The 120,987-nt window shown below is 36.0% G+C and overlaps 18 protein-coding genes across 43 annotated transcripts; 6 read left to right on the top strand and 12 right to left on the bottom strand.

The window, feature by feature from the left end:
- On the top strand, window positions 341–2,962 carry LOC109704999 (IMPACT family member in pol 5'region). 2 transcript variants are annotated; one of them, XM_020225774.1, is made up of 6 exons: window positions 341–936; window positions 1,414–1,455; window positions 1,559–1,674; window positions 2,044–2,149; window positions 2,262–2,315; window positions 2,490–2,962. In XM_020225774.1, exons 1-6 carry the CDS (start codon window positions 712–714, stop codon window positions 2,568–2,570), a joined length of 624 nt encoding a protein of 207 aa, XP_020081363.1. In that variant the 5' UTR covers window positions 341–711; the 3' UTR covers window positions 2,571–2,962. The 2 variants fall into 2 exon arrangements, with proteins under 2 accessions (XP_020081363.1, XP_020081357.1); XM_020225768.1 differs by having other exon boundaries at window positions 362–936; window positions 2,510–2,962.
- LOC109727819 (vegetative cell wall protein gp1-like) lies at window positions 3,170–9,110 on the bottom strand. The gene is made up of 3 exons (XM_020258008.1): window positions 8,638–9,110; window positions 6,018–6,578; window positions 3,170–3,897 (listed from the first exon to the last, which is right to left on the bottom strand). Exons 1-3 carry the CDS (start codon window positions 9,046–9,048, stop codon window positions 3,385–3,387), a joined length of 1,485 nt encoding a protein of 494 aa, XP_020113597.1. The 5' UTR covers window positions 9,049–9,110; the 3' UTR covers window positions 3,170–3,384.
- LOC109725410 (lysine-rich arabinogalactan protein 19-like) lies at window positions 11,408–11,992 on the bottom strand. The gene has a single exon (XM_020254596.1). The coding sequence runs from the start codon at window positions 11,859–11,861 to the stop codon at window positions 11,442–11,444; it is 420 nt and encodes a 139-aa protein (XP_020110185.1). The 5' UTR covers window positions 11,862–11,992; the 3' UTR covers window positions 11,408–11,441.
- Window positions 15,158–15,901, bottom strand: LOC109725418 (RNA-binding protein 12-like). Its single transcript, XM_020254608.1, has one exon. It carries the CDS (start codon window positions 15,808–15,810, stop codon window positions 15,397–15,399), a length of 414 nt encoding a protein of 137 aa, XP_020110197.1. The 5' UTR covers window positions 15,811–15,901; the 3' UTR covers window positions 15,158–15,396.
- On the bottom strand, window positions 18,967–19,695 carry LOC109725788 (vegetative cell wall protein gp1-like). The gene has a single exon (XM_020255147.1). The coding sequence runs from the start codon at window positions 19,626–19,628 to the stop codon at window positions 19,209–19,211; it is 420 nt and encodes a 139-aa protein (XP_020110736.1). The 5' UTR covers window positions 19,629–19,695; the 3' UTR covers window positions 18,967–19,208.
- Window positions 22,468–23,163, bottom strand: LOC109706566 (vegetative cell wall protein gp1-like). The gene has a single exon (XM_020227487.1). It carries the CDS (start codon window positions 23,113–23,115, stop codon window positions 22,696–22,698), a length of 420 nt encoding a protein of 139 aa, XP_020083076.1. The 5' UTR covers window positions 23,116–23,163; the 3' UTR covers window positions 22,468–22,695.
- LOC109723813 (transcription factor AIG1) lies at window positions 24,763–25,641 on the bottom strand. The gene is made up of 2 exons (XM_020252301.1): window positions 25,525–25,641; window positions 24,763–25,364 (listed from the first exon to the last, which is right to left on the bottom strand). Exons 1-2 carry the CDS (start codon window positions 25,639–25,641, stop codon window positions 24,927–24,929), a joined length of 555 nt encoding a protein of 184 aa, XP_020107890.1. The 3' UTR covers window positions 24,763–24,926.
- LOC109723793 lies at window positions 25,589–33,029 on the bottom strand. 3 transcript variants are annotated; one of them, XM_020252286.1, is made up of 9 exons: window positions 32,544–33,029; window positions 31,558–31,753; window positions 30,555–30,640; window positions 30,422–30,464; window positions 30,236–30,292; window positions 30,066–30,123; window positions 29,460–29,545; window positions 28,146–29,369; window positions 25,589–25,671 (listed from the first exon to the last, which is right to left on the bottom strand). In XM_020252286.1, the coding sequence occupies exons 1-9, from the start codon at window positions 32,855–32,857 to the stop codon at window positions 25,657–25,659; spliced, it is 2,079 nt and encodes a 692-aa protein (XP_020107875.1). In that variant the 5' UTR covers window positions 32,858–33,029; the 3' UTR covers window positions 25,589–25,656. The 3 variants fall into 3 exon arrangements, with proteins under 3 accessions (XP_020107875.1, XP_020107869.1, XP_020107880.1); XM_020252280.1 differs by lacking the exon at window positions 25,589–25,671 and adding an exon at window positions 27,655–28,048; XM_020252291.1 differs by lacking the exon at window positions 25,589–25,671 and adding an exon at window positions 27,655–28,048 and having other exon boundaries at window positions 32,327–32,615.
- Window positions 33,057–45,507, bottom strand: LOC109723737 (GPI ethanolamine phosphate transferase 2). 9 transcript variants are annotated; one of them, XM_020252235.1, is made up of 18 exons: window positions 45,369–45,507; window positions 45,158–45,245; window positions 43,754–43,850; window positions 42,673–42,717; window positions 42,343–42,510; window positions 42,177–42,261; window positions 41,826–41,932; window positions 40,924–41,004; window positions 39,810–39,862; window positions 39,626–39,728; window positions 39,060–39,203; window positions 37,923–38,019; window positions 37,019–37,244; window positions 36,841–36,934; window positions 35,630–36,724; window positions 35,020–35,112; window positions 34,602–34,885; window positions 33,057–33,806 (listed from the first exon to the last, which is right to left on the bottom strand). In XM_020252235.1, the coding sequence occupies exons 3-18, from the start codon at window positions 43,829–43,831 to the stop codon at window positions 33,626–33,628; spliced, it is 2,934 nt and encodes a 977-aa protein (XP_020107824.1). In that variant the 5' UTR covers window positions 43,832–43,850; window positions 45,158–45,245; window positions 45,369–45,507; the 3' UTR covers window positions 33,057–33,625. The 9 variants fall into 9 exon arrangements, with proteins under 9 accessions (XP_020107824.1, XP_020107811.1, XP_020107804.1 ...); XM_020252222.1 differs by lacking the exons at window positions 45,158–45,245; window positions 45,369–45,507 and adding an exon at window positions 43,929–44,160 and having other exon boundaries at window positions 33,057–33,524; window positions 33,620–33,806; XM_020252215.1 differs by lacking the exons at window positions 45,158–45,245; window positions 45,369–45,507 and adding an exon at window positions 43,929–44,160.
- On the bottom strand, window positions 45,973–60,731 carry LOC109723730 (kinesin-like protein KIN-14L). Its single transcript, XM_020252202.1, has 23 exons — window positions 60,396–60,731; window positions 59,296–59,419; window positions 58,428–58,514; window positions 58,156–58,326; window positions 57,897–58,003; window positions 56,548–56,679; window positions 56,165–56,343; window positions 55,735–55,896; window positions 55,360–55,451; window positions 54,540–54,691; window positions 54,251–54,424; window positions 53,502–53,648; window positions 52,279–52,467; window positions 51,944–52,015; window positions 50,699–50,754; window positions 50,392–50,608; window positions 49,463–49,654; window positions 49,156–49,371; window positions 48,386–48,736; window positions 47,669–47,767; window positions 47,262–47,402; window positions 47,005–47,163; window positions 45,973–46,539 (listed from the first exon to the last, which is right to left on the bottom strand). Exons 1-23 carry the CDS (start codon window positions 60,594–60,596, stop codon window positions 46,084–46,086), a joined length of 3,876 nt encoding a protein of 1,291 aa, XP_020107791.1. The 5' UTR covers window positions 60,597–60,731; the 3' UTR covers window positions 45,973–46,083.
- LOC109729011 (peptidyl-prolyl cis-trans isomerase CYP40) lies at window positions 67,504–71,776 on the top strand. 4 transcript variants are annotated; one of them, XR_002221177.1, is made up of 10 exons: window positions 67,504–67,899; window positions 69,231–69,731; window positions 69,903–69,990; window positions 70,088–70,140; window positions 70,491–70,595; window positions 70,810–70,885; window positions 70,979–71,016; window positions 71,130–71,210; window positions 71,321–71,419; window positions 71,508–71,776. XR_002221177.1 is itself a non-coding variant. In XM_020259634.1 (10 exons), the coding sequence occupies exons 1-9, from the start codon at window positions 67,690–67,692 to the stop codon at window positions 71,333–71,335; spliced, it is 1,167 nt and encodes a 388-aa protein (XP_020115223.1). In that variant the 5' UTR covers window positions 67,504–67,689; the 3' UTR covers window positions 71,336–71,344; window positions 71,508–71,776. The 4 variants fall into 4 exon arrangements, 2 of the variants coding, with proteins under 2 accessions (XP_020115223.1, XP_020115214.1); XR_002221179.1 differs by having other exon boundaries at window positions 71,499–71,776; XM_020259634.1 differs by having other exon boundaries at window positions 71,321–71,344.
- LOC109728976 (patatin-like protein 2) lies at window positions 71,375–81,017 on the top strand. 7 transcript variants are annotated; one of them, XM_020259555.1, is made up of 8 exons: window positions 72,645–72,990; window positions 73,684–74,199; window positions 74,712–74,837; window positions 77,612–77,753; window positions 77,886–78,070; window positions 78,518–78,707; window positions 79,289–79,753; window positions 80,417–81,017. In XM_020259555.1, exons 3-8 carry the CDS (start codon window positions 74,785–74,787, stop codon window positions 80,636–80,638), a joined length of 1,257 nt encoding a protein of 418 aa, XP_020115144.1. In that variant the 5' UTR covers window positions 72,645–72,990; window positions 73,684–74,199; window positions 74,712–74,784; the 3' UTR covers window positions 80,639–81,017. The 7 variants fall into 7 exon arrangements, with proteins under 7 accessions (XP_020115195.1, XP_020115144.1, XP_020115152.1 ...); XM_020259563.1 differs by having other exon boundaries at window positions 73,676–74,199; XM_020259571.1 differs by lacking the exons at window positions 72,645–72,990; window positions 73,684–74,199 and adding exons at window positions 75,218–75,279; window positions 76,339–76,589.
- Window positions 87,178–89,619, top strand: LOC109706683 (patatin-like protein 2). The gene is made up of 6 exons (XM_020227634.1): window positions 87,178–87,443; window positions 87,643–87,824; window positions 88,057–88,234; window positions 88,533–88,694; window positions 88,814–89,116; window positions 89,278–89,619. The coding sequence occupies exons 1-6, from the start codon at window positions 87,267–87,269 to the stop codon at window positions 89,515–89,517; spliced, it is 1,242 nt and encodes a 413-aa protein (XP_020083223.1). The 5' UTR covers window positions 87,178–87,266; the 3' UTR covers window positions 89,518–89,619.
- LOC109706684 (protein MIZU-KUSSEI 1) lies at window positions 93,837–95,193 on the bottom strand. The gene has a single exon (XM_020227635.1). It carries the CDS (start codon window positions 95,016–95,018, stop codon window positions 94,278–94,280), a length of 741 nt encoding a protein of 246 aa, XP_020083224.1. The 5' UTR covers window positions 95,019–95,193; the 3' UTR covers window positions 93,837–94,277.
- On the top strand, window positions 98,540–101,755 carry LOC109706685 (phosphoglycerate mutase-like protein 4). Of its 2 annotated transcripts, XM_020227637.1 has the most exons (6): window positions 98,540–98,799; window positions 99,532–99,582; window positions 99,672–99,782; window positions 99,922–100,053; window positions 100,508–100,583; window positions 101,199–101,755. In XM_020227637.1, exons 1-6 carry the CDS (start codon window positions 98,689–98,691, stop codon window positions 101,423–101,425), a joined length of 708 nt encoding a protein of 235 aa, XP_020083226.1. In that variant the 5' UTR covers window positions 98,540–98,688; the 3' UTR covers window positions 101,426–101,755. The 2 variants fall into 2 exon arrangements, with proteins under 2 accessions (XP_020083226.1, XP_020083225.1); XM_020227636.1 differs by lacking the exon at window positions 99,672–99,782 and having other exon boundaries at window positions 98,562–98,799.
- Window positions 104,038–112,388, top strand: LOC109703820 (pentatricopeptide repeat-containing protein At1g52620). 5 transcript variants are annotated; one of them, XM_020224566.1, is made up of 6 exons: window positions 104,038–106,444; window positions 106,561–106,648; window positions 106,952–107,270; window positions 107,786–107,882; window positions 108,086–108,262; window positions 110,626–110,914. In XM_020224566.1, the coding sequence occupies exons 1-2, from the start codon at window positions 104,167–104,169 to the stop codon at window positions 106,569–106,571; spliced, it is 2,289 nt and encodes a 762-aa protein (XP_020080155.1). In that variant the 5' UTR covers window positions 104,038–104,166; the 3' UTR covers window positions 106,572–106,648; window positions 106,952–107,270; window positions 107,786–107,882; window positions 108,086–108,262; window positions 110,626–110,914. The 5 variants fall into 5 exon arrangements, with proteins under 5 accessions (XP_020080155.1, XP_020080150.1, XP_020080138.1 ...); XM_020224561.1 differs by having other exon boundaries at window positions 106,561–106,847; XM_020224549.1 differs by adding an exon at window positions 112,259–112,388 and having other exon boundaries at window positions 104,039–106,847; window positions 110,626–110,780.
- Window positions 111,287–113,327, bottom strand: LOC109703847 (3-oxoacyl-[acyl-carrier-protein] reductase FabG). Its single transcript, XM_020224573.1, has 5 exons — window positions 113,101–113,327; window positions 112,727–112,986; window positions 112,534–112,627; window positions 112,325–112,436; window positions 111,287–111,790 (listed from the first exon to the last, which is right to left on the bottom strand). The coding sequence occupies exons 1-5, from the start codon at window positions 113,231–113,233 to the stop codon at window positions 111,655–111,657; spliced, it is 735 nt and encodes a 244-aa protein (XP_020080162.1). The 5' UTR covers window positions 113,234–113,327; the 3' UTR covers window positions 111,287–111,654.
- LOC109706883 lies at window positions 117,466–118,455 on the bottom strand. The gene has a single exon (XM_020227901.1). The coding sequence runs from the start codon at window positions 118,331–118,333 to the stop codon at window positions 117,752–117,754; it is 582 nt and encodes a 193-aa protein (XP_020083490.1). The 5' UTR covers window positions 118,334–118,455; the 3' UTR covers window positions 117,466–117,751.

Raw genomic sequence — 120,987 nt, 5'->3', positions numbered from 1 at the left:
CAAAGCGGCCAACTCCATATACTTTGTCCCTCGACAACCAAATCTTACATTTTCACGTGCATCTCCCCCCGTACCGTTCACACCGTGTCGATCATACACCGAACTTGGCAGCTAGAGGCCCAGCTGACGCACTGGGATTTTGTACGTGGAATCTTTGGGACTTCAATATTTGTTGTTGTTTCTGGAACTGGAGAGGTAAGAGTTTTTGACGGGGGTGTTGGAGTGATTACTACTTTATTTCCATTTGGAGTTATTTACATNAAAAAAAAAAAAAAAAAAAAAGAAAAACTTCCCGGAAGGAATTAAGCTCGGTCATGGCACTTTAAATAGCATGTCTTGTCTGGCTAAACTAAATTATGATATTAAGTTAGTTAAAAATAATAATAATGGAATAAACTTGTTGTCTTTGAGCTCAGTGCTGTGAAAATTTTTCTACATAGTAAACAAACAATCCTTTAATTACGATTTCCGAGACTCTTACATGAACGGTCATTAAGAGGAACGCGGAACTATGGGCCACTTACTGTGTGAGTGCACGCAAGCGTTGTCACCACGCTTGGGCCGTTACTAGGCCCATAATTGGGAACGCGATGGGTAAATGGGCCGAGCCACTTGATAGTGTCGGATCGCACGCGACCCGCACGCACCTCTGCCCGCAATTTTCCACTGCGACAGGGTCACGACGTAGCATGTAGCGACCCACCAACCCGGATGGCGGTGCGCGTACCGCCTCGATTGTGCTCCGCTTCGCTGCTCCTCTCCGCCTCGAGATCCGAGACCAGCGCGGCCTTGCCCGCCGTCCGATCGATGTCGCCGTCGCCGTACACGACGCTGCGGGAGCGCGCGTCGTGCGAGCGCGAGATAAAGCGCAGCAGATTCATCGCCATCGCCGCCCCTGTCTCCGACGAGCGCTCCGCCCACTCCTTCCTCGCCGAGGTCCACCTCACTTCCTCCTTAGGGTTTCTCTTTCCTTTTTTTTTTTTTGTTTCGGACTAATTTGATCATTTAAGTATGTAATTGCGGATGAAACGATCGCACTTGCAAATTCTAAGTAATCTCTGCTAGTTTACGAAGGATCTGTGAGAAGTTGTTGTAAAAACGAAGTAACAAAGGATATAGAAATCGTTGACGATGTGATTTGGAATATGTTGCTCACACCTTTTCCATTTATTGTGTTGTTACGATTCATTGCGACTGATTTTGTTGATCTATAGCTGGCGCGATTGATTTTGTTGATCTATACCTATGATGGACAAAAATCTCTATCTTGTCATTTGTTTTTTTTTAGTTTCAATGAAAAGAGTGTTATTTGGTGCATTTTTATATCGCATTTCAACTTTATTAGAAACCGAAACTAGGTTGATTGTCCAATTTTCTGATCAGAATGAAATGTGCTCCATTTTGTTAATTCAGGTCAGGGATCCCCGTGCTACCCATAATTGTTGGGCCTACAAGGTTGATCATCTTTTTTCTCTCTCCTTTCGTGTCCGCTGTCTGCAGAACTTTTTATGTTGCAGCAATTTCTAATTTTCACCCCCTTATATATCTGTTTGTATAGCTTGGAGAACAATTTCGTTGCAACGATGACGGCGAGCCTTCAGGTACAGCTGGAAAGCCAATTTATTCTGCCATCGTTTCCTCTGGAATTGATATGGTGATGGTGGTAGTGATCAGGTAAACATTTTACTCTTAGTAGCCTCATTCACATCAAAATATCAGTATGCGTTCTCAGTTATCTGAAACTTCAATTATTCTGCAGTACACTTGAACAAAATTTTCATGCAGATGGTGTTAGACCCATTTTAATGTTACCAAATTTATCATATTTGCATTGGGGTGAGGGCTAGTAGTGTGTTGCATCTCAATAATACTAATTTTGTTGCATGGTTGTGTCTGCATATGTATGTAGGGAATTGCCTATATTGCGACTATAACTTCAATCTGAGAGAGATCAGGAACTCTTTGCTGTCATCTTGCATTATTTGCTTTACATCTCGGATTCCTTTAACATTCTCCTTGTTTTGCCTCGTGCACTATGTATAGATATTTTGGAGGAATAAAACTGGGGACTGGAGGACTAGTCAGGGCTTATGGAGGTGTTGCTTCAGAATGCCTGAAAGGTGCCTCAACTTGTATTGTAAAACCCAAGGTAGTGATCCTTCAACTGCAGCTCATATTTTTTTCCTTATATTTTTCTCTTGTTTCACGTGGAAAACTACAGATCATATCTTCTTAATTATTGTGTTTTATCTTCGTCTTAGGCTCCACTTGGTATGGAGGTACCATTTGATTTGCTGGGAACAGTATACCACCAGGTACTCATCTGACCTTCACTTAAAACTTCTGTGATGCATTTTGTATGGTAGAATCCTTTTAGTCTGAAGTTTCTTAATATGCTTCATCAAACGCAGTAGTCTAGCACAAATCCTGTAGTTTTTAATTAGCATTTCTTTTTAACAAAGTTATGGTCCGGTCCTTAAATTTGCTAGAACTGGATGCTTTATCACAGCTACAATCTTTTCAAGTTGAGGACATCAAACAGGACTATGATACTGGTAAAGATGGTGTAACTATGGTAACATTTAGAGTCGACTATGACAAAATTGAGAGCTTGGAGGACACAATTAACTCAACTTGCAGCCGCAAAATACAATTTTACAAACATTAGCTGAGATTGTAGTGACTGTGCTTTATATTACATTATTTAAGTGGCTAGCACTTTGTAGTTCATTGTTGATGTGCATCTTAAAGCATGTGTCTGTATTTTTTTTTTTCCTCATTATCTTCAGTAAGAATGTATATAAACTTATAGGTCACAGATAAGTAAGTGTTTTACGTTCTAATTGAAATAGGTTATCTGCCACTGTAATAGGAAGAAATGAATTGCTCACTCTTTGAGTTCTACTTTCATATCCTGAATGAATATCTCAATTATTATCAGAGATAGCCATATTGGTTTCAAGACCAGTATCTAGTTTTCCAGTGCATGTAAACAGTTAGGTTTCACTGTTGCATTATGCACAGTTTAAAGTGGAAACCACCTTTGTGACAACCGATTATTTTTTATTATTTCTTTCTTCTGCTATTGGTTAAGAAAGGTCATCGTCATATAGCTCTACTGAAAATTTAGTGTAGCTTTCGAACTTCCATCTTGATATTCGACCTTATGTATGTAGTATGAATACCAACAAAACACTAACAATGTAATGAAAGTACAATCAAACAGACCGGCGCCTAAATAATATCAGGCGCAAAATACAATCCTGACAATGCAAGAATAATAACCATGCATAGTAATGTGACAATAACAACAACTAATACAACACCATCAAACTAACAAAGAGAATAGGTCTCTCCCTGCTGCCTACTGTGTAATAATAGCCTTCAGGGGCTAGCAGTCGCAGGAGGTGGGGAGAAAAAAGGAATGAACGGAATCTGTACCCCAGGAATTGATGGAATTGTCTTCGGAATAGAAGGCATCGGGGGAATGCTCAGTGGAATAGAAGGAATTGTGGGAATAGCGGGCATTGGAGGCAATGTGGTGGGCACAATGATCGGGATCACAGGCATGGGTGGGGCAGCAAGCTTTGGTAGGGGAATAGTAGGCATTGGTGGCAACAAGGGTTTTGGGAGTGTGGCCGGAATGGATGGCATTGGAGGCATTTGGGTTGGAATTGTCGGTTTTGGTAGTGTTGGTACTGAAGGTACAGTTGGCACGGCCGGTGCGGATTCAGGTGCTGGAGTGTCTAAAAGACGGCGAGCTGCGAGGCTGTTATTTAGGGTTGCGAATGTAAGAACCAAAGCCAGGAGGAAGCTAGAATAAGAGGCCATTGGTGAAAGAGGTATTGATGCTGGGGAGTAATAGTTTGCAAGAGTTGATTTGGTTTGTTTTGATGTCTACCAAAGGAGAGATGGGCTATTTATAGCTATGGTGGGAAGGGATATGATGAAAAAGATTTATTGGTTGTTGATCTGCAGACTAGGGGAGCTAATGGGTTGTTCACCTTCTCATCCAATTTGAGGGGCAGATGAGAAAGGGATTTAGGAGTTGTTATTAGATCTATTGGTAGATTGCATTTTGTTGACTGTGTTATGTGAGAAGCTATCAGATTAGAAACTCTTTGATATCGGTTTCTAACTGCTGCTGATCACCAGAAAAAGAAAGATTTTAGGATTTCTTTCCAGAATTCCATTTCTTTTTTATAAATCATGTGGGTGCCAATGCGGTAGGTCTTAAGTTTAAATCTCACCAAGCTTTCATTTAATTATTTTTATTTAATTTATGTTTACATTTTGCATCTATTGAACATTAAATATTAGAATCCTGTTCTCTAGCAGTCTCACTTTCTAGAGAAAAATGGCTGTTTCACAGTTTGGCCGTTCTTAGGGCCTGTGTGGGCCTTTGGATGCATGACCATATTTCTCACCATATTATTTTTTAAAACTTTTTTAGAATATGATAAATTATCTAGAGCAGAAAACATAATTCTAAAATTTTACAGTGAACTAAATGAACTTCTAGGCAACAATGTACTACTACAATATATTACAAAATTACTTGGAAATAGGCCCTGGGAAACTATACATTTGGATTCATCAAGCATATAGAAACATTAAAGTATTCATTGTAAAGAGTCCAACTGATAGTCCATTCTATAGGCATTAGGTGGTTACTGGTAGTCTATATTAGGGCTTATGTTGAGAGCTATAACAGTAAGGTGTTCTTTTTGGAGTGGTGTTCATCCATATCCCTTACTCCTGTATAAATCCTAAAACAGCAACAATACAGATGCAGATAAAGTTAAGGATAACAAGACAACAAGGCTGTGTGATGCCAAATTTGCTATTTTTAAAACAATTATATCCTACTTTTTATCATAGTAATTTGAGCTTAAATCAGGCTCTACCAATTTACTTCCAACTCCAATTCAGATTACAATTCATGACCTGAACTTTGAAGTGATTTTGACAATTTCATAACTGCCGTCTAAGCTAATTGAGTGTTAGCATTTCAATTAAAATGATCGGGACAAATCCAGTTGAGACAAAATTAATATTAGCATTTCAACAGGCGATGCATGGTGTTGGACTATTTAAAGGAACTATAAACAGAAATTAAGGGGCTTGGATTTTTTTTTTTTATTTTTTGTTCACATATTCACAAGTTAGGGGGAAAAATGTAATAATAAATGGTATAAATTAAATAAACTTTTAATTATTGTATAGAATTTCTCAGTTGCGAATAACAACCAAATCACGCATACTTAGACCGTAGTATGGTGTGTTCAACTCAGGCTTTGAAGTAAATTTTAGATAGATGTATGTAATAGCATTCCAAAGCCTAAGCAAATTAGCACACATGCCCACGCAGATTTAAAGAGAAAATCTTTTTTATACCCGTTGTTATGGGAAGAACAACATTAATCAAAGTTTCATCTTATGCAAGTGCAAGAACAATTTTTTTTATTGGCACTGTTTGAGCATGATATTATCTTACTGTCTTTAATAATTAGTCTTCAACATTTTACATGGTTTATAGAATTATTAGGTATAAATGTTAAGCGAAACACTTGTTAGAAAACCTTTTCAGATTAAAAGAGCCCATACCATGTAGTTTTAAGTTTTGTCCTTGTCATTGAATCCACTGGAGGGCTTGGATTGTGCCGATGAGCTGCCACGCATGTGACGGTGGACTCCTGTCTATTATTGTTGTTATTTTTTAATCTCAGAATCGTTCTCACAATAGTAATTAAATCGCTTGCTGAAGAAATAATATATATGTTAAATACAAGGCATGTAGTATGAGTAGTGAGTACCTATAGAGCATTAACAAAGTAATGGAACTACAAGTACATAGGCGCCGTGACAAGCTCAGGCGCACTATACAATACTCACAAATACAATAAACCGAACCATACGTATAATATGTATAGCAACAAACAACAACAGCAACAACAATCCCCTCTCTTACTACTAAACATCATCACACTACCCAGACCATATATATCTCCCGTTCATGGGCTTGTCGTTGCGGGAGGTGGGGATAAGAAAGGGATGTGCGGAATCTGTAACCCAGGAATCGATGGAATTGTAGGCATAGGAGGAATGCTCTCCGGAATAGAAGGAATGGTGGGAATGGCAGGAATGGCGGGCATTGGAGGCAATTCAGTGGGCAAAGTGATTGGAATCTCAGGCATGGGCGGTGCTGCGAATTTTGGCAATGGAATCGTCGGAATGGATGACATTGGTGGTAGTTCGGTCGGAATTGTCGGTATTGGAAGTGTTGGTATTGAAGGCAGAGTTGGTACAACCGGTGCTGACTCGGGTGCAGGAGTGTCTAAAAGACGACGAGCTGCGAGGCTCGAGTTTAGGGTTGCTAAGGTAACAAGCAAAGCCAAGAGGAAGCAAGAATATTGAGAGGCCATTGTTGGATGAGGAATGTTTGATGCTAGGAATACTAGTTTGCAAGATTGATGAGTTTGCTTGTTGTGAGAACTAGCGCAGAGGAGAGTGCTATTTATAGATAATGAGGGGAGGGGATATAATGGAGTAAAACTGTTTGGTTGTTGATTTGTAGATCAGGGTTGTTCACCTTATGCATTTTTAGGGTTGTTTGTTGACTGTGTTTGAGAAGCAGCAGATTACCAAAATAGGAAAATTTCAAGACCATTTCCCGATTTCTATTTTATTTCTTACAAATTGTCTAGATGTAAGAGCAGGGGCTTTGTATTCAATTAAACTCCATCGGGCATGTATAATTTTGTTTGTAGAATTTAAGTATATATTTTGAGCCCATAAGATATTCTTGAGTCTAGTTATAATGAGAAGTATTGAATATAAAATATTTAAATAATATTATCTAACAATTTATAATTTTACAATAAAATGATTGTTTTATACTTTAGCCATTCTTAGGGCCTGTTCTACACTTTGATTGTATGGTCACCGTGCTCGCCATGTCTCTTTATTTGCTCAGAAATATATAATTGTCGTTGATTACTAGGAAGTATAAAAAATGCCTACAATAGCATAATATGTTTGCCTTTTAAGTCATACTTTGAAATATTATTTTTTGATTTTTTTTGGAATTCAATAAGTCTATGTAGTTGGTGAAAACATTATCCAAGGAGGCTATATTCTCTTATGCCAAATTTCTTACTCTCAAACCAAATCAAATTTAGCATAGTTTTCATCAAAGTAAGTTGAGCTTCAGTTAGGCTTATCAACTTGATTTCTCTCCTCCAGATCAAATTGAAATTCATGACCTAAACTTAAAAGTGATTGTGAGACTTCCAAAACTGTCATCTAGGTAATTGGGTTTTTACTTTGTGAAATCACATAGGTGACGAAAGGGTTAGGATATAATTAAGATGATTGGGCTGAAACCAATCGAGTCAAAATGAATACAAGTACAAGCAAATCAACAACACCTCCATGATCTATGGTGAATCAACAGTGCACACCTTCATGCAGGTTCGAGAAGTCTCTTTTATAACAATTATTATTTAATACAGAAATAATAGCATTTAATTGAAAATATCTGGCTTGCCTGTAAGTACAGAAACACAATTTTTTTTTTTTTTTTTTTTTTTTGCCGTCATTTCAACCAAAAGTTACTATATTGGTTTTACTTAGATTCACCACTATGATCAATACAATTTGTTTGCTAAAAATTAATCTTTAGTTTAAACGTATGGAAGACACCTCAAAAAAAGAATATGTAAAATTTAAAAACTATTTTTTAGCAGCTTAAGATTTTTAAGAAAATCTATTGTTTCACAAACAATGGATAAACTTCAACTTGGGATATTTACTATTCTGCAGTTCAAACGGTTGTACTTAATTATTCTGTAGTAAAGCACATTTTTTACTTTGCTATTCGGTGAGTCAAAAAATTGTACTTAATCTGTGATTTTATTTTAGTTTCACTATAAGAACCTATTGTTTAATAGAGTGTTGCCCTATGATTTTCAAAAAAAAAATTATTATCCTATTTAACTATAAATTTTCTGGTTGAAACAAAAATAAAATCATATGCTAGTTTAGTGTAACTTTTTAAATGAGTGGCAAAGTAAATATGCCCTATACAACAGGGAAAATATTGAAGTTAACCCTTTAACAATTACTGTATTGTCTTTACTTAGATACTTAACCATCTTAAGTAGCTTAGTAGAATTTGTTTGTTCTAAGTTCTATATGACATAGCTATTTTGTTGTCGGCCAAGAGACTCCTACTATTGGTGCATTTTGATCGAGTCTATTTATCTGCCACGTATGTGACGGTAGACTCACGTCTATTATTATTAAATAAATATTACTATCGTCATCGTCGTCATCATCTGCCAGTTAACCAGAATCGTCTATACAATACAAAACAAATCGCAAATGTACACGGGACAGTGCATGTAGCTAGTATGAATACGAATACAACACTAACAAGGTATAATATAAGTACAAGTATAGAGACAGGCACTGGAAAGCTCAGGCGCATAAAACAATCCTCACAAATACAACGAACCGAAACACACGTACTAATATCTATAGCAACAAGGAATTAACAACAATAATCCCCTCTCTCAATATTAAAACAACACCATGGCACTATTACATAACCAAACGAGAAAACTCTCCCCTTCACGGGCTAGTGGTCGCGGGTGGCGGGGTTAAGAAGGGAATGGGAGGAAGCTGAACGCCGGGGATGGATGGAATCGTCTTGGGAATAGAAGGCATCGGAGGAATGCTCTCCGGAATAGAAGGAATGGTGGGCATGGCGGGCATCGGAGGCAATTCTTTGGGCAAAGTGATCGGGATCTCAGGCATGGGCGGGGCTGCAAGCTTTGGCAATGGAATGGTTGGAATGGACGGCATTGGTGGCAGTTCAGTCGGAATCGTCAGTTTTGGAAGTGTCGGTATCGAAGGCAGAGTTGGTACAACCGGTGCGGATTCGGGCGCAGGAGTACTGTCTAAAAGACGGCGAGCCGCGAGGCTCGTGTTTAGGGTTGCTAAGGTAACAAGCAAAGCCAAGAGGAAGCAAGAACGAGAGGCCATTGTTGACTGAGAAATGTTTGATTTTTTTATGGTAAGAGTGATAGTTTGCAAGATGGGAGATTTTCCTTGTTGTGAGAACTAATGATGAGGAGATGAGCTATATATAGATAATGCAGGGAGGGAGTATAGTGGAATAAATTTTTTTTGGTTGTCGATCTGTAGTTTAGGGTTGTTCACCTTCTCATTCATTTTAGGGAGGTGGCAATTAAGAGATTGCAGTTTGTTGACCGTGTTATCTCAGTGGTTTTCTCAGATTAGAACATGTCTGATGGTGGATTACCAAAAGAAGGAAGATTTCAAAACCTTTTCCTGTTTTCTATTTTCTTTCTTATGATTTGTCTATGTCAGCACTGGAGGTGATCTTTATGTAGCAGTTAGGTCATATTATTTTTGTCTTAAGCTAATTAGATTTCTTATTTAAGAGAAAAGTACAATAAAATTTTAAAACAAATCGCGCTGGGGTAGGTAAACACTCGGGCACAATTTAATTGGTTGGGAATAATGCTAGTGTCTTATTCTTGACTTCAATTAATTAATTCCATCATGCTTGTAGTTTAATCTTTTTTTTTTTTCAATTTATAATTTAAGTACACATCTTTAGTCTATCAAACAGTTCAGTCCTAATGAAGAGTTTTATACATAAAATATTAAAACATTGTTTGTAAACAATCTAAAATTTTAAAGAAAAATTATTATTTTACACTTTAGTTTTTCTTAAGGCTTATTCTGGACTTTGAATGCATGATTGTAGAGTTCATCATAGCTCTTTATTTAAAAATGCTTATAGGAATGTAAATTTTATACTTCTACATCCAATAGTTGACAAAACATCTTTTGAATTTTAGCATAAAGAAAAGTTGATAAGAAAAGTAAAAATATATAAACCGCAAACTCTTTTAGAGTGCAAGCTTTATATTTATACCACACCGTGTATAGATAGTATTGCTCTTTTTTATTCACTCAGAAATATGTATTCATGATTACTAGGAAGTATAAAAAGTGTCTTCAACCGCATAATGTGGCTTTTAAGTTTTTAAGTCTTTTTTTCTTTTTTTTTTTTGAGAGAGAGATAGTTAGCATGTTTTCAGCTTCGTTTATTTCATTTAGAAATAAACTTAGCTAAAAAATATGAATCAGCTAGGATTCGAACTTAGGACCTTGCACACCAACCACCAAATCCTTTGCCACTTGCACTATGAATAGGCGGTAAGTCTTTTTTTTTTTTGAAAAGATTATTATTTTTATTTTTTGGAATACAGTAAGTCTACGTGGTTGGTGAAAAAGATTATCCAATGATTTTCATCAATGAGGTATACAAGCAAATCAACAACACCTTCATTGTCTACGGCTAATCAACAACACCTTTTTATAACAGTTATTCAATATTAGGAATAATAGCATTTAATTCAAAATTTTTATCTTGCTTACAAGTACAAAAACAAACTTTTTTTTTTTTCCCGTCATTTTAATATAAAATTACTACATTGTCTTTGCTTAGATTCTTTCCTACTTTATATGAATCAATAGACTTTGTTCGATATATATGTCTTTAGCTGATAAAATATTGTAAGTTCAGTTACCAGGGAGAATGTTGAATATGTAATATTGAACACATCAAAAAAGGAATATATAATATTTAAGCACTATTTTTTGGCAACCTAAGTTTTTGGAAAAAAAAAAAGTTACTACTTCGCATTATTTAAAAAATACTATGTTGTCTTTAATTACTGAAATTCCAAACTATTTTACATAGCTTAATGGAATCTGTTCGTTATAAATTTTATATGGCGTTTTTTTTTTTAAGAAAAAAATAGTATTCTATTCGCGTCGTTTATTTTTTTAAAAACAAACTTAATTAGAAATATAAAATAATTAAATTTAGAACTTAAAATTTCATATGCCAATGACAGCTTTTATTCAACTAGGATTAATGGTTGGCCGCATCGGTCAGAATTTGAGGATAGTTTTTCGGTCCAAGAGATTCGTACTGTAAATTTTAATTTTATCCTTCGTGATCATCGAATCCTTTAATGGTGCATTTGATCGAGTCTAAGAGCTGCCACGTGTTTGACAGTAGACTCGTGTGTAACCAAAATCGTCCTTGCGATACTAAACAAATCGCTCATGGATATATGTATACAATACAAGTAGCTGTACGAATACGAACAGAATAATAACAAACTATAAAAGAAGTACAAGTACGTACATGGACAGGCGCACTGACAAGCTCAGAAGCATAATTAAAACAATCCTCACGAATACAAACCGAACCGAAACATTACGTACTAATACTAATAATATCTAAAGCAACAAGCAACAAGAATAATCCCCTCCCGTAATATTAACACAACACCATCACACTATTACTTAACCAAACGAGAAAACTCTCCCCTTCATGGGCTAGTGGTCGCGGGAGGCTGAGATAAGAAAGGAATGGGAGGAAGATGAACCCCGGGGATGGACGGAATCGTCTTCGGAATCGAAGGCATCGGAGGAATGCTCTCAGGAATAGAAGGAATGGTGGGAATGGCGGGCATCGGAGGCAATTCGGTCGGCAAAGTGGTCGGGTTCTCGGGCATGGGCGGGGCCGCAAGTTTTGGCAATGGAATCGTCGGAATGGGAATGGATGGCATGGGTGGTAGTTCGGTCGGGATCATCGGTTTTGGAAGCGCCGGTATCGAAGGCTGGGTTGGTACAACCGGTGCGGATTCGGGCGCAGGAGTGTCTAAAAGACTGCGAGCCGCGAGGCTGGTGTTTAGAGTCGCTAAGCTAACAAGCAAAGCCAAGAGGAGGCAAGAATATTGAGAGGCCATTGTTGAATGTGGAATACTTAATCCTAGGAGCTAGTAATCTACTTTGCAAGATTGATGATATTTGCTTGTTGTGAGAACTAGCGAAGCGGAGATGGGCTATTTGTAGATAGTGCAGGGAGGGAATACAATTAGGGTGCGTTTGGTTCGCATTATAAAAATTATTAGGAATAAAAGATATCCGAAAATCTTATTGCTATTCATCCTATTACTAAGAATGTAGAATTCTTGTGTTTGGTTCGCACGGTAATATTAATTAGTCATGTTATTTAATATTACAAAAAATATACAATTAATTAATTTATTTAATTATACAATTAATTAATTTATTTAATTAATTAATTTTAGATAATATTACCAAAAGTTTCAACATCTTTTTAGAAAAAAGATAGAGAGAGTATAAGTGAGAGAGAGAGAGCATAATAAAAAAAATAGTACGAAAAATATAGTCGAAATTAGAGGGAGTGAGAGAGTTGAAATTTTAGAAAGAGAGAGAGAGAGAAAGAGAGAGAGAGAGAAAGCTCTAGGTTTAGAGAGAGAAAAAAGTTGAATTTTAGAGAGAAAAATAAGTTTAGAGAGAGATATAAGTTAGAGTGTAAAGAAAAATAATACCAATTAGCGCGGGTAGGAAGAAGAAAAGAGATTAGACATATATAATGTTACCCATCCACTTTAATATAAGGATACCCACCCTCCCTCAAGGGAATAAGATTAGTACTTTGGGGTGAATCTTATTCCCAAGTGAATCCAATATTACTAACTAGATTACTTAGTGCGTTTAGTCAAACACCGTCATATTTTTTTATTTTTATTGAATTATTAGAAATCTTTAAAAGATAGCGCGAATCAAACGCACCCTTAATGCAATAAAATCTTTTGGTTGTTGATTTGTAGACTAGGGTAGTTCACCGTCTCATCCATTTTCGAGGATGTGGCAATTAAGAGTTTGCTGTTTGCAGACGACTGCGTTATCTGAGAAGATCGCAGATAGGCAGATAATTAGAAACAGTCAATTTGATGGCGGTTTCAAAATTCAAACAGCAGCAGACTACCAGAACGAGGAAGACTTCAACACCTTAATTTTACCAATTTCTGTTTTCTTTCTTATAAACTGTTTAGGTGCCAGCACAAAAGATTTTGGGTTCAACAAAATTTCACCTAGCTCGCCTGCAGTGTACATGTTGTTTAATTTCCTTATGTATAATCAAATCTGCACCTTGAATCTGTCAGACATTCGGCAATCCAAATATGATTAAAATATTAAATTATCGTTCTCTAAAATTTTCAAATTTAGATTAAAATGATTGTTTTACATTTTTGTCTTTCTTAGGATCTGTTCCAGACTTTCGATGCGTGGCCGTCGTACTCGTTGTATCTCTTAATTTATTATGGGGAGTATGACAAATGTTTATTAGCGCAAATTGTGCCCTCTTAAGCCATTTTTTAAAAAAATTTTACTATTTTAAATTTTTTGGAATATGATAAATCTATGTTGTTGGTGAAAAACATTATTCTAGATTTGAAAAAAATCTTGCAGTGGACTAAATCAAACTATTAGGGTACAATAGTATTAAAACAAAAAGATTCTCGTACAACACAATTTATTAGGCGATTATTAGTTTCCCGTCTCTACAGACATCAAACCCATGGAGATATAATAAATAAGGTGTAATTAATTTTTAGTGTGGTGTGCATCCATTTCTCATATTCCTACATAAATCTTAGAATAAATTGCACATTGGGGTGCTCCAACTAAAAGGGCGGTGATATTTTAGTCTTCAAATTTTAATTTATTACAAATTTTGGCTCAAATTTTTTAAATTATTGCAATCAAATTCTATAATCCAACTTAGTTGACTAAATATTGATATATCACTAATGTAGAGGTGATATATCAATGCTATAATTGCTTATAGACTAATAATTAAAATTTCACATCACTTTGATGTTAACGATGCGTTAAAATTTAGTTAACTAAGTTAGACCATAGAAATTGATTGCAATAATTTTAAAAATTTCGTCAGAAATTATAATAAATTAAAATTTGGAAATTAAAATACCACATATCTCGTAATTTTGAGAATCATAAATGCAGATAAAGTTAAGAATGACAAGACTATAAGGCTGTTCTCCCATATGCCAAATTGTTATTGTTAAACCAAATTAAGTGTCCCATATAATTTTAGCATAAGTTGAGCTTAAATTAGGATTATTAATTTGATTTCCCCCTCCGAATTAAATTAAAATTCACAACCTAAACTTAAAAGGACATATCATGAGATTCCGGAACAGCCAATTAACCTTAATGAATGTTTACTACTTGAAAGGACATATCATGAGCATGTGATTCAGTAATTGTGAAGCAATATTTTTTTTTTTTTTTTGAGAGATAATTGTGAAGCAATATTAATAAGATGACAAAAAGAATAGGATACAACTAAGATGATTTAGACTGAAATCCAATTGAGTCAAGATCAATACAAATGCAAGCAAAACAGTGCACACCTCCATGTGTGGATGTGAGGAAAAGTCTTTTATTGAGCAGTTAGTTATTCAATATAGAAATAAGATAGAAATGTATAGAACTTATCTAAACTATAATCCATTTTGATTTAGTAACTCAACACTTCAAATTTTTGACTTTACTATTCAATCTTTTAATTTGTTTAATTTGAGTTAGTCAACGACACTTTAATTTTAAATTTAAATGTGCAGTTTATCTTATATATATGCTTAGTTAGCTAATATATTTCATACAATTCTCGCAACTAAAAATTTATTAAAGTAGATAATTAATTAGTTTAATTTTAAAGTTAAAGTGTTATTGACTGGCTCAAATCAAAAAATAAAAAATTGCATAGTAAAATAAAAAAAATTAAAGCATTAAATAGCTAATCAAATTCAGATAAAAGTTTGCACGTTTTGAGTTATAAATAATAATATATATCCAATTAACAATTTTCATCTTGCATGCAAGTGTACTTAATTAACAATTTTCATTTATGCATTACTATGTTGTGTTTGCTTAGATTCTTCATTTGTTTGCTATAAATGTTATATGGCACAGCTGTTAGAGAAAAAAATATATTTTTCGAATTTAAGAGATTCGTACTTAATTAAATATTTTATCCTTCGTCATCGAATCCATTCATGGTGCATTTTGATCGGGTCTAAGAGCTGCCACGTGTGTGACAGTAGACTCATGTGCAACCAAAATCCTCCTTGCAATACAAAACAAATATTTCATGGATATATATATATGAATGTATGTATGTACGTATGTATGTATACAATGCATGTAGCTTGTACGAATACGAACAGAACACTAACAAAAGTATAATAGAAGTACAGATACGTACGTGGACAGGCGCACTGACAAGCTCAGGCGCATAAAATTACAATCCTCACAAAATACAAACCGAGCTGAAACATACGTACTAATAGTATTATAGCACCAAGCAACAACAATAATCCCCTCTCTCACTATAAAAACAACACCATCACACTATTACATAACCAAACGAGAAAGCTCTCCCCTTCATGGGCTAGTGGTCGCGGGAGGCGGGGATAAGAAGGGAATTGGAGGAAGATGAACGCCGGGGATGGACGGAATCGTCGTCGGAATCGAAGGCATCGGAGGAATGCTCAATGGAATAGAAGGTATGGTGGGAATGGCAGGCATCGGAGGCAATTCAGTGGGCAAAGTGATCGGGATCTCAGGCATGGGCGGGGCCGCAAGCTTCGGCAACGGAATGATCGGAATGGACGGCATTGGTGGCAGTTCGGTCGGAATCGTCGGCTTTGGAAGCGTCGGTATCGAAGGCAGGGTTGGTACAACCGGTGCGGATTCGGGCGCAGGAGTGTCTAAAAGACGGCGAGCCGCGAGGCTCGTGTTTAGGGTTGCTAAGCTAACAAGCAAAGCCAAGAGGAAGCAAGAATAGTGAGAGGCCATTGTTGGACGGGGAACGTTTGATCCTGGGAGCTAGTAATCTACTTTGCAAGATTGATGAATTTGCTTGTTGTGAGAACTAGCGAAGAGGAGATGGGCTATTTATAGATGGTGCAGGCAGGGGATACAATGCAATAAAATCTCTTGGTTGTTGATTTAGACTAGGGTAGTTCACCGTCTCATCCATTTTAGGGGATGTGGCAATTAATATTTAAATTAAGAGATCAGCAGCAGATTACCAGAAATTAGGAGGATGACTTTCAACACCTTTTACCAATTTCTGTTTTCTTTCTTATGAACTGTATAGGAGCCAGCACAAAAGATTTTGGGTTCAACAAAATTTCACCTAGCTTGTAGTTTTGTTTAATTTTCTTCTGCATAATCAAATTTGCATCTGGAATATATCAGACATTCTGGAATCCAAATATGATGAAAAGTGTTGAATAGAAAATTTTAAATATCGTTCTCTAAAATTTTAAAATATAATGATTCGATCGGTTAGCAATGATAATTCGTTAGGTCCAAACAATCGGCCCAAAATACTTAAGCCTAGTTATTATTACTTGCGTGTAGATCTCATATAAACTGATCAGAATCGGTTTCCCACCCGATGTGGGACTATTGGGACGTTACATAAAATTTAGAATAAAATAATTGTTTTACATTTTTGTCTTTCTTAGGATCTATTCTAGACTTTAGATGCGTGGTATATCTCTTAATTTACTATGGGGAGTATGACAAATGTTTATTAGTGCATATTGTGCCCTTCAAGCCATTTTTAAAAATATTACTTTTTAAAATTTTTTGGAATATGATAAATCTATGTTGTTGGTGAAAAATATTATTCTAGATTTGCAAAAATATTGCAGTGGACTAAACAGAACTCTTTAGGTTACAATTAATAGTATATAAAAGAAGACTCTCATACAACACAATTTATTAGTTGATTATTTGTTTCCCGTCTTTACAGGCATCAAACCCATGGAGATATGATAAATAAGGTGTAATTAATGTTTACAGCGGTATCCATCTATATCCCTTACTCCTGCATAAATGTTAGAATAAATTGCACATTCAGTCCTCCAACTATGAAGGTGGTGACACTTTGGTCCTAAAACTTTAATTTGTTACGAGTTTTGCCTCAAACGTTCAGAATTATTATAATCAAATTTATAATCAAATTTAGCTGACTAAACATTGATATATCGCTAATGTAAAGATGATGTAGTAATACTGTAATTGATGATCAATAAATAATTAAAATTTCACATCACTTTTATGTCAACGATGTGTTAAAATTTAATCAACTAATTAAATTAGATTGTGAAATTTGATTGCAGCAATTTCAAAACTTTAGACCAGAAATTATATATAAATTAAAATTTGAAAACTAAAATATCACTCACCTCATGGTTTGAGGACCAAACTTGCAATTTAAAGGTAAATGCTGATGGAGTTAAGAATGACAAGACTATAATGCTGTACTCTCATATGCCAAATTGTTATTCTTAACCAGATTAAGTGTACCATAATTTTATAAAAGTTGAGCTTAAATTAGGCTTATTAATTTAATTTCCCTCCGAATTAAATTAGAAGCCCTGACCTAAACTTAAAAGTGATTTTGAAGATTCCGGAACAGCTAGCCATGTAACAGTTGGAACATAATCGCTATAAAATAAAAAATAAGTGAGAATTTGATTGCAAAAAAAATATATTAGGGACTAAAGTAAAAATGGTGCAAAAGTTGGGACAAATGGTGCAATTGATCCTCAATTAAAAAGAAAAAAAGAAATGTGGGACCCACAAAATCCCTGAATAAAGGGAGCTCTTCTTTTGATTCCCAAATCATATATTTATAAATTTTAAATATAAATTGAAATATCAAAATCAAATAAAAAATTTGTTTAAAATCAAAATTAGATTCAATTTAAAATTCAAATTTAAAACTTAAAATTTAATTTAAATTCAAACTTTAAATTTAAATATAAAATTTTAATTTTTATATGCGACCCACAACCCATCAAAATAAAAAGAAACTCGATTTAAAATTTTAATTTCAATTTTAAATTTAAATTTTTATTTTTATTTTTGATATTCGGCCCACAACACTTCAAAATAAAAAGAATTAAAAAAGAAAAAAAAAACAAAAAAGAGAGAGAAAGGAGTGGGTCCCACAGGAAAAAAAGCAAAAAAAAAAAAAAANCGCGCGCGCGCCCGCCCGCTCGCCCGCACCCTGCCCCCCCGCGCACCCGTGTCCCTCGCTCCCGCCGCCACATGGCGCGATAGGGAACCTCCGGTTCCAATTCATAAGTTTATAAATGTGATTCAGTGAATGTGAAGCAATGTTAATGAGAATGACAAAAGGAATAGGATACAACTAAGATGATTTAGACTGAAATCCAATTGAGTCAAAATCAAGACAAATACAAGCAAAACAGAGCACACCTAGTGGATTTGAGGAGAAAGTCTGCTTTGTAAGGAGTTATTCAATATAGAAATAAGTTAAAAATGTATTGAATTTATTTAAATTATGAATTATTTTGATTTAGCAATCGAACACTTCAAATTTTTAATTTTACTATCCAATCTTTTAATTTCTATGATTTGAATCAACTTTAACTTTAAATATGAATGTTTTGTTTATCTTCTATGTTTAATTAGTATCTTTCATACAATTCTCGCAACTATAAATTTATTAAAGTAGATAATTAATTAGTTTAAATTTTAAAGTTAAAGTATCGATTACTGACTCAAATAAAAAAAATTTGAAAGATTGGTTAGTAAAATTAAAATTTTAAAGCATTGAATATTTAATTCAAAACATATGGTTCATAGTCTAGATAAATTTTGTATTTTTCTATGTAGAAATAATAACATCTAATTAACAATTTTCATCTTGCATGCAAGTGTAGGAAGAATTAAAAAATTTTATGCACTACTATGTTGTCTTTGCTTAGATTCTTTATTTGTTTGGTACAAATTTTATATCGCATAACTGTCAAAGAAAAAATATTTTTCGAATTTAAGAGATTCGTACTTATTAATCATTTTATCCTTCGTCATCGAATCCATTAATGGTGCATTTTGATGGAGTCTAAGAGCTGCCACGTGTAGACTAATCGCTCATGGTCATGGATATATGTATACAATACAAGTAGCTTGTACGAATACGAACAGAATACTAACAAACTATAAAAGAAGTACAAGTACGTACATGGACAGGCGCACTGACAAGCTCAGAAGCATAATTAAAACAATCCTCACGAATACAAACCGAACCGAAACATTACGTACTAATACTAATAATATCTAAAGCAACAAGCAACAAGAATAATCCCCTCCCGTAATATTAACACAACACCATCACACTATTACATAACCAAACGAGAAAGCTCTCCCCTTCATGGGCTAGTGGTCGCGGGAGGCGGGGATAAGAAGGGAATTGGAGGGAGATGAACGCCGGGGATGGACGGAATCGTCGTCGGAATAGAAGGCATCGGAGGAATGCTCTCAGGAATAGAAGGAATGGTGGGAATGGCGGGCATCGGAGGCAATTCGGTGGGCAAAGTGGTTGGAATCTCAGGCATGGGCGGGGCCGCGAGTTTTGGCAATGGAATCGTCGGAATGGGAATGGATGGCATTGGTGGTAGTTCGGTCGGAATCGTCGGTTTTGGAAGCGTCGGTATCGAAGGCAGAGTTGGTACGATCGGTGCGGATTCGGGCGCAGGAGTGTCTAAAAGACGGCGAGCCGCGAGGCTGGTGTTTAGAGTTGCTAAGCTAACAAGCAAAGCCAAGAGGAGGCAAGAATATTGAGAGGCCATTGTTGATGCTCGGAATAATTACTAGTTTGCAAGATTGATGAATTTGCTTGCTGTGAGAACTAGCGAAGAGGAGATGGGCTATTTATAGATAGTGAGGGGAGGGGATATAATGGAGTAAAACTTTTTGGTTGTTGATTTGTAGATTTGGGTTGTTCACCTTCTTATTCATTTTGGGGGAGGTGGCAATATTTAAGAGAAATTGAAGCTTTGGTTCTTCGAAAGGTGGTTTATGGTTTGTTGTGTTGTGTTGACCCAGTAATTAGCTATGAGAACGTGAACTCATTGACGACGGTTTCGTTCATTATTCTTCGCATTTGTTGGGATAGAATAAAGAAAGATATATTTTAAGGCTTATTTCCGCATATTATATATGTAGCTTGCTAGTTTTATATATCATGCTGATATAAATATGTGCTGGAATAATTTGGTCAGCAGTTGCAAAGCTTATGTGCCACAAAAGTGTATTATAAACAGAAAAAGTACAGGAAAATGACCTAACTTTAAAAGTGATTTTGAAGATTCCGGAACAGCCATGGAACATCAATGAATGTTTACTACTTGAAAAAACATATCATGAGTATGTGATTCAGTGATTGTGAAGCAATATTAGTAAGATAACAAAAAGAATAAGATAAATGAACGAAACGGGTAATTAACGTGCTACTTTTTTCTCAAAAAAAAAGAAAAAGAAAGAATATGATACAACTAAGATGTTTAGACTAAAATCCAATTAAATTAAAATTGATACAAATACAAGCAAAACTATGCACACCTCCGTGAAGATTTGAGGAAAAAGTACTTCTTTGTAAGCGGTTAGTCAATATAGAAATAAATTATAAATGTATAGAACTTATCTAAACTATGAACCTCAACCAAATACTTCAAAATTTTGATATTACAATCAAACTTTTTAATTTATTTGATTTGAATCGGTCAACGACACTTTAACTTTAGATTTGAATGTGTCTTCTATTGTATAGACTTAGTTAGTATATTTCATAAAATTATCGCAATTATAAATTCTTTAATGTAGATAATTAATTAGTTTAAATTTTAAAGTCCAGTGACATTGACTAACTAAAATCAAAAAAATTGAAAGTTTGGATAATAAAACCAAAATTTTAAAGTAATAGCTAATTCAAAATGTTACATTGTTAATGTGAGTTTTGTACATTTTTATCTAGAAAAAATAACATCTAATTAATAATTTCCATCTTGCATGCAAGTATAATTAAGAACCAATTTTTTTATGCATTACTTTGTTGTCTTTGTTTTGTTGTCTTTGCTTAGATTCTTTATTTGTTTGGCATGAATTTTATGTCGGATATCTGTTAGAGAAAAAAAAAACTTCTTTCAAATTTCAGAGATTCGTACTTAATTATTTTATCCTTCATGATCATCGAATCCCTTAATGGTGCATTTTGATCGAGTCTACACGTTTGCGACAGTACACTCATGTGCAACCAAAATCTTCCTCGCTATACTCAACAAATCGCTCATAGATATAAATATAGAACTTAGTTTTTATGCTTTTAAAAGTATCAAATCATTGATACTGGTAAATTTTAGCCTTTAAATTAAGAATGTGCAGTTAGGATAATAGTAGTGCTTTAGGGTTGAGTAAATAATTAGTTAAATATTATGATCTAACGGATAAAAATAATCAAAAGAATAAATATGACAGCAAATTAAATACTTACAAGCAGTAAGTACTTTGTACTTTTAAAAGCAGCGTAGCCAGACTATATATATATATATATATATATATATATATATATATATATAACGGAAGCTCTATCATTGGAAATAACTTATGAGTACAAAGTGCACTATACTCATAAAAGTATAGTNGAAACTTCGAAACACCAAGAGATTAGTGCTTCTAAAAGTATTCTAGCTGAATTGTAGAGTTGAGATAAAGATGGTAGGTGGTAGTAGGTGGAAGAATGTTTGATCCAAAAGGTTTTAGTAATTAAGGAATAGATCCAATGGATAGAAACTTCGAAACACCAAGAGATTAGTGCTTCTAAAAGTATTCTAGCTGAATTGTAGAGTTGAGATAAAGATGGTAGGTGGTAGTAGGTGGAAGGGTGTTTGATCCAAAAGGTTTTAGTAATTAAGGAGTAGATCCAATGGATAGAAACTTCGAAACACCAAGAGATTAGTGCTTCTAAAAATATTCTAGCTGAATTATATATATATATATATGGAGCTAGACTGGTATACTATCGGTAACACGGTGGTTTTCGTGCTACTAAATTGTTTTCAATGATACAGCTTTCAAATCGACGATCAGCTCCGTTAGATTTAATCTACACTATCAAAAGTATTTGAAAACTAAATTTCATAATTTTTCGATATCATTTGGCTAGTAATCAAACGATCTCAAAATTGACAATTTTAATGATAGATATGATGCATGTGTGAATTTAATGGTGTAAAATAATTCAAACCTTATGAAATTTTTATAGAAAATTTTTTTCACTATTTAAAGTAATATCAGTACCTCTGATTTTAATTCAAATCTTTTATCATTATTTTTTATAAGATTTTTATTTTCAGCCTATCATTTTTAGACTATTCGTTTGATAGGTAAATAATACTGAAAAATTATAAAATTTAATTTCCAAATACTTTCAAGAGTGTGTATCAAGTCTAACGTACGGAACTGATCGTCGATTTAAAAGCCGCATCATTAAAAACAACTTGATAGCACAGAGGCCTCCGTGCTACTGATAGTATACTAGCCTATCTCTCTCTCTCTCTCTCTCTATATATATGTATGTATGTATGTATGTATGTATGTATATATACATACAATGCAATGTAGCTTATACAATTACGAACAGAATACTAACAAAGTATGTAATAGAAGTACAAATAGGTACATGGACAGGCGCACTGACAAGCTCAGGCGAATAAAACAATCCTCACAAGATACAAAACCGAACTGAAACATTACGTACTAATAATATCTATAGCAACGAGCAACAACAATAATCCCCTCTCACACTATAAATACAACACCATCACACTATTACATAAACAAACAAGAAAACTCTACCCTTCACGGGCTCGTGGTCGCGGGAGGCTGGGATAAGAAAGGAATGTACGGAATCTGCACCCCAGGGATCGATGGAATCGTCTTGGGAATAGAAGGCATCGGAGGAATGCTCTCCGGAATAGAAGGAATGGTCGGCATGGCAGGCATCGGAGGCAATTCGGTCGGCAAAGTGGTCGGGATCTCAGGCATGGGCGGGGCCGCGAGTTTTGGCAATGGAATCGTCGGAATGGGAATGGATGGCATTGGTGGTGGTTCGGTCGGAATCGTCGGTTTTGGAAGCGTCGGTATCGAAGGCAGAGTTGGTACGATCGGTGCGGATTCGGGCGCAGGAGTGTCTAAAAGACAGCGAGCCGCAAGGCTCGTGTTTACGGTTGCTAAGGTAACAAGCAAGGCCAAGAGGAGGCAAGAATATTGAGAGGCCATTTTTGATGCTCGGAATAATTACACTAGTTTGCAAGATTGATGAATTTGCTTGTTGTGAGAACTAGCGAAGAGGAGATGGGCTATTTATAGATATTGTGGCAAGGGGAGATATTAGGGAGTAAAACTTTTTGGTTGTTGATTTGTAGATTAGGGTTGTTCACCTTCTTATTCATTTTGGGGGAGGTGGCAATATTTAAGAGAAATTGAAGCTTTGGTTCTTCAAAAGGTGGTTTATGGTTTGTTGTGCTGTGTTGACCCATTAATTAGCTATGAGAACGTGAACTCATTGACGACGGTTTCCTCCATTATTTTTCGCATTTGTAGGGATGGAATAAAAAAAGATATATTTTAATGCTTATTTTCGCATATTATATATGTAGCCTTCTAATTATATATCATGCTGATATAAATATATACTGAAGCAATTTGGTCACCAATTGCAAAGCTTATAAGGCCACAAAAGTATATTATGAACAAAAAAAAAAAGTTCTAAATTATGGAGAGTGGAACTGCGAGTCCATTTTAGGTATCAGGTGGTTATGGCTATTCCTAACTTGTCTAAACATTTCATGGAGGTTAATTAAGTTTAGGTGTTATTATGGTTTAGAAATGTTATATTAATACCTGTGCACCCATTTAGCACAATAGTTTAAACTTCTTTATATTAATTAACATATATATATATATATATAATAAATTATCATTAAAAAAATATTGAGAATTTTTACGGACTGCACCGGACGCGTCTATATATATCTGTAGCTTATTGAGTACTTCGCTTCATCACTTTAAACAGCTCCTCATCATGCTAAGGCGCATAAAATGCTGGGACAAACAGTTTTTGTCCAATGAATGTTGTAACGAGAAATGCTATGTGTACATTAAAAAATATATATAAAAATTATACACTCCTTTGTCGCAGGACTAATATTTCATATTTATCTTATCAACTGTTTTTTTAGTATTAAAAATTCAAAAAAGCATTCTTAATATTAATAGAAGGTGTAAGGTCTACATCTTTTTTAAATGTCGACCGGCTAGCATTTTTCGTATGTAATGGTCAATCTCAGAGAAAGTGAGCAGCAAAAGAAGATTTACAAGTACGAATCCATATAACGATTAAGTAAGGCGAAAATGCAGATAGTGTTTTTTTTTAGAGATAGATAGCATGCTAAATGAAATAAATTTATTTGAAAATGTGAATCAATTAGAATTCGAACTTAGAATCTCGGATATGATATCACCAAGTCCTTTACTACTTGCACTAAGGAAAGTTGGTAAAATATTTTTCGAAAAAAATCAGAAAATCAAATACTAATTTTTTATGAAATCTGAAAGAAAAAGAAAAGTTTTTCTTAGAACCAAATTATTGTCAAACTGAAAAAAAGAAAAGATCTTTTGTGAAAAGAATTACATGCAATCTTTTCATACAACGGCCGAAAACTCAATAGTATTAATATATAAAGAAGTTTAAACTATTAAGTATAAAAATTACAAGCTTCTCTATATAATTCACGTGCCGTTTGCATGTGGTCCGTATTTCATGCAATCTTTTTATACTTTAAAAAATATAGGGTATATCAGATCTCGTGGTGCCCAATCATTCATTCTCGTACCAAATAATATACTCGTAGACCAACAAGAGAATTAAAATTACAGAAGGAGATACTATATAATTAGATATGCCGGGGTTTAAGCTCCTACTATAAACTTTACACAAAGTATGCTAACGAGGCAGGCTCTAAACTAATTAATATTAAGCGTTAGCGAAAGTTCACACCCTTTCGCTTTATATTACAAAGCTATATATACTACGCCTTGCTGAACCGCGAGGACAAACGCGGCCGCTTATAGATCTCGACCGGGCCAGCATCCCGGTTCAGGAGAACCGACCGGAGGGCCATTTGCAGAGCCGACCGGACCGGACCGGCCCCGCCCGCGACCCCGAGCATCTCCACCTCGAGCACGCTTCTGGTTCTTCCTCCGACCGTCGCCATCTCGGCCCGAACCGCCTTCGCCCGGACCGACCCGACGGCCCGGTTCAGGTCCCCCATCAAGCCGGGCCGGTCCGCGCAGCAGACCCACGCTCGGACCCTCTTTCCCTCGTCGTCTCCCGGTCCACCCACCTGGTCTACTCCTATCTCGTCGCCTTCCCCCGGGACCACCACTCCCACCGCCACGTCATCAACCTTCTCTCTCAATTCTCGCACGTGCCTCACCACCTCACCCAGGAGCGCCGCCTTGTCCATCTACGTGCATCAAACCTTTTATTAGTTGATCATATAAGAAGCTAATGAAACTGCTCTATATAATGATGATAAATATACGTTGTTGCACCAAAAAGTGTTTCTTTTCAGTGCAAAGTATATAGAGAAAGAGAGAAATAGAGAGCGGTTAAATTAAGCTCACCCTGGTGGCGGAGGGCAGGAGGCTGCGGAGGGTGGCGAGGTGGCCGTTGATCCGATGTGGCCGATCTCGAGTTCGCCGTGATCGGATCTCCGCCGTCCATTTCCACCTCCGCAGCATCTCTGGCACCAAGAGTTACCATCTCTTCTGCTACTATAATTCGCGCATGCAAAAAGAATATTAATACCGAATCAGAAAACAAGGTAAAATAATAATAATAATAATAATAATAATAATAATAATAATAATAATAATAAGAGAAGCAACTGATGAGGAAGAGTCCAGAAAGAAAAAAAAAAGAAAGTGGGAGTAATTAAAACCCAAATCTGAGGCGAATCCGCTATTAATTAATAAGTCGAAGCGGTGCATTGCCTCGTCCTCGGCGTCGCATGCAGTTTAAAAAGAGAAGTGGCTGGGTAGGGAGTTTATATAGTAGCTAGGGAAGTTCACGTTCAATCTACTCTTTTTCTTTTTCCTTGGCTTTTCTCCTCTGATCGAAGAGAAAAGGAACAAGAACAAAAAGAAAAAGATGTTCAATTACTTTTACGGTGGCGTGGACGTGGTGGTAACAAGAAAGGAGAGGGGTACGATGGATGTTCCCGAGGACGAGATGAGACGAAGCCGCGGAGCTGGGGTGCCTTCGGGGGGACACACAGCATCGCGCGCCCATCAGACTCCGACATACTTTTCCATCTGCAGGAGGAAAATTATAAAGTCTACAACGCATCCAGGTTTTAGAATCCAACAATATCCAACAATCCCCCGTGATCGTTGGTTATCTACTTATTTCGTATTTCAGCTTAAAAAATAATTTACCATTTTAAAATTAAGCTCCGTGATCATCCGTAATACAAGTGTTAAAAAATTTGATGGTTGATACTCAAAGTTTCAACTTAAAAATCTAATCATTTCACATTTTCAGCTAAATTTAGATTAAAAATGAAAATGAACAAAAGGATAGCGACATTCCTCTCTCTCTCTCTCTCTCTGTGAAAAAAAAAGGCCTCCAACTTAACATTGACAAGACTAGCTTATAAAACTTTAGGTCTTTTTACATAACCAAGTAGTAGGATTACATTCACCTTTGAGTTGGAAACTTAATATTACTCTTCTATCTATATATCTATATGTTTACTAATTAGTTCATATTTCATTTCTACTTTCTTTTTTTTTTTTGTCACAACACAGTAGCATCCCGTCGAAGCTCGCAAATGCATGGTGGATTCTTTATCAAGTTTGGCTCCGCTCAATCGCATAGTAATTTATTAGCGCGCTGAGCCGCACACTGATCATCTTATCCCCTATTTGTCCCATTACTACTTTTAATCATTATCATATACAACCGACTGTTCCTAGATCAAGTGGCAAAGAACTTGGTAGTTGATACTCGAGACCCAAGTTCGAATCCTAGTTGATTCACATTTCCGGCTAAGTTTATTTCTAAAATGAAATAAACGAAACGGATAGCAATCATTATCATATACAGTAAGTTCAAAATTTTTAGTACATAAAATTATTTTCTGAACACACAAAACAATAATAATAAGAAGCATCCCGAATGCTGTTCTTGTTGTTATGTTGGATGCACTGGAGCACAAAATGACTCATAATTTGCTGTAAATTTCTCTTAATTCCTTTCGTGTGCTGGAGAACTAAATGCCAAGAGCAGAGCTACTGCTTACTAGTAATAATAGCCTAATAGGCAGATTCTTTACAACCCTTTTACTAAGCATGCCTTCGTCGTGCTTCAAAAGCACGGAAACAAAGAGCAATTTACCAGCAGGAAATGCAAACCACTTTAGGCTACATGCAGGCCAAAAGTAAAAGCAAAAGTAAAGAGAAGATCCAGAGGTTCATGCAATGCCACTTTGCTACCGACAATTTTTCCCCGGTCAACATTTTAAGGTGGTCAAATTTTTAGGGCTTGCTCCTGTCCCACCTAATGTGATCCAACAAGCCAAAAGATCATGATTCAAAATTAGTCCTAGTGTTTTCGCTCTCATATTCGGCGAAGATCATGTAAAATCATACCCCACACAGCGGCACAGAAGATAACAAAACTAAAATTAGCTCTGGGAACCGAGAAAGCTTAAATTTAGCTCTGATACCAGATTGCCGAAAAGACCAGCCGTATATGAAACAGTTCAAAAATAGTCTTTAATATTAGTGATCTGACTTAGTAAAATAGCATCTGCTAACTCACAATCTACTTGTATTAAAGGTTGCCACATCCTTTTCATCCAATGCAGCTCTAGATCAAAAATACTCATAGGGGATCAGAGACTAAAAGTAAAATGAAATAATAGCTGAAGTTAGTCTACGAAAAGAGCCGTCTATGCTATGAAGAGGTGATCAATATGACTAAATATGTGTGCATATATCCTATCAATGTCCCATTGGTGCAGCTGTGACCAATCTATTTTTTCGCAAATGGAGAACCAGGAGGAGCAACGAGACCCAGACGTTGCATTACCCTAAGCTGCCGTGCACTAAGATGGCCTCTTTCTTCCGTAACCGCATGTTTTATCTGGCATTAATGTAAATTACCAAACAGATAGAGATAATTTCGAACGGAAAAGATAGGAAAAGAAAAGGGTAAAGTGAACAGAGAAAGATATGCTTACAGGTGTGGTGGTCACTGTACTTTGATGCATCTTGATATTGCTATTCTCCTTCTGCTTTGAATCATTTTGATTGAATGGTTTGCCTTGGCAAGCTCCAGATTTAGCCTCTCCCTGTTTTCTTGTCTCCTTTTCCCCACTCCCTTTGTATTTTGAAGCCCTACAACTACCATTTTCTACCACCTGTCCATTAAAATCTAACTGCTTCGATTTGTTTGGATCAACTTTTCCAATTTTTTTAGCCTTGCAAGCTTCACCTACATCCTCTGTAACAGTTGGTATGCCTGCATTACCTTGTCTTCTGCTTTCATGTTTTGAAGCTTTATCTCTCCCCTTTGCAGTCTCCTGCTCCTTGATTTCGTTTGGTTTTAGAGTTGTAGAATTATCTTTATCGAACATTTTAGTTCTCAATGTACAATTTGTTGCGTTGTTGCTCTCTTTCTCTTCAGTATCCAATTGTTTCACTTCTTTCTCTCTCGAAGTTTTAGCTACAATTTTTTTGGTAACCCGATCCTCGGCATCCTCAATCTTCTGTTTCCTGAAACTATCTTTCTTCACGGTTCCAACTTCAGGGCCTTCTTTCCTCACCAACCCTGTTAATGTTTCTGCACTGCTCACTATATTCACTTGTTTCTCAGCATGTTCGCGCTCCTTCTTTCCAAAGCCTTCTCCCTTTGCATTTCCAACTTCAGAGGCTCCATTCCCTATCTCCTCTTTTGCATTGGGCTTTCCATTTACACTTTGCTTAGAAGTTCTCTCTCTAAAAATTACATCTCTAACCATAGCTCTTATTTCTTCCTCACTGACTTCACTCTCAGGATGCCCGAAACCAACTCGCTTTTGATTGTTATGTCCCGCCATTCCATTTTGAGCCTTCTTAGTTTCATTTGCCTTTCCCATCTTATCTTGTCTCCCACCAGCATCTCCTGGAGGGGAAGTTTCACTTGCAACTCTCTCAGATGTCTGTTCCTTGGCATTAATACGGCTTGATCTTCTTAAACCATCTTGCCCAGAAATATTTTTCACGGATGCTTTTCTTGACAATTTTGTAGCATTTTGCTCTCTACGCGTGCATTGATTCATAATGTTCTCTTTACGAGGTTCAGGTTTAGCATTTTCCATTTTTGTTGATTCTCTAGTGACTTCTAACTTTGCTTCTCTCTGTCTTAAAGCTTCACTCCTTGTATAAACTTTCTTCGCTTCTGATTTACCTGAAGTAATCACTGGCTGAAAGGGAAAACATATATATATTAAATTGAAGAGAATCTCTATGCAGTATTCAACAATTGGGACGATCCATATGATATGTAAACTCACAGATGCAGATACAGTTTCTTCTTGATTCCCCCCCCTAGAGTCTTGCTTCTGCTTCTTGTGATTAGAAGCTTTAGCAGCATCATTATCTGCAAAATCATCTATAGGTAAAGAAAACTATGTGGGAAAATAACAAAATTTATCATCTTACAATAGGAACAATCAATGGATGAACGCAGGTTACTTAGGTTTCTGCGCAATCAATCATGCAATCTTCAATTTCGAGTCTAATATTAACATTTTTTTTTTTTTTACAAAAAAGAACAATACAAGGCCAGTTTACATGTCCCAGCAGTAAATATTCTAACTCAAGAACATCAATTTATTCCTTTGGAGTATCAAAGAGAAAGAAAATTAGATTATAAATAATGATAATAGACAATATAATGATAATAGACAATATTAAATGCACAGTATAAATATCAGGATCCACCCCGCCTCAATAGTTCAAATGCCTCGCTATGCCACATGTAAGCATTTCATTACTACAATTTACTTACTGCAGCGAATTAACAAGTTTTCTGAGGCAAGATCATTAAAAATAAGTCAACGAGCATCTTCCATGCGGATAATATGCAGAAAAAAGTCAGATCACAGGCAGAAAAAAACCTTTTGGTTCACGTAATTTTCTCTTAGACTTGCCAGCTGATTTCATTTTAGATATATCCTGTAGCCACACAGTTCAAATTTATACGAATCACTCTTATTGCCTTTAAATCCTAAACTATGTCTCTCTTAATAAGTGAAAAAAAATTGTAACCCGTATAAGAATATAATACCTGCTCCAAAGTTTTCTTTAATAATTCTCTGGTACTAATATTTTCTCGCTTTCTCACCTGCAGAAAATAAATTAACTTAGAGAGATCGAGTTCCAGGGATCAGAAACATGAGTAAGAATATCATTTCCAACAACAGTAAAATCAAGGGTTATCCTATGCTTAGAAAGCTGCAGAATTTGAACATACACTCTCAAACTCAGAAATGAATTTTAATGGGTCCACGTAGAAGCTGCAAAATATCTCAAAATTGTCAATTATTCAGACTAGAAAGAGAAATAAGGAAAAAAAAAAAAATAGAAACTTTGATAGAGCCACTCACTACTTGCAAGTTCCATATATCCGAACAAGTACTTCATCCTTTGCTTTCTTTTTTGGTTTATTGGCCACACTTTCTTCATCAACAACCTTTCAAACAGGGACACAAGGAAAAAATGCGCATTTGCATGCTACCATGATCAACAACATAGTTAGATGTTGACAAGCACCACAATATTAATTATTGAAAGTTTATTCTTCATATAATAATGTAGTCCATCTGTGTGACCTATATCGCTGTTATTCAAAAAACCTGTGAGAGAACCTTGTGGTTCGTTTTCCTATTTACAACAACCTATTCTTGTCCTATTGTCTATAAATTGGTAAACATTAGCTTACTCATTTGAGCCGTTTACTATCGATAGTATTCTAGTAAATCTCATATATATAACTTTACTGGGCTACTATCAGTAGTAAACGGCTCAATTTACTACTGATTTGTTTCGATGATAGAGCTTCCAAATTAATGATCAACACCGTTGAATATGATCTATACTATTTAAACTATGTAAAAATCAAATTTCATACTTTTTCGGCATCACTAACTGAATGATCAAAAGGTGAAAAAAAATTATAATTTTAATGTCCGGTATGGTGCGTTTGCTCGTTTAACGATATAAAAGAGTCCAAATCAGCTGAATTGTTGTTAGAAAATTCTTTAACTATTTAAAAAAAGATCTAGACTCTAGATCTTAAGTACAAAAATTGTATCATCACTTTTTAAAAAAGATTTATTTTCAATCATTCATTTTATGTACACCTGAAGGACAAAAGAATAATATTGGAAAAAGCATGAAATTTGATTTTCATATAGTTTAAATGATTTAGATCATGTTCAATAGTGTCAATCGTCGATTTGAAAACTCTATCATCAAAAATAAATCGGTAGCAAACCAAACTGTTTACTACCGATAGTATAACATATCAAACTGATGGTAAAAGAAATTGCCTAGATACTTTTTTTTTGTAAAGAACAATATCTACAGACCAGAAAAAATTAGATATACCTGAGATGGCCACCATGAGTGATCACTGATCTTGATCCATGTTATATCCCCTGATCTACGCCGATGCCTGTATTGATGATTATCCAAAGGTTTAGTGTGTTCCTGATCAACAATTGGATGAGATTCACTGTTTCCCACTTCTCTCCTTCTCATTATAGTTTCCAACTTTACCTTTGAGCAACCGGATTCTAGGCACCTGCATTTAATATAGCTTGAATTTCATTATGTTGTATATAAATCGAATAATTATAAGGGCCCGTTTGGTTTGGTTCATAGTTTGTAGTATTCCGGTAATCCATCATATTTTTTATTAAAAATTCAAATCATTGTCCTCCACTCATCAAGTTTGATAGTTGTAAAATAGGTCGGTGAAGTAGTAAAATCTTATGTGGTATGAATACGAGATTATCATGGATTAAATAATATTCTTATTTCCATACATGATGAGAATCACTAGTAGTAGTCCATTAATAAAAATATATTAATTCCTGACAACCTTCCAAGTTCCAACCCACCAAGTGGGTTGATAAGTTATTAGTAGCAAGCTTGTCTTTCCCAATATGAAATATACAATATCTCTGGAATATTACAAACCTTGGAAAAAAAAAAAAAAAAAAAAAGGGGGACCCTAGGCGTATAGAAATAATCAACAGATACAAATGGCTTAAAATATGCTTTTAGGAAAAAAAAGAAAAAAAAATCTGCGTAAGTTTTGTACAGCTCAATAGCCAAGAAAATAGGGGGGGAACTAGATTGCAACCGATCATACCATTAGATTCAACATTTTCGCAACAACATTTCAATGTGAACGCCCAAAACACGAACAACGAACGCAGCGGAGCACGATGGCGCACGCAGCAGCATCATCTCAAACTAACGAAGAAGAGGTAGAAAGGGACAGGGGAGGAGACCCAATAGAGAAAGAAAGAAAGAAAGAAAGAAAGGGAGGGAGGGAGAAGGGGGAGGAGGAGAAAAAGAGTACGTACCGATGGTAGTAGCTCTCTTCTCCCTCCTTCTCTGCTTCCCTCTCTCTCTCGCTCGCTCGCTGAAAATCTGAATCGCTCGCTCGCTCGCTCGCTAGCTGTTCGCTCGAGCGCGTTGCCCGAGGCGGACGGGGGCTGCTTATGTGGGACCCGCCAGCTTGTCGCGATGAGTAACCGTTGCACTTGAGCGCTACTCCTCGGCTCGCCGAGATTTGTTCCGACCGAGCCAGGGATTGTACCGTGGACCACCCACGCCGGGTTAACTCCTGTAAAATCGGAATTGTTCTGAGATGACATGCATGGACCTGGCCCACCATGTCAACTCAGAAGCACACGCTCGAACTCTGTTTACCGACCCCAAAAATCGGAATTTATAGCATCACATATAAAACTCTGCCCCATAAATTAACAACTAGAGATTTTATGACAAAATTTTAGATACTTATTTTCTGAGCGCAGAGTGCGAGAAAAAAAAAAAAAAAAAAAAAAAAAAAAAAAAAAAAAGAGAGGATACGATTTGTCACACAGTAAAAGAGTTTTATATTTGAATCTGAAAGCATCTAAATTGAGCATCCCGAACACCTAATTACGTTTAGCGGTTCATGTCAATGCACAAACGGATAATACAACGTCTTAAGCCAGTAAAAGTTTTCTGAATTTTCTTTGCCCTTTTTTTTCTTTTTAAAAAAGATATGCCCTACCAAGATAACGCCGTCAGCAGACCAAATGCAGCAGAGCACCTTAGATCATCCTCTACATATTACAACTTCATCATACTAATTCTAGCAAACAGCCCATGGCCTTACAATTTGGATCTCATTTAACAGAGTTCTCCAACTACTTGAATATTCCCCTCTACCGCCAACCCACTACACACAAAAACCCAAAATGATCATTTGACTACCTGAGGAAAAGTTGTCAGAGGAATGCCAACATTTCTTGAACAGGATATGTTGAATTCTCGAATGCGCTAATGATGTGTGCCTACAAAAAAATAGGTAACACTGCAACAACAACAGCAGCAGCAGCAACAACAACAACAACAACAACAAAAAAGTGCTCTCTAGCTAATTTAGCACCTTTAGTTACTGAGAAATAACATTCGTCTGAGAATGAGATATCACGTTATCTCGTAACACTTGCGGGCATTTCTCCTGAGGGTTTCTTGTTCTAAAGCAAAAAACACTGTATGTATAAAGTCCCGTTGCAGCTACAATAAACACCCCAATGTACACGCACACTGTTGCAGCACAAACATACAGATACCTGTTGCCAATTGCATTAGAAAGAATTGAGTAACAAAGAAGTCAAAGAAAACAGGAGCATAGTAAAAAGATTCAAAGCTCTCTCCAACTTAATGACTAGATATCTCAATGTGCATGATATTTGTCACCAGCCTTGCCAGGAAAGCACAGCAGACACAAGCAGCCACAGCAATGATAGACATTAAGTGAACTGACATGTGGTGCAAACAGACAGCTATATTATTATCTCGAAAATCACTTTCAAGATAGCATAACAGAAACAGGTTGAGCCATCATTACAAAAGTTGAATCTAATAAGCAATTTACGTTATATCCATGAATGTTTATAGATGTAGCTATGTTCTAGCACTATATCTAGCCAATGTATGACAGCTTGATAAATAGATCAATTATGGATCGAAATACATGAGGTAAGAACAAATATTTTCTCCAATCTGGATTGACATATCTATTTCTTTTTTGTTAACGCTTCACATGAAGGCGTTCCAAATCAGGGGAATATCATAGTATGTAGAACTATAACTTAGTAATGACATCTAAGACGACAGCATTTCCTGAGCAACCACCATAATGATTTATGACTTTGAGCACATAAAATCAATACGGATCATTTATCACATAAAATCTAGCTGATGAGCTGTTCACGAACAGCTCATCATCAGCTAGATAATAGATCAGTTTGAGCACTGTTTCATTATAACTCAAGTTGATGTTCAGAAACCGATCATACTAGATTGAGCTCCATGCATGTCAATTTCGCAAGAAACATATTTTACAAACATTACGTGGTACTTACTTGGGTGAAAATACACTCCAAACGAACAAATGATTCCTCATGAGCAACAATATTATGGTGAATGAAGTCAACACAAGTGAGTTGAATAGCAACGGGAGCAAGCAAGGCAATGCAATCATCTTTTCTAGAAAAATGCTCCATTCATACTCGTGTGTAGATGAGATAAAAGTAATATCCTTCATATCTATGTACATCACCATGCTGAGATAGGATAATGAAGGTGACGCATAGGTAATAACAAACATCAATATGCCAGAAAGTACTGCAGAGTGACTTGAGATACCCTGTTACATTTCAATGCAACATAGTTAGAGCAAATATATATATATATATATATATATATATATATATATATATATATATTTGATGTGAAATGAGTAAAACTTTCAGTTAGTCAAGTTTGAGAAGACGAGTTTACTATGAATGCTCCCGCAACATCAATAGTAGCAAGGCTATTAGTGTTCCCAAGACCAAAATGACCAGCCAGCCCTAAGAAGTATATGGCAGCAACCTATAAATTTCAGAGCCTGTAGTTAGAACGTATAATGGTTACAAGAACCAATACTTCATGATCTATGAGCAACAAAATATTCGTTTAGAATAGCATTACATAGACTTTATAATGTAGACAATTTATCGAGAAGAGCACTTCCAGTAATCTAGTTACCAACAACCACACACACCTTCAGTTGAACAAGTCTAACATCTCCTTAATATGTCAAGATTGAATGTACCTTACTTTTTATTGTTAATTTATCCATATTTTTCAAACATTGTTAACACAAATCTTTTTGTAGCAAAACATTGTACAGATCTTGAAACCACCTCCATCAATCAGGCTGAAATAATAAAACATAGTAAGCGTATAAAATGGCCAAACATACTAAGCCTATAAAAGAAAGTTCTCCACGGGCATACCATGATATCCCAATCAAGATAATATGTGCTTCACACTCTTTAAGGAATTCATTCTAATATGGAAATTGGAACAATTAGCAGAAATAATTTGAACGTTTGACATTTCTAACCTCAACCCACTGCCTATGGAATGATCTGTCAGCTGAAAAATAGATGATACTGAAGAGGATCTGCAAGTAAATCAATAAAATGGGAATGGCATTTATCGGTTGTTGTATCAGCAGCTGTAGAAGACACCAGAAAGCAGTATATGTTGTTCCAATCAGATAAGTAGTTTCACGAATACTAAGCAAAAAGGAATCACGTTGTTTGGTAGAACAAGAGTTAGAGCGAACTTGGTACACCATTTGCTTTTCCATAGAATAAACAGGAAAAATCCATGGTGATGCCAAAAACGTTAGAACTGCTGAAGTACTGGCAACAACATAAAAAACTTGAGCAATTGATGTAGTGCTGAGATTCATTGGCTCCAAATCATAGATATGATTCTCCATGGTATGTAGCATGACCAGAAATGCTGATAGAAGTAGGCTCGACCATACTCCATAAACAAAATTTGTTGTCGATTTCAATTTGAAAATTGCATGTGAACCAAGGATTATAATCGCAAACAGCGATAAAATCTGACAAACTTTTATAGTAGAAGTTCCAGCATGGACAAGTAACTTGGAAATATCAGGGAGATAAATCCAATTGACACCACCTTGGTGCCAACCTCTTAAAAGTCTTCCACATATGAGAACAACAACGACAGAGAATAACCGACAAGTGCCATGATTATTGATTTTGGATGGCCTGAATTTGGTGAACTTGTGGCCAGAATTATTGCGTGCATCTGTTGGTGAAGAATGAGGGAGAACAGTCTTATCATCTTTATTCTGTAGTGTCACTGAGTTTGGTCTTTTGAGTAGAGACTCGATTGTTCTGGAAAGAAAAATCAGATACAGGGTAGACGTCAGAAAATGCCATGTGTATTGCTCTTCCTCTACCAAGGAGCTTGCACCAAGACTGAGCACATGGAGAAAGATTACAATAAAGACAAAAACTTCATCCAAATGCAAAATCTTATAAGGATCCTCCAGCTGAGAACAACATCCAACTTGAGCAAAATGCACTCTTCTAAACAAGCAGAATACAATGCCCATGAGAAGAACAGACGAAACGAGCATCATGATAATTGCAGACATAAGTACATTTACAGGTTTCTGCACAAGTATAAAATCATAAGATAGAACGCACTATCCCTAGTTTAAAAAGTCAGAAACTACTAACTGCCACCTCACCAACAGAGAAATATACAAGTAAAGGAGAGTGAATTTACATCCGTGGCTCTGTGAGACAACCACTCGCTCGCATTTCTTAGAAAATCATTATAAGATTCAGCAGCAACCTGGAAGTAGTTTATGTCGGCAGATCTGTAGAAGGAATAGAAAGCAATATCAAATGATAGAGGTAGTTATTTATAACTCTCTGCTTGTTGAAACCATATGAAATCTTACATGAAGTCGGAATGCTGACGAAATTGCCAAGAGTTATGAGCAGATATAGCTTTAGAAAATAAATAGCACAGCCTTTGTTTAGCTTCGCTAGTAGGTACATTGGTTTCCAAACCTTTTTCACAACTGTAACAACTGGATTCTCCACAATGTAAACCAGGTAAATGTGCTTTCAGTAATCTCAGTAGTTGCCAGGAATTAAGCTCTAAGGATCGGAGCCTTTGATCATCTGTAATCCATGAACAACATGAACCAAGAGAAGGAGAAAAATGTGAGAGCAACAGCTAGGATTCATGATCATAACACTAAAAAATTTTCTAGCCTCAACCATGGATTTACTATAAGAGTTACAAATCAACATCAAGTGCAAACATGTTGCCCTTTACAGTGGCGGACCGCCCGGTTCCGCAGTTGGACTGTCGAACAGCCAGGCTGTCAGCTCAGATGTCTGAATCAACTACTAGCTTTGGTAACCTTATATACCAGTTTGATCCACCGGTTCATCCAAAGAGACAATGGACACTACGCAAGCGATGAACATCATCATCAAATTCCATGTTTGCCTGGTTCGTCACTCGCACAGTTTCTAGGCAAAATTTGAGAAGTTATGGCCATCATGCTTATCAATATTAGCTACCCCATTAGAGAACTACATAGCTAATAATTAAAAACAACAAAACAATTCTTTGGTTCTTCACTGTTGCTAGGATGAAAGTTAGCTGCTCAACAACATCTGCTGAAGTTAGAGCTGATTTCAGTCTTTTCTAGTATATGTAATTAATGTGGACCATAAATTAACAGATCGACTAGCTAGCTGCATTCTTCTCTAAAGGATCGACCAGCTAGCTGCATTCTTCTCTCCTTAGATACTAAAATACAGATGAACTTAGAAGAAAGTGAAAATGACCTGTCAAGGAATCAAAGAGCTTTGTGAGCAAGACTCCTATATTGTTCTTGGGAATTGGTACGCCAAAGAGAAGAGCTAAAGTTGGAGCAATGTCTACCTGGGAAACAAGTCAATAGGTTAGAGGGCAAAAAAGAATAATTCAATGAAAATTCATAGCTTCATAAAAAAATAAATTCATTTTTTGGCTGGAAGCAAACTTTCCTTAAGATTAAAGAGCTCAACTTGATAATGTGATAAAAAAAGAAGCCCAAAACTTGAATTATTAATAATGCACCTGAATTGAAATAGAGTTATATGCAAGAAAGTGTCTTCAAATTCCATGTCACCACTGCGACAAAATACTAAATAGTCTGCCACTTCTGTCCAAACCTATCAACTCAAATCTGATACATTATGCTTATAATAACGAATAGGCCAAATTTTATCAAACTATTTAACCGTCTCATTAACTGCTATTTAACTATTTCTCTCTTCATGTACCTTCTTAAATTCGGAGAGGATTTTTTTTTTCTTCTTCTACTACCTCAAGTAAACTCATGGTACTTCAAATGATTCTATGACAGCCATACACATATGCTTCGCGGTACTATTCCATATTACATTGGATTCCAATGTGGCCACATGCGTGATTATATGTCCTCAGACAGCAACCACTCATTATTGCATTATACACGGTTACCTAATCCGATTAAAGAGTCACTTATGACACTCAGTACTGACTATGACTTACGAACTTAGATAACAAATTTTAAGTTTTTAAGGCCATATATTTGACTATCACTGTTCACTATGACAAGAAAAACATCTGATTGACCAACACATTACTACCACTGATTAATAATCTGACAAGGTAAACAGATGAGCGTCCACTGGGATAAAATTATTACTCAATTTTAGAAATATCCAGCTATTTTAAAATAATTAGTTTTATAAAATATCTGTAAGTTGTTAATTTGCTACACCCGGTATAAAGTAGCCAAAATTAAGTCGTACAAACCAACAAGGCAACAATATAGGCTCAACATTTTAAGCATTGGTTGCAAGTTGAATTATCATGTGATAAATAAAAGGCAAATAAAAAGTAAAATATGTCATGTGATAGCTACATTATTGGTGAACTAGAAGCTTTGGAATTACTTGAAAGGCTTCATTATGGTCGTAGGGAGAATAATTTGATTCCTCAACACCATGGCCTATAAAGAGAGCTAGGGAATCGGTTTCCTCATAGGAGGATCCACCATGATTACCACCATCTGTCATGCCATGATCACTAACTACAACCTGAAGAAGAATGCAGAGCGACGTGTCAATAGTCATATCAAAACAAAGGAGGGGACAGTGGATAAGCACCAAAGTTCAGTAATCACAGTTATTAAAAAAATGTTTTTTGTTTCAGTTGCAATGCTTGACCAAAATGAAACATTTTGGTTCTTGACAGGTTCAGCTATTTCACTATTCAGTGGTATTAAATACAAATTTATTAATACCAATTTTCTAACACAAAAAAATAGATCAAAGGGATAACTAGAAAAACTTACTAAGAAAACAATAAAGAGGGAAAATTATGAAACTAAACACAAAAAAAGCACCCATTAAGAATTGAAAATTTTGGTTAAATGCACTTGTTTTATAATACTCACTAATACATCTAATCAGTTGAAACTTGAGAATAAACATGAATAATTAGTATAACAAGTACAAACCAAAAGTGTGTGACTATCAGAATTCTCCTGATCCAAAATGCTGTTCATATGAATCCTCTTGATAACATCGTCCATCTCCTTCAGCTTTGGAGCCATCAAAATACTGTAGTTTTAAGCTTGAACTCAAATACAGCAGTGGACAGCCAAAGTACTATTACGAGTTCAGTTCAAGAAATTAAAACACCTTTGACGCCCACCAATATGTCCAACATGATCTAAGCCAAGATAATGAAGAATCTGCAGGAAAAAATAAATGATAATTCACACTTGGAAAAATAGTTTAATAAAACCACTAGAACTAATAGTGGCTTTTATCAATAAATAGTTAAATACATCTTATATATTCTGGAGTCAGAAGCCTGATCAGAGGTAAACCTCACACTACTGCAGACTAAACAGAATTACTATGACAGGCAGAACTAAAGCAACTTATAAAAGATAACTTCTATCACTTTTAGCATTTTTGTCTTGTCACTGAGATTTTGAAGACGATTCTGGATTTATTAATATTTTTTAACTTGCTGAATCTAGGATATGCACACAAACTAAAATTTTAATTTGGCACAGTGCAACATCTACTGTGCAGCCAAAAGTCGGCAAATCCCCACACCTCTAATGCCACAGGTCCACCCACTAACGGTAAATAACCAATTGCCAAGCCCCATGAGGGAGTACTAAGCATTAAAAAAAATTGAAATTTGGAAAATAAACATAAATCAGCCTACTGTCACTAGGTAACTAGTTCCATCCTGTCATTACAACACTTTGCAGTGATCTTGATTCAATTAACAACCTCCTCAAGTTGTTGCATTAATGAGTCATTAAAATGCATTTATTAGTTTCTTCTCTGGCTGGTTAGATCACATGTTTCCCGATAGAGCCATCAGCAGTGCCTAGTACAATCATTTTCAACAAGAATTACAATTTACATTCCTACCAAGCTACCATAAGCAAAAGATCCATGATCAACAAGAAAAACATAAAGAAGAATGCCAGCAGGGTGACAGGACATGAAAGCTCACGGAAGAAACGTCTCCATAATGAAGGTCATGGATAGAACAAAATGACAAACAAAAGAGAGCACATGCAAGGAATATACTCATATTTAAAAGTATTTTTGTTGGGAAGTTCTATGCATCCATTTTTCCATTTTTACTAAAACAATGTCGGGGCTTTATGGACAAAACTACATAAGACTAGTTTAACTAGCTATAACAGTAAAAAAGAGTATATAATAAAATCTTCACATGGTAGATGACTGCGTAAAACGAGGAACATTCAAAAGAATCATAAATTACCAGGAAGTTCCAGTCGGTAGAAGCAAACTCAGCCTCTAGATGACGAGAAACATTGAAATCAACCTCCACTGTGTCCTTGACCTAGTTAGGAAAAGAATCAAGAAAAAAAAGACTCCAAGACAATTACTCAAAGGAGATCTAAAAATCTAGAAAACAGGAGAATTAACTTGATAACGAGTAGTTTGACTTGTGTAGAAAGTTAGTTACATACACTGATCATCAAACATCCAAGCATCCCCCCACGTAATCTACCGTTATCACAGTAAAAAGAAAAAACCGCAAGCATCATTCACGTAATGTTAAGCGGTAATAAGCAATTTATAAGTCTGAAAGTTAAAAACTATCTCTAATTGCATAAATTACCAGGATACTACATCTACACAAGTACTGATTCATTTGCCCTATCTGCATACCATAGAGCAGTACGTCAATATTGTATTCAGAGATAGAATCCCAACCTCTATAGAGTTTTGGGTTTGTGCATTATAGTTGAAATAGATATACCATATTTTGGCAAATGCAGATGGTTAATGATCAAAAAGAATTATAAATGCCTCACTCACACATCTATCTTATCATGGTCGTTTGATTACTAGTGAATCCTAAAATAGTTATTATTATGCTGGTCAAAATAATATATTCCTCGCTGAGTATTCATGTTTAATACTGCGAATAATTGTCCTTAGTAATTTGACCTGTAATCGCATGAAATTTTAAAACGTGGTTGTGTTAAAGTTTTAAACTCTTGATGTAGAATTATGACCAAATAGAAAAAGAAGCTATTATGCTGGATCGCAAGTTATCGAGGCAACAGCTTGTGATTTCATCTAGAACTAAGCAGTAAACTATAAAAACAGCAAAATTAGAACACAAGCATGTGAGTAAAGAAAGAGAAAACTTACATAAAAACTGCTAACTCCATCTTGTCTGTGAAATAATCTTGGAAACAATTTAATCCATGTCTCATCCCCATGGATCACTAATTTCCAACCAATACGATAAAACTGTTCTGCAAACAAGATGGATTGAGAATATCACTGACATGGAAGCAACTATCATTCCAATATCATGCACTGACTAGTCTGACTCAAAAGTAACTATCATTTCTACACAAGATTTCTAAATTGCTGAACCAATCAGGAAGGCCAAGGCCACCACATGCTGTGCCTACTGCCGCGGCAGACCAGCTTGCCACAATGCCACAATAAATAAATTCTTTTTCAAGAAATGACAAATTAGGTATCAGAACTAACCAAGAAGATTGTCCTCTAACATGGCCTGAGTATTAAAATTAAATGCTACGTCCAGAAAACCTCCAATTGCACCAGAAACCATAGCCTGAAAACTCTATGTGAAATTAGCATAATATATCAAACTATGCAAAGCTTAGTTATCTGTTCTTCAATAAGATTATCTTACTTTTAGCCTAGGCATGGTAACAGTGGGAGGTGCAGCTTTTGCATGATAAGCTGCTGCCTTGCCGCTCGACAATAAAGAGTGGGTATACGGCATAGCCTCCATCATATTCTTAGTTGGAGGCTTGTTACCTCTTCCCAGCACAAACTCGGCAGGTAGTCCGTCAATAACCTAAACTGACATACAAAAAAGATTCCAAAACAGAGGGAAAAAATGATCATCAAATGGCACATAGATTCATTAAATTTCGATTCTACACCTTTGTACTAACAAAAATAAAAAATAATAAAATAATAAAAAATAACTAAAAAAAAAACAATGATAGGCATGTACCATCAAAATTAGTCGATCATAGACCGGAGGTATCTTGGAGACTTCCTGTAATGAAACAAATTATTATTTAAATTAAGTTTTACCATCATAAGTTTAATCTATGCCATATAATAGCAAATAAATTCAAGTCAAGCTTTACTATTAAAAGATTTTGAATATTAAGGCTTTTCCTAGTAGGAAGCGGTTGTCTTTGTCTTGACTTCATCAAACTTCACATAATCATATGAACCTATCGTTCAGAGTAGTTGATGAAGCCACGAAAAACTAATCCCAAACACAGAAAAAATGGAAAGGGAGAATTAAACAATACAAGGAAAGAACTTCAAGATATACTTCAGCAAGAGTAATTCATATTCCAAACAATCTTACTAAAAGAGCACTCTAAGGTGAAATCTGGATAAAGATCATTATTAAGAGTTCCATCCAAAGACTGCTTAGCTCTCCAAATGATGCTGTTAGGTCAGATTTTGTAAACATATGTGTATGTGATGACGTGATCTATGACATCTAAATGTGTATATTAAAAGATGCTATGTTCTCAAAACCTTTTTCTCATGCATAAAAAGAATGGCCTTTCTTCCAAATTACAGATCATTGCTTTTGGTAGTTATTGATGCTCAGGAAGGTAGTGGACCCAGTGAATCTTGAAGTTTTAATCTCGGAAACTAGTAACCCTCCAAACAATCTAATTCTGGCTCAACTGATAGAATCCTAATCATGCATATCAGACACAACACAGCATAAATTCAAGAACCTGTTACCTGACTCAATATCTTGGCTTCGGATCAAGTGGGGCTGTGTAATGGATTGCCTCTACACATCCATTTAATAACATTTTAAACAGTTTCTTCCTCCCTGTTTTGATCAAAATTGTGGGCATTTTACCCTCAATTTCCCTCAAGAACCTGAGCCTTTGTTCACAATTTATCTTAGCAGAGGCATCAATTACATAAACCCGTTGCAATTGATATAATGCAGTTTGAGTCATCCAAATTAAGCATTATCCCTATTCTCTAACAACAAATTATAGAGAAAACAGAACGAACGAAAAAAAGGGCAAAGTAGACGAGAATGCGCAAACCCTATACAGCGATCTGAGCCGATCGGGGGGCAACTCCTCCACCTCTTCGGCATCGGAAACGGGATCACTCGTCGGCATCCGGTAACTCTCTGGCCCGCTGAAAATGAGAACCAATTCCAAATTAGGGTTCTAACAAAAAGAAACAGGACCAGATCTTGGATCAAGAAAGAACAACCTGAATCCGGGGAGAGTGGGTTTCACGGGGAAGAATCCGATCAAGAAGAGAGAGAGGCCCGCGATCTGAAGCAGGACGGCCGCAAAAGCCCAGATCGTGAGCCTGGTGCAGGTCAGGGAAGAGGACATTTGTAGATAAAAGTACGTAGAAGGGAACCCTACTTAGGTTTCCACGAGGGAAAAGAAGAGGAGGGACAAGGGTGGGGGTGTAGAATGAAGAGGATGGGAGTGGTCGAGAGGGGCTTTTTTATAAAATGACCCTCCAAAAAATTAAAATTGGCAAAGTGACCCTGTAAAAATTTTATTTGTAAAACTAACCCTCCTTTCGCCACGTGGGTGCCACGTCAGGGTTTCCTTACAAAGACGGTGAATCGTTCGCCGTTTTCACCCATTTCTTTTAAAGGCGGTGAATCATTTCCCGCTTTTATCCATTTCTTTTAAAAACGGTGAATCGTTCACCGCTTTCTCCTATTTCTTTTAAAGACGGTAAATCGTTCACCGCATTCATTAAAATTGTGCGTGAATTATATAGGAAATAGAAAAAAGTGAGGTTGTTAGGATTATATGTGAATCATTAGAATTTTTATTTGATTATTAGGATTGTATGGATAGATTATTAGGATTTTCAGGCTGTTAAGATTATATGAAATTATATGGATAAATTATTAGGATTTAAAGATTGTTAAGATTATATATGATTTGTTAGAATTTTTATGTGGTTGTTGGGATTATATATGGGATAAATAAGTGAAAGGCGGTGAATGATTCACCGTCTTTAAAAGAAATAGGAGAAAGCGGTGAACGATTCACCGCCTTTAAAAGAAATGGGAGAAAGCGGTGAACGATTCACCGCCTTTAAAAGAAATTCTGACGTGGCGCCGATGTGGCGAAAGGAGGGTTAGTTTTCCAAATAAAATTTTGAGAGGGTTATTTCACAAATTTCAAAACTTTAGAGGGTTGTTTTATAAAAAAGTCCGGTCGAGACTCGCGAGGGAACAGGCGTAGAGGTAAAGAATCGAAAAATGAAGAAACGAAGATGCGGCGGGATCGGAAAATAAACAATGGAACCACCGAACCAGTAATGTACAGTAGTCGGCATTCTTTGGGTATTCGTCGCAGTATATGTACAACGCTATACCATACGCTACACGAACGAACGAAAGACAACTGTTTTTTATTATTATTATTATTTTTTTTTTTTGTAACTTGGGTGGTGAAAATCGAGCTTACTTGGGCTAATTACACCACCATACGACTCCGAAGTCCGATCTTTGCGAGGACTCATTTTTGCTTCATTCTGCGGATTCCCGATTGTACTCTGCTTGCATGGATGTTAGACACATAATTTGGTCAATTTCTCATGAACAATAATTATAATAATAATAAAAAAAAATCTATCCACACGTCGTTATTTAATTTAATAGCATAATATTCTAATTACCTGCCGCCAGGCGTACGCAGGGAAGGGTACAAAAGATTATCCCGAGTCAACCAATTAGCAACAAAAATGGGGAGTAGCGAAAACGATCTCATTTTACAAGGATTGCCAGCAGCATCTTGAAATTTAACATCACTTGGTGAAAAGAAATAAGATCCTGAGAATCTCTGACAAGTAATAAAGAGAAAAGTTCATTAAAGTTGATTGAGCAATTCCATCGTAGACGACTACAGAGTACAAACCCCGCAACCTATTTTAAGCACCTAAATTCATCTACCTCAAGCCATTCATAGCACCAGCAAGAATTGCAAAAGCATTTCGTTTTGATCTACATGTAGAGAATCGATAAAAAGAAAGTCTACATAGATAATCCCCCAAGCAGCAGACGATCTCTCCCTTTTTTTCTTATGCTGGAATATACAGGTAATAATGTAACACTGATGGAAGAGTTCAAAGAGATAGGAGTGCGGACGGAGTTTGAACTACAACTCACCTCAGATGAACAAGCTTGCCTTCATATGTAAATATCCTGCGCGAAGTACTCCCAGAGGCGAAAACACTTCAACACGCCTTGTTACCAAAAATAATACCACGTTAAGCTTGTCAATTAACAAAAAGAACCCCTCTAAGAGTCTTCGCTGAAATTTTCTGTAAATTCAGGACGCAATGATATACATATTGTACATGATATAAATACATAGTACAAAAACACAAGGATCTATGATCGCCCATCTTTGAGCATGCCACCCTTCTCAAGCTCAGCTACCAGATCTTTTAGGGCTGGGACTTTGCTAGCTAAAGTCCTATACAATCTAGAATACCTGGCTCTAGTACCATCAGCCGTCCGTGCTAGAGCAAGCAAGCTAACCGACTCGGGCAATTGTTCGAACGCTTGCTTGATATCCTCAAAGCCCATATCTGCGAGAACCGTAGGTCTTGGCAAAACCCTAATAATCTCGCCTCCTTTAGGCTCCTGGACGCGCGCATCGGCTTTGATGACCAGCTCGCAGTTGGAGTTCGCCCCACATTTTATGATGAATGGGGTTGTGGAGCCTGTGTTGAATTGGAGGACATTCCACTGGGAAACTTCGCTCTCCCCAGTGGATGTTGACTCTGAATAAGAGTTGAGACCTCGAGGTGCTTCATCAAATTGGCCTTCTACTTCTGGTATAGACTGCAGAGATTTATTGTGTCACGTTAAGTAGGTCATTGGCATTACCAGCAGTGGCGAAAGGCAAAATGGAGGAATTGTTTTCACTTTCATGCATGATTTCTGATTAAAAGCATGCTCACTTTCTATTGTAGCATTATGGCTAGAAAGTGATAAAAAGCATTACAGGATGTTCATGATGAGCATTATCAAGACACATATATACAACATGGCTAATCTTGCTATTTTTTACACGACAGATAAAGTGATTCCCATAATGACCGAGAACTCTGCCATAGCATATGGCCATTCCTCCAAAAAGGAAACATATTGGCATCCTCGACTTAACATTCTTATGGCACATTCTTTTGACACTAAAATCTAAAGGAATAAAATAGTTTCCTTTGTTGCTTTTGAAGTTCAAAATAAGAAAGAGCAAATCGCCAAGAAATATGCTAAAAGCAAATTCCAAGCTAATTATTTGTTTACCTCTACAGCTCTACGTGCTCCCATAATCTCTTTCTGAGCGCATGGATGATCAATGTCCAGAAGTGAAGGCATTCGTCCCATAAGTTCATCCAGTGATGCCAGCATCGCTTTCTTCTTGGTTTTGGTCAGAGAGCTCACTGAGGTTTGCCTCATTAGTTCCTAACATTGTGAAATTATCGTTGAACTTGTAACATAACAAAAACATTTTACTGGCATGAATCAAGGCAGTATACTAGATGAAGTCAATGGGATCAGACCTTGACTTGCTTTAAGATGGCATCTAAAGATATGAGAGATGCTAGCCGTGCATCCTCAGCTGCTGTAGAAGGATTTTGTATTGGTGAACCACCTTCTTCTTTTGTTAACAAGGCAGTGTCGTTTCGCATTTGTTGCAGAATCTGATAACATGTAAAAGGACGGTTGATATAGCAACTATTAGCGATACCTAAAAGCACACAATTGTCCAGGATAACTACTAGAATATGCATAGTTCCATTCAACCATGTCCTTCTACAAATAACTGGACAAAAAGGTAATCAGAGTCTTCACAGGATTCATGATAGTAACACCCAACAGCTTGGCCCAAAAAAAAAACAATGAAAATGAAATGAATGATGATGCAAAATAAATGAATTAATGATAGTTCAAAAGCATCGACAGTTACCCTTCTCCTTTTGTGGTCAACAGACTCCAGGGCTGAGCGCAGCTTATTAACATGAGCTAGGTCATCAGCCTCTTCAGTTGCCAATGTACCAGCTATATCCTACAGAAAAACAAGTAACATGGGAATAAGAAGAGTAATTTGAAAATCCATATCACCAGCTGACTTGACATCACAAACAAAATTTGAAATGTAAATATTGCATATTTGACATATGGATACACAGAATACATGCATGTAGAGAGAGCTTGTAAGTGTATTGTGTTAACACGAAACAAGAACTGGATTGTTTTATGTTATACAGATCATAGAAACAAGCCAAAACTGTCATACCAAAATGGTAGCACGATGCATGATTACAAATAGAGAGACATACTACATCTGATTGGAAATATAAACAACACAGAAAACGTGACCTAACAAACCTGGATTTTAGAATATCAATGTAGATTATGATCTGTAGTATTTAAACTGCCGGATATAACAAAAATGTGCAAGGTTAGTGGGTCCTAAATGGACAAAATGGATACCATACAACGAAAACAGTTATTAATCATGAAGCAAAAATACAGCATCTCCTGGACAAAAACAAAGGGCCAAACATACAATAGCAATGTAAACAGAGAGCCATAAGAAATCAAGTGATAGAACAACATAAACTGTTTCACTAAAATAAGGCAAATCTTGTTAGAAATAAATTGTGAGAAAGATAAAGAGAACCTTCAGGTGTTGCAACTGTGACGTGTACACCCGCTTAGAATAATCTGATAAAAGCTGCCCTAAAGCATCAGTTGAAGGAAGCTGTGCAGTACCGAGACCAGCCATCCATCCATCCATAATTGCAGTGGACAGAAGTTCAAGTTGGCCAGTAGTTCCACCTAGAGCATCTCCACCAGTAACAGATAGGAACTCAAAATTTTCTGCAAGCCACAATCGTATTTGACGTTGCAATTCACCAGCTGGTGTATGAACAAAGAGAGCAGCAAGAGCCTTGTTTCCAATAGCAAAAGCTTTCGCTTCCTCTGTTATCTCCCTGAGCTTCCCGCCGGTAATATGCTGTCTCCAAGTCTCCTGTTGAGTTGCAAATAAATATAGGTCCATTTGAACATTAGAAGTAATAAAAGAAAAGTGGTCAAATAAAAGGTGAAAATGTATAAAGATCCCCTCAAGGCCTCAAGACCCTTTTTTTTGGGTATAAGCATCACCTTAACTTTTATACTGTCTGAAATAACTCAAATCATAGCGAGCAAAAGTTGCTTGGTGGCCAATCAGAAAAAGGAAATTTTAGCCTATTTTAATATGAACTATACTCAAGAGGACCTATATGCAATTTTACTGAAATGAAAAAAAGAAAAAAATCTAAAAAATATTTGAGCGATAAAAATTGATGACACAAAAAAATTCTTAAAAATCAAACAAAGAAAAATGTCCCACAAGAATTAAGGAAAAGGGTTAAACAATAAATAATACAAGGACATTAACATCAATACCTGGTCAATCCCACGAAGCTTCAAGACAATATTAGAAAACTTGGATTTCTTTTCTTGTTTAATATTGACCTTAAATCCATGGACATGCTCATCTATCAACGAACTTCTTGTACTGGAATCATGATAAACAGGAGATCGACCAGGACTGCTGCCTCTGCTGGAACTTCTACTACGGCCAGTATTAGCTTTCTCTAGAAAGCGTTCAACTGGAGAAACCTGCAGAAGGTGGCAAAGCAACAGCTTATGTAAATGCAAGAGGATGAGGAATCTGATGAAAACAGAACAAATTTGAATTAAAACTATATACCTTAATAGATTGCAGCTCTGGCGATCTAGCAAGTAGAGATCTTATGTACAAAATTCTGACTCGTGAAACTAGCATTGTATCCATAACCTTCCTTGGTTCCATCCTACGAATAAAGGCAAAAACAGCATCTCTGATTTCGGCAAGTATTTCATGTTCTCGTGCTGCACCAGCTTTGATAACTGCAGCCAAAACCTGCAGCAGGGGCACAGATGCTTCAATGTACAGAGTTTCCAAATTTATACTTTGTAAAAAGACATGGGAAACAGACATGGGAAATGATTTCTGACGAGTTAGTATGAAAGAAACAGATGTAGAACAGATGCAACAGGAAGTTACAACAAAATAGTCTCATATCCCTTCCAGCACAGAAAAGCTTACTTCCCTATTCAACTTAGTCTTGTTCAGTACTGAAAAGTTTTACTAGAACTAGCAGTATCAAAACCACTTTAAACTTTTTCTATAGATAATTATAATATCTTAATTCAAGGAAAAGCAAAAGCTGCATGAAAAGCTGGAATAAGCTTATAAGTTTTACTGTCCCATCAAGCAGAGTCAACCAAAAGTATCAATGATATTACTTTCAAACATTTGAACAGATATATAAAAACCAACAGACAGGTCCCTACAGGAATAAAACATCTAGTATAGAAATTAAGATATTCGCTCCCAACATACTGTCAGAACTAAGTCTGTACAATCACTACACTGCATCCAATGGTCGCAAAAGAATAATACCTCTCTCTGTCTCTCAGAAAAGACTTTACCTGCCTAAGTATCTCATCCTGCAAATATCATCTACTTCAAGCTAGACAATATCAAATTTAAATCTTCCAGAATGAATCATAATTTATTTATTCATATCAACTTGCAGTTTTTTAAAGGAAATAAGTGAAACTTAACAAGCAAGGTATACTTTCAGATAATCATACCAGCATTAAAAGCTTATTTGCACCATCAGCTATTGCGGCAAAGCTTTCAAATTGATCCGGATCAAAGTCCATCAGTGCGGTGGTAAGATACTCTCCTGCAGGAGTAGTCTTTGCAATCTCATTGCTTGATTTTACAAGAGCTCCAGTAGTTACAGTTTTATCCTGGGTCCTCGGCAATTGCAGGACATCTTGCGACCGCCCTCTGCTTGTGTCGCTCCTACCAACAAGTGAAAACAAGAAAGTACATCCTTACCCAATGTGAAGCACAATTTAACTATGTACCTGCACAAATGTTTAAACACTATACCTGCTCAAATCCCGACTCTGAGTGTTGACCGTCCTTTTGGTAGAAGGGCTTGAAACCTACAAAGTAGTTGAACAATTTACTTCAGCATACACTCAAATCCACTTAAAAAACACAAATTGATGAGTTGTTTACATGTCACAAGTATAAGAAAGCACATGCTAAGATATGCAAATAAATGCACAACAGAGGCATGGCTGAGCAAAATGTACAGTAATAAAGCACCAAACTATAAAAGAATCCAGAAATTTAAGAGAACTTTCTATTGTTTGTAGTTGACAAATATCTAAGTTTTCACTCTATAACATGATCATAAACTAGCTGCTAACATGGAAACTCCAATGTAAGATCGCTCACTGCTACTGTAATCTTTGCAAAAATAGCTGTTGACAAGGAATCTTGCTTCTTAATATTATATATTGTGAGGGTAAAGAGGATATACTGTCTTCCAGCCGGAACCTTCCTGTCCTCGTAAAAAGGTCATGAATAAATAATATCAGGCAACGGTAAAAGAGAAAAGACTAAAAAAAGATACAGAGATAAGTAAACAGGATAAACTCCACACTAATGCATCAGCCCTTCATTTTCACCAATAAAACAGTTTTATTTTTTCACACGGTATTTTGGTATAACTGTACAAGTAAACATATTACATTTTAAACATATGTTCTGCAACACCATTAAAGTTATCCAAAAGAGTCAAAGTAGTCATAACAGGTAAGTAGATCTCAAGGTAGTATTACATGGAATGAAAAAAAGACCAAAAGATGACACATATATGCTGAATAGTGCCTAATCCCATATCAGAATTTGAAGCGAGCTCTATGAATCTATGATACACACTGCAGTCATAACAACAAATATTAAAACTTTGTTGAGCACCTTCGAAGTAAAGAAACAATGAAAAAACACCTCCACATTCAACAGAAGTAACATATTTTATGGTTAACATTAGTTCAACATGTTCAAGATGATTTAAGCACTGTGCTTGACTTAATCAGTTTTGAACCAGACTATACATGACACTGCAAATAGTGTGCTGAAAGCTGCATCTGATGTAGCATGGCTTGCTGGCACTTAGCTATAGTTAGCACGCAACAAAATGTGGTCCCTTTCATCCATAGTGGTGGAGCACAATAGGAGTAAACTAGACAGGCATTATTCATTAATATACTGAAGCTCTTAATACCTAGTAAACATTGATATCAACTTTAGGGAGAATAAATTATCGTAAGTTCAGAAAGCAACCTGAGGCGATCCTCCTAATCCTGACTTCTCTGTAAGCCTGTCAAAGAGCTTCTCATTTTCTTCATGTAATTTCTGCACGCATTACAGTGGTACAAATAAACAATGAATTAGCAAGGGGATGATACTGAATGGAACTACAAATCCCACGATAAAGACAATCACATGAACATGTGCATGCATGCATGCAAACTGCCTAGGATAAAATGTCACTAGCTAAAAACCCATATCAAAAATGGGAGGAAAAAAAAACATCACATAACTGAGCATATGGGAAGAAACATCTATAGTAACTAAACATGAATAGAATTAATTAGCTCAAGCAAGCCAAATAGTACCTCAATAAGTGCATCCCTCTTTGAGAGTTCCTCCTCAAGCTTTTTGGTTACCGATGAAGAATCTACACTAGCCTCCATCTTTGGAGTTGACAAAACCCCAGTAGAACCAGACTCGGATCCAAGAGTAGATCTAGAATCACTAGAGTTAAGGGCCTCATTGAGCTGAGATTCAATGGTCTTAAGTTTAGCCTACATAGAAAGAAATTGAGAATTATATATCGTCATGCTCTTAATGCAAAACGATCAGCTTCTGCAGTTAATAGAGACACATGATATTGAAAATCTACAACTTTGAACCTCTCCAGTTCAATATGTAAGTGTAGTCAATACAACTTAACATGTAAGAGGAAAAATTTGTGCTTGAACCTTGCATTTTAAATTTAATTCAACAAAATTATGCATGTTAGAGGAAAAAATTGTGTAAAATAGGCAGAAATTCATGGTGGCTCAATGTCACAATTCTTGACTAAATAAGACTGCTAGCTTAGTTCTGCTTCTTAAACTATTTTACACAAATAAGGAGTACAAAGCTTTTCTTAAAGCATCACATTAAGCAGCAGAAAAAAAAATGGGTGATGGTTCATTCTGAAGGATTTGAAACTTTCCTCTACCACATTTTATGAGCCACTCTTAAGAAGAATTGGTATTGTCGTAATCACATGAATCAACCAACTCGTTGCAAAAAGATGACAGGGAAGTAGGTTTATGTCTCTTGATATGATATGTAAATCATAAGATTAAATAGAAAGAGATGAACCTAAAATATGATGATAGCTTGTTGATACTAAATGGGACACATCTAGGGCTGCCATAATTAAAACTTGTATCATTAGTTTTGGCATCACCAATGAAAATTGTATAGCAAATGCTTTCATAGTATTTCTAGGGCAATAGCTAACCAACCAGGGAGACCCATCTCGGATGTGTTAATAATATAGAGTTTAGAAAGATTAAAAAGGTTAATCGATCAAAAAAGTGATTGTTAAGTTAGTCAAAGTGGCAACAGAAAAAGATAAATCAACTGCCAAAACAAAAGACAACCAAAAACAACAGCATCAACACATAGATACAGAAGAGATCGTTTTGCAGGTTAGTGTACATATCAAAACATGCACACTCATGCAAATCCATGCTCACACGCATATATGTTTGCAGACAGACACCATCAATAACACAAATCAGAGAAGGCAAAATTTAAAATATACTGAAACACCAAGTTTAACCTGCAGTGATTTAATGGTTAAATCACGTTCATGAATCTGCATTTTCTGCTCTTGTTCAAGTTGCAAAAGATGAGCAACTTGATTTTTCAGTTGATTATTCTGCTCCTTCTCGGCCTTTTGTTTATCTGCAAGCATTAGATTCTCCGACTGCAATGAAGATATCATAGAAGAATAGTTAGTCCCGAACTGAAAGCTAGCGAAATTTGCATGTACAAATAGCAGAAAATTTAACATGACAATTAGGAACATTACATTCTCACTATCTCATGTTTTCAAAGCAGATATTTATATATGATATATGTTTGGCAGAGAAGCTAACAGAAAGCAATATCACACAGCATTATGTACAACAAAAGATTACAGTTCGTACAAATGGCATGCGATTCCAAAGTGAAAGAGAGTTAAAGCTGTCATAAGTGATGCAGGAAAGATTTCAATCTGATCATTCCTATTATAGGTGACAAACAAAACTTGCACATACTACCTTTCTCATCCTTCTCCCCCTTTAATTTGTACTTTTATTGGTTCCTTGTGGGCGCATTTTACTAGGGTTTTAGTAAAGGAGAATGTGTGATTTTAATTAAAAAAAATGTTTTCCAGAAGGAACGATCTAATATCTAAAGCCTCTCAAACGTGCATCATCACAAATGTATCAATAAATGGACATACCGCTTTTGTCCAAGCATGAAGAACTTGAAATTCAAAAATCAAGCACACTTAAGTATTCATAAAGACAAAAGAGTAGAGACCTTCAGATCTGCCTGAAGTGTGAAAGAAACTTTCCAAGCCTTCTGAACTTCATTAAACAAGAGAGTACACTGATCATTGGCCCCATCAAGAGCAAGCTTTAGCTGTAAAACTTCATTCCTCAAATCTTGAACCTCCCTTTCCTTCTGTTGCAGTTCTTTTCGTGAATCATTTGCCTGTAAGTCAATATCAAATACAGAACTAAGACCTGTCATTATCAAAGCCTGATCAAAGAAAGGTTAAACACATGAAGATATTTCCTTTGCCAGAAGGGTATAGAAGAAGCCTTACTACATCTCTCCATTTCTTAATGGTGTCTCTATTTCCAAGGCTTAGTTCAGTATTTCTTGCCCTTGCAGAAAAATTAAGGGTGGACAGTGTCCTCGGCAAATTTAAAGCATTTGGACATAAATGAGCAATCAACAATGTCTTCGAGCCACCGCCTGCAGCATCACAAAATGCCTAATTCATCACATGACAGAAAGAAACAAAATACAAAGATGTAAATACAGACTTCTTTTTTTTTACAATAACCCTACGAAAACTTCTAATTTTCCAAATGAACCTTTCCAAATTTTTTTGGCCAACTAACCCTCCATTTGCCAACTCAGCGCCAAGTTTGACAAAAATGAGGAACACAGTGAATCGTTACCACCTTTAGAAACCAGTGAATCATTCACCGTATTCAGATTGTCATCTTTTTTTTGTATAGGATATAAGGATTTTTGTGTTAAAATAGCAGACTGTTTTCCCAAGGTCTTGTTAGAAGATCATTGATAATTATGTCCGATGAAGATGTAAGAATGTGCATAGTTTCCAAGCTATGGAAATTCTAAAGGTTTATAGCAACCTTGTCCTGTTGATGATACAGGAAAAAATGCAACCTAAATAAAAGAAAAGTAGGGCAGGTGATGCACTGGAACTTGAAAAAGAGAAGCATGCTGAGAAAATTTGCCCATTTGTGTAAAACATAAAGACAACCAGGTAAATTCCAGCCACGACTGTTTAGTTAGTCATACACGATGGAAATTAAAAATGCACAGAATGATTAATGCTCTCACAAACAAAGGACAGCAAATTTTCACTTGATGTAAAAAAAAAATTTACTTACCAAGTGAATCGGCGAGAATTTGCGTCATTCTTGAATTTTCGTATGGCACAATTTCTTTCTTGGAAGTCAAAGAGGACAGAACATCACCCAACCTACTCAAAAAATAAAATTTATAGGGTAACAATATGATTGTTGATTGAATATAATGAATATGGAGCACCTGATACAGAAAGAATAACATTTGAAATATAAAGGGAACATCATTAGACAATGATACACCCATAGAAAACCAAGCATTTTGAAATTGCCACAAGAACACTCGAGACAAAGTTTCCTGCCTCTACTTTACTGTTGCCTCTATGTTACAGTTGTGTAAGCAATATTAAGGGAGACACCAAAAAGTTAAGAACACAACATCACAAACAAAATACTTACGCCGAAAGTGATTTTGACACATGCAGAAAGTCTGTTACATGATCCCTGCTAGCATCTTCTACAAGCAGGCACTCACTTCCAGGTAAATCTACAAGAGAGAGTTTGCTGTATATACGATCGCCGGTGATACAGTTGGTAAAGTGTATATGGATAGTGACAATCCTGGAAATAGGAAAAGCAAAGCCAGCATCAATAAAATGCAATGACAAATAATATTCCACCTAATTTAGCAAGAAGAAAAATACAGAGCTCGAAAAGTGCATTCCTCTAGAACCACAGGTCCAATGTAGAGCACTTAATGTCAAGAGTAGAATGCAGGTCTCCAGGCACTATGATAATTTCCAACTGATAGTATTGATGATTAAAATCAAACAATAATATCAAGCAATTGAGCCTACTCGGTCTATATACTTGTTACTCATTGACATACAAGTGAGAGACAATGGCCTTCGAAGAGTCTGTCCCTCGTTTTTTAAGTGCTGCGCTTAATACTTTAGAAAAATCCAGTGGATTTTGAACTCTTTCATGCACAAGTTCCACAAAGGAATCTTCTGGACCCATACGAACTCTTGGCATAGCACTTCTAGATTCTAACAGCAAGTCTTGAACCTATTGTTGGGACAATGTAAGAAAATAAATTAATCAGATATACATTATTGAAAGATAGTAGATGTGCACAGAATTTCTTTCGCCATATGAATTAAAAGTTGAGATGTTAGAGCATGAATGACATGAAACTGGCCGTGAAATGTGAATAAAATAGACAGTAGAGAGATGTCTCAGAAAACAGAGGGAGCAATCAAGAGGAAAAACCTGATCATTGTATAGCTCAAAGGCAGTAACGTAGAAACTATACTGAGATGTCGAAGTAGTATCTAAATTGGACAAATCAAAGAGCTCCTCAAAGCTCCGCAGGTACAAGCCACGTTCATGGATAGATCCTTCCTGAAACAGCAAAGTACGGCGAAACTTAATGACAACATGTCATGAACATTAAGTTCTAATGCAAAGTAAATAACACCATGCATCAGCCAATAGATCCCCTCTTTTTTGCATCATATGCTATAAGAGGACTACAACCTTGAGAACAGAATAAAATCTTTTTCATTAAAAACTGAGACAGAAAATATGAGCAATTTTCTCCATCCAGGATTAAAAGTCAATCTTACTACAGGCACCAGCGTACGCAAACTATTAAAACAGACTAATGATGCATAGAAACTTCAAATCATTATTGATTCGTAGATCAAAATATAGCAATAGTCTTTTCATGGTATTGCGGTATATTATAAACACTCTTCCAATGTGTAAATAATACAAAACATGGACGTATGGTAAAGTTAACATGCCCCGATGTTGGCAGGAAATACTGACTATTCATGCTAAAAACCAACTTGCACTTCATTTGTACCTAAAAGGCACATTGATATATGAAGAATCAATGTATTTTCCTCAACATTCTTCGCATGTACTAAAGGAATTACAGAAAATAAACATTGGACAGCCATGAAGTTCGTTTTTTCTGAACTTTATAGAGAAAATTAGTTTCACACCATCAAAAGCAACATCATCCTGAAGGGAACTGAGTAAGTATAGTTGTTCATTTCCACAACGATGTAGGAAAAGACTGTTTCAATTGCCAGAGGAACATTTCTCATGCAGAAAAAAAAACAAAAAGCAAAAAAGCAAAAAAATCAACTCAAACAAACAAATGATATAAATTAGCATTACTTGCATGTCTGGGAAAATATTAGTGCAGAGTCAGCACAGGATTTCAGTCATGACCCATATTCCTTAAGCATCCAATATTCAAAGAGCATCGCGCTACGATTGTCATTATGACAACTCACTTTTATGTGAAAACACCATTATCCCCATAGTGTAAGACAAATCGAGTCTTCAATATAACAGGGAAAGTCTACAGAGGATACACTAAATACAACTACAATTTACAACTACCAGTCATTGGCATATACTTCAAACACATGACAAACACAATAGAAATAACTGAAGGTGAGACAACAACGGACTATTTATGGGAAATCAGGCAATTAAAATAGTCCATTTTGAAGGGCAATTGAAGAGACTAGAGCTATAAATAATGAAACAGTACACATGTTATTGTCAGAGGAATATCTCGGGGAGGGGGGAAAGAGGAAAACCATTGTATGTGTCTTTCCAGAATGGGTTTGACCATATGCAAACAGACAAACGTTATATCCATCCAAGGCCGACTGTATAAATGGTTGCACATCGCGAAAAAGTTCCCCTGACAGTTAAGTGAATCAGCAAATTAGAAAAGAAGCAGCAAAAACAGATAGAACAGCCATTTTGCCTATAGAGGAAAAAAATCATTTACTATTTCGAGATTCGAAGCATAAAATAATCATAAAGGAGAGACAATAGGAATTCGGTTCTCACCCTGCCCCACATGAGGTCCATATACCCTATCAAACTCGTAATCCTTCTTAGGATTGGCCAAAGAGTCATCACCAGTATTTACACGAATAGTAAAGTCGTCAGGAAATTCTACTACGGATGAGCCCTCTTCTTCAAATAGCGGCCGTGTACGACAATATACTTTTACATTGCCTGAAATTAATATTTCAGGTCATAAACACCAAACCCAAGAGATACCAAAGAAAAAAGAGACCCTTGCAAGTTTTAGTGAATAAAAGATCTCATATTCATGCCTTTCGAAGTCAATAATTCATTGAAGAGCCTTTTTTTCTCATTGATCAATGGAGTAATTCTGGCCTCCGATTCAAGTGCAGCTTGGTCTGCAGACAAGAGGGAGCATAAGCTTAAACGAAATTTTGGAGTAGCACGCATGTTGAAAATTAATGAGCTTCGTATCATATAGTAAGTATACAGGAAAAAGATACAATAACGAAGTCTAAGCTAAGTTTTTAAAAGAAAAAAAAAATACTTCTGCATTTTCTCCCTATTTCAGTGGCAACCCTACATTTCTAACTGAAGCCACATCACCCTTAATGTTGCTCTCTTATCAAAAATTTCAGATGACAGCTGAATTTGATTGGATGATGATGTGCCGGGTCCTTGTTTCTCTAAGAAATATAATTCTCTACAAGTAGTTAGAAATAAATTATGAATCAAGTCCAAGTTCTATTATCAAACAAAAAAGGAAGTAGATGAAGAAAAATAAAAACATGTTATCTGAAGTACCCCGAGGGGGCATTGAACGTTAGAATGAACAAAATCCTTAAAAATAGGCAGTATTAATCAAAGATCAGGATTGTAGATGACAATCTAAACCCTAGAAGCAAGAATTTCTACAGGTTGATAAAAACTGAATCATTGAGACAGTCAAAAAAAAAAAAAAAAAAAGAAAACTTAGAAAAAAAGGAGAAAATTTAAAAACTAGAAGATTAATAAACAAATTTAATAAATATTAAGTTGTTTACAAACTAGAAGATTAATAGAAAATTTTAATCAACACAAATGTTTCCGCTTATCTAGGATGAGCTTAGGAAAAATGAACAATAGAGAGAACCTAATAAATTTTAACGTTTTAAGTTGAAGCAACAAGGACATGCTTACCTAGTTTGTGTGCTCTATCTGCAAGAAAACCCAAATAGCGAGTAACTCGATCAAGTTTTGCACTAGAATACTCTCGAAGGTCAGTGGCTTCCTGCCTCAACTCCAAGTAATCATTCCTTGCATGCTATAACTCCAGTATGAATAGATCACGACATGGGATAGGAAAAAACAATGTCAATATAAAGTAAACGGAATATAGAAATCAAATGAAATTATGCATGCAAATAAATTTACACGAAAATCAGCTAGTTACCACAGTACAAGACTCAGTCCATTTAATTTCATCTTTTGAATTTTATTTTATTTAATCTTAAACGGTGTAATCTTCTAATTTCAAGGGAAGCATGCTACAATAAAGAATATACACTTTTTTACATGTTCACAAGAAGTACCCATTAATTTAGCATAGATCATTTCTCATAAGGACATTAGATGTGACAGCATAGTTTGTGAAATTAGAAATATAGTTATGCTAAAATCCTGCACTCACTCAATATGTTAGATTGTCCGATCGGTTTTTTATACCGTTTGGATCTGATACCAATCTTTTACCCAATTCCCTATTATTTTAAACTTGTCAAGATTTGCATCCCTTCATTGTTCTTGTAGAATGAGGAAAGATTTCAATTTCATGTTAGTGACATCCAACCACCTCTACAACTCCCATCCAAACTGTCTGCACAGTTAGAGCTCCACGTATGATAACTAACAGAAATTTAGAAAGATTGCTGTTTCAACTGAAAAAACATAATTCAGAATGATCATTCGCATTTTTACTACTCTAAATTGGCTTACTGCACGCCAATATATGTCCCAGAGCTGTTCTTGATTCAACAATTCGATTACTCTACTCCAATGCACGCCTCACAACAATGCTATCCGCATAATCAACTATATTTGCATTAAGTTGTTCTCGAATCAGACATGCCGTCTAGCGTTAACACGATCAACACACGGAACAGCTCAACAAAACCCGAAAACTTTTTCCGGGTTTTCTCAACCAATTCTTGAACGCAATTCCCCCCGAATGATCTCCACATTCCCGAAAACACATCAAGAAACTAATCTTTAAAGCGAGGGGAGCGAGCGAGCAAACGAACCTTCACTTGCTCCTTCAACCTCTGGAGCTTCGCCGCGACGGAGGGCCGCGGCGGGGCCTCGGCGCGCGGGAGCAGCGTCGACGGCGAGACGGAGAGGCGCCGCACCACCGTGTGCGCCACCGATGATTCCTGCGGCTCGTACGACCTCCTCGGCTCGAATCCCGGCACCTCCCACGTCCACCGGTTCTTCGGCTCCGCCATTGCCGCGCCCCGCCACCCCCCTTCCTCTCCCCGTTCTCGATCCAAACCCTAGATCGCGCCGCAGAGGAAAGGGGAAGAAAGAGAGAAAGAGAGAGAGGGATGTGGCTTCGTCTAGGGTTTGGGGATAGAGGGGGAGAGAGAGGATTTGAGGAGGAGAGAGGGAGATAGAGAGATAGGGAGAGGGGGGAGAGATGGGGGCCAGAGGTTTATTATTACCGCTCCCCGAGATTTCCCCCTTCGTGGTTTCGCGTCGTCCTCTTCTAGGACCTCCACTATATATAACGGTTTTATATAACGGCTATTTGGCTGAATTGTGGGCCCCACCTACAAGGGCCCACGTGTCGGTGTTACAACGGATATATGTATAACGGTCCACTGAAGAGCACCTCGTTCTCCTATACGTATGTATACTCTGGTGTACTTTTTCTTTTTTTTTTTATTTTGCACTTTTTGTTTTTTCTTGGTTTGAATTTGGTATCGAGAGAGATCACTATGAACACGGCAACGCTACGCGGACCCCAAAAGCTGTTAGATTCGATTGTGTTCGCGTCTATTTGCATTTGTACACCCGGATTTGGATTTGGGTGGCAAAAGGTGGGTACGCTCAGGGAAACATTTTGGGACCTATCTAGGAGCCCCTGGATAATAATTGTTCCGAGTAGTAAAAAAATAATATTTAGAGGGATTGTCTTGCTCACACGTGGACCAATCAAATGTCATTGTGAAGAGAGGTGGAGGGAAAAGCCAAGGTCCCAGCGAAACCTTTTTCTGCACCCTGTGTTCCCATACATGTTTTTTTATGTCCAAAATATTAGATGATTAATTTTTAAAAAATTAAAATACAATCAATAAATATAATCCATAGTTCTATACTATCTAAAACTCTATTTGTAAAATATAATATATTTAATAAAATTTATTATCTAATCATCAAATAGTTTTACAACATGAGGATAGAAAAATATATATATTGTTTAATCTGTAACTATTCGTACTTTAAAAAATGACCGGTGGTCATGCTCTCGCTCACTATTTTTTGTATGTTAATTAAATAAAAACACTTGCCAGCTTATTTGCTTTCTTTTTTTTTAATCTCAATAAAATAAAATATATTTTATATTTTCCTTTTTAATTTCCCACTCTAGACTCTTATTTTGAATTTCTAAACGATTACAAGTACTACTACTATCTCGAAAAAGTGGACGGCACAATTTTCTATTTGTGAGCATAAACAAGAATTGAATCTCCAACTGCAAGAAGGAAATAGCAATCACTAAACCAAATAATTAAGTGATTATTTGGATCATATATATCGTAATTATATCTGTTGAGCCAATAAGGCACGAATATATGGTACACCGGTACTCCATTCAATTTCGCAGTGCACCGGGAGCATCAGAAGGATCTAAAACCGCATGATTTAAAAAAAGTTACAGTAATCACAAGCAGTTGCAAGCGGTTCCAATAGGCTAGAAGTGGTCCAGAAAATTAGGAAGTAATGGCCGATCATGTAAAGACAATAACTGATCAATAGGGCAATCTATAAATAGAAAAATAACGCCCTAAAAAGAGGTCTTTTTCTCTGTGAACAAAAGATCGCCCTTATTTCCTCCCATTTTCTAGGAGAAGCCTAGTTGTAATTTTTACTTTCCCGCATTTACTGTTCTTCCTAAGATTAGTTCATTAAGTAGATCAACCAAGTCTGCATGCCATCCGGCACACTCAGATCCTATATTTTTCACCGGTTAATATAAATCAAGCCGACTAATTCCTATATTCTCTAGTCATTCGGCTCTTTAGCCGACCTTAGTTCTTATTTGGTCCGTATATTCGGCACATCCAACCAAACCGAATTTACTGTAGAGTTTTCGAACCCGGCTGATCCGATCTCTCGTCAGCCGAATCGCTTGATCAATCGAATGGCGCAAACTTCGAGGGTCACTATCCGAAACCGTTTTTCATCCCTACACGCTCTCCGAGAAAGATTTTTGATCGGATTAAGGGTTAGAAAATTTGGCTCGCAATAATTTATGGCACGCCCAGTCTCGAATGGACAAGACAAAAATAAGAAAAGAAGAAAATTTGTCACACACACACACCTCAATGAACAACTATCCTCATAGAAGAATGTTAGAAACAAAATCAAACTATTCGATTACTTCACTAATTATTTTATGCTTAAAAATTTTGTGCCCATTGTTTCAGAAATTAATGTTCCAGAAATTAAAGTGGTTCACTGAACAAGAGTGGATGAGCTGCGTCCAACAATACCATGCAACGTTTTCATTAGGCAAAAAGGTTTCGTGCACTAGTGTAGATGAGACAAGGGATACGGTATCCATATCTTTGACGGATATCCGTGGACTAGTGCAGATTGTAAGATTCTAGAACATGGTTTGTTTTCAAGGTACAATCGCTTATATATTTCTAAAAAATTTATAACTTTTTAATTTATTTTTTAAAAATTAATATTAGATATATATTTTTAATATTTTAATTTATTTTAAATATATTTTTAGAGTTAAATTTTGTTAATGAACTGTTAGCAATAGTTGTTATTTCTGTAAAATTACTATTTTGCCATTTTAAATATACCCTTCTATTATTACCGTTTTTTCTTATTTACCCTTAAGTTAGAGACATAAGAAATATTTTAATTTTTTATCTTTTTAAATATACCTTCTACCATTACTAACATTTCTTATTTATCTTTAAGTTAAGAGCAAATTAGGTAATTTATTTCTTTAACTCTGATAAATATTTAACTTACGTTTAACCTAAGTTAACTTAATATGTGGTAACTATAGAGTTATTTTTGAATAACAGAATAACACATGAGGAGTATATTGAAAAGACAAAAAAAAGAGAAAATAAGATATTTTCGAACTTTTGAGGGATATACAGGCAATTATCCCTTATTTTTATTTCTCCCTTTTTTTCGTTTTGAATATTGTAGCTTTCTTCTGTGAAAACATATCATGCCTTTTTAGTATTTTATTAACTCTAATTATATTTCTGCTTCCACCATAGTGTATGCAGCAAAATTAAAGCTTCTACTATAGAAAAAAAATATAGGAATAGAATTTCTAAATCTCAGCATCAAAAGCATTAATTAAATTAATCCACTTTGAAACCGTAAAAAAAAAGATGTTCAACATATGTGCTGTATTTTTCCTAATAATACTATTCAAAACTTTGTTAAACATACACATCTTATATCAATGCCAACAAGTCCTTGCCGGTACTAAATTTCTGTGAGTAAAAATACGAATCACATATGCAAATTTAATCAAATCTATGTGATTGAACACATCATCATGTCAAATGTGATTTTTTTTTTTTTTCGCTGCTCATTCTTCTATTAGATACCGGTTATCAATTTAAGAGAACTTAAATGCTAATTTTTTAAGTTAGCAACCACAGGTGAACCGACCGTCCTAGAGCAAGTGGCAAAGGGTTTGGTGATTGGTACCCGAGACCTAAGTTTGAATTCTAGTTGATTCACATTTTCAGCTAAATTTATTTCTAAATAAAATAAACGAAACAGATAGCGTGTTACATATCTCTCNAAAAAAAAAAAAAAAAAAACAAGCAACCACAGGTGAATTTGCCTAGAAATCGCCATATAGAAATATCGCAAAATGCAACCTGCCGTGCCTGAACAGCATTGCTTCTGGATCACTCTCGGGATTTAGATAGACTAGACATGCATTCACCGTATGTGTCTCACCTTTCATTCTTTGTTCTGTATATTTGGTACCCAAAAACTCCAAATCAACTTATTTTCCTGTACTCTCTAGGCGAATTGTATTAGGAATATACAGTGAACTACTATTAGAAATTGTCTTTTCCGTAGAAACAGAGCTAAAATTGTGAACATGTTCAAGCCATGACTCGGCTAAACAACTATAATTATAAATTATTGATGTCGTGGAACAAGATACGTACTGCAAGTGTTAATCAGAAATTCAACGAGCTGGGCGTCTGTTTGGCCTAACTTAAAAAATATCTAATATTCTTTGTATAACTAGCACTTCTCAAATGTAGAAAATTAGAGGATTTTTGGGATTGGTCTTGGAATGAACTACTACTAATTTGCTATCATGCTACATAATCATACATGAGAGATTTGACCATCAACAGATAAATTTGAAGAGAGGTAATTCTAAAATCCTAATCAATGTTTTTCGCATTGTGATCTTCTCTAAATAACAGCATAGGCGCATTAAAACAAAAAAAAGAGAAAATGAAAGAGTTATCATGCTATAGGGTTTACAACTGATACGATGTCGTCCACTCCAGGAGTGGTAGGCACAGCAAGTGGCCTGGTGGACCGGGTCCACGGCATCAGTTATGGACCGAAGAGGCATTTACCCTCTATTATGTATGCATCTCTTTTCAATCTCCAAAATACTTTTTATCGTATACCGATACTTAAAATAGGAAAAGCTTGAATTATCGTTTGTGGTTTTGATTCAAAGGGTAGGAATATATAGAGTATGTATAGAGATAATGCATTTGCGTGCACGGCAGTGTGTGTGGTGGACTCGGTTGAGGCAACAATTTCTTTATTTAGTTGACCTCATAATAGGTGCTAAGAGTGGGAGGAGCAATTGCAAGGGTGCTTATTGCCTTTTTAGATATTGCCACCACTGTTCTTGTTCTTGTTATCGGAACAGGTATGAACTTGACAAGCACTACTGTGCCTTGACTATTCCGGATCAAATGCGAACCTTCAGTAGAGTTCCACGCAAATTAAGAAAAAAACATAAATTTATTTATTATCTGTATCTGTCTATTCATATATTATCGTATTTTTAGTCTCTCAGTCTAGCTAATTTCGTTTGTCTATTTTTACGATCAAATGAGTTCAGACGCTAATAAATTAGTGTGTTTTTCTTTATTTTGAAGATAGTGAAATTAAAAGTAAGACATAGAATGTAAGGCTAAGGAGCACGTTGTATATTTGCTAATAATCTCTAGTGAAATTTTCATATTACGTTCGGGAAGAACAATAGATGAATCATTTTTCTCTCAAAAAAAAAAGAAAGAGATATATATAGTCGAATCATCAAGAACTATACTGGGTGCAGCCTGGTATAGTAATTAGTTTTTATTTGTAATTATCGACTACCCAAAATAAAAAGCTTAGGATCCTTATACAAAGAAAAAAATTCTTTGTTTATATTTGTTTACGTCGAATTAATAACTGTTTAAATCGTGTAATCTTCAACTATGGAGATTGGTAGTAGATTCAAAGCAATTTGATTATAATTTAATTTGTGATTGTCATAAGTAGAAGGTTCATATTCTACGGTCATTGATAAATAATTTGTTAGACAATTCTCGACATGATGTCAGCTGGGAAATAGTATTAAGAATTAATGAATTAATTATCAAGACAATTGGGTGGATGAAATACAAAAATCCCTTTTCGTGTTTTTTTTTTTTTTTGAGAGATAGGTAGCACGCTACCCGCTTCGTTTATTTTATTTAAACATAAACTTAGCTAAAAATATGAATCAACTAGGATTCGAATTTCAAATCTCGGGTATCAACCACCAAGTTCTTTGTCACTTGCTCTAGAAACGGTCAGTAATCCCTTTTCATGTTGAAAGTAGGATCAAGCTAGCCGTATCAACAAATCCCTCTCGCTCTTTCTAGATCTTCTCTTGTACGATTTATGAGTAGTACCATATACAAATACCGTTACTTAGACGAACACTTGATCTAAACTCAGCTCTTCAACAATAATAATTCTCATCAAGATCAGCTAATTTGGTGCCGTTTTGGACATTTCAACTTACTCTGATCTGATAGTTGTTTAGCAATTAGAATATATTAATCCTAAACACCGAAATAAGCTTCTAAAATAAAAGATTAAAAGTTTAATTTAAATCTCTCAGCTATTTTATATTTTTTAGGATACAAGGTTTGGTCTCTTACAATCTAGCCCTCCTAACCTAAAATTCAAGTTTATGATCCTCCACACCGACCGTCCCTACAGCAAGTGGCAAAGGGTTTGTTGGTTGGTACGCGAGGTCCCAAGTTCGAATCCTATTTGATTTATATTTCTAGCTAAATTTATTTATAAATAAAATAAAATAAAGCGGAAAACATACTATCTATCTCATATTAAATTTTAGATTAAGTATGAATTACTATCTCTAACATTAATTTGTAAATTTTTTTTTTTTGAGAGATAGATAGTATGTTTTCCGCTTTATTTTATTTTATTTAGAAATAAACTTAGCTGAAAATGTGAATCAACTAGGATTCGAACTCGGGACCTCAGGTATCAACCATCAAGTCCTTTATCACTTGCGTTAGGAACGGTCAGTTAATTTGTAAAATTCTAATCCTAGTTCCGTTGTAGGCCTAACATAGTAACACCACTCCTTATCCACACACACACACACACACACACACACACACACAAACTGCAGTTGCGCGCGAACGAAACATTGGTTTCGCGGGCTTTTTGAGATCATTCGCGCGCCATTTCCGAAAAAGGAAAACCGTTTTGTTCAGCCAAAGCAGGAACATCATGACGTGCGCACCAACTCCCNTAATAAATGCCCAGAAATCAAAACTCTCCACCGCCCATTCAATGACCTACCAAACCCATTAACATCTTCCCAAGAAGAACTGATAACATAAACTTATCACCCCCATACAAAACACCCACTAAAATTATTATTATAAATTATGAAAACGAAATTATATTATCGATGTCTCTGGAGCAACTAGAGAGAGAGAGATCCCTATTTCGCAACTTTGGGTCCACAACCCCACCACAAACTTATTTACATCAACAAGCCAAAAGTAATTCACTATATATAGATATACAATATAAATAGATATTAGGATATTAAGACACCTCATTGTACTTACCCGTAGCCTTTCTTTTTGCCTCCCCCCATTAATAGCGTCCGAGTGTGCGTGGTCGAGTCACTTATTATTTGAATTCAATAAGTAGCCGCTTCTCCTGAGAGGACAAAAGCCGCCATTGGACTTCGGGCGACAAAAGCTTCCAATTAGGGTTTCATTTCCAGAGAGAGCGAGAGGGGGGGAGGGGGAGAGAGAGGGGACAATGGACAGTGGTGAGGCGGAGGAGGCGGCGGCGGCGGCGGCGGCGGAGCCGAGATGCTACATGGATGTGAGCATAGGGGGGGAGATGGAGGGGAGGATCGTGGTGGAGCTGTACGCGTCGGTGGTTCCGAGGACCGCGGAGAACTTCAGGGCGCTGTGCATCGGGGAGAAGGGCGTTGGACCAAACACCGGGGTCCCTCTTCACTACAAGGTAACTCCAACGAGTTCTCGCACCCCAACGCGTTTCTCCCTTTTGCCATGCCGTGGGGTCGGAAAGGGCGGATCTTGGGGGGGGGGTTTGTGAGGGGCATCGGTGTCTTTTTGGTCTGTTCGATTTGATTTTGGTGGTGTTCGTTCGCGCTAGAGTTGTCGGTGGGGGAATTTAAGAATGCTCAAAAATTGCGTTTTCTTTGGTTCTCTTTCTTTTTTTTATGCTTCCTTTTCCTTTTTATTTTTTCTTCTTCTTTAAGAGAAATTTCATCAAGAATAAGAACTTTGGTGATCCTGTCGACCCTTTTGCATGGTGTACGTACATTGCATGTTGAAACAAAATTGGGAAATATAGAACGGATTAGGTGAATTGCCATATGGGTAGAAAGATAGAGTTTTGCTTCACTGCAAAGGTGATACCTTTCATGGTGGTGAAAGATAGAGTTTTGCTTCATTGCAAATGTGATACCTTTCATGGCGGTGAAGTTATAAAAACGGAAAGATGAAAACTTTATACTTCTTTGATCAACTGTTTGGTGTCTATGGTAGAATTGGCATTTTTTTTTTTTATAGTTTTTGGAGAGAAAGAATTGACAGATTTTTGGAGGAAGTGTACAGCAAGAAAATCGACGAAATAATCATCTGAACAGCAGTATGCTCTTCTTGATGTCTGCCACTAATGACCTTTTGGACTTTTGATACTACATTTTTCTATTAAGATGTCATGATTTAGGGGACCCAATCAAGCAACTTCTGGGTTGGAGAAAGAGAGTTGAAATGGTGGGTGAGGACAAAGAGACCACTTTGAGGAATCTTGTTACAAGTTGATCAAACAGGACCTTTCGCAGATGTAGCAGATGAGCTTGAGTGATACCTTGATTTTAACGTGGCATGGTTTGATGCGCCTCATAGAAACAGTATGGAGATGGTTGATTGTTATACTTTTGTTTGAGATTTTCGTGTTGTTTGGCTTATATTTCTCTGGAGAACAAATAATTAAGATGAAGATATTGTGTTGTGTCTGCATTGCTATTGCTCTAAAATACGGTAAAGAAGTACATTAGTTTGTGTTAATTAGAATTTGCCACAGCCTTGAGTTTTCAAAGTATAGCAGCGCTTTTAGTTGATTACAGGGCATCACATCTTTTACCCATGGAATGGTGATGTGCATTTTATTTCGATATGGCTTGGATCCTTTTTTTTTTTTTTGGTTACTTGGACTCTAAATCTCTGATCTCTGATTATTCATTCAGTTTTTTTGTTCTTTTGGCAGTTTGATTGTATACCAAAGCTCATGCCTTTGATTTGTGATAATACATTTGACCGTTTCAGGGCACACGTTTTCATCGTGTTATCAAAGGCTTTATGGTACAAGGCGGAGACATATCTGCGGGTGATGGAACAGGAGGAGAATCTATATACGGACTAAATTTTGAGGATGAGAATTTTGTGCTGAAACATGAAAGGAAAGGGATGCTATCGATGGCCAATGCAGGCCCTAACACTAATGGATCTCAGTTCTTTATTACTACCACTAGAACCTCTCATTTAGATGGAAAGCATGTTGTTTTTGGGAAGGTTCTCAAGGGAATGGGAGTGGTCCGCTCGATCGAACATGCTTCTGTTGGGGATGGTGATCGTCCCACTGTTGATGTTATAATTGCTGATTGTGGAGAGCTGCCAGAGGGGGCAGATGATGGAGTTTCGAATTTCTTCAAAGATGGTGACATGTTTCCTGATTGGCCGACTGACCTTGATGATAAGCCCAATGAGCTCTCTTGGTGGATCAGTGCTGTGGAGTCTGCAAAAGCTTTCGGAAATGATAATTTCAAGGTTGATCTTGTTGTTTTCCGTTTATTCATCTACTACTTTACTGTTTCATTTCCCTTTTTTTTCAGAAAAATTTAAGAGTGATCTGACCACTAGCTCTAAATTTCTTCCATAGATAATGCAATTTTGTTGATTACGTTACTCGTTTTAAATTCATATCTTGATTCCATGCAGAAACAGGATTATAAAATGGCTTTGAGGAAGTACAGGAAAGCCTTGCGTTACTTGGATGTTTGCTGGGAAAAAGAAGAGATTGATGAAGGCAATATTTCATTTCCTTCAATCTTTTGCTTTGGTCATTATATTTATGTATACCAAATAAAGAAATTTATTTTCTCTAATGTCTTGTGGTAGTGCAGAGAAGAGCTCATTGTTGCGCAAGACCAAGTCAATCATACTCACAAATAGTTCTGTAAGATTTCCTCTCGACAATAATTCGTTGGAGAGTATAAAGTAGCAATGCTAGGGTCAATGCTTAAGCTTCTTTTTGATGCGTCCATCTGCAAGTTTACTTAAGCTCTTCTGATAAGCTAGGTAGATGCCTATATCCGTCCATGAAGCTTTTAACGAAGTTGAGTGCCGTGGTCATACTGTTCAAATGCATCATTCAACTATTTGAGTCAAATATTTGTTTCCTCACTATATCTGTGGAAAGTAATTGTATACTAATCAGACTACAATCTGTCAATGGGGTTTTATGATAGATTATATGTACTTCTGCTTGTCAATCTTTCGTAGTTATATAAATCTTTTATGCTACAGGCTTGCAAGTTGAAATTAGGAGATCTGAATGGTGCCTTATTAGATGCTGACTTTGCATTGCGGGAAAGGGAGGGTAATGCCAAAGCTTTTTTCCGCCAAGGTCAGGTTAGTGTCTGTTTTCCCATGTTTTTTTTTACTATTTTTTAATATTGGAAAAATTAGAAGTACATTGACAATCTGAGTCGGTATTTTTGTCTGAGTTCAAAACTTTACAATTGTTTGAGCTACAGTAAATTTATTTCCTGTTAGTTGTTTCATCATGATTNTGGTTATTGTGCAATCCATATTTTTCTTAATCATCTTCTTTTGATCTAATCAGGCATTCATGGCACTAAATGATGTTGATGCCGCAGTCGAGAGCTTTAAGAATGCATTGGAGTTAGAGCCGAATGATGGTTTATTTCTACTCTCTGTTTCATTGATATCACTGCAGTATTCTGTCCAATTGAGCTGCTGTCAACTTGTTAACATTTTCCCTTTTTCCTTAGGTGGCATAAAGAAAGAGCTTGCTGCTGCAAAGAAAAAGGTTAATCAGTGAATTTCAATAAAAGGCAAAATTTAGGCAAAATTTAACTATACGGATTATTCAGGAACTTCCTACTACTTGCGTCTTAAGATATTGCTCAAACTGTATTACAGATTGCTGATAGACGAGATCGAGAGCGAAAGGCTTATTCGAGAATGTTCCAAGCCTCAGCAAAATCAGATGCGAACAATGATGTAATGCTTTTACATGATTTAAAGAACTTATTACATATCTAATCGTTGTTTCTCTACCGCTGTTTTTTTACTCCTAATGGCCTTTATGTTGTTGTCCCTTCGATTTGCAGGATGACAACTGCTGAGCTTTATAGGTCAGTCGATTTTTTAAATGAATCTCCTGGATGTTTGCATTGACAAACCTAGCAGTTCCTCAAGTAGAATGGAAGGTTCATGTACTTACCATGATAGCCTCTTTCTCTATCTTTTGCTAAATTGTCAGGTCATATGACTCTATTTCATTCTTAGCATTTGCAGGTTGATAATGGAGTGTGAGACTCAGGAAGAGAATTCCAAAACCCATTGGTGCGGACCTATGTGATAGAAATGCTCGACATCATCTTTTTCTCCTTCAGTAGTAGTTAGTTGCACACTAGGATTTTGCGGTAATTGGCTGTTTCATCGTGAAAGTACTGTACAAAACATTAAATTAGGATCACTGAGTGATCTTTCTTACTTTAAACAAATAGACGGTCGCTTCTTAATAACTTGAATATCCTTTGCTCCTTTTCTTTTTTTATTTTTTATTTTATGATCTCATGGTGATTCATTTCCTCTCTTTGCTGTTTTTCTGCTTCATGATTAATTGCTTCTGTGTTCTTTCTTTCTTTTTCTGATATTTCATGTTTTCTGCATTAACTAAGCCCTTGGACACATTGCTGATACGTTGCTGGGTTTTGTTGGCATTATCTAATCACACCACATCTGTGGCTACATTTCGTATTACGCACTCTTGATTTTCTTCGCAAGGTTAGTTTTTCCTAGCTGCCCATGTTTATGTTGGACTAGTCATCTATCTTCTTCGAGGAAGAAATTTCTTATTTGTGGTCATATAACTTAATTTCCACAGTAATTTCTGTTTAATTTTCAACTTTTCTTTTGGCTGGGTCTGTTTCATCATGTGGTTGAAATATGTTTCTGAGTTTTAAGTCTCATTTTAGTTGGGTGAAAAAAGGACGAACCGAACACGCCCTTAATTTTTATGCAAGAGGTTGAACTCAACACACTTTGTGCAGTATAGTGGTGCTTGTGCTGTAAGGATATATAGGAAATATTTGTGGGTTACAGTGCTTCAATAGAAGCACCATTTGGAAGTTCAAAGACTTGCTTGCACATAATGAGAAAAATAATGATATAAATGAAAACGAAAAACTAAAAACAAATAAAAGGGCCGTGAAGGGACTAATTAGCAGAGCAATCAGGCTGAAAGAAAGCCAATCCAAAAATACTATAGTCGGCAAACGCAGCTACTTCGGCAGCGACTTCTTCATGAATCAGGCTACACTTTCAACAGTATTCGGCGGCGTGATATATTTCGTCACCGACTCCTTTGTGAAGTCGGATATTCTCGATGTTTCGTCGCCGAGTTTATGTTGATAATTATAATATCCAACCGTTTTAATGGATTCGCGGATTGAGCAGGGATCACCCCACACCTCCTTCCCCGTTCCCTTCTCCACCGACGTCTCTCTCTCTCTCTCTCTCCACTCCGAGCGCGCCTCGAGGTTCAATCCAAAGAGCAAGAGCAGTGTTGAAGATGAGCGCGTTCGGAGGTGATAGCTGGGCGAGGGAGGCGCAGAATCGGAAGCGGAGGGTGGACGATCTCATTCTCTCATCAGCATCTTCTGCTTCATCTTCTTCAACCGCCTCTTCCTCATCTTTCAAGAAGCTCTCCAATGGCAAGTACGCTTGCCTCGTTTGCCCTAACAACCCCATCCTCGACTCCCCTCTCATGCTCTCTGTAAGTCCATCTTCTTCTTACTCCCTATTTTGATGATCGATCGCTTAATTCTTTTGAACTTTATCAGGTTGTTTCATTAGACGAGCATTTTAAGTAGCGATTCGCAGATGAGAGACGTACCTAAGAGAGATCGATGAAGTGAATTTTAGGTTAATGGTACTTCCAGGTTGATGCCATAGAATGCTGGTTGATCATGGTCCATTGATGTTCGCAATCTCTTTGTTTATATAGAGTTGCTTCATAACAAAAAAGATGATGTTGGAAACTAATCAATAATAATGAGATCAGAGAAGTAATTCATTTCAATATGCTGCACTTCCAAGCACAAGTTTACTTATTTTGGTTGAGATATAATATTATGATTATTTTTACCATGTTGAGTTTTCGGATACTACATCCTATACAATAAAAAAAGATGAGATTTGATATCAAGAGATTTTGATTTGTTTTGATTTTATTTTGGTCTAAAAAATAATGTGATTTAGGAGCCTTATTAATCAATAAGTGATTACCGTGCAGTCCTATTGTCTGTTTAGAAATGCTTTTCATAAGCTAAATCACAAAGAAACAGGAAACTCTAAGCAATGCTTTCTTGTGCATTTAGTTGTGTGTTCTTTTTGTAATTAAACATATTGCTGTAAGTCATTCCACAACAATCAGTCAATAGTATTTCTGATTACTGTAGCTTGACAGATGCACAGGAAGGGGTCTCGCCACATTGCCGCAGAATCTAGACTGAGGGAAAAGGAATTAGCGACGCAGGCAGAGTTAAACAAGAGAATAGCGTTGTCTTCAGATTCTAATGTCCTCGCAAGCATTGGTAGCTCTACTACTCATGCGAAGTGCAATGGTAACCAAGATAAACCATTAATTGAACAGACACGGGGGTCTATTTTAGAAGCACAATCAAGCAAATTCAATGATCTCAATGCCAGAAATGACCGGTCTAATTCCAGAACAAGAAGATATATTTCCACAAATGATTTAAAACTGCACAATTCTTGTAATTCAGTAGAGGAACAATCTGTACACACTGGGCTTGACAAGTCTAATAGCTCTGACAGAGAGCTTTTTGCGGGAACTGAAGCTCATTCTAAGATGCTTGTGGACTGGAATGCACAACTCCAAAAGCGGCAGGAAAAAGAGCTCAAGCTTACCACTGCTGGTTGGAAGCGCGATTGCCATGGAAAGTGGTATAGAGATGAAAATGTGAGTTGCTCTTTTGGCTTGTTTGGCAAAATTTTCTCAAGAGTAAAATTGTCGACTACCAATGAGAAATTCATAGGCCATAGGTTTTGCTAAATAATTACTTCTCCCGGTTATAATCCTATATATATGTACTTGTATAAAAAAAATGCTGTTTTGCCACCAATGAAATCTACGAAAACTGGTGGACTATGTAGGAAAGGCATAAGATGGCAATGCTGTGCTTCAAGGGCATACTTGTATGTAATCTTGAATTTCCAACGTACTCACCCACCGTTGGCTTTTTCTTGTTTTTCCTTCTTCTGTAGAATCCTTGTTCCATGTACCTTTAGCCGCTTTCCATGCTTCATTCACCGGCACATGCCTTTTTTTTCATTTCCTTGTAATGTATTTAGTTTTACTCGGACTCTCTGACAACTGTTTTCATTGTCTTTGCTTGGAATACTGTTCAATTATGTCTTTGGGATTGATTTAATTTATATGATCTAATCAGACAAATTAATTAATAATGACAGGCTGAATTTGATTCAGATGAGGAAGACCCAAATGTTTGCCTTAGTTGAGAAGATGCTTTAAGCATGTACCATCATGGCTGTTCGAGTCCATGGAATTGACATCCTTCCCTTTCAACAATTTGGCAGGTGAAACCTTTTATTTGGTTAATTTCACCTTTGTGTTGGTAAACAAGATTCCAGTGCATAATATATTATGAATTCATGGATAAACCATCACTCATAAAATTTTGAAATGCATAGAACTGTGTGTATAGAATATTTAGTTCTATTTTTTTTGTCTAGTTGCGTACACCCATTTGTTTTTTGACATAACAGATGTTGTTCAATCTATCTGTTACTCACACAAATTTCGTGAATGATCCCATCAGAGTTTTTGATTGTTGTTCTACTTTGCAAATGGAAGTTGCGATACTAGGCTTGGTCTAATGGGCTAACGAAATGGCTATCTGTAGGAAGAATCTGCTGAATGGAATAGTTTATAATGATTTTTCTTGCATGGCAAGCAGGCTCTAGTTCCTGTATGCAATGACTTGGAGACAAATTATGGGCCAGGCCTATCTTTGGGAAGGTAAGGTTTTATATAATATATACCTGTATCATCCAAACAAGTAAAGGCCAACCCAAAAACAGCCTTCATTTGCGTCAGAACTCAGATTCTGCTACGTGATGTTTTCCAAGAGCTCAGCTTCTACCCTAAGGTCTTCCCTAAGGTTAGGAGGGAGAGGAGAAAAAAAAGTGTTTGCCCAAATTGCCATTCCTTAAGCATCCCTCTATAATCTCTTGTTATGTACTTTAACCCCCGGAAGCAAGCTTCCCACTTGAAAATTCTGTCATTAATCCATTTCTTGCTTCCTGGTACTTCCTGTGAAATTACATTCGATTGGCTCGATGCCCCCTTCCACCCCTCCTCCTATCCGGGAATAGCACTCACCCTCAGTTCTCCTCCAAACTTTCGGTTGACTCTTTCTTCTTCCATAAACTCCACCATGAATCATGCTACAGTTTAATTGTTGCATATTATTGAGAAGCCCGGGTTGCTTTCTTCTTTTTTTCAGCTTTAGTGTAATTTGCACTGGATAAAGATCCACCAATGGAAGGGCTAACACTTTTTTCTTTGTGAATACAATTTGTTTAAGAGGTATCAAGATTGGTAAAACGTCGTTTTCTTTGCTAATCACACATACTAGTGCTAGTCATACTCTTATACAAGTCAAATCCTCTACTTTTCAGGGTGGCGTCTAGATGTCAGATGATTTCTTGAGTTTTATATTGCACATGGAACCTTGAAAAGCAATATATATATATATATATATATATATATATATATATATAGAGTCCGGCTATTATACTCTTATGAGTTTAGTCTCCTTTGTATTCATAAGTTTTTGGCCTTTAGATCAACTCCTTTGATCATTTCCACCCGTTAGATCATACTATTCAACCAACCACCACTCAACTCTAAGGGACTACTATTAACCTAACTGGGGAGCACTATCATCCTAACCGCACATCTCTTCATCCAATGGTCGTAAACTTTTGAGTACAAAGGGGGCTGTACTCATAAGAGTGTAGTAGCCCTAGCCTATATATATATATATATATATATATATTGACATTGTAAATGCAGGTTTTATAATCAATGACTGGAGATATACATATGGCCAACCAAGCAGCTGGGAAAAAAAAAGGGGGACGTGGAAGGATCCTTACTGGTGATGACAACTAGGGAGACGTACAAGAAATTCATTGCTTCAAGCATTGACTAATTATCCAGAAAAATCAGATATTCTCATGCGCGCAAGTTAGACGCTGTGGGTTAATTATTTGACTGAGTTGACGTAGATTGTGGACTTCAACACAACGCAGATTATGATCAAGGCAAACTTGCTCATCCTCAAAAATCTCTATCTTTTTTTTTAATCTTTACATTTTTAAATTCCCCCTCCTCAAAACTTACTTGTCTTCAATTGACCTTTCGCTGTGATTTCAAGTCACAGAAAAATAATAATGCATAGGATTGAATGAGAGACATGTAATTTGCCAATCGTCATGTTCATTTGATAAATTTAGAGTGTGACTAATTTACTAGATCTAATGGAAATAAATAATAGAATTAAAACTCCAATTACCAATGCAAAGCATATATTAATATTTTATACTGTGGTCTTCGGCATAAATTATACGTATATGATGTCTGAAACCACACACTATGATGCATGTGTCTTGAATGCTGTGCAGTGTTTGACCGCCTTTTGAGGTTGAACAATTATTGTTCAATTGACAATTAAGTTAGCTCGGATCAAGCATATGTAAATATCAAATTGGATGGACTTGCTATTGGTTTGTAGTTGCCCACCTGAAACACCATGTTGAAGGAACTTTAGATCTAAGTAACATGGCTTTTGCTAGATTAACTCAAGAAACTTTTTCTTTTTCTTTTTCTTTTTCTTTCTTTTCTGTGTGTTAAAAAAAAAAAATCTCAAGTTAACAAATTGCACGAGGAAGGAGCATATATTGTATATTTAGCAAAGACAGCTCATTTATACTTCCTTTGTTAGTCAACTTCAACTATATTATTCATTTCAATATTTAAGATGATGGCTTGTTCGACTTAGCATTAGTTATATTTTCTTGTTCTCTTATTTAAATGAATAAAACTTGTAAGTTACTCAAAAAATTGTTAGTAAGAAAATTTTTAGAGTGAACAAATGTGGGCCCATTGGAACTAGCCAATATTTGAAAGGTAATCCAATCTTAATCATTTTAATTTGTTTGTCAAAGAGTGAATCATTTCTCATCCAAGTATATAGGCATTGTATTGGATTTTTGGTATTTATAGTCCCATACTATAAAGCTTGCAACATATACTCTTCTAAGGGATTATAGCTTTATTTGTATAGGATTATGGCTAGCACACAAACAGTAGTTGCAAATCCTCCACCTTGTAAGGGGAATCTGGTGACGGTCCTGAGCATTGACGGTGGTGGTGTGAGAGGAATCATTCCAGGGGTTATTCTCGCCTCCCTTGAATCGAAGCTTCAAGTAATTTACTAGCTTTCCCATAGAGCGCCTTTCAAAAACTTTCATCTCTCTCTGTTATTTTGTTTCTTCTTGCTTTATATATTTATATATTTTCCACGGCCGAATTGTGATGGTGCATGTTGGTGGTTGTAGGAGCTAGATGGAGAGAAAGCAAGGATTGCAGATTACTTTGATGTCGTTGCAGGAACAAGCACTGGAGGTCTGGTGACTGCAATGCTTACAGCTCCTGATAAGAATAAGAATAATCGTCCGCTCTTCGCAGCAAAGGATATTACCAAATTCTATATAGACAACAGTCCGAAAATATTTCCTCAAAGGTAAGCATAAAATATCAGATGAGAATGAACAATATGTCAGTTAGTATGTATGGAACGCCATGTTACATTCTAGTGACAAAAGTAGTCTAACTAGAACCATGGTAATGTAGTCTTTGTGGTCTTTTTTTCTATAAGGAGTAATGTAATCCTTGTTGTATCCAGCAATAATTTAGCCTAATTCTTGTAAAGGCATGAAAAATTAAAGCAATTTCAGCGTGTTCCTTTGAATTTATTAATGCTTGGACTAACACTACCATTTGTTACCCCAAAATTTGTCCTTTTTGGATGTTGATGTATTGATATATATACGGTATTGAAGCTTATAATCGTTAAAGCCGTCACAAGGATTCATCAATACATCAATACTATTATAGACTCTTAGTGAGAAATCTTAAGCATTTTCTTGTATATATGAAGTTTATAAGAGAGGCAATTAACATGCTGCAGGAAAGGGCTGTTTGGCTCGACGGCAAACCTGCTTCGTTTATTGACAGGCCCAAAGTACAATGGCAAGTATCTGCACTCTATAATTCGAGAATACCTTGGTGATACAAGATTACATCAAGTCCTAACCAACTTAGTCATCCCCACTTTCGATATCACATATCTCCAGCCCACCATTTTCTCCAGCTTTGAGGTATCGCTTTTTGTTAATCCTCCATGTATAGTTCAGGACTTATTTTTTTGCTTGTTTAAGCTTCTAGAGAGGTACTATTTAAAGAGTCTTTAATGGATTTTAATAATAGTTTTCATGAAAGTAAGAAATTTCAAACTAGATCTTCTCTTTTTATGTTTAGAAACTCTCTATTTTTTGATCCCCCGGCCTTCTTAGGTATCAGTAGTAGACTAGTTTTGAATGGGGCGGTTTATGGGGCTTTCTGAAAAATTCTCATTGTCACATTTTTATAAAGAACATAATTTTCTCTCGTGTTCTTGCTATTTCGGCTAATTTTGGCCTCGCTACAACCTCTGTGGAAGTGTTATCAAAATAGAAATTTCAAATTAATCGTTCATTTTAAAGATTCAGAAGCTCATTTTGGCTGTATCGCAAACACAAGTTCAAATCTTTGTTTACCAATCACCCACCTTTTTCTTTTATTGTGAGCTATTACAGGAGAAACACCGTTTTTCTTTGTCTTTTGTTTTGTTTTGTGTTGGTTTTTTTTTTTTTTTTTTCCCGTACATCTAACAATTCATATTTATTCATACTTTAACCAGTTGACCCTCAAGCCATCGAAAGACGCCCTCCTTTCCGACATCTGCATCGCCACCTCCGCAGCTCCGACGTTCCTCCCAGCCCACTACTTCGAGACCAAGGACGACAAAGGAAACATCCGAAAATTCAACCTCATTGATGGCGGCGTCGCCGCGAATAATCCGACTCTAGCAGCTATAAGCCAAGTTAATAAACAAATCTTCATGAACAATGATGATTTTAGCAAGATGAAACCCATGGATTGCAAAAAGCTTCTTGTGATCTCACTTGGAACCGGGTCAAACAAGTCGGAGGAGAAATTTACTGCGACAGATGCAGCAAAGTGGGGCATATTTGGATGGTTGTTGCAAAAAAATGCTACACCTATAGTTGATATTTTTAATCAGGCATCTGCGGATATGGTCGATATTTATTTATCTGTTCTCTTCCAAGCTCTTCATTGTGAGGAGAATTATCTCCGTATACAGGTAATAATTAGACCATTTTGATGTGATTAATTATGTATCATGCTTATTATTCAAATATTTTTACTGTTTTACGGTTTTATTGATTCACCCAGCGGTTTAAATGTTGGTTCGATCGGTTTAAGCTATCAACTGCTGCTTTAATTGTTTCTGCTTATTGTTTACTGGACAAAATTAAGGGCTAGATATCTTTTACGGGACAAAATTAAGGACTAGATCTGATTTGCTTTAATTTGTCTTTAAAGCACTGATTTGAACTAGAAATATTAAATTTCTTTTCGTGGTTTATTTCTATTTGATGCATTTTACTTCATGCAAAAAGACATACCGATTATACGATATAATAAAATAACTAAAGTTCCCGTGGTCAATGGGTAATATGTGTAAATTATAAAGTGTCCTGCTGTATACTTAATAATATAAAAGTTAAAAGAATATGCATGCATTTTTCCGAATTCATTTTTTGAAAAGATTTCTTTTTAGAAGAGAAAAAATTAATTTATTTTTAGAGTTCAGTTTAGTTAGAATAGTCTTGATAGTAGAGAAATGGTATTTGCTATTTTTTTGCCCCATTTAAAAGATAGAAAGTAGATAATAAATATTATTTCTCCATTATTTATAGCATTATAACTTTTCTCTTATTTTCATGATTGATCTATATGTTAGGATGCTAACTTGACGGGGAGTACGAACTCGGTGGATGGCTCTTCATCGGAGAACATGCAAAAGCTGGTTCAGATTGGGACGGACCTTCTGAAGAAGCCGGTGTCGAGGGTGAACCTGGAGACGGGCGTGTTCGAGGCGGTGAATGGCAAGGGCACCAACGAAGAAGCGCTCGCCGACTTTGCAAAGCGTCTCTCCGTCGAGCGGCGGCTCCGACTGCATTGAGAAGTGCAATTTATATATCGCATCCGATGAATGCATATATTTATGGGCCCGTGGCATCATGTTGATTAAATACTAAATCTGCCACATGCCTTGTGTTTTCTCATTGCATTGTGGTTACTTCTTTGTGGCGCTTGTTTGTTTTTGTGTGTGCGTTCACCAGTCGTTGCATAAAGAAAGAACATGCGATAAAGGAAATCACAGAAGGTGATGGGACCTCCCCGCGCACTCTGTGTGGTTCAATGTTATGCAATTAATGAATTCTTTTCCACTAAGGGGGCGTTTGGATCGACGAATCCGTAAATCCAACGTAACTCAATTAGCAGTGGTGTTTGAATTGTTTTGTAGTGTGATTAATTTTTTGTTGTTTATTTTGACGTAACTTTTTTAGTCTGAAAGTTAAATTTAATTATTTTTTATGTTTGTTTTGATGTAATTTGGTGCCGGTGAAATTAATTTTTTGAATTTTAGAATTTATTTTGATATAAGTGGATATCGTTATCTTCTAAATATAATGGTAAACTTACTGTTATAAAATTTAATTTATTAAATAATTAAAATTTTTATTATTACTTAAAGATAATTCTAATTTATTTATTATAATTAAGGTAATTCTAATTCATTATAAAAGTAAAGTTTAGATTTTAGTATTTGATAAATTTTTTAGAGAAAGTTGAGTACGGCGGAAGTCGAGTTTGGTACTTTAGAGGAGAAAGTCGAGAATAGATGAAGTGGAGGTTTAATGTAACTTGAGTTACAGTGTATTTTTGACTTACACTAAAATAAATACTGAAAATAAAATTTGAGTTCCACCTCTTCACTTACAACAAAACAATCAGCTCCGAGAGTGTTTGGCCTCTAAGGATGTGTTTGGTTTTTTTGTAAAATCACCTTGAAAAAAAATTCAATAAAAAAATAAAGTCGTAATTTTTTTTTTAATTTCTTTTTTATGAATTGCAAGTAAAATGGGTGTTTTCGTTTTTCGCTTTGAGCAAAAAACGAAAACAAATGCTCCAAGGGCGGCCACGCGGTGCACGAGGCACACTTTAAAGACAATATTTTATTTATAAATATCTAGTAATTTATTTTATAGTATTAAATATATATTATTACATATTATATTTTAAATATATTTTATTTATAAATATAAATTATAATACTAATATATGTAATATGACAATNTTTATAATTTTTTTTTTTTGCATTTCAACCAAACAATCGTAACGAAAAATTATTTTTTTTCCTACAAACCAAATACTAGAGGAAGTAAAATTTAATTTCTTCCGAAATTTTTTTTCCACCGAATTTTTTTTTTTTTCGGAATTTTACGTCGAACTAAACACACCCTAAGTCATTTCTGATTAGATGTCCTAAATTATCAACTTTCTAAAATATTTGACAATAAAAAAAAGTGGTACCAAGGGCAGAGTTTAATGGTTAGTACTCAGGTTCTAAATTTGAAGTGTAATTGTCTTATATTTTAGATTAAATTATTTAAAAAAATAAATAAAGCGGGTAACATATTATTTTTTTTTCTAAACAGTAGAAAAAAGAGGTGTGTTAATTTGCTTATCAAAGCTTCAAATTCTCACAAAAATCAAACTGCAGAGACGTGAAAAATGCAGTAAGACTCTTAACTCGGAGGTTTTAAATATGAGCAATTGCTATAAATAATTCATACTATATATTCCAAGCACTTGGTGTTGTTTGTAATTTTTCCACAGCTAGACTATGCTATTCCACTAATTCCATCCCATTATTATACTCTTCGACTAACCATCCAAAGGATCATTATTATTATTATAGCTCTACAAATCTTCATCCAAAGGCTAAAAATTCATAAGTATGAATAATTTGGTACTTTTAAAAATATAGGAGCTCAATTATATATACACATACATATATAGAGCCAGACTCCTATACTTCTAAAAATACAGGAACCTTCATATTTGTAAGTTATTTTCGATGATGAGACATTCGATTCGACGATCGATTCTATTAGACATAATTTCTGCTATTGTAATTATTTAGAAATCAAATTTTATAATTTTTAGGCTTTATTTTTTTAGTGAACGAATAGTCTCAAAATGAACAGCTGAAAATAAAAATCTCATAAAAAATATTGTTAAAATACTCAAATTTTAAAAATGATATATTGATCTTACTATTGATGTTAAGTAGAATTTTCTATTAAAATTTTATGTAATTTGAATTGTTCTACACCGTTGAACTAAAAACATACTATATCGACCATTAAAATAGTAATTTTTGAGACATTTTGGTCACCTAATAAATAATGTCGAAAAATTATAAAATTTGGTTTTTAGATAGTACCAATAGCGTAGATTATACCTGATGGGGCCAATTATCGAATCGGATGTCTTATCATCAAAAACAACTTGTAAGCATGGAGACTTTTGTACTTTTGAAAGTAAAGGAAACACACTATGGGCATGTTTGGTTCATGATTGGAATAGGAATGAGAAATGAAATTGGATTGCTTTGGAATGGGAAATGGAATAACAAATCATCCAAAAATGTTTGGTTCATTATTGGAATGGAAATCGGAATGAAAATTTAAAATTTTTGAGAGAAGGTTTTGATTAAGAGAGAAAAAAGTGATAAAAGGAGAGGAGGTAGGTATTGATAAAAGAGGATTTTAAATAGTTTACTTTGGAATGAGCCAATTCGGGATTGAAAGCCGGATTGGATTATAAATGGATTTAGTCATTCCCATTCCGGAGTGGAATGAAAATCGGAATCTGATTTCTAAAAACCAAACGGCAACTATCAGAATCAATGAATTCCATTCCGATTCCATAGTCTAAAATAGGTGAACCAAGCATACCCTATATATATTGCACAAATTTATTCATGTAGTTATTCGACTTGAAGGCCCATGTCAAATGGGCTTGGGCTTGTCATAGGGCTTTGTCTCTCAAGACTGGGCCGTCATCCGCTCCTATTGTTCATTATTACTTTTTCTTTTCTTTTTTTTGAGAGATAGGTAGTACGCTATCCGTTTCGTTTATTTCATTTAGAAATAAACTTAGCTGAAAATGAGAATCAACTAGGATTCGAACTTGGGACTTCGGGTACCAACCATCAAATCCTTTGCCACTTGCTCTAGAGGCGGTCGGTTATTGTTCATTATTGCTACTACAGGTTTCTAATACTTGTATATTTATAAAGTTATTGATATATTAATATTGTAATATAGATTTTTTTGATTATCTCATGTACGCATTCTAAGTGTGGTATTAGTTTTTTAGTAGTAGGATTATAAGAACAACATATAAGAAGAAAATTACCGTTTATTATGGATTTCAGGATGAATCCCTACTATTTATGAGAAATTTCATTCGGTCGCTCCAAAGACAATACAGTAGAAACGAACTTTTGACCTCTTTACTACTAAATTCAATCGAATTTATAAAAAAAATATATACAAGAAATGTTTTGAATAACAACTTTTTTTTTTTTTATAGAAAAAACTTCAAATACCACCCTATGGTTTCGTACTTTCCCACTTAGTACTCTGTAAGGCTGTAATTTAAATTGTATTACTTTCTTACCCTGTGATTATATTTTATCTTTTTATTATTCTCTCCACTAATTTTTTTCGTTAAATCAGTGACAAAGTTAAAATAAAGTACTAAAGTGGATATTCGATAAATAATAGGTGAAACATCAGATTTTTTTTGTATTTGATTTAACAAAAATGTCTTAACGAAATAGTTGTGCGAAAAAAAAAAAAAAACCACTAGTACTAAATTGATACATTTTAAATTATATGATACTAAAGTGAGAAAGTGTGAAACTACATAGATGGTATTTGAAGTTTACTCTTTTTTTTAATAAAATTGATATTGCATAATATTCTTTGTTATTGTTAAAGTAAAAAATGTTTAAATACTGATTAGATAATATCATTTGCTCTAACAATATATATATAAAAAAAAGAATCCTTTGGCATATTAGTCCGGCCATTTTCACAACACGTCATAGCCAATTTTTTTTTTTTTTTTTTTTTTTTAACATCAATAAGTTGCTTGCCCTACAGTTTCACGGATTCGTGTTCTAAATCTTAGTTCAACTTTTTTTTTAAGGAACAAAATGATGATAAGATAGAGATGACACGGGTGAATGTATACCTGGCTAAAAATACGACCGTTCTGTTTGATTAGATGTAATTAAAAATACAATATAGTTAAAAATATAATATTATAATTATAATTATTTTATTTGATTAGATATAATAAAAAAATTTTAGATTTATAAATAATTTATTTTGTTACATGTAGAGAAGTGTATTTTCAATTTTTTTCAGTTTATAATATATTATGATAAGATCATCTCTAATTTAGGAAGGTAAGTTTAATTTTTTTTTTTAAATTTACTCTTTTCCGCTGTTGTAGTTGAAATTGTTGTTAATTTAGGTGTAATTTCAACTGCTACTCCAGTTGAACCACATCATACAGTTTCTCCAGTAACAGTTAACTACAATAAAATATGTTTAAACGATATTTTTTAGACAACACTCTATTCTAACATCTTCCATATTTGACATGTGTGATTAAGCATTGCCAATAAACATATTTTTATTAAATACTGATAAAATTTTTTCGATATTATATTAAAGCGTCGATATTTTTATTATGACACACTTAACGACATTTTGCTCCACGATTTTATAAACGTCGGTGTTGGTCCACTAGAGATCAGAGATTTTGGGTCTTGCCAAACGCTTTAAAACTTCACTAAGAAAAACTTTTTGGGAGCACAAGGCGGATCGTGAGAAAAACATAGACATGGCCCTACGCACGTGTACTTTTTCCCAAACTTGGATCCGCCCACGTGTAAAATGATTACACATCTTTTAAAATTAATTATTATTAAACGAAGTTTTTTCCGGCAAGTTATAATAAATCTTATCCTCACTTCGTACCCGCCCATGTGTAAAATGATGACACATTTTTTTAAAATTAATAAATTATAGAATATCTTGTTCTTAGTAGCTAGTCATAAGATATATGCTTTTTTTTAAAATGTAAGTTTTCAAATTCTCAACGATGACTCGATGAGAACAAAACTTAAGAAACCTATGCATTGATCTTCAGATCGATATTGCATATATAAAATAAATTATTGCTTATCCATAAACTAATTAATTATCTAAATAATAAATTATTCGATAATAACTTATTTGATACCAATATGATTGGAAGTAAAGGATTTAAAAAGCTGACCATTGAATTTCGTTCTTCAGTTATTGACGGGCCAACGCAAAGGTGGGAATCAAATTAAATTAAGAAACTTATGCGTTGATCTTCAAAATCCAACTTTCGAAGACCATTTTTAAAGTAATAGTTGCGTATCTGTGAACTAATTATGCCTCTAAACGTGATGTCAGATTAAATTATTTATTAATAACTTCTTTAGTGAGAGTTACGAATTTAATTTTTACTCTTTAAAAGATCTTATCATTTATGATTTGGTTGAATAGAATATTTTACTTATGGAATGGTTTATCTTATTTCAAAAAAATAATTTTAAAAGCCAAATATGATATGCGATGCTGGACATTTAGATCATTTTTTGATGCATGAATATTTTATTCAAAGTATTTTTTAATTTAAATAAAAAAATTTAATTTTAATAGATAAGAATCACAATAAAATTAAATGTTGAGAATAGATTGTTATATTCGACCTATTAAATAGCAAAAATTAAATTCTTTATTGCCAATCATAGAAGAAAATTTTTATACTTAATAAATTATATATTCTTTAGCAACATTTTCCACCATCCAAACAAGACTATCCTTAACCAGTCCTCATTAATCATCAAATATTACAAGAGTCATTAACTAAATACAAAAGAAATGCTAAATAAGATGCTATGTATGCAAACTAGATCGTAGAAATAACTAATGTGATCTATATTATGCCCACGTTATTTTTTAGGATAATAAACAATATTTTTTCTTTATCCACTATACATAATATATTGAAAAATATTATCTGTACACCTCATATATATATATATATAGGGTGCACATCTTACGCCCTTTCATTCTAAGGTTGAATTTTCTTTGGATTTTTAGTGGTAGTAGTAATCAGAATAATAATATAAAATAGACTAATTCTAGAGGAGTGTAAAATTCATACTTAGGTGATAGGTGTATAGATATGATTGTTCTAATATATTATATACTTTATTGTCAAATAAAGTCATAATTAATTTAATGGACAGAGTCCACGATTGACTCGCTCTTCCATAGAATTTTCTCGCTATACTTAATTACTTATCCCCTCCGCGTTTTTGGCTCTTTCTACTCCAAAAAGACCCCACTCGACTCTTTCTCTCTTTTCTTTGAGCGAGTCAAATAATTTGTAGTACTTTAATTAATCATTTTGACTTGAAATTGTCACATTTTTGTTTTTTGGTTTTTTTTCTTTCTCTATAAATACAAGCTTGTATACGAGCACTAGAACATCACAGAAAAGCGAAGCAACATTTTGCAATTTTGTTGTACTAAAACAAGCAAGCTTGATTATTCTGCATTGCAACTACACAATTTATACCTTTTCTTTTGCAACTACGTACACAAAAGTAACGTTAGAGCTTCATGGCGACTTCTCTAAGATTAAGTGATCACATTCCAATCGCTAGAAATGGCTCCATCTCATCACCACGAACTCCCCCTTCGCTCGGTAACATGGTGACCGTATTAAGCATTGATGGTGGGGGCGTGAGGGGCATCATCCCCGGAACCATCCTCGCCTTCCTCGAATCCAAGCTCCAGGTGCATGCATGTGACATAATTTTTAGCCTCATAGTTATTATTGTTATATATATTATTATTCACTTTTAGTCGTCGTTGTAACATACCGAATGATTCTCTATGCAGTTCATTAGTTGATAAAATCGTTCTCTCTTTCATCAGTAGTTTTTTTTTGTTGCATCATTTTGTTAACGATAATTAACTAAGTTGTTGATTACAGGAGCTCGATGGAGAGGACGCGAGGATCGCGGATTACTTCGATGTTATCGCGGGAACAAGCACAGGAGGTTTGGTCACCACCATGCTCACTGCTCCTAATGAGAACAATCGCCCGATTTTCGCTGCGAAGGAAATCAATGATTTCTACTTGGAGAATTCTCCAAACATATTTCCCTCTAGCAGGTACGCATGCATGATAAATGTTAACTATACCGAGCTAGCTACTAATTCATCAAGTATATATTAATTTAGATGCTTATTTTTGCCATTGAGGACACACTTACATATTTTCGTTAGACTTAATTGTCACTAACGAAAACAAACTTCTAATTTTCTCAATGCAATTAAAGTAAACTTTTTATTTGTGGACCGAAACATTTCTTAACAATTAGTAACAATAATTATACGTGCACAGCAACCAGTTATTGGGGTTCATGAAGAGCATTGTTGGGCCCAAATACAACGGGAAGTATCTCCACTCTAAGGTGCAGCAGCTACTGGGGCAAACGAAGCTCAGCGAGACGCTAACGAACGTAGTTATCCCCACTTTCGACATCAAATTTCTTCAGCCCACCATCTTCTCCACCTTCCAGGTTTATATTCCATCAATTATATAGTCAGATCATTATTATAGTTACTAAGTTTTAGGAGATAATGATATAGCCATATATCATTATAAAATTTTGGACAAGATAAGAGGAGAAAATCAAAGAAACGAAAACTTCGAGAGCATCCCAAATTCTTTTGGGCCTAAACAATTGGGCTGGGCCAAAACCAACCTGTCAGAAACTAGGCTCCGTCTACATGTGAACAGTACATGCACGTAAAATGGTTATATGATTTCAGCGTTAGTCTGAAGTAATTATATTCAAGTTTCCTTCTCTTGTGCAGGCAAAGAAGATGCCGTCGAAAAACGCTCTTCTATCCGACATTTGCATCAGCACATCTGCAGCGCCAACTTACCTTCCCGCCCACTGCTTCGAAACCAAAGACTCCCTTGGCAACACCCGAATCTTCAATCTCATAGACGGAGGAGTCGCAGCTAATAATCCAGTATGTCATCCACGTGCAATACTGTTTGCTTAACCTCTAAAAACTTCGCAAACATAAAGCATTGTACTAAACTAGCTGATATATATATGTATTAACCTATTTTTTGGTTTAATGAACAGACACTACTAGCTATCAACCATGTGACAAAGGAGATATTCCTAAAGAACTCGGATTTTTTTCCGATTAAGCCGATGGATTACGGAAAATTTCTTGTTATCTCTTTGGGGACGGGGTCGGCCAAGCAAGAAGCGAAGTTCAGTGCTCCTGCTGCAGCTAAGTGGGGCTTGTTTAGCTGGTTACAAAATAAAGGAACCACACCAATTGTTGATATATTCACAGAAGCAAGTGCCGATATGGTCGATATCCATGCATCCGTATTATTCCAAGCGTTACATTCTGAGAGAAACTATCTACGTATACAGGTACGTATATATATATATATGCGCACATGCATTACTGTGTACGTAAGTTACTAGAGAATAGTCATGTAAAACAAATAATAATTTATTTTTGTTTAAGTACAAGTTATTAGAAAATAGTGTTTGAACAAATTTGAAATTCATGAATTTGTTTGGGTTGGTAGGATTACTCTTTGATGGGCGAGGTGGCATCAGTTGATGTTTCATCGAAGGAGAACTTGCTGAGGCTTGTAGAGATTGGTAAAAAACTTCTGAAGAAGCCAGTGTCAAGGGTGAACCTGGAGACCGGCGTAAATGAAACGATACGGGGAGAGGGAACCAACGAAGATGAACTAACTCGTTTCGCGAAGATCCTATCCGACGAGCGTCGGTTTAGGCTCAAAAAGATGAACATGGGACAGTGATTTTGTGTATTAATGCATGTAATCGTGTAAATTTTACTACTTACTGTGTGCCATTAAACTTTTATTTACTTTTATTTCCTCACATTCGTTTGTGTTCTTTTTATGGGCATATATTAATTATTTCATTCATTCTTTGATTGTGATCATGCAAGGGCTTAGAGCTCCTTGTAATAAAATTGTTTTATGAATAAAATTTAGTAATTTTTTATTTTTATTTTCTTCTCTACCTTTTTTATGTGAATACGTGTACATCTAACATTGAACCAACCTATTCCTTTGTCACTCACTTTAAAAGTCCAATAGGCTTGAGTCACGCAAAGATCCACGAATACACTATATGAAAATTGTGAAATTTTAAAAATTGAGGTCACACAACATACGTGCACACGACTATTAAATGAACGAAACTTTTTTTTTTTTGGTATAAAAGCTACAAAGTTACCGACCGTCCCTAGAGCAAGTGGCAAAGGGCTTGGTAGTTGGTACTCGAGACCTAAGTTCGAATTCTAGTTGATTCTCATTTTCAGCTAAGTTTATTTTTAAATGAAATAAACGAAGCGGATAGCGTGCTACCTATCTCTCCAAAAAAAAAAAGCTACAAAGTTAAAGTTAAAAGTTTAAAACCGCGCCTTCTCAAAAAGTAATGCTACTAGTGGTAGATTTTGGCTGATCCCAGATCCAAATGAACTCACTAAATATTAGTTTGAGCCTTAAAAAGCGTCGTAAAGAAGGAAGGTTATGATTATCTAATTTTCATTTGTAAGATTAATTTTCATTTTATACTGGGTTAATTTCTTACACATCTTTCCTCCAACGTTGAATTATATAGATACTCCTTTAAAATTATCAATCTTAAAAAAACTCTAATTTAGGTGAACCATCATCAAAATGCAAATTAATAAAAAATTATAAATAAATTGAATGCATACCAAATGAAAACTAATTAATTGTAACAAACTACACTACACAAATAGTAAATAAAAAATTTATATTAATTTAGACTAAGAAGAAAATAGATTTATTAAAAGTATAATATATTTTCGTTTTAGCTAATTGTTTATTATGATAATTAATTAACATGAGACCTATATAATATTGATAAAAAAAATTGAGTGCACAAAAAAAAAATACGTTCACAAAATTAATCATAAACAAAAATCTAGTTTTTTTTTTTAGGAATAGACTACCGAATCCCAAAATAGCTGTCCATAGGCTTAAGATATTACTGAAGGAGTGGGAATCGTTGCTCTCGACTTGACCTTAGACTTAAGATACTACTGAAGGAGTGGGAATCGTTGTTTTTTTTTTTTTTTTCTCTGTTATCGGGCCTGGCTGCCCCACCCTTGTAGCCTAATTCATCAATCCGTTGAATGAAGCGGGTAGCGTGCTACTTTTTTCTCAAAAAAAAAACAAAAATCTAGTTATTTTCAATAAACAAAATAAATTTATTAGCCCTACGATCGTGATGCTACACAATTATTTATAACAAGGTAGAACTAGAGATAAATTACTCAAAAATTTGTAATCCATGTGAAGGAGCGCTTTTTTTTATATAGTTCGTTAATTTATAGGGGCAAAAATAATATTGATAATTTTGAAAGGTTATACACGATATTTTATAACTTTTTAAGGGGGCATGTTTGAAATTGCCCTTTTTAGAAAAGGCAAAAAATAGGTAAATTAAGGATGATATAAACCAATTGGAAAGTACAACTTACCATTTTTCTAGTTATTGTACATTCCCTTCTTCGTTTTTTCTTTTAATTTTTTTTTTCTTGTTTTCATTTTTTTATTTACTTTTCTCACTTTTTCGGCTTCTGCTCCACGTAGTGGAGGCTTAATTAATTAAGCTGGTTTGACCAGCTCGACCCTGACTCGGTCACCTTATAAGTTGGTCAGGATCGAACGGAGCCTCTTTAATTAATTAAGCTGGTTCGAGGCGATCAATTTAGGATATAAACTCTACGAAATTGCACCATGCCGCTCCACCTGGTCCAAACCCAAACTTGACATGATGCATTAATTGCAAAATTCCTGAATAATCAAATACTTTTTTCTCTCAATATTTTTAAATAAGAGAAGGTAATGATAATGCCCTACTATAACATATCCACTATGATGGGATATTCATAAACTTTTTCATTTCATATGAAAGCAAAAGCATTTGTCCTTAATTGTATAAATGTAAAGTTAAAATGGCACCATCCTCATGAATTCATAATAAATGCTACATATTTTAATATATATATATTTTTTGTGTCGGCTTTTTCGCTGAACGAGCCATTTCTAAGATAGCTCTACTCGGAGAATGATATCCAATTCCCTTATTGGGCATGCCCCTCCACCCTATAAAGCATGGGCCCATCCAAAAAAGTTAGGGGGCATAGTGGGCCAGGCCCACCTGATGGAAAAGCCCCACCTAAGTTCATGCTTTTTTCCAATGTATCCTCTCAAGATGAGCTGTATAGTGCTTTCCTGATGCTGATTGATGGATAGTGCATGCTCTTTTCGCACATCCAAGTTCGGCCTAAAATTGTAGCACTGCCATAGATACCTTTAAAAGTCAGTCTCTTTAGAGTTTACGTCGCGTACATTTTACGCTAAAAATCTATATTTTATAAATAACACGGCATCACATCCACATGATTAAATTTGTATTTTTGCGCTGCTTTACAATAATATATATAGTTTATGTAATCTCCACACATTCTTCATCGGATTGATCTTTTGAATAGTATAGAACAGCCAGCGCATCAGCAGCTACAGAGCGGTGTGCTTCTATTTGGAGTTGGCTTATAGCCATCTTAACTTAATTCCTTGGGAGGCAAGAGTACTATTGAGATGGGGGGATTCACATGTAGCAACTATCATGGTAGGTAGCTGTGGGGCATCTTAAGAAGATCAGCTACTTGGCCCAGATGGGCAACAGAAAATCTCTCCAGCTACAATTAGATTGAAGAGGAGGTGAAGCCATTAATGCCTGGGAGATATATCATATGTTTTGTGGTTTGTGTCTTTTAGCTGATCCACTTCCCCTTTACATGTTGGTCCGGAAACAGTTATCATCTAGCCCTTTTGTGTGGCATCATCACACCCAACTCTCAAGTTGTCTGCCAAAAGTCTCCTTGTAACCTTTTTTTCCCCTCCCCCCCTCATTTATTGATTCTGGGAAAAAGTAGAAGCGACGTTAACACATTTTGTTCCATTCATACATGTGATTTTCATTAAGTTGATTGGATTTAATTCAGTTTTCTTGTAAACAGAAGTATAGGTTTATTCTCTCTCTAAGATTAATGGGCTTGTTTTGACTCCAGTTTCCTTATTTTGGAGAAATAAAAAGATTGTGCTAACTTAAGTTTCCTGAAGATGAATGTGGTCTATTGATCTCGGTCCAGAGAAAACTTTGAGGTTTTGGGAAAAGAGAGCACAAAAGAATAGGTTGATCTAATTTCTAACTAACCTATCATAGTTACGTACGCGGAGAAAAGTACCAACTAATAATCCGGCCAAAGTGCAACTTAATTTTTTTCTTAGAAGAAGCTTAGCTCACATAACGAACATGGCCCGCGGCCAAATTGGATTACCAAAACAGCAAAGTAGGACGGAGGAAAATTCTAGCACAGAAATAAAGAATCATAATGAATCTTAATTTGCAGACTAATGTGCAGAAAATTCATGGGCATTACCTATGAATTTTTGATCGATTGATCATTGGTTCATTTCGATCAATGAAATTAATGAACCAATGTGTAAGGTGTTCTGTGCGCACTGGGTCTATAATAAATCTGTACTCATGGATCACTCCAAAGTGTGAATTAACCAACTAAGGCTTCATTTGGAATTATAGAAAAATTGCGTTAATTACGTGCTGTGAGAAAGTACGATGAAAAAATATTCTATTTATTTCCGTATATGATATTGCGTTCCGCATATCGCGATGAGTCAGTTCTGATCTATTTTTAGCGATCCCACCGGAAAATACAGAAATATATTTTTATATGTTTTTATCATAACTTCATTTTATCTAAAAGTGTAGATTGGTCTCAATACCAAACTATAAGCCTAACTAAGGAACAAAAAAGTCATTAGTGTATTAACTTTTAACTGGCTATAATGACTCTATTGTTAGAGAAACTGAGAAACCTTAATATATACAGTTTAAAATCTTAATATCCTCTTATTTTTTACCCCCAGTTTATATAATGTAAACACACCAACAATTGAGATGCCAAGCATTTGTTTATGATGATGATCATCATCATCATACAATTCAGTTCAACACCTGCAACTTAATTCACTCCACCAAAAAAAAAGAAAGAAAGAGAAAAAAAAGCCAAACTTATCCTATTATATATGGAACGTGCATGCATTTACACTACGGTACACATCTCGTCGATCCCTCGTCCCTCAATTCAGTAAATTTATTCACTACCAAGTGAATCCCCCCAGTTGTACGTTTTGAAGCTATGCATACACTAACGATCTAACCCCCAACCATGCAAATTACAAATTTTCAATGGAGAAATTATCACATGCAGTGGGTGCATCCATATACTCTATACACTGTAATAATCTATCAATCATTCATCTCACCACGTATCAAAAAATTTAGATTAAGAAAAGTATTACCGTATATATTAAATAAAATACGAGATGAGATGCGCGCTTCATAGATTAATTGCAGCGCTTCGATATATACGGATGCTCTGAGTGCAACCAATACTTCCCTATTTACAAAAAAAAAAAAAAAAAAAATCTCATCACTTCACTCTCACAAGAAAGATACTCAGCTCTGGTCCGCCGTTGCCGTTGCCGTCGGGATTGATCATGTACAGCGCTTCGGAGTCCTTCGACCCGACGACCCTCTCGAACCGAGCCCGCATGTACGTCATGTCGCCTTCGGCCGCGGTCGCGGATCCGTCCTTCTCGCCAGGAGGGCCCGGCAGGACGCCGGCGCCCATCGACACGCCGCGGAGCAGCTGCATGACGTGGCGCTCGTCGTCGGACGGCTGCTTCCTGCGAATGGCGTACCCGGCCTTCCGGCCGTTGCAGTAGACGGCCCAGACGTACTCCTCCGCGAGCTTCTTCCGGTGCGTGCGCGTGTCGCTCTCCAGCGCCAGCTTGACCACCCCGGACGCCATCTCCCTGTGCAGCGCCGCCGTCAGCATCGGGAGCTCGATCAGGAAGGCCGGCGGCGCCCGCGTGTCCTCCTGGATCGCCAGGCTCACGCGCCCGCGCCGGTGGCCGAAGAGGGTGACCGTCATTGCGCAGTCGCCCAGCAGCGCCTTGTTCTGCCGGCCGAGCAGCGCCACCATTTTGCACCCGGAGGACAGCATGGGCAGCAGCTTGAACATCCGGAAGATCCCACCCCCGCCGCCGCCGCTGCCGCCGCCGCTTTTGCCGCCGCTGCCGAATTTGGACGGCCGGCAGTGCCCGCCGGCGTCGGCGGCCGAATGCCGGAGGAGTGACACGAGGCCGGGGTTCTCCGTGAGTGGTGGCATTGGTGGGAGGGGTTTTTTATGCTGAGAATATTTGAGAAATGTTGTTGTGTTGTATGGATATATACATACATATATATATAAATATATGTATGTGGCGTTAAGGAAAGAAGGGGTTTGTGGAAGTTATATAAAGGCTAATAGGAAGAGAAGGTTGTTGAAAGGGTGGTTGGAAGGGTGTGCCTTGTGGAATCTAATGGCAATTTTCTTTTAAGTGGGGAAGTAGAACGTCCCAACTTGGCGTTGATGTGACCAAGGTAATAGAGAGGGAGAGAAAGACAAGTTATAATTACTTGCATGCACCTGGTGCATGTTTCAGTGTATTTTATAGGTAAAAAAACATATAAAATTTATTAAAATTATGTACTTTTTGATTTGGTAATTCAACTTTTTAAAATTTTAATTTAACTATCAAGTTATTTGATCCGAATCAGTTAACGACACTTCGACTTTAAAATTTAAATTAATTATTTACTTCAATGAATTTATAGTTGCAAAAATTATATGAAATTAAATAAACCAACTAACTCTGTAAAGCTAAACGGTGCATTCAAATTTTTAAAGTTAAAGTGCTGTTGGCCGTCTCAAACTAAACAAAGTGAAAGATTAAATAATAATATCAAAAATTTGAAAGATTGGATAGTCAAATCAAAATAAACTATAATTTAGATAAATTTTATACATTTATTTTACCTATTTTATACATATAGTACCGAAAAAGATAATTAATGGTACAGATCGAAGAGAAGTTATATATTCCTTGCATACATTAATTCAACAAAAAAATTGTATTCAATCATTTTTGCATGCACCTGATGTGCAAAACTATATGTAGGTTCAGCTTTTGCCCTGCATGCAACTTTGAAATTTTATTATAAAAACATTTTAATAAGAATTTACTTTATTAGATATATTTTATAACGTACGTACAAAATGTTTACAACCAAACAATGTCTAATTTTTCGGTTGTATAGATTTTCGAATCTTATACTTTTTATATTCAGACTAGATCGTCTATTTTTTTAGAGATAGATAGCATGCTACCCACTTCGTTTATTTCATTTGGAAATAAACTTAGCTGGAAATGTGAATCAACTAGGATTCGAACTTGGGTCTCAGATAGCAATCATCAAATCTTTTGCTACTTGCTCTAGAAACGATCGGTTTTAATTTTTAAAATATTAGTCATCAAATATTCACGAGTGAATGAGTGCGTGAAACGTACAAATACAGTAGATGCAAATAACAACAGTTTCTGAAAAAGAGAAAGCGATGAGATAAGATATATGTGGGAGGATGGACCATAGCTACTAGCTAGGGGTTGCGAAGAGGGAGAGATTAAAAGGAGGTGTTTGTGCTTTGCTAGCTAGTTTGGCATGTGCGTGCCCTCTCCGATCATTGCATGGGCGTTACCATCATGGGTTCGGTGCTTTTCCTTTCCATCAACAGCACTAGCTAATTATTGATGATTGTGTATATTGCTTTCTCTTCTACAATGCTTCGTAGTGCATGTTATGGTGGTGGGTTTTGTCACAAGCTCGTAGTGTCGTTGTGCTACAAAAGAATCTAATTAAAGCATAAGAGATAAGGTGGGTGCTTGCTCAAACTAACGAATATTAATTCTTCTACAAAAAAAGGAATTAAGTAATTGAATGGTTAAGAAAATTAATACATCTGTGGCTCCAAAAAAAAAAGAAAAAAGAAAAAAAAGAAAAGAAAAGATGCACCTGTTTTTATTTATTGACTTGTTCAATAAGGTCAAGAACTAGTATCCTTTTCGGTCTCAAGTACGGCACGAATTTTATTGCATTCACTGTTACAGTCTGTTTTTAATGGCAGCTTTATGAAGTACGGGCTTCGAATTGGCAGTACATGGAGAATTGTCAATTGCTCTTTGACAAACGCAACCATCCGTAGCTAAGATCTGTGTCCAATTATGTTTCGGTGCCGGTTACAGCAGCACCAGCACTAGAATCACTTTTTTGTTGTAAATTTACAATTTTACCGCCTAAGAATTCGTACTTTTTAACTTATAGGTTTATTAATTTTTATTTTTTTAATACAAATATTAAAATATTATACTCTTAAAAGCTTCAAAAAATCAATTCAGTAAATTTTAAGTTCGACTCAAGCCAAAGAATTTTTTTTTTTTTGAGAAATAAGTAGCTCGCTACTTGCTTCATTCATTAGGAAGCTTAACTAGACTTATATAATGGAGGCAGCCAAAACCCCAAAGGAAGAAAGAGCGACAAAAGGCCAAAAAATTTTTTTTTTTTGCTCGTTTTGTTTGTTTTCTTTTCTGTCTATTTCTCCCCTTACTTTTGTTTTCAAGCCAAAGTTACTTCAAATCCATGTCTTCAACCTATTATAAAGTCTTGAACTGTTCTCTCTTTCTAAAAAAAGCCCAAGAGTCTGAACACGAGGGGGCTTGTCAAATATAATTATTAAAAATACAGTTTTCTATATGATTAGAAAGTCTAGACGTGAGGAAGAGTGTTGAATGCAAATATTAAAAATATTATTTTTTAATAGCTTAAAATTTTGAAAATAACGATTATTTTCTATAATTTCAAATGTTTTTATTACTAATATTTTAAAAAAAGTTTTTATAGGATTGCATATAGTTAAGAGTTTTTATAACACGGGAAGTATACCCAAACAAATGTGTGCTTTTAAATCAGGCTGATGTTTTCTTATCTAAAATTAAATTTTGTACCTATTCTACCTCGATCGAAAATGGTTTAGTCAAGTCGTCCAACTGAGAAAATCCTAGATCATGTCAAGTCAATCAAGTAACTAAAATTCTAGTCCAATTCCACGTTTTCTCAAACACTTATGTTTTAAGTATAATCAAATAAATCATGCCAAATCTAACAAGACCCACCTTTCTTTTACTTTGTATTTATAGGTGATTATTATTTTTTTTTCTCCCAATCCAAAACACAATGGAGGAGCATTAAATAAGACTCATGGTGTGAGCTAGAAAAGCCACTGTTCCTCATTTATTAGTTGTTGGATACACTACGTTCCCAAATGCATGTGAATGAAGCTTCTCTTTTTCACCAGTGAAGTACTGCAGAGACAATATTTCGTAACATATAATTATATTAATTTAAATAAATAGATGTAAAGGTACATGTCATACGTTTTTAACTTTAGATATTAACATATCTTTTAATTCTTATCAGTGAAAATATAATTATATTTCACTTTATTTTATTGAATTGAATCACCCTTGATAATTAGAAGAAAAGAAAAGAAAAAGATAAATTAGAAAGAACACAAAAATGGTAGATAATGGCTGAGTATTAATGTGTTATTATGATATTCGGGCCGATTTGGTAGATCCGAGTTCAAANTAGTTAGTTTTTTTTTTTTTTTTTTTTTAAATTGAAATAGAAGCTGAACGAGACACGCACTTTTTAGCGCACTAAAGCGGGCTCCAGCGTGAGTATCTGGGGCCCGATGGATCGGGCCGGTTTAAACCCTCAACAGAAAACAGGAGGGGCCTAGCAGGCCTAGAGAGTTTGTTGTAGGGCCCACAAGGCGTTTCTCTGCCACGTCACCCCGCGATCGCCTCGGCCGCGTCGTCGCACCTCGGACTCTGAATTACGAGTTCGAATTTAGGGCACCCAAAATTTTTCACTCCGAATGCGAGTTCGATCTCAAGAAGATGTGCTCCACCGCCGCCGCCGCCGCGGCGGCGGCGCTTCTACCGGGTTTTGCGGAGGTCGTGGTGGTGCGCCATGGCGAGACCTCGTGGAACGCGTCCAAAACAATCCAGGTTTTTTATTATTTTTATTTTTTATTCTTTGTGATTTAGTCATCTGAATATAACCGGAATTTAGGAAGGTTTAAGGTTGTTATCTTTGATTTTGGAACTTTTGAAACAAATTGCTCCAAAAATTTCTGTATATTGAGCAGGTTTCGTTTAGTATAACCTTTTCGCAAAACCTAGTTTGGGATATTCAAATGTTTTGTCATGTATGTTACACGTTCTAGATGTGTATTGTTTGTATGGTACATGCACGCAATGGCTATAGGAATCGCTGAATTTAGGGCATGCTTGGTTCATGATTGGAATAGGAATATTGGAATAGGAATGAGAAATGGAATGACGAAGTATCAAAAAATATTTAGTTTATTATTGGAATGAAAATTGGAATGAACATCTCTTGGTTAAGGGAGAGGAGACTGATGAAGGGAGAGGAAGGAAAGGTGGCTCTGAGTTGTTTACTTTAGAATGGGCCAATCCGGAATTCAAAGCCAGGATTGGGCCATAAATGGATTGGGTCAAATTTTCCATTCCAGAGTGGAATGAGAATCGAAATCTGATATATGTAAGACAAACAACAACTATCGGAATCATTAAATTTCATTCTAATTCCATAGTCTAAAATATGTGAACCAAACAAGCCCTTACAATTATCCTGGCGAGTAACACAGTGGACAAAAATACCATTGGTGTCATCTTCAATGAGTCTCAAGTGTTGATAGTTGTTTATTCACACTACAGGGACAGTTGGATGCAGAATTAAATGAGAAAGGGAGGCAACAAGCTAATGCGGTAAGGAATGAGCCCGTTATGTGTAGCGTGAGGAAGTTTTCTTTTCCGTCTTTCTAATTATTCGTATTGTCTCTGTGAAATTCTGGAAGGTGGGTGTTAAGCTGTCGAAAGAACGTAAATTTTCTGCCATTTATGCCTCTGATCTGCAACGGGCTGCCGAGACTGCAAATATTATAGCAAGCTCTTGCAGTCTGCCAAAGGTGGTTAGAAGAGTTCCTCTTGTTGTTATCTCTTTTGATTTTGGGTCGTCGAGTAATAATCGACTCCGTTGTTGGCCTACTCTCTTCCTCCAAGTTTGTGTGTTTTAAAGTCGAATTTGTTTTCTTATTTCTCTCTCAGGTAGTGTTGGATCCGGCATTGAGAGAAAGACATCTTGGAGATCTTCAGGGTCTGACATTAGATAAAGCTGCAAAGCAAAAGCCTGCAGCCCACAAGATTTTCTTATCATCTAGAAGGGATCAAGAATTACCTGTAATTCTCTAATCTTCTTTGCATATTTCCACATGATGTTACACTTTAATTCTTAAACTGGTGCTTTAATCTTATGAGAGGAGAAATGAATGTTATATATATATACATATATATATATATATATTATTACGCCAAAAGAAAAAGGCAAAAGCTATGGATGTTTTCTGGGCTATCCATGTGCTGCTTATCAATGTTATTACCGCACCAAACTTGGTGCTTTACTTGTCTAGTTTTGATTTACATTTGAGCTCCGCTGAATAATACCTGAACCCTTAGTGTAGTTTTAGTTTGCCACGTGCTTTCTGAATACTAGAGATGCTTGATTAATATTGTCGAACAACTTTTTTCAATTTGTTCAATTTGACTAATGCTGATAATATTATATAGAAAAAATTTTAACTAAGGCGTTATTATTGACTGCTTGATTCTTTTGTCCTTGCTCTTCCTTTCTCAGGGTGGCGGAGAAAGTCTTGATCAGCTATCTAAGCGGTGTGTTTCTTGCCTGCAAAAAATAGCTGGACAGCACAAAGGTATACTCAATTTGGTAATTTCTTGAAGATTTATTGTTGAATATTCTCGAATGTACTGCTTTTGAAAGATTAGTTTGGATATAAAATATGGTAGACTTTAATTTGCCTTCTTGAGGTTTAGCGCATTTTCAATTGTTGCATTGAACTGTCCTGTGGTTTAGTTTTTGTTTCATTTTAAGGACCTATCATTAACCAGCGTAGGTCCTTACATGACCTATCATTAGTCATATCATGGCAAGCCACTTTTCTTACCTGATTTTCAGCTTTTGGTCATGAAGTCTTGTTTTCTGTTATGTTGGCAAATTATAGTTCTTGGACGTGTGTCATACCAAAACCATAATGTGAGGGAACGGCTAAGATGATAAATATGGCCTTCATGTTGAGAATGCTAGGATTTATATTTACTTTATCTAGGGCTTGTTACAATTGTCAAGAATTTAAGAAAATTAGAATCAAATTTATAAAACAGAGAAAAAGTTAGGGATGCTAGCGCTAGTTAATTCTTGGAAGTTTTCATATATTTATCTAAGAAGGTTGACATTTATTCTTAACTCATCTATGCATGTGTCTGAAACAATTTGCTAGCTACTCTTTACCTATCGATGCCATTAACAGGAGAAAGAGTGATTGTTGTTACTCATGGTGGGGTCCTGAGAGAACTCTACAGGCGGGCTAATCCCGGGGCACCACGTGGGGGCACGATTCACAACACCTCGGTAAACGTGTTTCATATTTCCGATCCTGGGGATCCTTGGATCATCAAGAACTGGGGGGACGTAAGCCATCTTAAAGATACTGGTGTTCTTAAAAGTGGTTTTGGTGGTGATGGAACTTCTGGCTAGTTTTAGCATTCATTTGCCCTAGCCTTCTCATTTACTGGGAGAAAAATAAAAATTGATAAGATTTCTATAATGCACAGTTTGAACTTTTTCATTTAAGTGATTGGAATGATATCTAGTATTGTTTAGATTCATGTGAAGGGGAATTCTAATTTGTTATACGGAGTTATGGAATTGACACATTGCTGGAGCTGTTTCTCTTTTCCAACAGTCGGAAGCTTACTCTAATGTTTTTCTCCAAGAAACAGCTCATATTTTCCTTTCTGCGAGTGTAAATACATATTGAGAGCTTTCGGTCGAGGTGCGCAAGTAGTTCATGCATTGCTGTTTCTATATTCTGGTTCTTATGAAGCTTATTGCTTATCCTGGCTAGCATATTGTTTGTTCTTTCCCTTTAGTTGTCCTGTTTCGTGATCTTAAATTACATTTCCAAAAGTTTCACTGGGCTGTATGCATTATTCATGTCAAGAATCCTGCTACTCATACTGATGTCAAAGCAGCTGCGGCGGCAGCAGCTATGGCGCGGCCCTCGAAATCCGGCAACTGTTGTGATTCGGAGCACCGAATATTCACCATGAATAGCAGGATTTGAAAGTTGCTTGAGGATTGAGTGCATTGTAGGAGAATGTCTTAAAGCCCTTGATAATTCATTTATCTTTATCATTTCTTAGTTAAAATGATTAAAATATCTTTTATCTTACTTGACCAATTTGACATGAATTTGTTCTATCACATTTAGCAGCCTCCGAAAATAGCTCTTGAGAGAGTATCCTAAAAGCTAAGGTAGTTTTTGAGAGATTATTCTGGAAGCTAAAGTATTATATTTTGGTTAGACCTGGCAAACGGATGGGTTGGGTAACCCGCGGGCAGGTTATCGTATCCACGGATTATTGTATTCGCGGATTATTTGGACATGGTTTGCCAGGTTGGGTAACCCGCGGGCAGGTTATCGTATCCACGGATTATTGTATCCGCGGATTATTTGGATATGGACAAAATTTATCCGTAAATTTTTGAATAGCCAACATTTTTATCTATACCCGTCCGCTGGTGGGTATGCCGGTTACCGGCATTTTTTTTTTTGCTCTTATATTTTTTAAATGTAAAATACGTATATAAGTTTTAAAAGCGTAATATAACTTATTATTTAAAATATCATAACATACAATAAAAATATTTAAAGTCTTAAAACAAAAAATATTTTATAATATAAAAGACACACGATAAAAAAATTAGGATTAGAATTTTTAGAATGTATAAATAATATATATATATAACGGAGTATTGGGCCCTTCATACTCACAAGTTGTTTTCGATGATAGAGCTTCCGAATCAACGATCCGTTCCGTTAAATATGATCTAGAGTATTTGAAACTTCTAGAAAATAAATTTCGTAATTTTTCGAAATCATAATAAAGTCTATCAAGCGAACATAAACTGAATGGTCAAAATCGAACGATGTCTTAAAAATGGATGATCGGATCTTTCAATTTAAGATCGGAGTTATTGATCTTTATCTAGGTAGTGAATGTAATTTTCTATCAAACATTCAACCTATTTGGATTCTTTTGCATCGTTAAACTAGCAAGTATTCCATATCGGCTGTTAAAAATTGTCAATTTTGTGAGCTTTTGATCGTAAGGTAAATGATGTCGAAAAATTATGAAATTTGATTTCTAGATGTTTCAAATGTTCTAGATAACGTTTAACAGTGTGGATCGTCGATTCGGAAGCTCTATCATCGAAAACAACTTATGAGTACGAGGGCGATCGTACTCATAATAGTATAGTAGCCGACTCTATATATATATTATATATATATATATATTATATATTATATATATATATATATATATATTTAATATTTATTAATAAAATATATTTTATAGTTAAAAAAATATATGTGCGTGTACTATGGGTAGTCACGGATTATCCAAGATGTCTACAGTTTAATAGATACCATTTATTTTATTCGTAATTTTTTGAATAGAAAAATTGGTACCTATAACAGCAAATTTGAGATAATCGTGGGCACCCGTATGTTTTATCCGGTCTAATTTTGATCCTTGCATACATATTTTGCTTTTGTTTCGACCACTGATAATATATCTTTTATCGTGTAATGATTTTAACTCTTTTTAAAATAAACTAAATAAAAAATCATTTTTCAAATTAAAAGTTTATAAAAAAATAACTCTATTTGAATATAGTGTATGTATAAAAAAAAAGGGAAAACTTCAAAACCCCCCCTGTGGTTTCGTGCATTTCACTTTGCTACCCTGTGGTTTAAAACGTATCAATTTACCCCCCTGTGGTTTCATTTTTATCTTTTCGGAAGCTTTTTCGTTAATATTTCGTTAAATTATATACAAAAAACTTCAGATAACCATCTATATTTATCGAATAGTCACTTTAGTATTCTTTAATTTTAACTTTGTCACTGATTTAAAAAAAAAATAATAATAAAATTGATAACAAAAAGATAAAAACGAAACCACATGAGGGCAAAATGATACGTTTTAAACCACAGGGTAGCAAAGTGAGAATGCACGAAATCACATTGGGGGTTTTTGAAGTTTTTCCAAAAATAAATATTTTCTATTCCACAGGTATAACTTATGCGTGGCCGTAAGTTACAGAGCGTCGTTTTCCTCTCCGGTTGTGTGTTGTCCTCGGCATAAATCGCTCGCTCCTCTTCCTCTTTAGCAGTCTAGCTCCGCTCCGTCCCCTTCGCCTTCCTTTTCATGTCCAAAACCCTACTCCCTCTCATCAAGAAACCACTCAAACCCCCCTCGAAACCCTCCCTCCATCGCCGAACCCGTAGCCTCGCCGACTACGTCGCCCAAACCCTAAAAACCCGCCACTCCAATCCCCATTGGGAGCAAACCCTAGAAGAGACCTTCCCCCACGATGCGGAGCACCTCGCCCCCGTCATCTCCCTCCTCCCCGACGCCGATTGCGCCCTCGCCTTCTTCGACTGGGCTCGACGCCACCGCCCCCTGGAGTGCACTGAATCCCCCCACCCCCTCGCCTACTCGGCCCTCCTCCGCGTCCTCGCCCGGTCCCGCCGATTCCCAGAGATCGAGCTCGCTCTCCGGGCGATGCGGGACCTCGAAATCGCCCCGACCGGCGATGCCTTGAGCGATCTTGTTGCGGCTTATTCGGATTCCGGCATCGAAGATAAGGCCTTGGAGGTATATAGAGTGATGCGGGAGCAAGGTGGTTTCTTTCCTGATGTTTCTGATTGCAATTGTTTGCTTAAATTGCTTGTAAATCGGGGGCGATGCGATATTGCCCTTAAGGTGTATGACGAAATGGTCAAGAGAGATGGGGGGGCTGATAACTACAGCACTTGTATAATGGTGAGGGGTTTGTGTACAGAGGGGAGGATGGAGGAGGGAAAGAAGTTGATTGCGGATAGATGGGGAGTCGGGTGCATCCCCAATGTCGTGTTCTATAATACCCTAATCGATGGGTACTTTAGGCATGGGCATATCAAGGAAGGATACAGGATATTTAGAGAGATGCAGTTGAAGGGGTTCTTGCCCACGTTGGTGTCTTATGGTATCGTAATCAATGGGCTTTGCAAGAAGGGGAGATTAGCGGAGATCAGCCGGTTGCTTTCAGAGATGAAGGCACGAGGGGTGCGCCCAAATGTGCAGATATACAATAATTTAATTGATTTTCAGTGTAAATATGGTTCAGTTGTTCAAGCAAAAGCTGTTCTTCGGAAAATGATAGCGGATGGCTGCGAACCGGATGTTATCACATTTAATGTTTTGATTTCTGGTTTTTGTCGAGAAGGAAAGGTTCGCGAGGCTGAGCGGCTTTTGAGGGAGGCAATTGGCAGGGGATTGGGACCTAACGAGTGCAGCTATACTCCTCTGATCCATGCTTATTGTCAGATAGGAGAGGTGGCTGTCGCACTGACTTTACTTGTTGAAATGATGGACAAAGGGAAAAAGCCGGACTTGGTAACATTTGGGGCTTTAATTCATGGGCTTGTTGTTGTGGGGGAGGTAAAGGAGGCTTTGGCAGTCAAAGAGAAGATGATAGAGCGCAATGTGAATCCAGATTGCGAAATATATAATGTTTTAATAAGTGGCCTTTGCAAGAAAGGAATGCTTCCCTATGCTAAGAAGCTTCTAGCAGAGATGCTTGATCAAAATGTCATGCCAGATGAGTTTGTCTATGCCACATTGATTGATGGGTTCATCAGGAATGAGAATCTTAGCGAGGCGAAGAAGATTTTCGAGTTCATGGGGAAAAAAGGGATCAGGCATGGGGTTGTTGGCTACAATACTATGATCAAAGGTTACTGTAAGTTTGGAATGATGAATGATGCAATTTTAACCATGAATAATATGAGATGGGATGGATTTTTCCCTGATGAGTGTACATATACCACAGTAATTGATGGTTATGCTAAACAAAGTAACATAGATGGGGCTTTAAGGGTATTAGGTGATATGACAAAAAGGAGATGCCAGCCAAATGTTGTAACATACTCGGCCTTAATCAACAGTTATTGTCAGAAAGGTGATACTGAAACAGCTGAAGGGCTTTTTAAGGATATGCATATTCAGGGCCTTTCTCCTAATGTCGTTACGTACACCATCCTCATTGGCAGCTTTTTGAAAAGTAGTCTAGTAGTTAAAGCTGGCGCATTCTTTGAAAATATGTTGCTTAATAAGTGTTGTCCTAATGATGTTACATTTCACTATTTAATCAATGGTCTCACTAATAATATTGCTTGTTTTACATCCATACCTGGTCAAAACCTTAAAAAGCACTCTGAGCTTGGAATTCTAGATATTTATAGAAACCTGATAACTGATGGATTTGATCATAAGACTGCAGCATATGATGTTATTATATTTTGTCTTTGTAAGTATAAAATGCTTAGAAAGGCATTAGAGTTGAGAGAGAAGATGATTAAGAAAGGCTGTTTGCCTGATTCCGTCACATTTCTTTCGCTGCTGTATGGAATCTGTGTAGAAGGAAACTCAGAAGAATGGAACGGTATCCTTTCTTTTCAATTTCAACCAAATGAACTTGAGATAGTTTTTAGATACAAAAGTTTGTTGGATCAGCACATATCTCAATCAGTGAGTTCTGAGGCCTCTCGGGTTTTGCAGTCATTGCTTGAGGAGAGTATGCTTTCATGAGTACCGGCATGTGGATGTGCTAGTTTTTGACTTTCGGTTGCTGAAATCATTTCTTGAGGTAAGAGTTGACTTGCCTTGAGGTTTAACAATGGTGAAGGAGAAGATTCCCATGGTTTATGCTTGATTTGGAAAAATTTGAATTACATCTTCCTCTGGGAAGTTGTGGCTACTTAGCTGCTGTAACTCATTTCTTTTTCTATCACAAAAATAGGCATATTTGAGAAGGCTTGTAAAACTTGTATAAATCTCTCTGGAAGGTAATTATATAGTATGTAGTTTCCATATGATTATACATGTCCTCGTGACAATCTAGGGTGTGAAGCTCTTATGGCGAGTTTAACTTTTAACCCTATATTTGCAGGTCAATTGTCTCCTTAACAGAGGAGATATCAATGTCTGAGCTTCTCCAGTAAAGGGAGGCTCACAAAATGAACAAAGTGTGGCGCCTGAAATATGGAAAGAAATAAACTTGGAGACACTAAGAGTGATGAAAGTTCATGTCACGATAAGGAATTTATGTCATTCAGTATTTGATTGACTAAAATCAACTGAGCCCTACTTGTCTGATATGACATATGAACATGATGAGACATAGCAAATGGTGATTGCCGATATTTCTCAAGTCTAAAATATTGTCTACCCCATGCTGTATATGCCAAACAGTGACATGTTCTAGTAAGGTATGATTGAAATTGCTGCGTGATAATAGTGATATATCAATTGTGGTAATATACTGCAATGGTCTCTCTTTCTTCTTTTCTTTTATCTGTTTCATGACATCATAGTCCAGCGAAGAAATAGGACACCTTTCCCACCAAATTGTCCTTAATTTCGCTTGAATCCATCTTTGTTTGCTTAAATTACCTTGATTTGGTGTTTAATTCCAATTCTTAGATGTTGATGTTGGAGTTGATAGTCAGAGGCTATTATTTGGTAGAATAACCGAAATTGATTATAAATTTAGCACAAGCAGCAGACCTATTTATAGGCAGTAATAACACCTGCCATTAGTATCAATTAATGTAATTGTTTGAAAGTTTTCTATGACATGCCTTTTACTTTGTTGTATAGCTATAGTTTCTGTCTGAAGGTGGTTTGCACTTTCTAGGTGGGACTATAGTATACTATATTGTATTCGCTAATTATGAGAATAGTTTTTTTAATTATCTGACAACACTTTCTTGGTTCGCTTCAGGAGTTTGCTTGTGTAAGAGAAACTTCCAACTGGTGTAAGATGGAAACCATGCAGCAGTGGCTTAGTTTTATGATGATCCTATAGGCAACTATTGGAGGTTGATTTTGCATGACATAATTTAAACAGGTTTCTTTGGAAATAAATAATAAGTAAAGAGGACAAAGCAGTGTAACAGCACTTTCTCAATTGTACAATCTGTAAAGCTGTTTGAATGCAACTCTTTTATTCTGCGAGAGATGATTACATTCTGTTAATTTTGAGATTTTGTGATGAAAACTAAATCATGATGTTATACTGCAGGCATCTCTTGCAGCTTTTGACTTGTGGATCAGCATTTCTCACCTTAACAATTACTAGTAGGCTCCCTTCCCGCCTACGCCACCAAACATGTGCACATGCTTGCCTACAAATTACATGCTTGACAATTGGACCTTATCTGCTTGTAGACAAGCAAGCTTCGGTTACTATCTAATACCTGTACGTTTAATTAATTATTTGTTTATTTTCCTTTCAAGTGCTATATGAATATATAATCTACACTAATTGCAACACACCTGGAAGTTTCATTCTATCTTTCCTTCTGTAAACTCCTTTTGTTGATTTCTAGTCCAGCTCTGCTTGTCTTGCCTACGTTCTTTCTACTAACCTTATTAGCCAGATCAAATAATTTTAACTATTTTAATATATAGGTAGATTAGTATGAAAATTTAGTTCAGTATCAGTATTCTTCTATATGCTCTGTCTGCATGCTCCTTTTGGGATTGAAAAATGGACAATACCAGGGATAAAACCAGGACTTCTAAATTTCTCTAGTTGATTTCTCTAGTTGATTAATCTACTTTCATGGAAGTTAATAAACCAAATTGACTGATAAAGAAGGTCATTAACCAGTTACAGTTTTGTCCATTTACAGACGCTATTTGTAGACATTGCTAACATTTTTTTCCATTAAGAAGTTATTCTCTGGATTCCAATCAGCAACGTGTGTGTAACACAACATTTACTGTTCTAGTAAGGAATGATCCTTGTGTAATTTACTAATTATTGTGCAAAATGATATCTTCATGCAATTGAGTCGAGGCGTAGGTCTGGTGAATGACTCTAGTGTTCATGCTTGTGAGAGTGAAATTGTTAAAAATAGATATCCTAGGTGCTGTAGTTATTTTCTTATGGTCACTAACCATCTTGTTTATTCTTACATTTAGAAATTCAGTGTCTTATCATTTGTCACCATGACCGTTTACTATAAACGTTGTCTTATATGCATGATCCTTCTCTTTCCATCCAGTAACTAATTTTTGGCAATGTCTTTCATATGGTCCTATCTCAAGTGTAATCTAGTTGGTAATCCTGATACTGACATGGAAAGGGACTCAAAAGACCGCTCATTTGTGGAGATTTTAATGCCACATTTGCAAGCAGACCAGTTCTGATTTTTAGGGTCTTCCTGCTTTATTTATAATCTTGCCAATACATCTTAAAACCCTTTTTACCTGTTTGCATAAAGTGAAAAATAGTATAGTGTAAAAGCTTTACAGGTCGGAATAGGGTGTTGTGGTCTTTGAGCGGTACAAAAGAATTCCCTTTTTTTGTCCCTTATGAACTAATTATCTTGTCCCCAGCTTGTTCTTAAGCTTTAGCATTGGTCGTCGCCATCATCTGAGGTTATGTACAAAAATAATAGCTGTTGCACCTAGATTCAGATCTACCTTGTACAATTACCACCCTTTAATTTGTTTAAGGGATGTGGCCCATCATTTTGTGCTCATTGGTGGAGGTTTTTCACAGTGCCTGGTTGTAATACTATGTCTTGTCTCCTGAGAGCTTGGGATGAGATTACAAAGGAGAACAACTAGCAGACTAGCAGTTTGTTTTTTTCTTGTCACTAACCGCATGTTGCTATTGATTAATTAGGAGGCTCAATCTTGAGTTGAATATTCCATTAAAAAGTTTATATGGTAATGCCAAGAATGCCCTTTTTTTTTCTTTTTTTTGTCTTTTTCTGAATACATGATCGGCAAAAGCCTCAAGATTACTTGCAACCAGCTCAATTTCTTGTTATATCATTATATCATTTTCTTCCAGAAGGCCAGTTGATTGCCATGTGATAGCACTTGTAATAATGTCCTATCATCGTATCATAGTGTGGTGGCTTACCTAACCAATAATTCATATCTCAATTAATAATGCATTGCCTGTACGGTTTTGCCAGCTTCAGATCTAGATATATCCCGGTCAATTTTGTGATTTGTCCAAGACTAACTAACCTAACAAATTGTGTCCAATTACTTTGTACTTTTTGTCATTATTTGCATTTTTGTTTTATTCTTTTCCTGAAGATTCCGTGTGGTGAAATATTCCCAAGAGTGATCTTATTTAGCTTTTTCCTTGTTGCTTTTATGTAAATTCATCATCCTTTAAGAAAATCAGGAAACAGATTGGTTATGCTGGACTTTTATTTGTTCTGTAAACAAAACCTTCAAATATGCTGTAAAGAATCATAACGGGAAAGTGGAAGGGAAAGATTCCGAAGGGTGATCTTATTTAGCTTCCTCTGTGCCGTTTTTGTGTAAACTTTTCATCTTTTAAGTAAATGAGGAAACAAATTAGTTGTTGCTGGACTTTTATTTGTTGCCTAAACAAAATCTTCAAACATATTGTAAAGATTACAGTAATGGGGAAATGGAAGAAAAGCATTTCACCTACCTATAACCGATGTGGCTTATGGGTACCCTTTCCCCCCTCTTTCCTAGCTTGGTTTGTTCTTGAAGGTCATTTCTGAAACTGTTATTAATCCTTTGCTATCTTATGATTTTATTTCATTCTTGATGGTTTAACAGCTTCTCTATCTTGGGGGGGAACAACGAGGGGGTCTCGCTGAGCACTAGCAGAAACTTCATACCAGCAGAAGCTTCGGTATGAAGTTTGTACTCTTTTGTTTTGGGAAGCTATTGGTAGATTCCTCATGTTTCGAGGGCTTTACACAGTATAGCAGGTACTTCACAGTATCTTTCACTGATGGTTGTTCGTATCCAGATTTTTTCGCAGTATCTTTCACTGATGGTTGTTTGTATCAAGATTTTTTTGGGTTCATAGCTAAAGGACAAACCTTGCCCTATTTCCAGTGTCTCAGTTATTTTGGTAGTAAGTGAATTGATATCAACCATAGGTTTCCTACTAAAATAAATTAATAATTCACTACATAAGTCAAAACGGAAGGGTAATATAGTATCAAGTGCAAGTCATTAACACAGCAACCACAACAAGAAAAAAAGAGAAAAAACTACTATCATATGTACTCTGGAATTTGATGAGCAGCACATGAATTGTATGTTGATTCTGGCTTATCTTTTAATAGGTACCACATTTGCCAAATAATTTACCCATCAAGCCTTTTAGTGTTAACGGCTTAAAATCAGTATGTGTGCCATGCGTCACTCATAATAACTCCATTTTATACTAGGTTTTTCCCCCATATTTTAAGTCTCAAAACTCCATCCGTGAAACTCAAAATGCCGTCTATAGATCATCATCATTTGGTTTTCCACTCGTTTAGCAATCATCGTAATTAAATAAATTTAGTACTCATCTAGTGCAGAATATATTGGTAAGATTGGCATACACCAACAAGAAATTTAGCAGTAGATAATAGTTTGACATTTACCTACGTGCAACTTGGTTCACCCAAAGGAGACAGCCCCTCTCATTGCCATATGATCTTTTCCTCCTATTCACCCATTTGGATACCCAGTAATTCTCCATGGGCCCAGCAAGCATTGATGCGTACAAAAGATATCAATGAATCTTCATCTATATTATGCAGCACTAATGGAATGATGATTACATAATGAGACCTCCTAAGTTCACAATCAGAATCCCAGGTTTGGTGCATGTAGGTCGATCTCATGCGTCCATGCGCTCTTGTCCTGGTTATGTATATGCCAGTAACTCTGCGCTATCGCATCGGGATCCATGGACAAGTCGGCGTTCGCATTTCCCCTTGATCTGATACAAAGAACATTGATTAGTTTCCAAGGACGTTCGCATCTCCCCTTGATCTGATACAAAGAACATTGATTAGTTTCCAAGGACGTTCGCATCTCCCCTTATCTGATACAAAGAGCATTGATTAGTTTCCAAGGACAACACGCAAACATAACCTAAATGTTGGGTCACTTAGTATTGGTTATTGAAATTTTTCGATTGCATTTGATGTTCATATCATTCCAAATGTTTGATTCGCATCAGGAGAGTTGCTGCTTACTTACACCTGTTGCCTCGTTATATGTGTGCAATGCATCTCATACTTTTTATTCAATCAATCTGTTTTTAAGTAGAAAAAATTATTATGAACCTTGAACCTTGTTGATTGAACTATCCAACACAATAGAGGGATAAAGGCTCATTCCAGTGAATGATTTCTGAGAGTCGTCAATTGCTGCAAATTAAACTAACTGAAATGTCGAATTGCAGAACTAGCAAGATCAAATGGATGTAAAATGATCCATTTTGAGTTCATATGATTTTAGCATCACTAACCTCGAAGCACCGATGTCGCCGTTAATGACTACATGAGCAACGTGGATGCCAGATGCTTGGAACTCCCTCATGAGGCACTGAGCCAATCCCCTTAGAGCAAACTTACCACAACCTGTTTATGATAAGATCAAGTAGTGTTAATCATCTTACTACAGCCATATATACTGAACAAAAGCAATTTAGGAAACATATTGTGGATGAGATGCTACTTAGTTCACAATAGCCCGCAGAACCAGTAAGAGAAGCGGAAGAGCCTGTGAAGATGATGGTGCCCCTTCCCCTCTCAACCATCCCAGGAATAACCTTAATACGTACATGTTCAAATGTTATCTATGTTACTATTACATGCATATTAGTGAACGAAGAGCACTCATACAAGGACTGGGGTTTGAGGTAATATACTTGCTGGGCACAGTGGAAAGCCCCTGCGGCGGAGACGGCGAGGGAGTATTGGAAGGAGTCGACGGTGATGGCCATGAAGTTGGTGGGGCATCGCGCGGCGGTTGCACATGCGTTGTACACGAGCACCTCGACAGGACCGAGTGAGAGCACGCCCTCGAAGGCCTCCCGCACGGACTTGGGGTCAGAGCAGTCGATGCGGATGGCGAACACCTGGCCCTTGGCTTCGCAGGCGATCTCGTCGGCCAACTTGGACAGTTTAGCTGCTCGAAAATACACATTGAGTGAGCATTTTTCAAGCAATAAGAATCAGTTAGAAGCTACAGAGATATAGGTATATTGATAGATATAAGATAGATATATATGGATAAGCTTGCCGAGGTCGCGGGCGAGGATGGCCACGGTGTAGCCCTCGTAGGCGAACTTGCGTGCGACGGAGTGGCCGAGCTTAGGGCCGATGCCGACGATGGCAGCAATGCCTTTGGAGTTGAGGCTCGACATGGGGCGCATGGTTCGTTTGGTGTTACTACTTTTAGGGAAAGTGCTTTTATAGAAGGTGCATTTGCTTTGGAGAAAGAAGGGATTCTCACGCTTCGGAGGTGCAAAAATTTAATGGTCTGTTTCAGTTTAAAAAGCAGAATATGCAACTGCATTTGGTAGGATGGTTGATGCAATTTCATCCACTGCACGTGGCGACATTTAATTTTAACATTTAAGTGTATATATATATATATATATATATATAGTTGAGCTAGAATACTTTCAAAAGTACCAAGGGGGTGGTGCTTTTGAGTTTTTAACCATTGGATGGAGAGATGTAGGGTTGCGATGATAGTGGTAAGTGGTGGTAGGTAGAATAGTGTTTGATCCAAGGAGTATTAGTAATTAAGGAATAGATCTGAGAGCTAGAAACTTAGAAGCACTAAGGGATTGGTGCTTCTAAAAGTATTCTAGCCCAATAATATATATATATATAAAACCAGTTGAGCTAGAATACTATCGGTATCAAACGGGCTCCGTTGCCATCCATTTGTTTTCGATGATGGAGCCTCCAAATCGACGATCGGCACTATTGAACATGATCTATACCACTTGAAGTATCTAGAAATCAAATTTCATACTTTTCGATATTGTTCTTTTGTCAATCAAGTGAACACAAAATGAATGGTTGAAAATGAATATTTTTTAAAAAGTAATGATAGGAATCTTATGATCAAGATCGAGAGTATAGTTCTTGTTCTAAATAGTTTAAAGACTTTTCTAATCAAAATTTAATTGATTTGAATATCTTTACATCGTTAAACGAAAAAATGTCTCATATCGATCATTAAAATTATAAATTTTGAAACCTTTGATCATTAGGTTAATAATATCGAAAAGATTTAAAATTTGATTTTTAAATACTTCAAATGGTATAGATTATATTCAATTGTGCTGATCGTTGATTTGGAAATTCCATTATCAAAAATAAATGGATGGCAACGGAGCCCATTTGCTATCGATAGCATTCTAGCTCAACTTTCTCTCTCTCTCTCTCTCTCTCTCTCTCTCTCTCTCTCTCTCTCAATATATATATCATATTAAAATATATATATGATATATATTAATAACATTATTCTTTGGTTCCCCGCGCTGAAGACGAGGATAATTTGACACCTCCAAGGGAATATAAAAATTTTGGTTCATGCATACCCCGCGGGGATTTTCATTTTCTGTCCGGAATTGCTGTAAATATCTAAAATTTGCGATTTCCACTAATCTCATTAAGTGCAAGTCGAAAAGTTTTTCTCTTTTTTTTTTTTTTAAACCAATCGTTTTAAAGTAAGTGGCAAAAGATTTAGTCGTTGATACTCGAGGTCCCAAGTTCGAATTCAGTTGATTCAATTTTCAGCTAAATTTATTCTAAATAAAATAAACGTAGTGGGTAGCGTATACCTATCTCTCAAAAAAAAAGAAAAAAAAAGTTATTTTTTTTCTTTTAAGAATATCTGGTCCCACTTAGTGTATGTTTTGCATTAATGGCAGCCATTAGGAGAAAAGGAATTAGAAAAAAAAAACATACAAAAATATATTTAAATTATATTTTAACCGAATTAATAAACGGAGTATTTTTTTTTAATCGTATTTTTTTATCGCATGTAATGCACATTTATAACGTACCCAAACAAAGTCTAAATGTAAAGAGTTATGAGCCAAAGATACTCTCATCTCATCTACTTATTAGAACAAACACAACAGTTTTCTACCAAAATTATTGTATTGTTATCTTTATATATTGTTGACGAATTGGCGCACATGATATAAAAAATATTATTTAATATATATTCAGTAAATTAAGATATCACGAGAACTTGCTTAACCACCAACACTGCATTAAAGAGTGCTATATTGTGAAATCAAAATATCTTTCCCGCACTGACTGTCCTTAGCACAAGTGGCAAAGAGATTAGTGGTTGGCATTCGAGATTTTAAGCTCGAATCTTAATTGATTCATATTTACAGTTAAATTTATTTTTAAATAAAATAAATCAAATAGATAATTTATTTACACTTATTTAAAAAGAAAAAAAAGAATCTGCCCCACTGCAAAATAGTGATTTGAGCTCGGCCCCAAACAATGCGCAGGCCCCACCCATAAAGGCATGTGACATGTAAGATTCCATACAATTTCCCAAATTTGGGGATTTTCCCAGTTATATTTTTGCCCATAAATTAGGTATAATTCTTACACTCTATCCCAGATTTATTTGCTTGTTTTATTAATTTTCTTGAATACAAAAATATAAAAATTTCATAAAAGAGATTTTAAACCCTTGGTTAGTCACGTGTAAAATGTGTACTTTATAATAAAGTGTAGGAATAGAATTTGTTCTGTGGTCGGCTGTATTTCTCACGTTTACATATTCTTTTCTTTTCTGCGAAGATTGAGAAAATGCATATTGAGCAACCTACAAGGATGCTGAATAACAATGGCCCCTCAACAATCCAAACATTTGTTCTATCTTTAACTCACCGTTTGGTTCGGATATAAACAAAAACTAGCTGTTATAGGGATATGTACAAATATAGGGATAAGAAAAATAGTGGTTCGATAAAAATTGAATTGTTCCAGGGGATAAAAAAAAATAGCGTTTGGATAGATAATATGAAATAAGAAAAATGGTGGGTAATTATATATAAAAAATGGAGGTGTTGGTGGAAATAGTTATTCCAGCTTATTTCAGATACCTGAGAATTACTATTTTCGGATAAAAAATTAGCGTTTGGATATAAAAGGGGATAAGATACCTGAGAATTACTATTTTCGGATAAAAAATTAACGTTTGAGTATAAAGAGGGGGATAAGAGGTTATTCCAACCCTTATCCCCAATCCAAACGGGGCTAAAGGAAAAGAGAGGGAAAAAGAAAGGGCGAAAAAAGGAAGTCCAAACATTCCGGTGAGAGGACCACTGCAGCATGAAGAAGAAAACTCCTTTCTTATCCGCAAGCTAAATCAGAGGGAATGCCTGAAGCCATAAAGTTTACTCTTCTTATCCATGAAATAGAATCCACAGCTAGATCTTGTGTTGCTGCAGCGCGAAGTCGCGGCTACGAACTGATATCTTATCCTTCTATATCTACTGATTCCTATTTGTTTATGTTCTATTTGGATGACTGAATAAATTATTTAGTATATAATAAAGAGTTATACAAAATAAAAATGTTTATACAGAATCCTGATACCTAATGCCATGTGTACAACCGTTTATTTTAGATTTATATACTTGACTTTCCAATACATAATGTCTTACGTTTGCACCCAGATCCAAATCTGACCATGAACTGTTGAATTCTGAATTTTGAAATGCAAATTTCCCTCGCATAAAAAAAAAAAAAATTGTTACATTAGAAAAAGATCAAGAGTGGGTGTAACTTGACCATCACTTTACATTAGTAAGGGGCTAAGCTACTAGGCCGAGGCATAAGGGCCAAGCCCACTACTAGCCCAAGTTATTATTTGATTCAAGCACCACATGAAACAACACATGTTAGTTTTAGGGCCTTTTTGTATTGAGGCCCATTTAAATTTAATAGATGAGCTAGAGTGAGGAAGAAAACATATAAGATATGCTTTGGCCTTTTTCGGTGGAATTGTAAAATATATATCATAACTTATACATTATGATATAGGAAACACGATATTACTACGAAACGCGATATTACGTGTCCCATTATATCTTTTCATTATATGTATCGTAATCTCTCTGTAATTTCAAATGAAGCTTACCAGGAATTTAGTTTGTTCGAGCACATAAGAAAGATGTTATTTAAAAATTGTCATACATGGAATAACAGCTAAGTAAAAAAAAAAACAAAAACAAAAGCAAAATTTATTGGGTGCACATCTTGGGTGTAAATTCTTTGATTAATAGTTTCATGTCATTGAATTGCTTAAATAATTAAGTGACTAAGAAAACTAATTACTAACTCTACCAAGTAAATCAAGTCCCAACCTTGTGGGCCTAACTGTGATAGAAGTGCGAATTGAAACACAGTTTTTTTTGAAACAAACTAAAAGAGACCAAAAATCTCTTTATGATAACACGTTCATTATACATGCATAATCATTTCACCAAAAAAAAAAAAAAGAAAAGAAAAAGAAAAATAAGAAACCATCACCTCCTTAATTTTGACTGTAAGGGAGAGGTTGATTCTTTTGTTCATCTTATCACCTCAGTCGCACTCCATACGACTAAATTAGTATCTGTTGAACCCTCCGTCAACGCTGTGTACGGCTGGGTTGACTCGGAAGCAACTCAGCAGCCTCTGCCGATACGGGACCGGTGGCGGCGCTGCCGCTGCCGCCGCCACTTTCTTGACCTCTCGTGCCATTCCGTTACGCTTCTCATGCGGCGGCGTCGTGTTTTCGTTGGCCGTTGGACCCGTCGACGGCGACCGCGATTTGAATAATGAGACTAGCGAGTACTTCGACATTATAAGCTCTTTGCTCATTTTCGCGGCGGCACCGCGGAAGAGGAGCAGGTCTTTTAATCGCCGCCACCTCTTTCCGGAGGAATTCGGAGTGCTCGACCCCTTCTGCTTCTCGAAGTAGAGAAGGCGGACTCCACTTTATCTTTCGTAGTTTCCACCATCGCCGCCATGAAGGGATCAAACTCTTCGCCTCCGCCTCCTCCGCGTCCCTTGCGGTGTGGAGAGCGCATCGCTTTACGCCGGGGAGACCACGGGGACCCCGGGGACAAGCAAACGCTGCTCGACAATTCATCGGCGATCACGGGACGCTGGAGCCACGGCGGGGGCTTCAGCGGGCGGATCTTCCCCTCCGCGAAGAGCTCGTCCGCCGCGGTCAGTGCTTCTCTGTTGGCGCGGTGGCGCGCGTGGAATTTGAAAGAGAAGTCCAATTGATCACCATCGGCATTGCGGTGGTCGGAGCGGGCCAGTTTCGGAGCGCCGGGCTTGTCCTCCCAGACGAAGGGGACGGTCGAGGAGGTCGAGAAGGACGGGCCGCGAATTATAAGCCCGTCGAGGGACGGTTCGTCGCGGGTCGGGGGGCTCGTGGCCGCGCCGTCGAAGTGGAATTCGGGGACCGGAACCACAGCCTCAACCCTCATCACTAGCTCTCTATGTGCATGTATTGAATTGCTCTTGCTTCTGATCTTTGAGATGTCTCAATTGTTTAGGATTCTTGAGCAAAATGAGAAGTGTGAGTGACAGGGATAAATGTTGGTAGAGAGGAGACTCTGATATAAATATTGGGAGGAGATACCACCTACCATATCAGGATTAAATAATTTGAAAAAAATTCCTTATTTATATCTTTCTTTATTTTCATTTGTGGAGAATTTTTAAGTTCACATGGAAACTCATATTCTCACTTTATATATGGACCTCGGCATCCGATCGAGCACCGAACCTTCAAATCAGTGTGCATGAATTCCTTCAGATTGTGGTGGTCACTGGTCAGAGACAATTTGGTTTTATATATTATTATTATTATTATTATTATTATTATTATTTTCTTATACAGTTCTTGACTAGATTACACTAACCATCCTACAAGTTTTTAATCAGTTTCTGCTGCCGACAGTTAATAGACAGTGGAATTAATACCAATGGTCTTGATTAGTCTATAATTTTTGAGGCCACAATTATTTTAGAAATGAGCGACGCAAGAAATATGAATCGACTAGATTTCAAACTTAGAATCTCAGATACTAGTCATCAAATTTTAGTCAACTGTGGCCAGATACGATTGAGCCTATAGTTAGGTCTATAAGGAGTGTTATGATTACAATACTAATTGTTTTGTAGCCTCCCGTATAATTAGAGCACAGGAGATCAGGTGTCTTAATTGTTTGATTTTATGCAATTCTTTTTGATGAAATAATCTCTTGTAATTTATGGAAAATATTTATTTTTATTTTTCTAACCTTTTAGGGAAAAAAAATTACTTATTGAAAACATCTTTCTCCCTGAATTCACTTGCTTTCTTTCATCAAATCAACCTCTATGTGTTAACATATTTTGATCTACTCCAATCGAATAACAATAAGCGTTTGCAAGAGAGGTATTTCCGGGCTTTACTAGAGCCCCACGATTAATGTTCCATATGGTTTTAAGGTGCTAAGTTCTGCACACTTTAGTCTCGTTCTTTTTTTTTTTTTTTTTGAGAGAAAAAATAGCACGCTATCCGCTTCATTTATTGGGGTGATGAACTAGACCATAAGAGTGTTTATTTATTGGGGTTGATGAACTAGGCCATAAGAGTGGGGCAATTCGGGCCCCGAAAAAAAGAAAAAGAAAAAGAAAAAGAAAAAAGATGGGCCCCGAAAAAAAAAAAAAGAAAAAGAAAAAGGAAAAGAAAAAAAAGACACACACACACACACCAATTTTGACGTTTAGAGCTTAGCTAGGGAGTAGAGAATCCCACTCCTGCACCAGGTCATGAAAAATACGAACAGCCATCCCCGGGTTCGGCAGGGTTGTCCTAAAAATACAGTTGTTTCTGACTTTCCAAACGGTCCACCAGCAACCTACCAACTCTGATAGGCTATTTCTCTTCAAATGATGGTTATTCCTTGCTGTCCATCTATCCCGTACTAGGTTTACCTCATCCCCCGGGTCTTGTTCAATTGAAGTTCATGTTTTGAGGCCTGTTACATGTTCTGTATTGCATCCGAAAGAATGTTGAACATAAAATATTAGAAGACAATCAGCAGAATCAATTGAATCATCAAATTAATTATCATGCGTGGTCTGTTGAAACATTTGCTTAACATTCTTTATTTGAGCCAATATTAGGATTTAATTGAGCAACATGTCTTACATTATTCATTCAACTAATGCAATAAAGATGATATTATTCTTCAATTTAATAAGCGTACGCAATTCATGTGTTGGAGAACTCGGTTGTTAATATTAATTTGGTTTAGAAGCATAAACTATCTCTTAATTTAGGTGATATGTAGTTGTAATTGCCAACATATCCTAGACCAAAAGGAAAGAGTTGGTTATATATAAGTAAAAAGTCAAACATGTTAAAAAAAAAGAGAAAAATCTCCAACAAATACCCAATTAACCCAATTATTTGAGCCAGGTTAAAGAGAAACACAATTTTTTCTAGTTGTTTCCTGTTTTAAAGAAAATATTGTTGGTGCTATATACCAAGAGAAAAAATGAAAAAAAAAGAGGAAAAAAGTGCGAGAGTGTTATGTTTGAAAACTCTCAGTAAAAAACAAAAATACATTAGTGTGAAAACAAGAACCAATTAATATTTAAGCATGTCTAAATTTGCGATATTGAACTTGGATATAATTTGCAACTTCACGTTCTCTTCCACTTGCTTTTTTTATCTTTTATATATATATATATATATAGTAGGACAGCTGTGCTCTCAGGAGCACGGAGGCCTCCGTGTTTCTGAGCCGTTTTCGATGATGGAATTTCCGAATCGACGATCAGTTCTGTTAGATTTGATCTAGCGTATTTGAAGTTTCTAGAAAATAATTTTTGCGATTTTTTAATATTATTTACCTAGTGATTGAAAGGATTCAAAATCAATAATTTTTAATAATTGATATCTGCCGTTTTCAAGTTTAACGGTGTAAAAGTATTCAAATCAGATGAAATTTTGATACAAAATTCTTTATACAATATACAACAAAATCAATATTTCTGATCGAAAATTTTAGTGCTATATCACCACTTTTTATAGAATTTTTATTTTCAGCCGTTAAAAATTATTGATTTTGAATCCTTTCGATTG

Source organism: Ananas comosus, linkage group 2, assembly GCF_001540865.1.
Source record: "Ananas comosus cultivar F153 linkage group 2, ASM154086v1, whole genome shotgun sequence".
NCBI classification, from domain to species: domain Eukaryota; kingdom Viridiplantae; phylum Streptophyta; class Magnoliopsida; order Poales; family Bromeliaceae; genus Ananas; species Ananas comosus.
Note: the sequence above shows the minus strand (reverse complement) of the source record. Positions and strands in the feature narration are given on the sequence as shown.

Bases quoted from the DNA above. Each gene is read 5' to 3' on its own strand.
- LOC109704999 (XM_020225768.1), top strand. From the start codon at position 712: ATGGCGGTGCGCGTACCGCCTCGATTGTGCTCCGCTTCGCTGCTCCTC. The intron at 937-1,413 runs GTCCACCTCACT...TTGTTAATTCAG, and splicing joins CCCACTCCTTCCTCGCCGAG to GTCAGGGATCCCCGTGCTAC. The intron at 2,150-2,261 runs GTAGTGATCCTT...TCTTCGTCTTAG, and splicing joins CTTGTATTGTAAAACCCAAG to GCTCCACTTGGTATGGAGGT.
- LOC109727819 (XM_020258008.1), bottom strand. From the start codon at position 9,048: ATGGCCTCTCGTTCTTGCTTCCTCTTGGCTTTGCTTGTTACCTTAGCA. The intron at 6,579-8,637 runs TGAAGGGGAGAG...GAACAACCCTGA, and splicing joins CACCCGCGACCACTAGCCCG to TCTACAAATCAACAACCAAA. The intron at 3,898-6,017 runs TGAACGGGAGAT...CTCCTTTGGTAG, and splicing joins CTCCCGCAACGACAAGCCCA to ACATCAAAACAAACCAAATC.
- LOC109725410 (XM_020254596.1), bottom strand. From the start codon at position 11,861: ATGGCCTCTCAATATTCTTGCCTCCTCTTGGCTTTGCTTGTTAGCTTA.
- LOC109725418 (XM_020254608.1), bottom strand. From the start codon at position 15,810: ATGGCCTCTCACTATTCTTGCTTCCTCTTGGCTTTGCTTGTTAGCTTA.
- LOC109725788 (XM_020255147.1), bottom strand. From the start codon at position 19,628: ATGGCCTCTCAATATTCTTGCCTCCTCTTGGCTTTGCTTGTTAGCTTA.
- LOC109706566 (XM_020227487.1), bottom strand. From the start codon at position 23,115: ATGGCCTCTCAATATTCTTGCCTCCTCTTGGCCTTGCTTGTTACCTTA.
- LOC109723813 (XM_020252301.1), bottom strand. From the start codon at position 25,641: ATGCTGCGGAGGTGGAAATGGACGGCGGAGATCCGATCACGGCGAACT. The intron at 25,365-25,524 runs GTGAGCTTAATT...TGATGCACGTAG, and splicing joins TCCTGCCCTCCGCCACCAGG to ATGGACAAGGCGGCGCTCCT.
- LOC109723793 (XM_020252280.1), bottom strand. From the start codon at position 32,857: ATGGTGGGCCAGGTCCATGCATGTCATCTCAGAACAATTCCGATTTTA. The intron at 30,124-30,235 runs GTATTATATTCT...GTGTGGCTACAG, and splicing joins TAAAGAAAACTTTGGAGCAG to GATATATCTAAAATGAAATC. The intron at 28,049-28,145 runs GTAAGCATATCT...CATTAATGCCAG, and splicing joins GTACAGTGACCACCACACCT to ATAAAACATGCGGTTACGGA.
- LOC109723737 (XM_020252215.1), bottom strand. From the start codon at position 44,056: ATGTCCTCTTCCCTGACCTGCACCAGGCTCACGATCTGGGCTTTTGCG. The intron at 41,933-42,176 runs GTTAGTTCTGAT...TCTTGTTTGCAG, and splicing joins GTTAGAGGACAATCTTCTTG to AACAGTTTTATCGTATTGGT. The intron at 35,113-35,629 runs GTTAGAAATGTC...TGAAATTTATAG, and splicing joins TCCATAGGCAGTGGGTTGAG to GTTGCTGCCATATACTTCTT.
- LOC109723730 (XM_020252202.1), bottom strand. From the start codon at position 60,596: ATGGCGGAGCCGAAGAACCGGTGGACGTGGGAGGTGCCGGGATTCGAG. The intron at 58,515-59,295 runs GTAAGCATGTCC...TCTTGTCTGCAG, and splicing joins AGATAGAGCACACAAACTAG to ACCAAGCTGCACTTGAATCG. The intron at 47,768-48,385 runs GTTCTCTTTATC...GTTTTTCTGTAG, and splicing joins CACAGTTGCAACACCTGAAG to GATATAGCTGGTACATTGGC.
- LOC109729011 (XM_020259634.1), top strand. From the start codon at position 67,690: ATGGACAGTGGTGAGGCGGAGGAGGCGGCGGCGGCGGCGGCGGCGGAG. The intron at 69,732-69,902 runs GTTGATCTTGTT...GATTCCATGCAG, and splicing joins TCGGAAATGATAATTTCAAG to AAACAGGATTATAAAATGGC. The intron at 70,596-70,809 runs GTTAGTGTCTGT...TGATCTAATCAG, and splicing joins CTTTTTTCCGCCAAGGTCAG to GCATTCATGGCACTAAATGA.
- LOC109728976 (XM_020259555.1), top strand. From the start codon at position 74,785: ATGGCTGTTCGAGTCCATGGAATTGACATCCTTCCCTTTCAACAATTT. The intron at 74,838-77,611 runs GTGAAACCTTTT...TTATTTGTATAG, and splicing joins CCCTTTCAACAATTTGGCAG to GATTATGGCTAGCACACAAA. The intron at 79,754-80,416 runs GTAATAATTAGA...TCTATATGTTAG, and splicing joins AGAATTATCTCCGTATACAG to GATGCTAACTTGACGGGGAG.
- LOC109706683 (XM_020227634.1), top strand. From the start codon at position 87,267: ATGGCGACTTCTCTAAGATTAAGTGATCACATTCCAATCGCTAGAAAT. The intron at 88,235-88,532 runs GTTTATATTCCA...TCTCTTGTGCAG, and splicing joins CCATCTTCTCCACCTTCCAG to GCAAAGAAGATGCCGTCGAA. The intron at 89,117-89,277 runs GTACGTATATAT...TTGGGTTGGTAG, and splicing joins GAAACTATCTACGTATACAG to GATTACTCTTTGATGGGCGA.
- LOC109706684 (XM_020227635.1), bottom strand. From the start codon at position 95,018: ATGCCACCACTCACGGAGAACCCCGGCCTCGTGTCACTCCTCCGGCAT.
- LOC109706685 (XM_020227637.1), top strand. From the start codon at position 98,689: ATGTGCTCCACCGCCGCCGCCGCCGCGGCGGCGGCGCTTCTACCGGGT. The intron at 99,583-99,671 runs GTAAGGAATGAG...AAATTCTGGAAG, and splicing joins GGAGGCAACAAGCTAATGCG to GTGGGTGTTAAGCTGTCGAA. The intron at 99,783-99,921 runs GTGGTTAGAAGA...TTTCTCTCTCAG, and splicing joins GCTCTTGCAGTCTGCCAAAG to GTAGTGTTGGATCCGGCATT.
- LOC109703820 (XM_020224549.1), top strand. From the start codon at position 104,167: ATGTCCAAAACCCTACTCCCTCTCATCAAGAAACCACTCAAACCCCCC.
- LOC109703847 (XM_020224573.1), bottom strand. From the start codon at position 113,233: ATGCGCCCCATGTCGAGCCTCAACTCCAAAGGCATTGCTGCCATCGTC. The intron at 112,628-112,726 runs GTATATTACCTC...GTACGTATTAAG, and splicing joins CTTTCCACTGTGCCCAGCAA to GTTATTCCTGGGATGGTTGA. The intron at 111,791-112,324 runs GTTAGTGATGCT...TCTTTGTATCAG, and splicing joins GGCGACATCGGTGCTTCGAG to ATCAAGGGGAAATGCGAACG.
- LOC109706883 (XM_020227901.1), bottom strand. From the start codon at position 118,333: ATGAGGGTTGAGGCTGTGGTTCCGGTCCCCGAATTCCACTTCGACGGC.